This window comes from Chiloscyllium plagiosum, unplaced genomic scaffold (genome assembly GCF_037043375.1).
Source record: "Chiloscyllium plagiosum isolate Xiang-an unplaced genomic scaffold, Cpla_swu_hap1 HiC_scaffold_39, whole genome shotgun sequence".
Classification (NCBI taxonomy): domain Eukaryota; kingdom Metazoa; phylum Chordata; class Chondrichthyes; order Orectolobiformes; family Hemiscylliidae; genus Chiloscyllium; species Chiloscyllium plagiosum.
In genome coordinates this window covers 16,679,505-16,795,347 of record NW_028270177.1, presented here as the reverse complement: position 1 = coordinate 16,795,347, position 115,843 = coordinate 16,679,505, and the positions used below count along the sequence as shown (strand labels likewise).

General features: G+C 41.1%; 2 protein-coding genes across 2 annotated transcripts; one reads left to right on the top strand and one right to left on the bottom strand.

Annotated features, from left to right (window-relative positions):
- The first annotated feature begins 20,949 nt into the window (after positions 1–20,949).
- Positions 20,950–50,754, top strand: slc24a5 (solute carrier family 24 member 5). The gene is made up of 9 exons (XM_043677346.2): positions 20,950–21,240; positions 21,441–21,623; positions 24,170–24,253; positions 24,841–24,944; positions 25,578–25,678; positions 30,218–30,501; positions 43,278–43,484; positions 45,984–46,085; positions 49,810–50,754. Exons 1-9 carry the CDS (start codon positions 21,081–21,083, stop codon positions 50,124–50,126), a joined length of 1,542 nt encoding a protein of 513 aa, XP_043533281.2. The 5' UTR covers positions 20,950–21,080; the 3' UTR covers positions 50,127–50,754.
- A 375-nt stretch (positions 50,755–51,129) lies between these two features.
- myef2 (myelin expression factor 2) lies at positions 51,130–80,938 on the bottom strand. Its single transcript, XM_043677341.2, has 18 exons — positions 80,776–80,938; positions 73,127–73,332; positions 68,788–68,840; positions 68,337–68,344; positions 67,346–67,439; positions 65,993–66,187; positions 65,746–65,899; positions 64,424–64,473; positions 64,267–64,330; positions 64,041–64,142; positions 63,559–63,609; positions 63,353–63,457; positions 63,116–63,268; positions 62,355–62,468; positions 59,637–59,720; positions 52,799–53,016; positions 52,659–52,710; positions 51,130–52,574 (listed from the first exon to the last, which is right to left on the bottom strand). Exons 1-18 carry the CDS (start codon positions 80,856–80,858, stop codon positions 52,396–52,398), a joined length of 1,965 nt encoding a protein of 654 aa, XP_043533276.1. The 5' UTR covers positions 80,859–80,938; the 3' UTR covers positions 51,130–52,395.
- Positions 80,939–115,843: the final 34,905 nt, after the last annotated feature.

Genomic DNA, 115,843 nt, shown 5'->3' with positions numbered 1-115,843 from the left:
CTCACCTTATCTATGCCCCTCATGATTTCATAAATCTCTCTAACGTTACCCCTCAACCTCCGACGCTCGAGAGAAAAAAGTCCCAGTCTTTTCAACCCCTCCTTATAACTCAAACCCTCTACTCTGAGCAATATTCTGGTAAATCCTTTTTGAACCCTCTCTAGTTTAATAATATCCTTCCTTCAGCAGGGCAACCAGAACTGGACATAGTGCTCAAGAAGAGGCCTTACCAACTACGTCCTAGACAACCTCAATATGACGATCGATGATAAGCGACTGAGATACCACACTTCAGTGGAGATGTTTAACCAAAGTCCCATTTACTTACTTGGATGGTCCAAAAAAATGCCATGGCATTTTGAAGAGCAGGGGACATTATCCATGTTGATATTTATTCCTCAATAAACATTTCAAAAACACATTATCAAGTAGTTAGCACATTGCTATTGGTAGCAGCTTGTTGCATACAAATTGGCTGCCCCATTTTGTACCCTTCAACCTGTGGGTACATTTCAAAAGTACTTCATTGGCTTCTGAGTTATCTTGCTGCTAGGAAAGCTGCCATATAAATTTGAGCCTTTTCGAGCATTTCCACTGCCAGCAAGAAAGTACAAAAGTTAACAAAAAATGGGGGAAAAAAAACTTTCATTTGAAGGCTTTCGGGAGAGAAAGACAAACATTTCACACTTTACCCAACCATTAACACGTCCGTTTAATGCTAACGAGGGATAGGAAAAGCAATTAATCAAACTGTTGCTTGCAACTGGCACAAACCTTGTCATTTTGGCTTCCACATTCCAGTTTACAAATAGACAGTCCTTATTGAGTTATTTTTAATAAAGTGACAGCATAAGCAATAACCCATTTAAAAAGTTCCGTTTCCATTCTTGAAAGAAATGAATAATCACTCGGACGGTGCAGCAAATCTGAATCATTGCACTTTTTGGATGACCTTTTGGAAAAGCAACAAGAATCTAGCAACCAAGTGAATAATTACAAGTCATTAGCTCGTTCGGAGAATGTACCACTGTAAATTCAATTACCCAGTTACATCATTTTTAAATTCTTTATGATAATGCTGGAGATGTATTTTTGTGGATAGGATATGTAAATGAGCGGTGGGCAAGCAGGAAAAAAAAGTTGACTCTGGAATTTTTTCCTGATATATTGAAGAGGTTCTGCGGTCATTAAGAAGTCACGACAAATATTCTCTCCGAAACTTTCATTTCTTTTTCAGTTTGTTACAGTTTACATGGGATTACAAAAATGTTGGTTAATCACCTTTATATAAAACCACAGGAAATAGGAATAGGCCATTCGGCCCCTCGAGCCTGCTTCATCATTCAATAGGATCATGGCTGATCTGACATTACTCATTCTTATTTTTTTGTGTTTTTTCCCCCTTACCCTCAATTACCCGAGAACTTAAGAATCCATTTATCTCAGCTCTAAATGCACACAAGGTCTCTGATTCCCCCACAGTTGTCTGTGGCAATCAGTGCCAAAGATGCGCAACCCTCAACAAAGAAATTCCTCCTCATCTCAGTCTTAAATCAGCATCCCTTTAATCTGAGACCGAGTCCTCTGGTCCTGGATTCTCCCACGAGGGGAAACATCCTCTCAGCATTTACTCTGTCCAACACCTGAAGAACCCTATATGTTTCAATGAGATCATTCCTCATCTTTCTAAACTCCAGTGAATAGAGTTCCAACCTGTTTAGACTTTTTCCATCATTTGAACCATTATTTTTGGATTTGGCAGATAGATTCACATTTATCCCAAATTACCTGGACTGAATCAATATGTACAGGCTTGGGGATACACCAGTGACTGGATTATTTTGTAACCAAGAAGTCATGGATTGGAAATTGATCCCAAGGCCTTACAATTCAGAGGAAGCAGAGCTACACATCGAACAACTCCAGGTAAATATTTGTACTACTATGGTTTGAATTTGATCAAACCATACTTATGAGAAAAAAAGCGAAATGAGATCGTCTACTGCTGGCTATTCTGCTATGGATGGGTATTGTGTTACATTTCCACCAATATTGTGGACAATTATAAGAGTTCATGATGGTCAGTTATCGTAAATTTTTCTCTGAAGCTGCCCCGTTCGTCCACTTGGAAATTATACACAATATTAACACTCGATTATGCAAAAGCATATTTTTGAAAATAACATTTAGAAGCTCAAATGTTTTCTTGCAAAGCCAACTTTTGATGTCCAAAACATCTGACAACAATCACCATTTAATTTTTTTCAAATCAGAATTGGCCACTAATAAAGGACTTGAAGTTGAAAAATGTGGTGCTGGAAAAACATAACAGGCCAGGCAGCATCCGAGGAGCAGGAGAATCGACGTTTCAGGCATAAGCCCTCCTGAAGAAGGGCTTATGCCCGAAACGTCGATTCTCCTGCTCCTCGGATGCTGCCTGGCCTGCTGTGTTTTACCAGCACCACATTTTTCAACTCTGGTCTCCAGCATCTGCAGTCCTCACTTTCTCCCAGTAATAAGGACTGCCTATGCCTGCCTTTGAAAACTGGGGGAAAAAGTGTGCAATAATATTGTCAATAGTTGCAGCAGTGGTTTAATCTTTTGAAATGTATTTGTCTTCTCATGTTAGATAAGTCAGTCACCAAGTTGATAACGTATTCCCATACCTCAAGTCATTACTGCTTGAACAAGTTATCCCCAAGGTACAGGAGTTTGGGCTATGCATTGCCTCTATTAAAAGGAACATGCAAAATCTCTGTCCATATTTCCATGGTGACACAACTTGTATAAGGAGCTCAGCATCTCTGGGGGGATATACAGTGACAGACAATATGCAATGTCATTCTGAGCAAGATCACATTACAGAAAAATAATTGAAAATTATTACATGCTGCATCTCATTACTGTTGCGATCTCTAACAATTTATTCCACTTTGTTATTTATTTCAAAGTCACTGCAGCATATGTAACATTTCCTGCAGTTCATGAGAATGGGCACTATCTAATTGCTTCACTTCAATGCTTTATGTCTTCATACTGGGGCAAAGGAAATTGCAGCTCACTAGGGAGCCCCACTCGCAGGACAATAAAACACTAAAATTACTGACTGAATTCACACACACCAGAAGATCCCAACACAACTCACACTGGACTGAGCTAGGCTTTCACACCAGTACCATTCACTCTTGTTGTGCATGTGTGACATTTCCAGACAATTGAAAGGGGCAGATATATCAACAACAAACCTTCCCGCTAGTTTACTAATTGTGCATCAACACTTTGGTATGGTCATTGTGGTATCGCAGCGAGTCTCTGCGAGTCTCATTTTTCAATTTTACAACGCGAGGTTTTCAGAGTTGAACAAAGCGCCCTTGCCAGTTTTGATTTCTGCTTTCCATCTCTGCTCTAACGGCCTGAAGAAGCAGAGGGAACAATGGGGAGAATTGCAAGATTGTCAACTCTGTGATACTTTCACGTGGCCAACATATCAAAAAAAAGCACTCTGATCCAGGAGGTCCAGCTTCAAGCCCACCGGCCCCTGATGTGTGTCACAATATGTCTGCCACGATGTGGAGCTGCTGGTATTGGACTGGGGTGGACAAACTTAAAAATCACACAACACCAGATTAGAGTCCAACAGGTTTATTTGGAAGTACAAGCTTTCGGAGTGCTCCTCCTTCATCAGGTAGCTAGTGGGGCAGGATCACAGGACACAGAATTTACAGCAAAAGATCACAACTATCAAGACACTATGATCTTTTACGATAAATGCTGTGTCCTATGATAAATCTGTTGGACTACAACCTGGTGTTGTGTGATTTTTTTAACAATATGTTTGAACAAGATAATTAAAATAACTGCAAAAGGCCCTATTTACCTGATCATGCCCAGTGAATCAAGGTGCTTCGTTGTTCTGGATTAGAGAAGACAAAATTGAACCCTATCCAGTGACCATGGCTGGAAAGTGTTCTTGTACATTATTCTGAGCAAGTACAGGACCTGGCTCAGCTAGGATGGCCAGTGTCCACTATTTTGACCCAACAATAAAAAGCAGCCATTTACAGGTGGCAGCCAATAGCTGCTGATATGAATGCAACAAGCCGCCCACTTTAAGATCTCAATAGTTTTCAGACAGACAGGTGAAAGAGGAAGCAATAGAAAGCCTTTCAAAACGAAAGTTTAGAAATCTCGTTCCGACTCCTAGCAACCCTGACATTTATTGGCATTTGTATGCCAATAGTCTATTACTATTGACATTCAAAAAAAACTATGAGTTCATGAGTTCACATGAATACATAACTGCAGAGTGAGAAAAAAAACCCAGACAGCACAATGGTCTAAATTTTCTATGACTAGGTCAACCAGATATTTACTGATATACACTGACAATGAACCGCACAACTTGCTCTTGTATTGTGCCATCTAGATATCAGCATTCATTTGTGTCTCACATAGGTTTCAGCCATTTTCAAATAGGAACATTCAAAAAAGCAGCCTCGGCAGTGAGCAAGATTAGTTTGATCGAATGTCTGTAATACCTACCACAAGAGGGCACTACGTATCACACAATGTCCTTTCAGAGTATTAAATAATCAAACTAACATTGAGTCACAGTCAACTAAAGAAAAACAAAGGAGAATGTTGAGTTTTATCTGCATGCAGAATAAGTAATCAATTGGAAAAAAAAACTTGGTTTACAGGTGGTTGAATTAGAATTGTACTCACAAGGAAAATTGGTGTAAAACTAAATTATACAGTTCATTCTCATGTTTTATTATTCTGAGCCACGCTACTTCTCAAAGGAACATGTGACAACTCCAGTCAATTAGAAAAAAGTAATTCCACTTAAACTGTCATCTTAAAAGCTGTTCTGCCAATGTTAAATAGCTAAGCAGCCTATTAATTAGCAAATTATTTTCTGACATTTTATAATATATGTTGTTCAATAGAGGCAGGCTACAATGACAGAAGAGGGTTGGTGGGCCAATTATATTTGATATGCCCATTTTGCTAGAAGCATGTGACAACTGGATTATACCTCAATTGTGTGAATAGATCAGGATCGCGCACCAACCTTGAAACTGGGAAGTCTTTGACCATCTTGGTTTTCTAGGGATTTGCTAAGTATCCTATCCATGCTGATAGTCTGACCCAGGAAACACAAGGAATCCCTGGAAAATTCACATTTATCATTCAGCATGGAGTTTAATTTAGATAAATGTGAGATATTGCATTTTGATCATACAAACAAGGACTGGACTTATATAATTAATGGTAGGGCCTGGGTAGTGTTATAGAACAGAGAGACCTAGGGGTACAGGTACATAATTCTTTGAATTTTGCATAAAGATGGAGACAAGGTGGTTAAGAAGGCACTTTGCCTTCATTGCTCAGACTTCTGAGTATAGGAGTGTCATTCTGAGGTTGTACAGGAAGTTGGTGAGACCACTTCTGGAGTACTGCGTGCAGTTCTGGTTGCTCTGTTAAAGAAAGGACATTATTAAATTGGAGGGGGTCAGAAAATATTTAACAGGATGTTGCTGGGAATTAAATGTTTGAGATATAAAAATAGACTGGAAAGGTTGGGACTTTTTCACTGGAGCATAAGAGGTCGAGTGGTGACCTTAAAGATGTTTATAAAATCATGAGCAGCATAGAGAAAGTGAATGACAAGGGTATTTTTCCCCAGGGTAGTGGAGTTCAAATTAGGGGGCATATTTTTAACATGAGAGGAGAAATATTTAAAAACGAAATGAGGGGATCTAAGATGGCGGCGATCTGAGAAGATCACACTGCAGAGCTTTGCATCGCAGCAGGAGCAGGACGGTCCTTTAACCCACCCAACCCAGGTCATCAGGATTTCTTGGGGCGTTGGAAAGATTGTGGAGCCCCAAGAAACATTTAAATATTGACTTGCCTGTATTTTCAGCTGTCCAGAAATGCCTAAAAAGGGAGGAGGAGCGTCTGAGGCCAGGCCTGCAGCAGCCTGGGAGCCAATTACGCTCCAGGACCTGGTGAACCAGCTCTCAAAATCTCGTGAGATGTTGGGTAAACAGATTGAAGAGAAGCTGGCTCCAGTCTCTCTCATGCTGCAGAAGTATGAGCAGCAGCTGGGAGACCTGGAGAAGAGGACGAATGAGGTGGAGCACAAGGTCACAGTGATGGAAGCTGATGCCAGTTCATTCAAGGAAGAGATCCAAGCCCTGAAGACGCAGGTTCGTAATGTGCATGACCAAGTGGATGATCTTGAAAGCAGGGCACGAGAAAAAACATTCGGATCATCGGTCTGCCTGAAGGTAAGGAAGGTGAGCAGCCTGCAGAATTTGTTGAAGATTGGCTTCCGAAATTCCTTGACTTGGAGACCGGCATGAGAGGATTGAAGATAGAGAGGGCTCACTGGGTTGCAGCGTGGAGGTCGGGTCTGGGTCAACGCCCTCGTCCTTTCCTGGTGCGGTTCCATCATTACCGGGATAAGGAGAGAGTCATGGAGGCTTCCAGACTCCAGGGCAAGGATCCAAAGGCCCTAATTTACAAGGGGTCTAAGATCATGTTTTTTCAGGACTTTTCAGCGGCGGTGATCCAGAAACGAAAATCGTATGATGGTGTCAAGAGAAGATTGAGGGAGCTTGGGATTCAGTACTCCCCGAGATATCCGGCAATGCTTCGGATCACCTTAGATGGATCCATGCATCTCTTTGACACATCGGAGAAGGCAAGAGACTTTGTGGACAAACTGACCTAAGTTAAACAATTGTAGTATGTATAAATATTGTTGCTTGGGTATGCGTTTATCATTCTGTAAAAGAAATGGAGGAAATCCGGTTGGAGCTTTGTTTTTCTCCTTTTTTTACCTCGATTGATAATAATTTGGCTCAAACTATGTCTGGCGGTGGTTAAGATGTACATTTTAAGTTTCTAAGGTAGGACATACGAAAGGATGGGTGGGGTATTTATTCCCTTTTTATAAAATAATGTTTTTTTATTCATATTGATATTCTATGGGGTGTTTATTCTTTTTAGCTTGTGCTTGCGATGCGGCTCTAGCTGGGAGAAGTGAAGGTGGTTGAGATGGTTAGATGTCTATTTATGGGCAGCTCAGGACGGGTAGTTGCCCCCTCCGGGAAGAGGGTGAGTTCCCCTACTCAGCACTATTGGCGCTTTATATGTTGGTTTGTTTTCTGGTTTTGGTTGTTTTTTATTTTTAATAATTTTGTACAGTATGTTTGTTAAATGTAGTGGTTTTAGTTTATGTAGTTCTTATATTTGGTGGACTATGCGACAGTAAGGCTCAGCAATTTGTGGTTCGGGTTCCTCCTCTCTGGAATTTAAATGTAATTGCAGAAGATTATGGCTAATGATTTGATTAAATGGTGTACCTGGAATATCAAGGGAAGTCACTCACCAATTAAGAGGAAGAAGGTACTCTTGAGTCTTAGAAAGGAGAAGGTGGATATTGCTTTGTTACAGGAGACACATTTGGATGACATGGAGCATCTCAAATTACAGCAGAATGGCTTTGACCGAGTTTATTTTTCATCATTTAATACCAGAAGTAGGGGAGTGGCAGTATTGGTAAGGAAAAACCTCTCATTTAAATTGTTGGAATGTGTTAAAGACACATACAGGAGGTTTGTAATTCTTAAAGCCTTGATAAATGGGGAAGAATTATGGCATTTTAAATGTTTATTGTCCCCCAGCTCATCCTCTTAAATTCTTGGTAGATGCTTTTTCTAACCTGATAAGTCTCAAGTCTCGGCACATCATTATAGGGGGAGATTTTAACTGCCTCATGGTCCCCACAGTAGACAGGATACCTAAAGATCCCTCGATACCCTCTGCACAAACTAAACAGTTATTGGGTTAGTGGGAATTAGGATTGGTGGACGTCTGGAGGTGTCTCCACCCTACAGGTAGGGTTTTCACGTTTTTCTCCAATCCGCACAGATGTCACACGAGGATTGATTTTTTTTCTGACCCCTGCGGTATCCTGGATCTGGTGGCATCCTGTACGATTGGTAATATTGCCATCTCTGATCATGCTCCAGTGTACCTCATGGTTAAAATTAAGGATGTCACAGTGGATTCAAGGTACTGGCGAATGGACCCCTTTATTCTCATGGACAGCACGTTTGTGGAGTATTTCTCTAGGGAATTTCGGGCATTCCTAGACATCAACATAGGCTCGGTTGATAGCTCATCTGTTCTCTGGGAAACTGCCAAAGCTTATGCCAGGGGTTAGTTATCTCATATTCCACCAGTAGGAAGCGGCAGAAGGGTGAGCAGCAACGTCTCCTTGAAGCACGATTGAAGGCAGCCGAGAAGGCCGATTTTGACAGACCCTCGTTGGTCAAACTACAGAGGATTACGGCACTGTGGTCTGCACTAAATTCCGTGCTCACGCAGACAGCAAAGAAGGAGCTGGCTTTTGCAAGCATGGTGACAAGCCAGGCAAATACTTAGCATACCTTGCTAGAAAGAGAAGTGCCCCACAAACCATTACAGCAATTAGGGAAGGGTCTGGGAACCTAAAATGTGATTCTAAAAAGATTAATGTGGCGTTCCAGAGATTCTACTCTAAGTTATATCAGTCTGAGAATTGTGAGGAGGGGCAGGCCAAAATGGAATCTGTTTTAGAGATCTGAAGCTCCTGGGTGTGACTTCCGCACAACAGTCCTTTCTCAATGTCCCATTATCAGAGCAAGAAGTGCAGGAAGCTGTGAGGCAGCTTCAGAGTGGAAAGGCGCCCGGTCATGATGGACTTCCCAGTGAATTCCATAAGGAATTTATAAGTATGCTGTCAGGCCCGATGCTGAATATGTTTAATGATTCATTCAGTCATGTTTGTCTCCCACCATCTCTGAGAGAGGCCAATATTTCATTTATCCTTAAAAAAGGGAAGGATCCGGAAGACTGTGCTTCATACAGGCCCATCTCGCTCTTAAATATGGACTTTAAGATTCTCTCTAAGGCTCTCGTGTTAAGGCTGGAGACTGTGTTACCCTCTATTATTAAAGAGGATCAGACGGGCTTCATAAAAGGTCGCAGATCTTCCAATAACGTTAGGAGGCTGCTTAACGTAATTCAAGCATGCCAACAGCAGTCAATACAGGGATTGGTGATTTCTTTAGATGCAGAGAAGGCATTTGACCGAGTTGAGTGGCCGTACCTTTTCTATACTCTAGACCGGTTTGGTCTGGGCAAAGTTTTCATAAGATGGGCAAAGGTTCTCTACAGTGTGCCTCTCGCGGCGGTCATTACCAACGGGGTACGATCAAGCAATTTTAATATTTCTAGGGGCAGCTGGCAGGGCTGTCCCTTTTCACCATTACCTTTTACGTTGGTGATTGAACCGTTGGCAGAGGCCATTCGTCGGGATCTCAATATATCAGCTCCAAAAGTAGGGTCAAAATTACATAAGATCTCGCTGTATGCAGATGATGTTCTAATTTTCTTGACAAATCCAGCAGTCTCAGTGCCTTGCCTGATACAATGCATTCACACGTTTGGTACTTTTTCAGGGTATGAGATTAATTTTGCTAAATCAGAGGCTATGCCTATGGGTGGTCTTACGAAACTCTTGAGAGTTACTATAGATTCCCATTTAGGTGGTCACAGGGGGGTTTTGTGTATTTGGGCATATTCATTACTCCAGTTCTGGATTGGCTATTCAAAGCCAATTTTACTCAATTATTTGAAAAAATTAAACAAGATCTCCAAAGATGGGAGGCACTTCCAGTCTCATGGTTGGGTCGGATAGCACTTATTAAGATGAATATTCTCTCTCGTTTGCTATACCCTATATGGATGCTCCCCCTGATTTTCAATAAACAAACACTCAGGTTGGTTCAGCTCCTTTATCTGGCACCGTAAACGGCCCCTCATTAAATTAGCCAAACTGCAGTTGCCTCACAGATTGGGGGGGCGGGGGGGAGTAGACCTTCTGGACATTACAAATTACCAATTAAGCTTGCTCTTGGCCTACGTAAGTGATTGGGTTTGTGAGGACCCTCTTTCAATATGGCTAGATATCGAAGCCTCCCAGGCAAGGTGCCCCTTACCAGTTTGCTGTTTTTGGACAAGATGAGGACAGTTAGGGAATATTGCCATAACCCAATAGTCATCAATACTGTTAAAGCATGGAGGGCAATTCGGCAGAGGGAAGGTAATATTGGCAAAACATCTTTGTTTACACCTTTAGTGGGTATGCCGAGTTTTCAACCAGGATTCAGGATTTAAACATTGGGGTATATCTTGCATGGGTGATTTATTTGAGGGAGATGTAATGATGTCCTTCGATCAGTTAGTACGGAAGTACGAGTTACCTAATAGAGACCTCTTTCGTTTTTTTCAAGTTAGGGATTTTATTCAAAAAAGGACCACACTTTTGACTGATCCCTACAAATCTGACATAGAAAGAGGGGTACTAAGGGCTAAGAGTACACTCTCTGTCAGTACTCTATATCACCAATTGGGGGTGCCACCTCAGATGAGTCTGATCGACTCTGCAAGATTTGGGAAAGAGAGCTGGGTGTTGAAGTTTCTTCAGAGACATGGGAGGATATTTGGGAGAATGCAAGGAAGATATCAATTTTCAATAGGACCCATGCTTTACAGTTGAAGATTCTCCACAGGGTCCACTTAGCCCCAGACCGTTTGTCAAAATTTAAACCAGGGGTATCTTCAGCATGCCCCAAGTGCAAGGTCTGTATGGGTACTCTTACCCATTGTCTTTGGTCTTGTGACAGGCGTCAAACATATTGGAGCGCTGTGGTGGGTGCAATGGAGAGGATTTTAGGTGTAAGGGTGAGAAGGACCTTACTTCGCTCCTTTTGGGCCTACCCATTGTATTTCCTGCAGACTCGCATCAGGAAAAACCTTTCAATATTCTTACATTCTGTGCAAAGAAGAACATCTTGCTAGGTTGGATATCCAAAAAAACCCCAGGCCTGTCGGGTTGGCGGAAGATTGTTATGGAGCATATTCCCCTGGATTTTCTCACAAATATGGTACACCACAAAACTGAGAATTTTTACAAGACATGGCAACCCTTTTTGAAATACCTGGACACAGATTTATCTGCCACACTAACAAGGGCTTTTATATAGCTGTAACGATTGCGTTTCATGAGTCCAATATCCAGGGAGGAGGAACTGTGAATGTATGAGTGTTTTGTTTGGCTGGGCTGAGTTATTACTATTTATTTGTTTATTATTAGGTATTTATTTAGTTAGTTAAATAGCTAGTTTAGGTTTTTTTTTAAATTTTATACTTTTGTATATATGTTTATACATTTGTATTGGAGGGTGGGTTGGGGAATTTTTTTTATTATTTGGGTTTAGTTTTGTACTATTTTTGTACTGTTTTGAATTGCATTATTTTGTATTTGTTGTAATATTTAAAAATCTATTTTTTCTTAATAAAAATATATTATTAAAAACGAAATGAGGGTTAACTTTTTTTTATACAGAAAGTAGATTGTGTGTGGAATGAACTGCCTGGGGAAGTGTTGGATGCAGATACAGTTACAACATTTAAAAGACATTTGGATACGTTCATGAATAGGAAAGGGTTGGAAGGACATGGGCCAAGCGCAGACCTAGGCTTGGCCATGCTAAATTACCCACAATGTTCAGGGATGTGTAGGTTAGGTGGATTGGCCATGTAAAATGCAGGGTTACAGGGATAGGGTAAGGGAATAAGTCTGGGTGGGATGCTCTCCAGAGGGTCGATGTGGAGTCATTGGGCTGAATGGCCTGTTTCCACACTATTGGGATTCTATGGATTCTATGGAAGGTGGGAACATAGTCAGCATGGACTGTTTTAGCCAAATTTTCATCAACTGAGAACAGGATGAATTTCTCTACCAACTCTTTTTAGAACTGTGTGAGATTAACAAATTTGTGTGGAGCCAAAGGACTTAGAAGCAGCGACTGTAACTGAGTTTTCAGACAATGAAACATTTGGAGAAATTCCAAATTTTCTTACTGCTCTGATCATCCACAGCTCCACTCTGCCCTCCCCAGGGCTGTATCCATCAGAGCTGCTGATGGGGTACAGATTAAACTCCTCACATTGCCAAGTAACTTGGTTCCAAGAGGCAGTAAACAAACAAACAATCAGATCACTTCCCAGAAGGAATACCACTCCTGAAGTAGACAAGCTCAGAATTATAACGCACACCAAATCATTTGCTTATGTTGGAAACGAGCAACCAATCTTAATAAGGGATCTTCACAGGAAGGCATGATTTGGGCATGCCAGTGTTGGACTGGGGTGTACAAAGTTAAAAATCACACAACACCAGGTTATAGTCCAACAGGTTTATTTGGAACCACCTGAAGAAGCAGCGCTTCGAAAGCTCGTGCTTCCAAAAAAACCTGTTGGACTATAACCTGGCGTTGTGTGATTTTTAACTTCATAGGAAGGGTACTGATTGAGAGTGATGGCCTGTACAGCTTCGATGGTACCTTCTAGATACATCCAAAGCCCTATTCATCACAACCACCAAAATTCATTGCATTGCTCCAGCCTGTCCAGTTATGATCTCACTGTGGGACACCTACCCCAACAAGAACACAGTTAGACAGCTCCAGTGGAGTGCCAGGAAGGCCTAGGACCTCTGTCAGGTACATTAGTTTGTACAAAATGTTCAGGTGAGTGGTCAGGCTGTTTGATTGATTAAATCTCTGATCTAATGGGTCCAATAAAATAAAAATCACCAATTTTACCTCATGTGTTATCTTATTTTGGATTTTCTTTAACCACCTATTGATGCAGTAGAATCAAGTTAAAGACTTGGAGAGACAGGAGAGAGATAAAGACAAAATGTATAATAAATATTGTACAATTAAGTAAGCTTTCTTCTCACATCAGCAAGCTGCAGTGATGTTTATACACATTAAAAGTTACTGGTCCTTACTGGCGATGTAAGATCCAATCCTCAAGGTATCTCAATATTCAATCACAACTCTGAAAAATATTTTTAAAATCTTTCCCCAGTGAGGTTTGCCAATCAAAATGAATGAGCACATTGCCAATTCCTCAAATACACCGAGCACCCTAATAATCGAGATGAGGTTTACCTATCTGTGTCTCAGTTAATCCTGATGATGACAGAGGCTCAGTTATATAGAACAATAGCCAGTCCTGCAGCTGGGACCATTTGATGTAAATAAAATACACTGTCTGAGTAACTTTGAGATAGCTGTGGTACAAATTAATTTGTTTCCAACAGTTTTATTGAGTTGCAGTTATATTGGGCCTGTGTTAGGTCATGCCTAGAATAATGTGTGCAGTTTTGGACTCCAGTATATTCTTAAGGACATACTTTCCATTGAGGAAATGCATGGAGGCTCACTAAGCTGATACCAGGAATGGCAGGACTTTCCTATAAGAACTTTCCTATAAGGCTTGTTCAACTGGGTCTGAATTTACTAGAGTTTAGAAGGATGAGAGGGAACCTGATTGAAATGTATAAAATTCTAACAGGTTGGACAGACTAAATGCCGGAAGGATTGGTTCCCTGATTGGGAATTCCAGAACCAGCAGAAATTATCTCAGGATAATGGGTAGATCATTTAGGACTGAGATTTGGAAAGGTATCTTGACTCAAGTAATATTGAACTTGTGGAATTCCCCACAATTGAAGGTTGGAGAGGCTAAGTCACTGAATATATTAAAGGAAGAGAAAGATCAATTTTTAGATTTAAGGCATCAAGGAATATAGGGTGACATCAGGAATATTGAGTCAGGGAATCAACTATAATCAAATTGAATAAGCTCCGATTTGGCTTTGGATAGGCCTGTTGCTCCTAGTTACTATGAGTTTCTTATAAGTGTATAGTTATGATAAAGCAAATAGAAAAGTGATGACATACTTAGAAACTTTTTGTTGCCCACCTCATACTTACTGCACATTAGGATTACTGGTCTTCATTTAAGGACTTTACAAGATGAATAAAATCGTAAAAGTTATGAAAATGAAAAGGTTTCACATCTTGTTGAAAGAGGAAGGATCCTCATGGTCATTTTCTGCAACCAATCTCGACCATTTTATGAATATCCAATTCAATGTTTTTTCAATCCCAGCAATGGGTGATCTGTCAAAATGAATAAAGACCTGGCCTGTAATACAGCAACAGTATTTTAATAACATAAACACTCCTTTTCACACTTGCTGGCCCACAAACTTCAAACAGGACAAACCCACCAGTAAGGAATGTAAGCATTGACAGAAATGTGGGAGGATTGTGATTTAAAGGCCATATCCTGGTCACTTCATTCTGTGTCATACTATTATGAATATTTCCTGTAGACATGGCACTCATAAATTCCTTCATGCATTTTCTTAGTCATTTCAAACCATGAACTTTCTTAATGTGTAATGTAAACAAGATCCATAACAAATTCTTATTATCAAACCATAGTAAATCAGACATTAAGGGAGAAATAACACAGTAATAATGTCACTGACTAATAGTTTACAGCCCCAAGCTGATGTCCTGGGGACACAGGTGTGAATCCTAGTGTCAGATGGTGAAATTTGAATTCACTAAAATCTGGAATTAAAATACTCATCTAATTGAGACCATGTAACAATTGTGGATTGTCGTAAAAGCCCATCTGCTTCACTCGTCTTCTTTGAGGAAGAAAATTTACTGTCCTTATGTGATCCCTCCAGACCCATAGCAATGTGGTTGACATTTAACTGCCCAAACTTAAGTAGCCTGGCAAGACACTCAGTGGTATTAGAAAAACAAAAGTCTAAAGTAAGGAATGAAACTGTACAGGCCACGTGGCATGAACCTAAGCAGCAGTAACAACGACAGCAAAATCATCCTTTCTAACATCCAAGAACTGGGAGAGCTGTCCCACAGACTACAGTCAAGCAACAGCCAGGCATTGTCTGTAAGGTAGGATTCTGAGTGATTATGTCCCAGTCACCCCAATTGCCTTTCCCACTTCCAACCCAAACCAGCAATAAATGGCAGCACACTGGTGTACTCCAAGGAGCAAATTGCTCTTAGGATCCTCAAAATTGACTCCAGACCCCATTAAGTCTCATGCATTAGGTCAAACAGGGCCACCACCACTCCAAGACACACACTATCCTGACTTGGAAATACACCATGTTCCTTCATTGGCGCTGGGTCAAAAACTCGAAACTCCCTCCTTAACAGCATGGTAAGGACTGTAGTGATTCAAGGCGACAAATCACCATAAACATCCCCACAGCAATTAGGGTAATAAATGCTGTCATAGCCCTCACCTCTTGAGGGATGAAAATAAAGCTAGTCAAGAAAGCAAGAATCATGAGGAACCTGATCAGAATTTTTCATTATTAATTCCAGGGGTTGAAAAACAGACTCTCCAAAACATTCATGTTTTGCTACATTGTTTGCCTATTTTCCCAATTCATGAGCTTCCAGTTGTATGAATCCAATATACCTAATTGCCAATTGTATAACCTTTCCTCAATCTTGTGGTCAAGGTTTTACTTCCTTCATTTATTTGCCCAATATTCCTTCTTTATGAGGTAGATTTTGAAATAGTGCCTGATATTTTTGACTATTTTAACCTGTTGTTTAAATTGCTGCCAAACTTGTACACTGCTGATGTGAAATATTATGGCAAAACTGTCCAACATTTCAATGAATCTTGAAGTCACGACCATATCTTTGCTGCAATCACAATTTTAACTTGTTGACTTTGTTCCAGAGAACTGTGATGTTTAAAAGATGGGAGGACTTTCCATTCTTTGCCACTGGATAATCATAGATTCCTTAAAGTGTGGAAACAGGCCCTTCAGCCCAACAAGTCCACACTGCCCCTCCTAGGAGTAACCCATCCAAACCCATTCCCCCTACCCTATATTTACCCCTGACAAATGCACCTAACCTACACATCCCAAAACATAATGGGCAATTTAGCACAGCCAACCCACCTTACCTGCACATCTTTGGACTGTGGGAGGAAACCAGAGCACCCAGAGGAAACCCATGCAGACACAGGGGGAATGTGCAAACTCCACACAGACAGTCGCCCAAGGCTGAAATTGAACCCAGGTCTCTGACACTGCGAGGCAGGAGTGCTAACCACAGAGCTACTGTGTTGCCCCAAAGTCCTGATATGAAACAAGGAAACCAGAAAAGGTGGAAATAGTTATTATGAATGTAAAACCTCTAACCAGATGCAATTTGTATTAATTGAAAAGTGACATTGAAAAGTCACCATCCCATCCAAGTCCTGAACAATACAACAAATAGTTCTTTCATCTCTAAGACATAATGCTATTTTGACAATTTCTGTATCATGCTAAATAACACAGACTGACCTGTGCTCCCATCTTTTGGGCATCAAATGGAATGTTGCACTCCATAAGATGTTCTCTTCAGGAATTTTAAAATAGACAAATGACCATTTATAACTTCCTAAGGAGCAATGACCAGACACTACTATTACACAAATACTTCTGATCACAATGGGTTTCTCCAATTTGGCATTAACAACCCAAGTACAAAGGAGCAGACATTAAAGTCAATAGTTATATGATTTATTTAATCTCTTCACCACCAGCACTCAGTGACAGCAGTGTGTACCATCTGCAAGATATACTGCAGCAGCTCACCAAGACTCTTTTAATACCACCTTCTATCCCTGCAATCTCTAACACCCAGGAGAAAAAGGCAGCAGATGTATGGGAATGCCACCACCATTCGCATGTTTCTCTCCAAACCAAACACTATCCTGACTTGGCACTATATCATGTTCCTTCACTGGCAACAGGTCAAAAACCTGAAATGCACTCTAAGTAATTGGGATGACAGGAAATATTAATTGCATCTATGTTTCTGGAAATTTATGTTTATGTTCTGATTTTATACCAAAGTCAAGCATTTAACTACATAATTTGTCTTCAAAAGAAACATATATATTCTGTCACATTCCTCCTTAGGCTACAAATCAATAGACAAATTACTGAACACGGCAGATAATTAGCATTGCAAAATATATTTATATTAAATGTTACTAATGTTCTCAGTACAAAAGACACTTCTGTTCTAATATTCCACACTGAGATGACACTTGAAACCAACTTATCATATTCATTATGCACTCTTCCAAATCACTATCCTTGTGCTCCTACCTGTTTCAAATTAATAGCAGAATTTAAGCAATGGTCAAGCTTCAGATATCAGGAAGGGCCCAGCAAAAGCTCAAAATGTCATTTAAAGTTGAATAATCTCAGTTCACAGAATTCCAACAATGCAAATAGAGGCCATTTGTTCCATCAAGTCAGGACTGACCCTTCGAAGAGCATCCCAACCAAACCAACCACACATCTCCCCAAACCATAAGCCCACATTGACCACGGTTAATCCACCTAGCCTACACATCCCTGAACATTACAAGGCAATTTAGCATGGCCAATCCACCTAACCTGCTCATCGTTGGACTGTGGGAGAAAACCAGAGCACCTGGAGGAAACCCACCCAGACACCCACTCATCCAAGGGTGGAACTGAACCTGGGTCCTGGTGCTGTGAGGCAGCAATACTAATCACTGAGCCACCAATGTGTTCTCTCTCATTCTAAGCAGATCAGAAGAAACTAGCAAAAGACTGTGTTACAAAGTTCTCATTTGAAAAAAGGCAATTTCACAGAATCAAAAGACATTTTGGAATAGGGCACATTAATCTATCTGTGTCCACTGAAAGAGACCTGAAGTTCAAAGCGTTAGGATAACTAAATTGTTTCTCAATTTCTATATAGTGTATTGCATTGATAATATTTATCCAGTGTGTTACATTTGAGAATTACTCCAGTATAAATACATTTAATTAGCTGTTTAGATCATACCAATTTGATACTTGCCTCTCATGAGACAGAAAATGTCAGTTTCTTTTTGTCTATTCTTGGAATATGGGATTATACTCCCATATATATTGCCATTTCTTCAATGCCTTACTAACATTGAGACTTATTTTCAAATCATTTTATTAAGTTGCTGTGACACCAAGGGGCAGCCACATAGTGTAGGGCTGGTGTCACATTTCATGTATATAAGTCAGAAGGTGGCAGACTCCCTCTCTAAAGGTTATGGAGCAAAAGGCCATAAGACAAGGCCATTCAGTAGGCCATTCAGCCCATCAAGTCTGCTCTGCCATTCACTGAGATCATGGATGATCTGATAATCCACAACTCCACTTTCCAGACTTTTTCCTGAAACTCTGAATTGCTTTACTGATTAAAAATCTCTCTCTCCCTTGAACATACTTAATAACCCAACCTGTGCAACCCCCTGTGGTTAAGAATTACACAGATTCATTACCCTTAGAAGAAATCCCTCATCTCTGTATTAAATGTGCGACTCACTATCCAGAGATTATGTCCTCTGTCCTCTGGTCCTAGACTCTCCTGCAACAGGAAACAACCTTTCGACACCTACCCTGTCCTGTGCTCTAAAAATCTTGTTTCAATAAAGTTGCCGGTCATTCTCCTACATTCTAATCACTACAAGCCCAAACTACTAAACTGCTCCTGATAAGGTAGTCTCTTCATCGCTGGTCTCTTCCTAGTAAACCTTCTCTGGACTGGCTCCAATACCAGTACATCTTTTGTTCCATAAGAGAATCAAAACTGTTCGATGTATTCCAGCTGTGATCTGTCTGGTGTCTTGTATAGTTTTAACAAAACCTTGCTACTTTTATATTCCACTCCCTTTGAAATAAAGGCCAAAATTCCATTTGCCTTCCCTACTACCTACTAACTTTGGATGCTAGCTCTTTGTGATTCAGGGGTGAGGACCCCCGAATCCCTCTGTTCTGTAGCTTTTTGCACTTTTTCTTCACTTAAACAACAGTCAGTTTTGATTTGATTTTTATTATCACGTACCTAGGTACAGTTAAAAGTTTGTTTCATGTGCGGTATAGGCAGATCATACCATATAAAACACATTCTGTAACAGAACAGAGCAAAGAATACAATGTAATGGCTGCAGAGAGAGGGAACAAAAAGTGAGATCAGCATTAAATTAAAAAGTTGAGAGGTCCATTCAGAAATCTAATAACAGCAGGGAAGAAGCTGTTCTTGAACCTGTTAGTACATGTCTAAGCTTTTGTATCTTCTGCCCGACTGAAGAGTTTGGAAGAGGTTATAACCTGGATGGGAGTGTCTTTGATTATATTGGCTGCCTTTCTGAGGCAAGAAGAAGTATACATGGAGTCAATGGACATAAGGTTGGCTTGTGTGATGGACTAGGCTGCGTTCACAACCCCCTGCGGTTTCTTAAGGTCTCAGGCACAGCAGTTGCCATACCAAGCTGTGATGCATCCACATAGAACTCCTCTACTTTTCTTGCCAAAGGGCATAATCCCCACATTATATTCCCTCTGTCAAGTCTTTGCCCACTCGTTTAACCGGTCTGTATCGCTCTGCAGACTCTGTTGTTCTCATCACTTTTCCTTCCCATCTTCTCGTCCACAAACCTGATTATAGTACATTCAATTTACTCATCCAAGTCACGAATGTATATTTGAAAAAGTGTAGCACTGACCCGTACATCTGTTGGCTTCTTAAATAAAGACTTCACTTGTATATTAAAAAAAGTACTTAACCTACTAGATTCAATCATTTCAATTCTGCAAGAGTACAGTGGAATTTACTGCACCCTCAGGAAACCAAGATTCAATGTCATTACCAATGGACTTGCATATCTCACTTGGAATAAACATATTACTGTGTGCAATACTAGAAAGCAAGGTCATTGTTAGATCCGAACGACCCTACAGTCTACCCACATCACACTGGGCATGACTTACACACATGGTTTCTAACACTACTATTAAAAGCCTGATCTATCACGAGCTGTAAACCATTTGGCTTGTGGCTTTTAAATGATGGTTTTCTGTTGTGTGAGGTATGTTAAAAACATGAAATGTGGGAATAAGATCAATGAGGGCATCGATTCATAACCTACACTAAGGCATGTTAAATAGTACACATTGTTACGGACCAGACCAAACCCCCTCAAAATTTATTAAGAAGATACCTTTAAAATAAGAAAATGTTGAGCGAGTAGGCTAAGTCTAAAGAGTTGCATTCCAGAAGCAATTCCAAAGGTCAAATCACCAGTTTAAAGCCATGGCATCATCACCACATCAAAAGTTCAAACTATGGCAGTCTTGCAATGATAAAACTTTTCTCAACTCCTCCCCCTTTTTGAAACTACCTGCGACAAAATAGGCATAGAACACAAATATTATATTCCCTGCTGAAATATATTTTCCCGTGTGTAGTCATCTGCAAAGAAAAAATGGTGTGTGTGTGTGTGTGAGAGAGAGAGAGAGAGACTAGGCCGCTCCTGCTAATTATTGAACACAACCCCTGTAGATATGTGAAACTGAGTTCCCTCTCCAAAGGGACAACATCCCTCCGACAGCCACCGTACAATCTTCTCCGGCGAAGTAGATAATGAAAGAAACCAGTTAAAAAGTCAACCCCTTGAGGAGCGGGCTTTAAAAATGTACAAGATGATTTGAACGTGAAAGCCCCATTATTTTCGTAGTCACGAGAAAATAGCTGTGAGGAAAGCAGATGATCCAAAAATGTTGCGGTAACGGGTTTCTGGCAAAGCCATCAGAAACAGGAGTAATGCATCCAAAAGTGTACTTCCATTCCAATCTAATACCTACAATAAATATTGATTTTGCTGCACCATGCTAATTCTACCTGACTAAAGGTGTAAATGAATACCTGCAACACAATGCACCATCTGATAAACGCAATCCTTCAGAAGTCACTCCCCCCAGGGGAGGCTGCTTGTTCCCTGATGGAAAAGTTAATTGGCCCTCGCGGGAAAAGCCGCTTGCCGAGATAATAAGTTACTGCAACCCGTGATCCTAGTCATCTGAGCTCTCGTCCAGGCACTGGTACAGTAAGGGATGAACGTTTCAATGTATCCCCGTGTTTGCACGTCAAAACTGAAGCGTTCCGGTGATTTACCAGCGAATGACAGCTGTCTAGGAATATAGAGCAGTGTTTAAAAGAAAAATAAATATTGTGGGCATTTCATCAAGAGCAATGAGCACTACAGTGGCCCTGAGAGCTAGGAAAAGGAGAACAGATGTGATTTTTCTTGTGGTGGGAGTTAGTGTGGTCCTGTATGGAATAGCACATCTTCTCCACGAATTAGCCGCCTCTGGACTGGGTACTGCTTCAAGAACTCGTCGAGATATTTCGGGTATTTGATTTCTGTTAAAGTCGAAATGAGTTATTTAAAGAAAGTGTTGTCCTCGGTTGTCAGGCTAGTGGTTTGAGAAATTCTTGCCAGCGTTTAATATTTACGATCAGCAAGTTTGTGTATCTGATTTGTGTGGTTGGTTGTGCTCACATGCTAATTCGAAAGCACTTTTTCTTTTCTTCCCCCTCCCTCACTTTAAGCGGATAATGTAACCAAGTGCGCACAGGCTCCTTCATCCGAATTTCCTGAAGGATTTTTCACACTGGAAGAGAGAAAGCAGGGAGGGATCATTATTCATTTTATCATCATCCTCTACATGTTGTTGGCTATAGATGTCGTGTGTGAAGAATACTTCCTTCCTTCTCTAGAGGTTATCAGCGAGTGTAAGTTTTTCTTAAATGCTAATTTGTATATAATCTTGTATTTGCACTCGAGATTAAAGTTTTCTAATTGTCGTTATAAATTCCTGTTTTCACTTTTTTTAAAAAACATGAGTTTACATAGTTTATTTGTTCATGAATGTGGGTGTCACTAGCCAAGCCAGACTTTTATCATCTATCTATAATTGTCTAGAGGAGAGTTCAGAGGCTGTATCGCTATGGCTTTGGTGTCCAATAAAGGCCAGAGTTCCTTCCCTAAAGGACATTGGTTCTAAAACTATTTAGATAAATCGTAGTGCTGCAGTATATTTTGCAAACTTAAATTCTAACTTTTTTTTTCTCTCTGCTAACTAACTTTCATTTGACTTCTGTATTAACTATCAAAACATTTATATAAAAAATGCTTTTTAAAATCTGCAATCCCTGATACAATCCCTTGCCCCACGATGCATTTGTCCTCACTTCCTCCTAGTTGTGTAACAGCATAAGAGGTGTACCTCTTTGTAATTAAGTAATAATTTCAGACTTTTGGATAAAGTAAGAGTTGAGAATTCTGTCAATTCGGTCAAATCTGTACTACCAATAAAGTGGAGAATACAGGTGTACAGTTGATATCCTTCGCAAAATCTGATAGCAGCAATTTTTTTTTCTAAGGATTATATGTTCTGTCCTTTGAAAATGGATTTGAGTGATGTCAAGGAACAAGTTTGATCATAATTGTTTCCAACTAAATATTGAAGACAAACTATAGGTGAAGAGCAACACACATTCTCAGGGTACTAATTCCATCGAGTGAGATCAAACAAGTTAGTTCACACGTGATCCTGAGCTGAATGGCCGTGCTAATGCTGTCTATTTTCACCTCCTGCAGCTTTGTCCTTGGCTCAGTTCATTTTGCTGTTGCTAAAACCCTCAGTTATGCCTTCCTTACTTCTGGACTCAATAATTCCTAACTGATATCTCAATATGTTATGCTCCATAGACTTGATTATCCAAACACTCTCCATGCCTTAACTCCAAGTCCCATTCACCTTTTGTTCTTCTCATCGACTCTCAAGTGCTCAATAAGAGTGTTTCTTTCAAAAATAAGATCATGCTGGAAAAACACAGCACATCTAGTACCATCTGCAGAAAGAGAAACCGAGTTAATGCCTGGGTCTGGTAAAACTCCTTAAACTTTTATTTTTTTAAATCTGCTTCAGTTGTGCATGCATCATGCATTAACTTCTGTATTCCACCAACATTTATAAATGTGGTTAACAAGTGACCACATAGTTCTTTTTTGTAGTGATACTGGTTGAGAGAGTGCCCTGGTGAAAACTCCCCTGCTCTTAGAAATATTGCCATGGGACCTGTTGTGTGCACCAGAATAGGCAGATGGGACCCAAGTTTGATGTCTTGTCTCATCTGAAAGATGTGCCTCAGTACTGAGGGAGTTCATGAATCAGTACTGTCAGTGTCAGGTCTGGTTTGACGTGTTCAAGCCCTGCTGTGGGACTTTAACCAATACCTTGCAATGGGTCCTACTAACTAAGCCACTGGTGACTCATCTAATCAACTTGTTCAGCAGTGTTATTACACATCTCTGGAGAGGTGGGATTTGGACTCAAATCCCTTGACCACAGGTAAGGATACCACCACAAGAACCCCTATGGCTCTGAAACTGTCCCTACACTTTTTTTCCCCCCCACCTCTACCTCGCTTTCCTCCTCATGCAGATGCTCTTTAAAACCCTTTTCTTGGTCATCTGATTCAAAGTCATAATTTTGTTTCTCCATGTTTCTATGAAGCACCTTGGGAAAAGTTCTAAAACTCCAAGGCATTTCAAATTGTTGATCATTCCTCACTCCTGAAATTATGTGCATTTAGGATCACCTTTTTAAAACTAAGTGTCACATTCAAATTAATGTGTGCATTCTACATTTATTGAAGTTTAGTTTTAAATTATTTTGTCTTTAAAATGGTTTCAATTTTTTTTTAGTTTTATGTAGTGCACATTTTTATTCTTGACTTCAGGTCATAAGCTTTGCATTTAATGAAGGAAGCATTCATTGTACTTTTGACCAGAAAACTCAACTCTACTGTAGTGGATCAGTCTCCCCGAAGTTATTTTCTTAAGGCTATTTGAACATGTGCTCTCTTTGCTAAGAAAATGCTTTAACTTTGTTTTTGTCCTCTACCGATGGCATACATTGTGCCTATTACTAGGCCTGGCACAGAGTCAATAGCTTTAAGGTTTGAGTTGTAGCTGATTGTACAAGTGATCGTACAGTATAACTATGCAGTTGTTATCTCACTCTCTCATGCATTTGAGACAAACCATGTGAGACCCAACAGGCTGACCATCTCTCAGACTTGTGCTTGTTGTTCTGTAGTGTACACAATTCCACTGCAGTCTGAAGCCAAGTTTGAAAGTAAATCTGGGACTGCTGAATGTCAAACATTCTGTCGAGTTGTTACATTTTTAGCTGATTTCAGTTTAAGTGTGTACTTGATTCATTCAGAGAATTTCAGTGTTGGAATAATTACATCTTGTAATTGATTGTTAGGTCTTGGTCTCTCCCAAGATGTTGCTGGAGCAACATTTATGGCTGCAGGAAGTTCTACACCTGAACTGGTCACAGCTTTTCTAGGTAAAGTGTGAAATCTTCCTTTTTTTTATGTACTGGGTAGATGTTTTCTAACTAATATGATTCAAATGTTATTATGAATCTCTGGAGGAGGTGGGAATTGAAATTTGGTCCCTTGGTCCAGAGGTAGGGACATTAGCACGAATCCTTGGGTAATAAATGTGCACAGCACATTCCAGTTAATATTTGGTGATCACTTGCATCTGGTATGGGTTTTAATTCAGCGTTTTTTTACTTCATCTAAAATGTCAAGTAATAAAATTTGCTTTTAAAATTTTCCATGTAGAACATGGGGAAAATGCTTTTAATGTGTTTTGATTCCATTATTTAAAAATACTTGAATATTTCAAATGACCTGTGCTAGTTCATAATTGTACAAGGTGCAAATACTTAAAATTACATTTTGAGCTTCTGATTAAGGTGTATCCTTCAAAAAATTATTGAATATTTGCATTTTAGCTCTGTAAAACTTCTATTACATGAGACAGTCATGGGAACCTTTTTAGACCTGCAGAGTTCATTGTTTAACGATATATTTTGGGAATCTTCATTCCAGGATTTTTTTTGTCTGATATCTCTCTTGTATGCAGGGGTGTTTGTGACAAAGGGAGATATTGGAGTCAGTACAATAGTTGGGTCAGCAGTTTACAATTTGCTTGGAATCTGTTCTGCGTGTGGATTATTAACTACCATGGTAAGTAAGGAGAATCTCAGTGCTGACATGATCAAGAGGTGAGAAAAGGTCACACCAGTATCTTGGTTTGGTACTTGGTGACCAAGTTGGAGATCTTTGCAATTTTTCTGAGTGCAGGAATAGCTAACCATTTATATCACTCAAATCTGGTAGGAGAAAGTGAGGACTACAGATGCTGGAGATCAGAGCTGAAAATGTGTTGCTGGAAAAGCGCAGCAGGTCAGGCAGCATCCAAGGAGCAGGAGAATCGACGTTTCGGGCATGAGCCCTTCTTCAGGAATGCTCCTGAATATTTCTGAAGAAGGGCTCATGCCCGAAACGTCGATTCTCCTGCTGCCTGACCTGCTGCGCTTACATTTTCAGCTCTATCACTCAAATCTGACCAGTTCAAATTCATTTTAACTCAATTTTAGAATTTATTGAAGCGAAGCCCAGTTTCATAAGAATTATTGAAACACGTGATCACCAATTGTGCATTGAAGTATTCTAGATTGGAGGTATACTTGTGGTATAAAACTTTTTTTTAATAATTTGGAAATTTATTTTGTTAAATGTCATTTATTGGAAAATGCCTCTTCAGAGCTGAAAAGTGGTTAAATTCCTGTCATGAGAATTTTAAAACATCTTTTCCAGGTTTGCAGGTTGACTTGCTGGCCACTGTTCAGAGATTGTGCAGCTTATGCGATCAGTGTTGCAGCACTAGTTCTTGTTATCTTTGACAATGCAATCTACTGGTAAGAAATCTGTCAATTATTAAACCATAGCTTTTTAAAAAAAACTAATATTCTTCACCACCTAATTGAGTGTAAAACACAGTGAAATAGACTGTATGTTCCAGAAAGATCCCCAAACTGTCATTTTTAGTTTACTCAATACTCACTTCTGAGTTTTAGCATAATTCTAAGGAGGGAGACTTTGCCCTTGGAATTATCAATGAGCACCCTACTTTGGCTAATTCAGAACATTAAAGCCTTCCATTCAAAGCTGTAGTTGCTTCATCAGAGGGATCATGGAGGGTTTCATATATCAAAACCCCTAGTGTATCTTTTGCGGGCTGTGCTACAGTTAATCTAACGTTACTTCATCCAGCTATTGAAACTTTAAAAGAAAATAGCCATGTGACTGTGTGTGTGCCACCAAATCCAAAACAGTGGGTTGTCAATCATTTACGTCCTAGAACCTATTTTTAAATCTGACTATGATTAGTGTGACAGTCAGATCAGTTCTCTGGAGCCTTGTAAAATAAGGTTAGGGTGGTTTCAATCTTGCGGCCACGCATGCTATTAAATTTACTCAGCAGCCACCGGATGATTGATTGTGGAAAAGTGAAAGATTCAGTGCTGCATGTATTTTTAAAAAAGTCTCCTTTAAAACCTGGGGCTGTGTGGAAGGAGTTTTAAACTGCATTTAACTGGCCTACATGGAAAAGCTTTTTGGCTAATGCAAGATGCCAAATAGTTAATTGATAGAAACATAGGAATATAAGTAGACCATTTAACCCATTAGTGTGTGGTGCTGGGAAAGCACAACTGCTCAGGCAGCATCTGAGGAACAGGAGAATTCTGTTCTTGCAGATGCTGTCTGAGCCGCTGTGCTTTTCCAGCATCACACTCTTTGACTCTGATCTCCAGCATCTGCAATCCTCACTTTTTTTTCTTCCCACCTCTTAAAATTTGTGGCCTATTGAACACTTTGCCCTTTACCCACACGTCACATAACTTCAATACTATTTACTGCCTTTAAATGTACTCAAGGTAGGTGTTCACAGCTCCTGGAGTAGAGAATTCTTGAGATTCAAAACAAATTTTTGTCCTTCCCTAAGTGTCATCACCCCTGTTTTGAGGTTGAAACCATGCCAGCTGTGATCTTATTGGAAGGTGGAACAGACTCTGGCTGAGGAGCAACAGGAGGCCATACATCTGACTCTTGACTCTCTGACAGAGGAAACATCTTGCCTGTATATATTCTGTCGCTTCTGTGAACTATCTTGTAGATTTCAATAAGGTTACTATTTTGTTCTTAACCACAGAATTCAGTTCCTGTTTACCCAGGCACTCAGGATAGTCCTGCCATCCTAGAACAAGCTTGATGAACATTGTGCTCTAAGGGCAGTAATATCCTTGCTGAGGCAAAAGGACCAGAGGACCAAAGCTGCACAAAGCAGTCCTGGTGTAGTACGATTGAAACAAAACTTTACTATGCTGTATTTAAATCCTCTTATGATAAAGGCTAATGTTTACTTAGCCTTGCTAATGATTTGCTGCTCTTGTATGTTAGACATTTGGTTATCTATTGATGAGGACACCAATGTCTCTTTTACCACTTTAATAAATACACTGCCCAATCCTACGTCCTACCAACATGGACACCCTCCCATTTTCTCCATTAAATTCCATTTACTATGTTCTTGCCCACTCACTAAGCCTGTCCAAATCCCCTTGAAACCTCTTTACATCATATTTATAAAACATAAAGCTAAATGTGAATATCACATACATTTTTGATCCCCACCTCCAAATCACTGATGTATATTGTGAACATTTGGGGTCCAAGTACTGATTCTTGTATTACCCCTATTAATTAGGGGCCCTCTTGTGGCTCAGTGGTAGTGTCCATAGCCCTGAACCAAGAGGCATGGGTTCAAGTCCCACTTGCTCCAGGGGTGCGTAATAACATCTCTGAACCAGTTAAACTTTTTTTAAAAACACACTAGTCACAGTCTGCCTAGGCAAAAATAACCAATTTATTGCTAGTTTATTTCACTTTTAGCCAGTGATTAAACCATTCTGGTTATGTTACATCTTTATCCAATGTTCATTACTTTTGTTAACCAACTTCGCTGGTGGACCAAAAGCGTCATGAGAACCCTGGTGTACTAAGTCTTGTCAACTCCCCCTTTTTGGAGTAGAGTGGTGCTGGAAAAGCACAGTGGTTCAGGCAGCATCCGAGGATCAGGAAAATCGACGTTTCGGGCAAAAGCCCCTCGTCGGGAATATAGGCAGAGTGCCTGAAGGGTGGCGAGATAAATGAGAGGAGGGTGGGGGTGGGAGAAAGTAACATAGTACAATAAGTGAGTTGGGGGGGGGGGGGGTATGAAGGTGATAGGCCAGAGAGGACGGTGGAGTGGATAGGTGGAAAAGAAGATAGGCCAGTAGGATAGGTCATGGGGACGGTGCTGAGCTAGAAGTTTGGAACTGGGTGAGATGGGGGAAGGGGAAATGAAACTAGTGAAGTCCACTGATGCCCTGGGGTTGAAGTGTTTTTACCAACTCCCCTTTTTGCCAATTTTGTTAGTAACATTCTCAAAAAAAAATCTAATCAGGTCATTAATTATCGAAATATCCATTCACTACATTTTTATAGAACTGAAGTACTGAAGAAGATGCCTTTTTGTGTCTTGAATTCATCAGGACAGTTTACAATATTACCTCTTCAATGATCCCTAACTGTTTTGAATGACCCTTTGAAAACTTTGCAAGAAGCCGCTCCTCTCTTGCAGGGCAGAATTGCTGTTGCTACCTAGAAACTCTTGGACCTATTTGTTCCATAAATGTTACCAGTCTCAGAATGTTGCCTAGCTTAGAGCAAAAGAAGCCAATACAAATAGGATTTCATTGCATGAATATCGAAGTTTTAAATGGGTAAAATGCTTTCAATAGTAAGCAAGATAACATGCAAGTATTCTCCCACCTTTCTTCATAATTTACCGAGGAGTCAAACTGCACCTCAAGACAGGTGATTTGTGAATCTGAATTGACCGTGGAACTCTACCTTGAACTTCTTGGTCTGGTATCTATATACAGGAAGCCCAGGATTTAATATGATCATAACACTTCTTAGCTCTTGCATAGAAAATAAATCTGCTATTTTAGCTTTTTAAGATTTTTCTTTTCAGGAAAATAAACCGTTCTTCTGCTTGTTTGCACATGTGATGACATTATTGATACCTGCAATGATAAAATAGAACAGAACAGACCCTTCAGCCCACAATGTTCTGCTGAGCATTTATCTTAATTTGCCTGTCCAGCTGTTGCTTAAATGTCCCTAATGTCTCTGACTCTACTACCGCTGCTGGCAGTGCATTCTACACACCCACCACTGTCTGCGTAACAAACCTGTCTCTGACATCTCCCTTGTACTTTCCTCCAATCACCTTAAAATTATGACCCCCTCATGACAGCCATTTCTGCCCTGGGGAAAAGTCTCTGGCTATCTACTCTGTGCCTCTCATTACCTTGTACACCTCTATCAAGTCACCTCTGTTCCTCCTTCTCTCCAGTGTGAAAAGCCTGAGTTCACTCAACCTCACTCTTCATAATACAAGTTCTGCAATCTAGGCACCTTCCTGGTAAATCTCCTCTGCACCTTCTCTAAAGCATCTACATCCTTCCTATAATGAGGGGACCAGAACTGGACACAATATTCCAAATGTGGTCGAACCAGGGTTGAATAGAGCTGCAGCAAATCCTTTCTCACTTCAATTAATCTCCCTATGAACGCAAGCCAAAACACCATGCGCCTTAACAATCCTATCAACTTGGGTGGCAACTTTGAGGGATCAATTTATGTGGAGTCTAAGATCCTGCTGTTCCTCAACACTGCCAAGAATCCTGTATTTAACCCTGTATTCAGCATTCATATTTGACCCTCCAAAATGAATCATTTTGCATTTATCCAAGTTGAACTTCATCTGCCACTTCTCAGCCCAGCTCTGCATCCTGTCAATGTCATGATGTAGCCTGCAACAGCCCTCGATACTATCTACAATACCACCATTTGTCATCAAACTTACTACTCCACCCTTCCACTTCATCCAAGTCATTTATATAAACTACAAAGAACAGAGGCCCAAGAACGGATCCCTACAGGACACCACTGGTCACTGACCTCCAGGCGGAATACTTTCCATCCACTACCACTGGCTGTCTTCTTTCAGCTAGCCAATTCTGTGTCCAGGCAGCCAAATTTCCCTGAATCCCATACATCCTAACTTAAAATTTCAGGTACTTAGGACTGAAAACGAAAAACGCTGGAAATCAAAGCATGTTAAGCAACGTCTGTACCTCTCTCCACAGATGCCGTCTGACCTGCTATGATTTCCAACACTTTTATTTTCAGTACAGATTCCAGCATCTGCAGTAGTTTGTTCCTATCCAGAACCTAGGATATGGGTTGACTTTTATATTCAGTATTGTAATGCTTAAAATTAAGTAATGGCCACTATATGACTAAATTAGCTTAATTTTATGATTTTGCCTGTTCTACCTTTTTAGGTATGAGTCTGCTTTGTTGTTGTTGATCTATGCACTGTACATCGTGGTTCTGTGCTTTGACATTCAAATAAATCAATACCTAATGGAGAGGTTTAGCCCATGCTGCACCTGTTTAACACGAGCAATGGAAGAAGACAATGAACAGCAGCCACTAATAGATTGGCAAGAGAAAACTGGGCCATTGGTACATCGCCATTCTCGATCAGACAGTGGGATTTTTCAAGAGGATTCTGATTATTCCCAACTCTCTCTCAGTTTACATGGGCTCTCTGAAAAGATTGAAGGTAACAAAAATAGTAGCCATTTTGTTTTACAGGGTACAGTTACCATATGAATTCATCTCCTTTATGGATACATAGAATTTTGAGGACTTTGGCCAAAGTCAGGGATTTAAACACTACAAAATTATCCATTTGTGTTCTTCAGAATGTGTCTAAATAAACAAGCCACTACATATACCTTAAGGTATCTATTTAAAACAATTTGTTAGCCTCTATTAAGATTTTCTTTTTTTTTGCCCCAAGTCATATTTAAGTAAAACTTGGCTATTTATTAAACTTTGTGTTATGGACTTCACCACACGAAAGGCCGTATTTTTTTTCATCTGATATTGTTTCTTTGGGCTTTCATATGTCTAATCACTTTAAACTTTTTTTAAAGTATGCTTCTGTCAAGTGATGCTATTTTGTGTAGCATTGTCTTTGGTCTCAATTTATAGAGAAACAAATCTAAGTGAGTTTTGAGAAGATTTGTAGCTCAGGTTGAGGTACTGGATGTAGGTTTGCTCGCTGAACTGGAAGGTTCATTTCCGGACGTTTCGTCACCCTATTAGTAACATCTTCAGTGAGCCTCCGGTGAAGCACTGCCGATAATTCCTGCTTTCTATTTATATGTTAGTGATGTCATTTTCCTGTGAAGTCACTTCCTGTTTTTCTGAGTTTTAACACATCGAGTTAGACCCCATCTACCATCCTCTGAGGAAAAAGAATGGGAAGTGAAGTCACCACATGATGGCGTCACCACAGGAAATGGCATCACCGACCCAAAGAAACCCAAACATATAAATAGAAAGCAGGAATTATCAGCCTGGGGCCCACAGAAGATATTACCTAGTAGGGTGACAAAATGTCTGGAAATGAACCTTCCAGCTCAGCGAGCAAACCTACATCCACAAACAAATCTAAGACTGCACCTGGAGTGTTGCACACAAAGTTGAGGAGGGATGTAGTTGTACAGGAAGCAGTTCAGAGGAGATTTCCTAGATTAATTCCAGTGTGGTGACACTGTAGCTTTCAAAGTTTTTAAATATGTAGAGAAGTTAAGACAGATGATTAAGTTATCTTTTCCAAGCCAAAAAGTAAACCGCTTATGAGGCCCTGGGGTTTTTAAGTTTTTAGAACCATCATGAACATGGGAGCCTGACTCCACCCAGAAATAGGGTTTTAGTTTTTTTTATTGTTTTGAAGTTGTGGTGTAAGCTGCCATACATCTCTTAGCTCATTAAAAGCTTCAGTACAGTGTGTGGTGATCAGTCGCTCATTCATCTACCCCAGATTTTGTTTCCTCTTGTTCTTTCCACCTTTTATCTGGAGAAACCATTGCCTATGAGGCAATCTATTTTCCTTAATTTGCCTTTGCCTCGTCTCTTTATGGAATGTTACTAATATTGGAACAGTTGCTGTTTAGTAGCTAAATTAATCTGTTAAGTTTTCCAAAAAAGTTAGTCATACCAATTCCTCTTTGTACCTTAACTGGGTAGAAGAATAAAGTTGAAAATGTGTTGCTGGAACAGCGCAGCAGGTCAGGCAGCATCCAGGGAACAGGAGAATTGACGTTTCGGGCATAAGCCCTTCTTCAGGAATGAGGAAAGTTTGTCCAGCAGGCTAAGATAAAAAAAAGGTAGGGGGAAGGGATGTTGGAAATGCGATAGGTGGAAAGAGGTCAAGGGGAGGGTGATAGGTCAGAGTGGGGTGGGGGCGGAGAGGTCAGGAAGAAGATTGCAGGTTAGGAAGGCGGTGCTGAGTTCGAGGGATTTGACTGAGACAAGGTGGGGGGAGGGGAAATGAGGAAACTGGTGAAATCCGAGTTCATCCCTTGTGGTTGGAGGGTAACTAGAAGAAGATGAGGCGCTCTTCCTCCAACCGTCGTGTTGTTGTGGTCTGGCGATGGAGGAGTCCAAAGACCTGCATATCCTTGGTGGAGTGGGAGGGGGAATTGAAATGTTGAGCCACAGGGTGGTTGGGTTGGTTGGTCCGGGTGTCCCAGAGGTTTTCTCTGAAACGCTCCGCAAGTAGCCGGCCTGTCTCCCCAATATAGAGGAGGCCACATCAGGTGCAGCAGATGCAATAGATGATGTGTATGGAGGTGCAGGTGAATTTGTGGTGGATATGGAAGTTTCCTTTGGGGCCTTGGAAGGAAGTGAGGGGGGAGGTGTGGGCGCAAGTGTTGCACCTCCTGTGGTTGTAGGGGAAGGTGCCGGGAGTGGAGGTTGGGTTGGTGGGGGGTGTGGATCTGACGAGGGAGTCACGGAGGGAGTGGTCTTTATGGAACGCTGATAGTGGAGGGGAGGGAAATATATCCTTGGTGGTGGGGTCCGTTTGGAGGTGGCGGAAATGACGATAGATGATATGCTGTACGTGGGGTGGTAGGTGAGGACCAGTGGGGTTCTGTCCTGATGGTGGTTGGAGGGGCGGGGCTCAAGGGCGGAGGTGCGGGAAGTGGAGATGCGGTGGAGGGCATCGTCGACCACGTCGGGGGGGGGGGGGGGGGGGGGGGAGTTTGCGGTCCTTGAAGAAGGAGGCCATCTGGGTTGTAAGTTTTTGGAACTGGTCCTCCTGGGAGCAGATGCGGCGGAGACGAAGGAATTGGGAGAATGGGATGGCATTTTTACAGGGGGCAGGGTGGGAGGAGGTGTAGTCCAGGTAGCTGTGGGAGTCGGTCAGTTTGTAGTAGATGTCCGTGTTGATTCGGTCGCCTGAGATAGAAATAGAAAGGTCGAGGAAGGGGAGGGAGGAATCTGAGACTGTCCAGGTGAATTTGAGGTCGGGGTGGAAGGTGTTGGTGAAGTGGATGAACTGTTCAACCTCCTCGTGGGAGCACGAGGTAGCGCCGATACAGTCATCGATGTAGCGGAGGAAAAAGTGGGGGGTGGGGCCAGTGTAGTTGCGGAAGATGGATTGTTCCACATATCCTACGAAGAGGCAGGCATAGCTGGGGCTCCTGCGGGTGCCCATGGCTACTCCTTTCATTTGGAGGAAGTGGGAGGATTGGAAAGAGAAGTTGTTCAGGGTAGTCTGGACAAATTAGTTCAGGGTAGTCACCTGGACAGTCTCGGATTCCTCCCTCCCCTTCCTTGACCTTTCTATTTCTATCTCAGGCGACCGAATCAACCAACCAACCCAACCACCCTGTGGCTCAACACTTCAACTCCCCCTCCCACTACAACAAGGATATGCAGGTCTTTGGACTCCTCCAACGCCAGACCACAACAACACGACGGTTGGAGGAAGAGCGCCTCATCTTCTGCTTAGGAACCCTCCAACCACAAGGGATGAACTCGGATTTCACCAGTTTCCTCATTTCCCCTCCCCCCACCTTGTCTCAGTCAAATCCCTCGAACTCAGCACCGCCTTCCTAACCTGCAATCATCTTCCTGACCTCTCTGCCCCCACCCCACTCTGACCTATCACCCTCACCTTGACCTCTTTCCACCTATCGCATTTCCAACGCCCCTCCCCCAAGTCCCTCCTCCCTACCTTTTTATCTTAGCCTGCTGGACACACTTTCCTCATTCCTGAAGAAGGGCTTATGCCCGAAACGTCGATTCTCCTGTTCCCTGGATGCTGCCTGACCTGCTGCGCTGTTCCAGCAAAACATTTTCAGCTCTGATCTCCAGCATCTGCAGACCTCACTTTCTCCTAGAAGAATAAAGTGCTTTGCTTAAAGTCTAGTGGTGTGACCAATTGAGTTACAGTTAGAAAATACCATCCTTTTTATACTTGGCTTTAAGTAAGATAAAATTTAGGGTCTAGGATATCTCCTTAGTATATTTGAAGGGCCTCTGGTTCATAATACCAGAGATAAGGGTTTTGTCTGATGAAAGTGAGCAGTTTAGGAGAATGAGATCTAACTGAGGCATATAAGATGCTAAAGGGGAATGACAAAGTAGACAAAGGATATTTTTCTCATGGGGCAATCTAGAATGAAAGTTTTTAGGGTAAAGGATAGCAGATTTAAAACAGGTGGGGAGAAGTAACTTCTCCTTAAATGGTGGTGAATCTGTTTAATTTACTAGCCCAGAGCATTGAGTGCAGGGACATTGAATAAATTTGAGGAGATACAGTTTTTTTTATTTAGCAGCAGGTTGAAGAGTTATGGAATGCAGGCAGGAAAGAAGAGTTGAGGCTGAGATGAGGTCAACCACAATTTGTCTCAGATAGCAGAATTGCCTATTCCAGCTTCAAATTCTTGTGTCCATAACAGGATGGAGTAGCTGAGTGGGTCTTGGATAATTCTGAACTGGCCACAGGTATGATAGATCGAATGAATGATTCAGTGTGGTATATTAGCTTGATATTATTTTGGAAGGCTGCATGAGATCAGCAGCTTGAAAGTGTCACAAATGGTGAGCAAACGTCCTGTAAGGGTTAATACAGTTTGAACATTGCTCATGATATGACCTGATATGGGTGTATAGTTTTAGGATTTCAAATAGGCACTAGGTCTTTCTCTTAGTCTCTGCAACAATCACCATGTAATCCATAATTATCTGTTAATATGCAACAAATTAATTCCACTATAAGAGCATGTTCCAGTTAAACCAGTAAGAAGTACTGTCCTGAGAGCAAACAAGTGCAGTACGTGATCGACGATGCCCTCCACCGCATCTCCTCCACTTCCCGCTCCTCCGCCCTTGAGCCCTGCCCCTCCAATCGCCACCAGGACAGAACGCCACTGGCCCTCACCTACCACCCGACAAACCTCCATATACATCGTATCATCTGTCGTCATTTCCGCCACCTCCAAACGGACCCCACCACCAGGGATATATTTCCCTCCCCTCCCCTCCCCTACCAGCGTTCCAAAAAGACCACTCCCTCCGTGACTCCCTCATCAGGTCCACTCCCGGCACCTTCGCCTGCAACCGCAAGAAATGCAAAACTTGCACCCATACCTCCCCCCTCACTTCCCTCCAAGGTCCCAAGGGATCCTTCCATAACTGCCACAACTTCACCTGCAACGCCACACATCATTTACTCCATCTGCTGCACCCGATGTGGCCCCCACTATATTGGGGAGACAGGCCACCTACTTGCGGAACGTTTCAGAGAACACCTCTGGGACACCCAAACCAACCAACCCAACCACCCCGTGGCTCAACACTTCAACTCCCACTCCCACTCCACCAAGGACATGCAGGTCCTTGGACTTCTCCATCGCCAGACCATAGCAACACGACGGTTGGAGGAAGAGCACCTCATCTTCTTCTAGGAACCCTCCAACCACAAGGGATGAACTCGGATTTCACCAGTTTCCTCATTTCCCCTCCCCCCCCCCCCCCCCCCACCTTGTCTCAGTCAAATCCCTCGAACTCAGCACCGCCTTCCTAACCTGCAATCTTCTTCCTGACCTCTCCGCCCCCACCCCAGTCTGACCTATCACCCTCACCTTGACCTCTTTCCACCTATCGCATTTCCAACGCCCCTCCCCCAAGTCCCTCCTTCCTACCTTTTATCTTAGCCTGCTGGACACACTTTCCTCATTCCTGAAGAAGGGCTTATGCCCGAAACGTCGATTCTCCTCTTCCTTGGATGCTGCCTGACCTGCTGCGCTTTTCCAGCAACACATTTTCAGTTCTGATCTCCAGCATCTGCAGTCCTCACTCCCCCCAGTACATTCCACCTTTTTTTTTAAAGGATGGGAGGTAACCTACTCCAGTGAGGTGTAGATTGTTTAACACATAAAGGATGATTAAAATGGGCTGGTGAATGTGCAAGTGTTTTCTAGAGTGTTCAGAACTGAAGGAGTCAATGGAATTATCCATGTAGTATTTTTTAACTAATGAAAAATATCAAGAGAATTAATTAGTGTGCTAACGTGTGTGCAGCATCAAAAACACCTTTTTGGAAATAACTTGTGTTCATAATAGCTATAACTTCAAGCCACTGATGCAACTTTGTACAAAGCATGTTTCCTCACCCCAATATTTTAATCAGTTGAAGGGATTTTGAAATGATGGCCACATATCTGTATTTTCAAAAATGTATTGAGCTGTTTAATTCTAGAAGGTAAGCAATTATATAAGGTAATAGCTCTGAAAAGATTCATGTTCATTGTCATAATGACTTCAACCATTCTACAGATTTCACCTATAGTCTATGGGTAGAGTCAAAGTTCTACTCTAGCATTTGGAGAGAATAGATGTACCTCTATCAACTGGTTATGACCTAGTAATCATACGTGACGAAACACAGTTGGACTTCTCGCATCACTTGTGCAAGAAACCTTCCATTGTAAAGAAGTGTCTTTTCAAGGTACTCTACAGTGGGGTTTCCCCATCACCATCACTAGGCCTAAAATAGATTTGTGGCTCCAAGCTAATTCAAACCACCCTTGCCCACTATTGCATACCTATAGGGGTTGTAACTACCACAAGGTATTAGCAATGGTCTTCTAGGGAAGTACAATTTAAACCATTTTTTACACATGGAAAGAAGATGGCAGCGCTATCGGATAAGTAATCCAGAGCGCCAGTCTAAAATGCTCTGGGGTCATGAGTTTCAACTTCACAGATGGTGAAATTTGAACTTGGTTGCTCACTATTAGACTAGCTTTAATTAGAAATTGATTATGAAACTATTGTCAGAAAAAACGGATTTGTTTTCTTTTAAACAGAAGGAAATTTTGTTATCCTTATCTGGTCTGGCCCTCATTGAAATTCCAGGCCTAGAACAATGTACACCGGGTCCTTTTATAATTTATGAATGTATAACTTAAAGTATTTGTATGAATACAAGACATGGTTTTAATTTTTGAAAGACCTGACTTATGATCATTTCGGGTTATTTTAAATAGTTGCTTTCCATCATCATAAAATCCCTACAATGGGGAAGCAGGTCATTTAGCCTATCAAGTTCACACTGACCCTCTGAAGAGCACCTCAGTTTAGGTCACAAGTCGCAATTACACAATGTTCAGCGCCATTTGCAAACAAACCTCTCTCCTCATGTACTAAGGCTGCTGTATACATCTGTGGCGATTACAGGTATCTGGATAACTTCAGGATTGGACTGATTTGTGGTGTAAATGTTACTTGCCAAAGGAGGATAGGTAATAACCATCACCCCTTAACATTCAATGGTATTACTACTGCTGTAACCTCCAATCAACATCCTGGGTGTTATTATTGACCAGAGACTGAACTGGACTAGTCCTAAAAATACTGCCAACAAAATTGGGTCAGGGTGGGAATGCTGTGGGTGTAACCTGTTGGTGTTCCCCTACATCAACATGTCTGTTCAGCATCCACAAATCAGGAGTGTGAAAGAATTCTCTCCACTTACCTGGATGAAAGTAGAGCCATGAATATTCAAAATTCAGCACTTGCTAGAACAAAACAGGCTACCTAGTTTGGACCTCATCCAACACCTTAAATATTTATTCCCTAAATTGCTACATAGTGACAGTAGTAGGCACTGATAACAAAACCACAACAGCAACTCAGTAAGACACCTTGCAATAGCACCTTCCAAGCCAGAGACATTTACTGACTAGCAGGACAAGGGCAACTGATGCAAAGGGAACACTATCCCTAACCAATACCCATTCTCTCTTGAAACCGTCAGTATTGCTTTATGGTCATAGGATCAAAATCCTGGAACTTCTTTCCAAGCAGCACTGTGGCAATAACTATAGTGTAAGGATTGCAAAGGTGCAGGAAGACAGCTTAGCACCATCTCCATAGCACTTAAATGTTGGCCCTTGGTAGAGTCATTGGAGCGATTCTGTGTGGCAGCTAGCCATTTGGACTATCAAATTCACACTAATCCTGTGAAGAGGATTTTACCCAGATCCAGCCCCCTTCCCTATACCTGTAACCCTGCATTTCCCATAGCCAATCCCTTAACCTGGACACCTTCGGACTGTGGGAGGAAAGCAAAGCATCTGGAGAAAACCCATGCAAATACAGGGAGAATGTGCAAACCACACAGACAATTGCCTGAGGGTGGAATCAAACCCAGGTTCCTGACACTGAGGCAGCAGTGCTAACTACTGAGCCACTGTGCTGTCCCATTTAGTCACCCTGATCTACATCTCATGAAATAATGTACATTTTTTTTAATTCGATGGTAACTAAATGGAATTGAAACTACTCTTCTTAAATAAAAACCAAATATGCATTTCACAGGATAATGATGCCAATTACTATTAAGCCAACCAATGTGTTTCTTTCAGTTTCTGTGCTATGTAGATTTCTGACATTTTGTGACATACTCTGGTCTGTCAGATATTGACCTTCATATCAATTCTCCATTCCATTTATTATTAAATAATCTTGTGTCCACTTGTTCTGCTGTCACAATTCAATATGGAGCTACCAATCTAAAGTGTGCATTTGTAACAAACAAAAATTTAGATTTCTAGGTGAAATTGGGCCAGTGGACATTAGTTTTAAATTGATTTGGCAACAGCATAAGAAACAAAATAAGGTAATGGATACATGGAATAAAGAGTGAACTAGCCATTTATATACAGGTCTGGCTGGAAGGTAGAAGACAGGGTACTAGTAGAGGGTATATTTTCAGACTGGAGGCCTGTGACCAGTCATGTGCCAAGAGGATTAGGCTTGGTCCACCCGCTTTGTTGGGATGTGAACACAGGACATAGGTTAGTAAGTTTGCAGAAAACACCAAAATTGGAGGGGTAGTGGACAGTGAAGAAGGTTACCTCAGAGTACATTAGGATCTTGATCAGATGAGCCAATGGGCTGAGAAGTGGCAGATGGAGTTTAATTCAGATAAATGCGAGGTGCTGTGTTTTGGGAAAGCAAATCTTAGCAGGACTTATACACTTAATGGTAAGATCCTAGGGAGTGTTGCTGAACAAAGAGACCTTGGAGTGCAGGTTCATAGCTCCTTGAAAGTGGAGTCGCAGGTAGGTAGGATAGTGAAGAAGGCGTTTGGTATGCTTCCCTTTATTGGTCAGAGTATTGAGGACAGGAGTTGGGAGGTCATGTGGCGGCTGTACAGGACATTGGTTAAGCCACTGTTGGAATATTGCATGCAATTCTTGTCTCCTTCCTATTAGAATGATGTTGTGAAACTTGAAAGGGCTTAAAAAAGACTTATAAGAATGTTTCCAGGGTTGGAGGATTTGAGCTTTAGGGAGAGGTTGAATAGGCTCGGGCTGTTTCCTCTGGAGCGGTGGAGACTGAGGGGTGACCTTACAGAGGTTTATAAAATCATGAGGGGCATGGATAGGATAAATAGACAAAGTCTTTTCCCTGGGGTCGGGGAGTCCAGAACTAGAGGGCATAGGTTTAGGGTGAGAGGGGAAAGATATAAAAGAGACCTAAGGGGTAACTTTTTCACACAGAGGGTGGTATGTATATGGAATGAGCTGCCAGAGGAAGTGGTGGAGGCTGTTACAATTGCAACATTTAAAAGGCATTTGGATGAGTATATGAATAGGAAGGGTTTGGAGGGATATGGGCTGGGTGCTGGCAGGTGGGACTAGATTGGGTTGGGACATCTGGTCAGCATGCATGAGTTGAACTGAAGGGTCTGTTTCTGTGCTGTATATCCCTATGACTCTAAATCAGGGCAGGACTTATACACTTAACGGTAAGATCTTGGAAAGTATTGCTGAACAAAGAGATCTTGGAGTGCAGGTTCATAGTTCCATGAAAGTGGAGTCGCAGGTAGATAGGATAGTGAAGAAGGCATTTGGTATGCTTACATTTACCAGTACCTTGAGTATAGGAGTTGGGAGGTCGTGTTATGGCTATACAGGATATTAGTTCACTTTTGGAATACTATGCGCAATTCTGGCCTCGCTGCTGTAGGAAGGATGTTGTGCAACTTGAAAGGATTTTTTAAAAAAATTACAAGGATGTTGTTGGAGGGTTTGAGCTATAGAGAGAGGCTGAATAGGCTGGGGCTTTTTTCCCTGGAGTGTCGAATGCTGAGTGACCTTATAGAGGTTTATAAAATCAGGAGGGGCTTGGATAGGATAAATAGACAAAGTCTTTTCCATGGGGTCGGGGAGTCCAGAACTAGAGGGCATACGTTTAGGGTGAGAGGGGAAAGATATAAAAGAGACCTAAGGGGTAACTTTTTCACACACAGGGTGGTATGTGTATGGAATGAGCTGCCAGAGGAAGTGGTGGAGGCTGGTACAATTGCAACATTTAATTGGAATATGGATGAGTATATGAATAGGAAGGGTTTGGAGTGATATGGGCCACATGCTGGCAAATGGGACTAGATTTATTTAGGATGTCTGGTTGGCATGGATAAGTTGGACCAAAGGGTCTGTTTCTGTGCTGTATATCTCTGACTCTATGAAAAGAAAATTCATTGGAACAGGTGGTTAGGATTTGGAATGCAGTGTTTGACGATATGGTACTGGCAGATGTGATTTTGTGCCACAAAAGGGAATTGGACAATTAGCGGAGGGGAAGAATATTCCCGAGGAGAAAAATATTCCCAAGGCTTTGAGAGGGGGTAGAAAAAGGTCAGTGTGGGGTATTAGCTAAATTGTTCTTATTGACAGGAGGTCATTCAGCCTGCTGTGCTCTGGAGTTATTTTTCATATGGTGCTTGAACTCTACAGGGAGCAGAATGCTTTTGACAAGCCAATGACCACTCAATTAATGACTCCATTTGGACGTTGACTCCAGATTTGAACTCTAACATGGTATTACTGTTGAGCAGAATTCTGCTGGATAGAAACTATTGAAATTGCAGTATAAGGGGAACGCTATGAACAAAATTAAATAGTTGTAAAATTTATGGTTAAAATTATCTCTGTCCCAAAAGAACCAAAATTGTATTGTGAATAGTGTAGTGTAATCCTATCAGTCAGTATCTGTGGGGAAATGGTTGATGTCTTGAACTAGTCTTCCTTCAGTACTGAGAAAAATAAACAAGTCTAATAATAGAATTGGAAAATGGGAGGGTAAAGAAAATGCCGTAATGTTTGTGGAACATCTATCTTTATTCGGTAACCTTGATATAGGAATGCATCATCTCAATCAAATAATAGAACAAAATGCTGAAAAAGCTTTATATATTGAGGTGTGAATGGCCTGGAAAGTGGGTGATTTTAAGAAAAGGTGAACATGTGAAGTGTTGAAGAACCTCCAATAAAAAAACAAAAGTAAAAAGTATCCCCAGAATAGAAGGACCCCAAAATAGAAAATTTTGATAACATTCAACGGTTCACTGAGGATGGGTGGATATAATTTTTTTTGGATATGTTTTTAGTCAAAACTAAAAGACCAAGTTCAAAATGAAAACACAATATAATGGAAAAAGTAAATCAAATTTTAAAATGGAGAATAGTTTAAGAACATAACTAGGTGCAGTAGTAGGCAATTCAGCCTTCCGGCCTGCCCGGCCATTTAATGGGGTGTTCCTCCTGCCCGTTTACCTTTAATATGATCCTGGCTGTTCTCATCTCGACCTTGTGCCTGCTCTCCATATCTCTTCAACATATTATTGATTGAAAATCTCTCGGTTTGTTCCTTTAAATTTATTCAATGTCCTGGTGTCCTCCACACTCTAGGGTAGTGAATTTTAGACTCACCATCTCTTTTTTTAAATCTGCTACCTCTTATCTTGATTCTATGACCTCTCATTTTTAGATTGCCTTGTGACAACAAACATCCTTGCATTCTTGGGAGTTTGAAGGATTGTGCATACCTGGATTTTTTTTTTTAGATCAATGAAAGGGAAGTGAAACGTTTTTTTTTCAGTCACCTTGAACAGTTTGTTTACTGTGAGCCCTCTGCCTGGGGTTGTACCTTCTGCTTCAGAGTTTGTTTATTGGTTTAGATTTTTCAGCTGGTGGATATCCTGGAGGAGAGAAGAGTTTCCCAGTTCAGTTCTCCTTTTCCTGAATGAACTCTTGTTATGGGTCCAAAGTAGTAGCTGAAGCTTAGATCTAGTTTGAACTCTGATTTGTCCTCCTGAAGAACAATCTTTATCAAGCTCTGTTAGTTGTGATCCCAGGTGACAGCCCAACTTTGTGTCCATGAACATCAGACCAGCAGACATCTGCATTATCCACAACCTATGCTTTTCTTTAACTTCAAGAACTAGACATACTGGTTGTTTTTGTCATCTTACCCCTGTCCTCCCCAACCTCACAGATTTGAATCATTGCAAAGAAAAATCTGTTATTCCCTGTCACCTTCACCTTGTATGTGAGAATTTGTTTTAGTCAGAGGGTTAAGATTTATATCTTTTTATACTACAAAATGTTGACCAGTTTTACATTGTCACTAAGTTTTCTTTGTTTATAGTCAATAATTTGGGCTTTTTAATAGAAACCTGATTGATGGATTTTAAGTTTAATAGCATACAAAGGCATAAAATTGCCATATCAGAAACTAAGTAAAACCATTAAACTAGTGGAGTAGTGGGACCAGAGAGAGAGAGAGAGAGCACTCTTCCCATCTCGATCATAAACTAACATTTTGGATGAAAATTCTTTCCTTGGATAAGATATACATTAGCCATGATCAAATTGGATGGTCATATAGGTTCAAAGGGTAGCTGCTGTACATTTGATGACATTTTATCAAAATTATTCCAATGAAGAGTCTATACCTGAAATGTCAGCATATCCACTGGGAAGTGAATTGTTTCCATTGTTGTTTTGTTTCAATGTCATCAACTTAAATGTTTTATCTTTCTAACAGAGAAAATCATGACCAGGTTCTTCACAGAAATCCAAGAGGATGAAAAAAGTTGAACTAGATCTGAATAATTTAAATGGATCTCATTGTGCTTTCAATATTGGAATCATATGATCAGGCCATTTTGTTTTCATACAGACAAATCCCATGTTTTTGAAGTGCCTGAATCAGATGCAAAGCGAATCATGTGGGTACTATCACTCCCCATTGCTGCTTTGCTGTCCATCACTACCCCTGATTGTCGTAGACATCAATGGAGAAAGTGGTTCATGCTCACTTTTTTCCTGAGTGCTGTGTGGATTTCTGGATTTACATATGTGTTAGTTTGGATGGTATCCATTGTAGGTAAGAACAACCTATTATTCAGTTTGTTGTCCTTTTTGTGCAAATTAAATATAAATTTGAGTCTTGCTGTTATTTACTCACTGCTATGAATGACCTTTTTCCTGTTCTTCAATTTGTCCAATCATCTCAATTATACAATGAACCATTGGAAACTAAGATGTGCATTCGATACATTCTCTCATGTAACTAACCTTGCACATTGATGCTGTGGTTCTGTTCGCCGAGCTGGAAGTTTTTGTTGCAAACGTTTCGTCCCCTGTCTAGGTGACATCCTCAGTGCTTGGGAGCCTCCTGTGAAGCGCTTCTGTGGTGTTTCCTCCGGCATTTATAGTGGCCTGTCCCTGCCGCTTCCGGTTGTCAGTTTCAGTGGCCGGTATATTGGGTCCAGGTCGATGTGTTTGTTGATGGAGTTTGTGGATGAGTGCCATGCTTCTAGGAATTCCCTGGCTGTTCTTTGTTTGGCGCCCTATAATGGTAGTGTTGTCCCAGTCGAATTCATGTTGCCTGTCGTCTGCGTGTGTGGCTACTAAGGATAGCTGGTTGTGTCATTTCGTGGCTAGTTGATGTTCGTGGATGCGGATCGTTAGCTGTCTTCCTGTTTGTCCTATATAGCACACCAGAATGCAAAAAGAGGAAGAGGAACACCTATACAAGGTATTCGCCAAAAACGGATATCCTCGCAATTTCATCAACAGATGCCTAAGGGAAAGACAACGGAACGATTACATGCCACAACCCAAAGGACTAGCCACACTACCATACATCAAGAACACCTCTGAACTGACAGCCAGACTACTGTGACCACTAGGACTTATAACAGCACACAAACCAACAGCCACACTCGGACAACAACTCACCAGAACGAAGGACCCGATACCCAGCATGAGCAAAACTAACGTAGTGTACAAAATCCCATGCAAGGACTGTACAAAACACTATATAGGACAAACAGGAAGACAGCTAACGATCCGCATCCACGAACATCAACTAGCCACGAAACGACACGACCAGCTATCCCTAGTAGCCACACATGCAGACGACAAGCAACATGAATTCGACTACCATTATAGGGCAAGCCAAACAAAGAACAGCCAGGGAATTCCTAGAAGCATGGCACTCATCCACAAACTCCATCAATAAACACATCGACCTTGACCCAATATACCGGCCACTACAGTGGACAGCTGAAACTGACAACCGGAAGTGGCAGGGACAAGCCACTATAAATGCCGGAGGAAACACCACAGAAGCGCTTCACAGAAGGCTCCCAAGCACTGACGATGTCACCTAGATAGGGGACGAAACGTTTGCAACAAAAACTTCCAGCTCGGTGAACAGAACCACAGCAATGAGCACCCGAGCTACAAATCTTCTCACAAACTTTGAACTTGCACATTTGATGTTTAGGTTGTAAAACTTCTACTTTTGTAGAATAACCTTACACTGGTCTTTGTATAAGTGGAAATACATGTTGCACAACTTACTTAGTTACTTATTGACAAAGCAAGAGGCAAAGTATTAGAACACTTCACCCCATAGAGGTTTTTGTGTAATGTTTTAATAAACTTGTGCAGAATATCAATGGACAAAATGGACAATATCCTCATTAACTGACAAATTTAACACATGGTTATGTAGATTTAAACATGTTGGTGACACTGCTGCACTAATCTTTAGTTTAAATAAATGTTAACAAATTGTTATATTTTGAAGATGAGTTGGTCAGGTCACAGGAAGAACTCCACTTTGAAGAATGGTATGATGTACTTTGAAGCCAGTTGAGACTCACCTTTGCTGCCTTAGCCAAAGATGGCACCTCAACCTCCTTTGTTGGAGTAGTAAAACATTATCTGACCACTGTTCACATTTTCCAAACCATTGTTAAAAATAGTAACTGTATATATTACATAACTGCAAACAGGTAAAGTAATGATTATCTAACTAGGCAAAGGCATATCCTTTTGTGGATTTAAATACAATGTTAACCTAACCTTCTGTGAATTGCCAGAACTTTTTTGGTTTCACTTTTTGTTTATATAGCATGTTGTACAGTTGTGTTTTGAACTTGGTTTTTGTTCATGTAAATTAACTGGAAAAAAAAACTACATTGGTAAAAGCTTTTTGAAAAATAACATGAGAGCCCAACATGAAAAATTAGCTAAGTCTTAAATTATGGCCATATGTTACAACTTGAAGTCTGAAACATTTTTGTACAACTTTTATTATTCAGATTATAACTAAAGGGGTAAGCATAATTCTACAGCTTTCCTGATCAAATGTGGGCCTTAGAGCATACAAATTTTCAGTGTCCATCAAAACATATCACATCAACTAATTTGAAATAATGTTATTGTGCTGAAATTGTAGAAGACAAGTGTATCATATAATCAAACTTGTCTTGTTTCACTTCAAAGATTTTGACTATTAATAAATACAGGCAGTGAGAGGGATGTTCCGTAACTCAGACAACTCAACGTTACTTAATTACTTATTATTCAGGTGAAACTCTCGAAATTCCTGACACAGTGATGGGGCTCACGCTGTTGGCAGCAGGCACCAGTATTCCAGACACGGTGGCCAGTGTACTTGTAGCCAGAGAAGGTATGAATACATTTTGTGAAAAGGTTAATCCAAAAAGCCAAGTAATCAATGCTAGAAATGTGAATCAGCATATTAAAACATAATGAATTTGTGCCTTATGGTATTACTGTACCAAGATTCTTTTAAATGTGAAATTCTAATATAGAAAAAATTATAGCACACAGAAGCCATTCAGTCCTTCATGTCTGCGTCATCTGAATAAACTAGCTGTCCATAACCACCTCCTCCAGAGCTGTGTGATAACATCTCTAAACAGGCTGATTTAGAAAAATAGGTCTAATACAACTTATCAGTACCATGCAGATTGTAGCACTTCAGATGCAGATGCAAATTCCTTCTTTAAATTAACATTTCTGTCTCATGCATCAAACCAACCAGTGAATTCCAGGGACCTACCATCCAGCCAGAAAGATTGAGGTTTCCTAGTCATTAAGAACAAAAGGATTTCTTCTTTAGATTAGATTCCCCGATATGGAAACAGGCTCTTTGGCCTAACAGGTCCACACCGACCCTCTGAAGAGTAACCCACCAAGACCATTCCCCTACGCTATATTTACCCCTGACTAATCCACCTAACACTATGGGCAATTTAGCATAGCCAATTCACCTGACCTGCACATCTTTGGATTGTGGGAGGAAATCCCGAGACATGGGGAGAATGTGCAAACTCCACACAGTCGCCAGAGGCTAGAATCAAACCCTGGTCGCTTGCGCTGTGAGGCAGCAGTGCTAACCACTGAGCCACCGTGCTGTCCCATGGAGAAAATGAAATGATTTTAAAACCCAAAGAAGAATCCTTGTGTTCTGATATGATTTGGAGGATCATAGCCCTACTTGTACTTTCACCAAGAGCAGTTTATGCAGCAGACAAGATATAACTTGAGTACAAGGCAAGTGATGGTAGAAAAGACCTGGCAGATGCACGTTATAAAAATTGTGGCTCTCCATTAATTTAATACAAGAACTGATTATTTGTATTTATCTAACAATGGCACAAAAGTCCTTTTCAAAACTCCAGCTTTGGCATAAAAAAGCAAGGCTGATATGGAGTACTGAGAAGCTGATGTTAGCTCTCCTCAGCTGAGATATTAGATTAGATTAGATTACTTAGTGTGGAAACGGGTCCTTCAGTCCAACAAGTCCACACTGACCCTCTGAAGAGCAACCCACCCAGACACATTCCCCTACATTTACCCCTTCACCTAACACTACGGGCAATTTAGCATGGCCAATTCACCTAACCTGCACGTTTTTGGACTGCGGGAGGGAACCGGAACACCCAGAGGAAACCCATGCAGACATGGAGAGAATGTGCAAACTCCACACAGACAATTGCCTGAGGCTGGAATTGAACCCAGGTCTCTGTGGCCTCATTAGTATTATTCCCATTATCCTGGGAAAGAACTATCTCTAAACCAATATTATGACTGGATAATTTGTTTTTATTAAAGTGCTGTTTGTGGGTGCTTGCCTTGTGCAAATTGACTCACTTGAAATGCATACACTTTGGCTGTAAAGTGCTTTGAGGTATCTGGTGTTGATGAGATGCCATACACATCTTTCAAAAAGCACAAACTGCTGGAAAATCTCAGCAGGTCTGGCAGCATCATGGAGAAAGGGTGAATGGTCTGATATGGCAGTTCTTCAGAACTTCACCTTGGAGTTTAATAAGTTATATTGGACTCAACATTAACTCTGCTGTGAGGCCTGTTCAGTTTTCTCCAGCATCCATGATATTTTGCTTTTTATATAGATTTTTCTGCCTGCAAATTCAAACAAGGTAAGCCAATAAGAAATTAAGTTGAAATAGAACAGGTTTCTCCTAGGACATAGGCTAGATTTAAAGGTATCTAAGGATTAGACTGTAGTTCAGACACCCTTGCTCTGGAATAGTGACTCTTTAAAATTAAAGAATTTTCAAAGGAGTTTGGTCAATTGGTTTAAATTTCCTGATTGAAGTTTTTGTTTTTTAAAACAAATATTTCTATCACCTCTTCCAATGGTTATCGCTGCTATTGACCTTCAGAGCTGCAAATTCCATCTATTAAACATTAAGGCTGAAGCTGTTGCCTTCAGTACCTACCAATAATTTGACTATTTGTGAATCTTTGGATATGTCTTTTTTCCATGATTTTGTCTTCCTGCTAGCTAGTTTCACCATCTCTAGACTTTTCAACCTCAGCATTTCCTCTAGTTCTAAATGAAGCTTTATACTCTGTGACAAAGCACCACTTTTATCTCCCCTCGTCCATTCGGTTAGAAACCTCAACACTATCATTTCAGTACTCCGTCTTTTTCAAAACCTGAAGCTTAATCAAAATTTTACACATTTAATCATACATCACCTTAGCATCTATATTACAGAAGCTGGTATACTATAATCTTGTTGAATCTCTTCAACACCCCACCTTTCCATCTCTAAGCTTCAATAACCCTCAACCCCAGATACTGTTTCTCTTAAACACAGTCCTTTGATCTCAGAAAGTACCTTCACTTTTGACAACTTTCAGATGCAATTCTTGGACTGTCTTGTCTTGTCTGAATACATACAACACAGATGGCCTCCTTTTTCAAGGACCGCAATTTCCCCCCCGACGTGGTCGACGGTGCCTTCCACCGCATCTCCTCCACTTCCCGCTCCTCCGCCCTTGAGCCCCGCCCCTCCAACCGCCACCAGGACAGAACCCCACTGGTCCTCACCTACCACCCCACCAATCTCCATGTACAGCGCATCATCCGCCATCACTTACGCCACCTCCAAACAGACCCCAGCACCAAGGATATATTTCCCTCCCCTCCCCTATCAGCTTTCCGTAGAGACCACTCCCTCCGCGACTCCCTTGTCAGATCCACACCCCCCACCGACCCAACCTCCACTCCCGACACCTTCCCTTGCAACCGCAGGAGGTGCAACACTTGCGCCCACACCTCCCCCCTCACTTCTCTTCAAGGCCCTAAAGGAAACTTCCATATCCGCCACAGATTCACCTGTACCTCCACCCACATCATCTACTGCATCCGCTGCAGCCGGTGTGGCCTCCTCTATATTGGGGAGATAGGCCGCCTACTTGCGGAGCGATTCAGAGAGCACCTCTGGGCCACCCGGACGAACCAACCCAACCACCCTGTAGCACAGCATTTCAACTCCCCCTCCCACTCCACCGAGGATATGCAGGTCATTGGACTCATCCACCGCCAAACCACAACAACGCGACGGTCGGAGGAGGAGCGTCTTATCTTCCGACTGGGAACCCTCCAACCACAGGGGATGAACTTGGACTTCACCAGTTTCTTCATCCCCCCTCCCCCCACCTTGTCTCAGCCGAATCCCTCCAGCCCGGCACCGCCTTCCTGACCTGCAGTCTTCTTCTTGACCTCTCCGCCTCCATCCTACTCCAACCTATCACCCTCACCTTGACCTCTTTCCACCTATCACATTTCCAACCCCCCCTCCTCCAAGTCCCTCCTCCCTACCTTTTATCTTCTCCTGCTGAACACTCTCTGCTCATTCCTGAAGAAGGGCCTGTGCCCGAAACGTCGAATCTCCTGTTCCCTGGATGCTGCCTGACCTGCTGTGCTGTTCCAGCAATAAAGTTTCAACTTTGATCTCCAGCATCTGCAGACCTCACTTTCTCCTTGTCTGAATTCAGACATTTTGTTTAAATAACAAAAGATATTGGAAATGAATTGCTCTAATAGTGAATACAATTTTTTTTAAATACAGGCAAGGGAGATATGGCCATGTCGAACATTGTTGGTTCCAATGTATTTGATATGCTGTGTCTCGGAGTACCTTGGTTTGTTAAAACTCTATTTGTGGACCCATCACCTGTACAAGTGAACAGCAATGGCATGACCTATACAACTGCTTCTCTCCTCCTTTCCATTATCTTTATATTTGTGGCAATTAAAGTTAACGGATGGAAGTTAGACAAAAAACTTGGAACTGCATGTCTGCTTGCCTATGTGGTTTTTCTCACAATCTCAATTCTAAATGAGCTGGGAATATTAGGCAATGTTCTTGTAAGAACATGTGACTAACACTAAAGTTCAATTGACACTTGGCTATAACCAAAGCTGAAATTTTTAACTTTATCCTTTTTAAAATTGGAGTTTGAGGATAAGTGATATCAGCTCCCATCATCTTCAATCTCTGTTTTCACTCAGGCTACCATTTACCTCCCAAACCTTTTGACCAGTTTTCTCAACTCTGATTTGAAGCTTAAGTATCCTTCCTACCATAGTCTTAGATCTCAAATAACATGCTTACTGTTTTCTGTTGGTCTGTAATCATGTTGATCACACCATCCACTTGAACATCTGTCCAGTGGAGTATAGCTACGTGGCTATATATAGCCATAATTAGAGAATCACTGCACAATGCTCTTTTCCACCATCTACCATTCTTAACCTTGTTTTCTAGACCCTTAGTTGTCAGCATAACCACGGTACTGTAATCACCACCTTTTCTAGTATGATGTCAGACTTTTATTATCCATGCCTGGAGGGACCAAATTTTCTCATTTAAATACCAGGATTTGGCATCATTAGAAGTTCTTCCAGAGGCACAAGCTGGACCCTTCAATCTGGGACAGCAGCTAGAGAACCACTGAGCTGATGATCTAACATTTACCTCTGTCATAATTACCTTTTCATTTCACTCCTGCCTCTGTTCAAACATCCTCCCTCCTTAATTTGTTCATCCATAACATTAGGATACAGGCAGCAAATACTGTGATTTTTGACCAACATGGCTTTAGCCCACCAGCTTCCTAGCTCTAACCTGAAACAATTTTGACTGAGTTTTGGGAGACCTCCTAAAATTCAGCTTTAGATCCATGTCCACTTTTACATTATTCTTGAACGTTTGGGATGTTTTACAGCAAATGGTTCTATTTACATAGAAGTTGCTGTTGATTAAAGGTTACAACTTGCCATGGACCATTTTTGCATGTAAAACTATGAATACAAAACAAAATGAATTTGTATGATGTGTTAAACTGTATTGTCTAGAGATTTTAACCTTAAAAACCAAATCAAAATACCTCTTGTGGGATACTATTAGTGTTTATTTAACATACTGAGATTTCATTTTGTGCTTGTTCAAAAGACCCTTTTTTTGCAAAGGGACATCTAGGAAAAAAAGACAATGGATTAGAGTTATATTCCAAGCCAATTTGGGCAGAAAGATCATGAAGTTTTTGTGAAGCTGAAAGAAAGATAATCAACATGGGAGAATAAGCTTTTAGGGTGGCATAAAAGGGCAGTTAGCAAAAAAACATTCTTGACCTATGCAAGGGAGCACACTCATCATAAAAGATCCAACACAAACATTTCCTCACACTTAAACAGCTATTTTCTGCTTCATGGCACATCAGGGGTTTATTTATTCTCCACTACAAAAACAAATTGCTGGAAAAGCTCAGTAGGTCTGGCAGAATCTACGAAGATAAATCAGTTAACCTTTCAGATCTGGTAAACCTTCCTCAGAAGGGTCTGAGGAATTGTCATTGGACCCAAAATGTTAACTCTGACTTCTCTTTACAGATGCTTTCAGACCTGCTGAAATTTATCAAATTTGTTTTTGTTTCTAATTTATGGCATCCACAGTTCTTTCGGTTTTATTATCCACTACTTTGTCTGGGGAATTGGCAAGAGATTCCCCAAGAGAGCATCACAAATGGCTTAAAGCAAAATAATTAATTTGCCTACATACATCATAATAATTTTCAAAAATGCACCAACTTTTAATCCTTCATGCAGCATTTGAATTTACTTTGTGAAAAGCAAAGAGAAAGGTAAACTTTTCAGGTATGCTCATAACTTCAAATCCTCCCTGGGAACAAATTTGGCTGAAGTAAAAATTGCATCAAGTGCTACATTTACTGAATGGTTATTAGAAATCGATGAGGATTTGCCAAAGCTTTGTTCTATAGCAAGCTCAAACACTCATTTTGGAAGGGAAGGAGAAGGAAGAAAAACATTTGTGACTGTTAGTGATTGGCTACACGAATGATGTTATAGTCACTATCAGTAAGAAGTTCAATCTGACAACATTTTATTAGAAACAGTTCATCCATTCAAACAGAAGTGACCAGCGATGTATTGTTTATATATATATAAAAAAATTAGACAACAGAAATTACAAACATACACCAGTCTCAATGTTCACTTACAAAGGTTGGCAATCTTTAAAATTACTTTATAGCTCTCAGCAGGCAAGCTTCCACTAGGCTGTTGGAGATAATTTCAGTATAAAACAAAAAGTGGAACAATAAAGCTAATCAGACATGCTGTATTTTCCTGTACATCATATGGTTTTCATTCGTGCATTGCGATCCATGCGTACATCTATCTCTCTGCCATTAATCTTTGTGCCATTCATCATCCTACATGCTTTCTCTGCAGCTTCTGGGGAATCAAAACGCACAGTCCCACAACCCTTGGATTTGCCATTTTCCATTTTTATTTCAGCAAACATAACGTGACCTGAAATAGGATGAAAAAATTAATAAGAGTAAAAACATTAGGGTACAATGAAAGCATTAAGTCAAAACAAGAGTAAACACTCACCACACTGACCAAACTTTTCCTTTAGCTTCTGCCACGTTAGGTCATACGGAAGCTGAAAGCAAAGAGTTTACAGTTGTTTGCACATGTGCCTTTCATTTCAAAAAGGAAAAGCTTGGGGAACAAAGTTACGTGCTGCTTACATTTCTTGCAAAAATCTGGCAGCCTCTGAAACTACTTCCATGGTCTCTTCCACTTCCCATTGATCCACTGTTCAAGCCTCCAAATCCACGTTCCATTTCCGCAGTCCTGTCAATTCCTACGCCCATTCCAGTTGCCATTCGGTCAAGGTTGGAACCCATACGTTCCATACCTATCGCCATGCCTCCTGGTATATTGTTCATGGCAGGCATTCCACCACCTAAGCATATAAAACAGACCAAAAAAGTATTGAAGAGGCGTGGATATACTTCAAATAAAAATACCAAATTATCTTACATTCTGCCTCAGTTCAGGAAAGCATTCACGCTTGTGTTGAAAGGTTGTGAATTCAAGCCCTCCAGAATCTGGGGTACATAAGCTGTTAAATCAGTGCAGCAGTATGTGATCAGATGGGCAAGAGCGACGTTTGTGAGATAAGTATCTACCTCCTTCGACCACATCGCAAAACAAAGTTATCACATCATAAGTATTTTGTTTGTCATTATTACCACTTGCAATTCGGTTGCCATATTTCCAAAGTATGACAGTGACTACATTTAAAGTGCTTCAATGTTTGCAAAGCCGAGATGTCTTGCATTTGCAAAAGACGTTATGCAAACACAGATTAAGATGGAATCACAGAATCCCTACAGTGTGGAAAGAAGCCATTTACTCATCGATTCTCTGAAGAGCACCCCACCTAGACAAAGCCCCTGACTCTATCCCTGTAACCCCACATTTTCCACGGCTAATCTACCTACCCTGCACATCCCTAGACACGAAGGGCAATTTAGCATGGTCAAACCATCCAAATTACACATCTTTGGACCGTGGAAGGAAACCAGAACACCCAGAGGAAACCCAAGCTGAGACGGCGAAAACGTGCAAACCCCTCACCGACAGATACCAAAGGGTGGAATCAAAGCCGGCACATTGAGGCTGCTATGCTAACCACTGAGCCGCTGTGCTGCCCTACATCTAAGTCTACATTGAGATATTTAGCCAAATTCTAAAAACAATTCTTTTTACATTAAGCACCTAAAATTACCAGCATTACCAATTCAAAGAAAGAAGAGTCTTTGAATATTAACAAAGTCTCTCTCAAATGTGACTTCTCAACATTACACTTTCCAGAAATCATTTTGTCTTAACGAGAACATTTTTGATGCCTCAACCTCATCAAGGCAGGAACAATTAGATAAATGCTTTACTTGTTTCTGGATGCTACAAGCAAGACAACATTGTTATTTCAATGATTGGCCTGAAATTGATATCCCCAGAAGTCTGTTTGGGGCTCAACTTTTCATGTTTATTAACAACTTGGATGAAGGCAGAAAGGTGCATAACTGAATCAATGAGTAAATGGTTTCTTTCCACACTGTAGGGATTCTGTGATTCCATTTTAATCTGTGATGATACTAAGCAGTGCAACTTTCTGCTTCCATCTGCAATGGGGCAGGCAGATTAAGTGTGTCAGATTTATGGCAAATGGTGTTCAACAGGAGGAGGTCACTCAGTTTGAACTGCAACAAGACATATCTATATATTTTCTACATGACATAGCAGAACCCACGTAGGAAAAGTGGGAAACAATGCACATATCATGAAAACCCTGATTTAAAAATTAAAACAGCTTAACTGAACATGGATGAGTTGGACCGAAGCTTCTATTTCTGTGCTGTACATCTGAGACTCTATGGTCTTCAGCTTAATGGAATTGTAATGTAAAAGGGAAGTAAATAGTATTAGAGCCATATAAAGATCTTTTATTGAACCCCATCAATAATGGGGTTAGTGTGACTACTGAGGTTATGGTCACCATATGGAATACAGGGACAACTAGCCATTTAGATACAGAACTGGCTCAAAAGGTAAAAACAGAGGGTATCTAAGCGGAGTGCTTTTGGAACACGGCACATTATTATAAGGGGGGGGTTTGTCTTTGGGATCAGACAGTGAACAGGATGCCTTGTGGGCCCCCAACTATTCCTTCGTAGGCCAAACAGGTGGTTGACTTATGTGAGGAATTAGAGCTGATGGATATTTAGAGATGTCTTCACTCTACTGGCAGAGACTTCACCTTTCTTTCAAACCCACATAAATGTCACACGAGGATTGGCCTCTTTCTGGGTCCCTCGGCCGTTCCGGATTCGATTATGGGTTGTAAAATTGCGAATATAGGTGTCTCTGATCATGCGGCAGCATATTTGGAGGTTAAGGCCAAGAGTGAGGGGCTAGGTTTGCAGCACTGGCGTTTGGACCCTTTTCTCCTTAAGAAATCCAAACTTGTGGAATACTTTTTCCAAGGAATTTCAAGAATTCTTTACTATCAACTCAGGCACACCTAGTAGTCCAATCTTTGCTATGGGAGACCACTAAGGCCTTTGCTAGGGGATTAGCTATTTCCTATTTGGTGAGCCAGAAACGACAGAAGGAGGAACAGCAGCGTCTACAGGAGACACGATTGAAAGCCGCCAAGGCAGCACATTTTGCGCGGCCTTTGGTGACTAAACTACAGCGGATCACGACCCTCCAGGCTGCCTTGAATTCAATACTAACACAAAGCGCAAAAAAAAAGAACTTGCTTTTGCTAGGCAAAGGCAGTTCAAATATGGAGATAGGCCAGGGAAGTATTCAGTATACTTGACTAGGAAAAAGCATTCTCCCCAATCCATTACTGCAATCAGAGACAGCACCGGGGTCCTTACATACGATATTAAAAAGATTAATGAAGCTTTTCGGAGCTTTTACTCTGAATTGTATCGATCTAAAGGTTGCAAGGATAGGAGAGCTAAAATGGAGGCCTTAAGAACCTGGACCTCCCAGGGGTAACCTTGGAATAGGCACCTCTCCTTCATGCCTCCTGAATTTCCTGTACTGTCAAGGGGGCAACTAAGCACCTTCAGAGTGGGAAAGCACTGGGCCCTGATGGTCTCCCGGGTGAGTTTTATAGGGATTCTGTCAGGGCCGATGTTGGAGATGTACAATCATTCCTATATGCATGAATGCCTACCACCATCTTTGAGAGAAGCTAATATTTCCTTCATTCTAAGGGGAAGGCTCCTGAGGATTGTGCCTCATACAGGCCCATCTCTCTATTAAATTCAGATTTGAAGATTCTGTCCAAGATCGTGGTGCTGAGATTGGAAAAGGTGTTGCCCCATATTGTTAAAGAGGACTAAACAGGCTTTATAATGGGCCATAGGTCCTCTAATAATATTAGAAGGTTGCTAAATATAGTCCAAGTTTGTCAGCAACAATTGATTCAGGGGTTGGTGATTTCCTTAGATGCCCAGAAAGCATTTGACAGGGTGGAATGGCCATATCTTTTTTAGGTTTTAGAGCAGTTTGGGTTGGGTGGGGCTTTTGCTAGGTGGATGGAGGTTTTATATCACTACCGTCTGGCCGCAGTCATCACCAGAGTGAAATCTAGGAATTTTAGGATGGATAGGGGTAGTCGGCAAGGCTGCCGCCTCTCACCGCTGTTTACGTTGGTGACAGAAGCCATTTGTCAGAATGTCCACATAACTGCTTTAGGAGTGGGATCAAAGGCACACAAGATTACATTATCTGCGGATGACGTCCTTCCGTTTTTAATCAGACGCGATGACCTCTGTACCCCATTTGATACAATGCATCAATTCATTTGAGGCTATTTCAGGATATAAGATCAACTTTGCAAAATCGGAGGCTATGCCTTTAGGGAACCTCAAGAATGTGCCAGAAATTGAAGGTGGCCCTAAGTTCCCTTTTAAGTGGTCACGGGCAGGGTGACCTAGGCATTTTCATTACCCCCCAAGTTTGATCTGTTATTTCGGACTAACTTTGCTCACTTGCTTGACAATATTAGGTGAGATATCCAGAGATGGGAGGCTCTACCAATTTCATGAATTAAGATGAATGTTCTTCCTCGTTTGCTTTAACCCATGCGTATACTCCCTATAAACGTTTCCCAATTCAACGCTGTGGAAGCTTATGGGATGGTTTGGTTCCTTTGTCTGGCATAGTGTGCGGCCCCTCATCAAACTTACTAAATTGCAATTGCCTCAAGGGAGGTGGAGGAGTTGATTTCCCAAACATCAGGAGGTAATAATTGAGTTCCCGCTGTCCTTTGTCTGCGATTGGGTAGGTAACAATCCAAACTCCATATGGCTGGATATTGAGGCCTCCCAAGCAAAGTGCCCTCTTATTAACCTGTTGTTCATGGATAAGATAAGGACAGTTATGGACCACTGCCCGAACCCCTTTGTCGTCATTAGTACTGTCAAGGCACGGAGGGTGATGTGGCAGAGTGAGGGTGGCTTATTCAAGACTTCGCCACTTACACCTATAGTTGGCATACCAGGGTTCCCACCAGGGATGACGGACTCAGGGTTCAAACTATGGGCAGTGAGAGGAGTTTGTTCGAGGGGAGGTTATGATGTCTTTTGAGCAACCGAGCCACAAATACGGGTTGCCCAGAGATCTTTTTAGTTTTTTTTCAAGGTTATGGATTTCATCCAGAAGAAGATTACGCTTCTCACTAAGCCCGATACAGAGAGGTTGTTGCTACATTCCACAAGCACCCTTTTGGTTAGTGCCCTCTATCACCTGCTGGGTAGCAAGGCCTGGCAGGATATTAACCGGTTTTGCGAGGTCTGGGAGCAAGAGCTAGGAGTGGAGATCTCTTCTGAAACATGGGAGAATGTTTGAATGATCTCAATCTGTAATAGGACATGCGCTACGCAGTTAAAAGTTCTGCACAGGGTTCATATGGCACCTGACCATCTGGCGAAGTTTTAAAAAAGGGGCATCTTCAATGTGCCCCAAATGTAAAATAAGTGTAGGTACTCTTATCCGTTGCTTCTGGACATGCCACAGGCTGAGTGTTTATTGGAGCGCGTGGCGGGAGAGATAGGGAGGGTATGGAGGACTGAAGTCAAAGTAGACCCAATAGTTCTCCTCTTAGGAAAACCGAATTTACCATCTTTAGACGGGCATGGGAAGAAACTAATTAATATTCTTGCATACTGTGCACGGAAGAATATTCTGATGAACTGGGTGTCTGAGAGCCTGCTGGGCTTGCTGGGATGGCAGAAATTAATTATGGAGCACATTCCCTTGGACTTTTTTTTTTTACAAACATGGTGCACCACACAACAGACCAACTTTTAAAAGTCACAGCAGCCCTACTTGAGTTATTTAGATATTGATTTGTCAGTTATCTTAACTAGGGCGTTTGGTTAACCAGGATAGTTAGATTTGTCAAGCCCTGGGCCCTGAAGGAGGGTCTCCTGAGTTAATGCCGGTATATATACAATGCTCCCGTTCCTCTTTTTAGGAGTTTTGTGCTGAGCTCTTCTGTGTGCTTTCTGTTTTTGATCTATTAGTTATTTACTTATTTATTCCTTTAGATTAGATTCCTTAGTGTGGAAACAGGCCCTTCGGCCCAACAAGTCCACACCGATCCTCTGAAAAGCAACCCACCCAGACCCATTCCCCTACATTTACCCCTTCACCTAACACTACAGGCAATTAAGCAAGGCCAATTCACCTAATCTGCACATTTTTGGACTGTGGGAGGAAACCAGAGTACCCGGAGGAAACCCACGCAGACATGGGGAGAATGTGCAAACTCCACACTGACGAGAATTGAACTCGGGTCTCTGGCACTGTGAGACAGCAGTGCTAACCACAGTGCCATCGTGCCGCCCACAATTGGTGTTGCTTTGCAGTGTTAGGGTTTGTTTTGTATCATAGGGTAGGTTAGTAGTTTGTATTGTATTGTAATGTAATGGGTGTTTTTTTCTTTTTATTATGCTGATATTTGTTACTGATTGTATTTTTCAATAATATTATATGTTTATAAAGTTAAAAAAATTTGCTAATTAATATATTTACAAAAAAAAAAGGGTGGTGATGGATGATTGTTTTTCAGACTGGAGGCCTGTGACAAGCGGTGTACCAGAAAAGGTCCATGCTGGGTCTGCTGCTTTTTGTTATTTATATAAATGATTTGCATGTGAACATAGGAGGTATGGTTAGTAAGCCTGCAGATAACACCAAAATTGGCAGTGTAGTGGACAGCGAAAAAGGCTACGTCAGAGTACAATGGGAACTTGGTCAGATGAATCTTAACTTGGTAAATGTGAGACATTGCATTGTGGTAAGGCTAAACAGAGCAGGACTTATACACTTAACGGTGAGGTCCTGGGGAGTGTTGCTGAACAAAGACACCTTGGAGTGCACATTCATAGTTCCTTGAAGGCAGAGTCACAGGTTTCCATGTTGTATAGCTCTATGACATGCTGAAAAATCCACCTTAATTCTAACTTCAGATTCTTTTGTAGTGGAGAGGAATTTCAATGTTCAACACTCATTTTTATCTGGAAATAAGATTTGAAGCGGTGATAAAAGTCAGCTTTCTATAAACCTATGGACTGTGTGACAAGAACGGATGGTTTTGTGAAGGCAGCGAAACTTTTACAAAGCCAGAACACAGAAAGCTGGCATGGACTAAATTTTCATCCAGGTTTCATATCTCAAACAATTTAACTGCAGAGTACTTTGAGTCGTAATAAGCTGTTAATAATACTGGCAACCAAGCCATCAATTATCACAGAAGTACCCCAATGTAAAAGTCTTTATTGTCCACCCAAACAATTCACAATTTTTAAACTTCTTGTAATATTGTTATTGCATTTACAGATCAAGGATCTGCTTCAAAAGGTAGTTTTATGAACAGGTGGTCATCTCCCAGGACAAACAAAATTTGAAAATTAGATGCGATGCATAGTTATTAATGTAATTTGTGGCAATTCCTGGTTGGAAAGCCATTCCTGATTAAGAATTGAAACTTACCCAATCCAGATGCCATTGGGCCCATACCAGTAGTACCCATTCCACCTCCCATGTTTCCCCCAAGACCTGCAACCATTCCACCTCCTAAAGGAATAAATCAAATGGAAAATGTTTATAGATAGCTCACTTAAAACAAAAGTACAATTTCTATATTGTGAAAAACAGTTAGACTAACTTGCAGCCAACATTATTTCTAAGCTGCACACATGCAGCTGCTCCATTTACCAGATTTGGAAGACGGTGCAATGCACAGACTTAGACAGCCCGAAATAAAATTAGTGGGAACGCAGTTTATGGCCTAGCCACCAAAAGGAGGTTAAAAAAAATTTGTAACACATTTTCTCATAGCAAAGTTTTGTAAAAGAGAGTCAGAGTCACAGAAGTACAGCACGGAAACAGACCCTTTGGTCCAACTCCCCATGCCAACCAGATATCCTAACCTAATCTAGTGCCACTGGCCAGAATTTGGCCCATAGCCCTCTAAATCGTTCCTATTCACGTACCCATCCAGATGCCTTTTAAGCGTTGTAATTGTTCCAGTCTCTACCACTTCATTTCTTGCGTGAAAATGTTGCCCCTTTAGGTTCCTTTTAATTCTTTCCGCTCTCAACCTATGCCCTCTAGTTCTGGACTCCCCCACCTCAGGGAAAAGACTTTGTCTATATAATTCTATCCATGTCCCTCATGATTTTATAAACCTCTATGAAAGGTCACCCTTCAGCCTCTGACGCTCCAGGGAAAACAGCCCCAGCCTATTTAGTCTCTCCCTATAGCTCAAAATCCTCCAACCCTGGCAACATCTTGGCAAATCTTTTCTGAACCCTTTCAAGTTTCATAATGTCCTTCAGACACGAAGGAGACCAGAACTGCACACAATATCCCAAAAGTGGCCTAACCAATGTCCTGTACAGCCACAACATGACCTCCCAATGCCTCTATTCAATGCTCTGACCAATAAAGATGATCATACCAAATGCTTTCTTCATTATCCTATCTACCTGTGATTCTACTTTCAAAGAACTATGAATCTGCCCTCCAAGGTCTCTTTGTTTAGCCACACTAGAACCTTACCATTAAGCATACAAGTCCTGCTCTGCATACCAAACGCCTTCTTCACTATCCTATCTACCTGCGACTCCACTTTCAAGGAGCTATGAACCTGCACTTCAAGGTCTCTTTCTTCAGCAACACTCCCTAGGATCTTACCATTAAGTGTATAAGCCCTGCTAAGATTTGCCTTTCCAAAATGCAGCACCTCGCATTTATCTATATTAAACTCCATCTGCCACTCCTCAGCCCATTGGCCCATCTGATCAAGATCCTGTTGTACTCTGAAGTAACTTTCTTTTTTGCTGTCCACTGCACCTCCAATTTTGGTGTCATCTGCAAACTTACTAATTATACTTCTTATGCTCACATCCAAATTGTTTATATAAATGACAAAAAGTAGTGGACCCTGCACTGATCCTTGTGGCACTCCACTGGTCACAGGCCTCCTGTCTGAAAAACAACCCTCCACCACCACCCTCTATCTTCGAGCCAGTTCTGCATCCAGATGGCTAGCTCTCCCTGTATTCCAAGAGATCTAACCTTGCTAAACAGTCTCCCATGGGGAACCTTGTTGAACGCCTTACTGAAGTCCCTCTGGATCATGTCCACAGCTCTGCCCTCATCAATCCTCTTTGCTACTTGTTCAAAAAAATCAATCATGTGTTTGAGAGACACGATTTCCCATGCACAAAGCTATGCTGACTATCCCCAATCAATCTACACTAATATTTCAGATCTTAAAAAGGTAGATAGCATTCAAGGCGATATGGTTGAGTTTATGCTATTAGTTTTTGAGAAAAAGGCCATGCATTTCCCTCTAAATTCACTGCAAATAGATGAACAAAATATTCAAGCAAAACAGATTGGGCGTCTCATCTCAATAGATTTCAGCAGCAACCATTTCATTTGAGAAATGAACATGTAGCATGAACAGCAAATGTTGAATATTCAAGCAGAAGATAAACAAAGAAAAAAAAAGGTGTCACTTAGAAAAATAAATTTTCAGCTCCAAAAAAAATTACAAGCATCAGTTCTTCAATTAAATTAGATAAAGGGATCAATTTAAGCACTTAACTCTTACCGGTAATACTGAAAGTAAAAATATTTCAATCAATTTCTATAAATTCTCCACTGACTAGAGATAACTTCTGTCTTCAGCAAGAGAAGAGATTTTTACCAGGAAATTGATCAAACCATTTGTGCATCCAGAACGGTGTAAGTATTTAGCATGCTTTGACTAGCAATTCCCATCAGCCCTGCTGTTAAAGGGGAAGGCAGTGGCCTCATAGTAATGCCACTGGACTAGTAATCCAGAACCTCACACTAATGTTCTAATCTAACAGAGGGAGAGGTTGAACTCAAAAATCTGGATACACTAATGTCCAACCCTTTCACTAATGCAGTTTAAAGGAACAAATATGATATACTTAGCTGGAATGGCCTACATCAGACTCCAGATCCACAGCCATACTCCTAATGTACCAGTCATTCCAGGACAATCAGGGATGTGCAATATATGATTGCCTAGCCGAAGATGCTGACATGTCATGAACAAACAAAAAGCATCTCTGCTGCACCAGTGTGTCTCTTCTTACATTGGCTTTGATACTCTTTCTTGGGTTAATTTTGGAAAAGCTTGCACTGAACAAAAAGGTCTTAGCTTCTTACCCATTCCTCCAGATGAGTCCCCAAAGCCTCGGTTCATTCCCATTTCACTTCTTGCAAATTCTCGATCAAAATTGCCTCCCATGCCTGTTGACCCCATTCCTGCACGATACAGATCTGAAACAATTACAGAAAATTAATATTCTTGATGTGAAAAGCAAAACAGTTGTTAATTTTGGCGAGGTGGCAGCAGAAACCAAAGTTCGAAAGGGCTTTCCCACATGTTCAAACTTTGCTGTTTACTAAAACAAACCCCAAGAAATGGTGAGTTATATATCTCATTCAAGTTTCTGAGAATTGGAATTTAATTCAGCTCTTCGTACTTAGTCCCATAGAATTATACAGCATAACAATAGATCTTTGATGCACATGGCCAGACGTTAATAATTTATAACATTAGACTATCTGATTCAGAGCTCCTCTAACATTCCTATGAAGTACTATCCAGTAAGGGGTTGCTGGACAGTGATGAAGAACAGGCCCTCTGACCCATTTCCTCCCAAAGTAACAAATAAAAAGCCCAGGAGACTGAAGGACACCAAAAATCAATTGGTACACTCCTCATACTAACTATACAAAACATTAACTAAACCTTTGACGTTCTTAGTTTAAGCTCAGAGCCTGTGTATAAATTCACTGAGCATTCGGGGAGTCACAATGTGATTTAGCTTGATGTTCATTTAATAAATACATCAACAAACTGATGAGATATAAAAGTACAAAAACATTCACTGCACAACAAAACGTTAAAAAATAAATCTTACCTCCTACATTGCTCCCCATTCCAGCTACACTGCTTCCCATCCCTCCAATGGCACTCATGTTGTTGCCCATTGCTCTCATATTTCCACCCATTCCTGGCATGTTTGCCATTCCTGCAGCCATATTTCCTCTGAACTCATCCACAGTACCCATACCTACAAGACGAAATGAAATGAAAAGGTCACCAAACATCTCAAAACATTAAGCATCGAGCCAAACAGAAGAAATAGAAAAATTACCTGCCATTCGACCCATATTTCCCATGCCCCCCATGTTTCCGCTACCATATCCAATATTGTTCATTGGATCAATTCCACTGTTGAAAGTACTGTGACCAGTCATTCCTTCAGGGAGAGAAAACAGAAAAAGGGAGAGAGATTTGCAATAAAAGATAAATAAACAAATTTACACTTCAAAAATTGGGTCAGCACTAAAGACAACTCACCTCCTCCCATTCTGTTCATTCCTCCAGAGGAATTGGAATGGATGGACCAGCCTAAGACAAAAAGAAGAGGTAAACTAATAATAGTTAAGTACCAGTAGATTAGATTACCTGCAGTGTGGAAACAGGCCCTTTGGCCCAACAAGTCCACACCGATCCTCCGAAGAGTAATCCACCCAGATCCATTTCCCTCAGATTAATGCACCTAACACTATTGGCAATTTAGCATGGCTAACCTACCTGACCTGCACATCTTTGGACTGTGGGAGGAAACTGAAGCACCCGGAGGAAGCCCAAGCAGACAATGGGAGATTATACAATCTCCACAAAGACAGTCGCCCGAGGCTGGAATCGAACCCGGGTCCCTGGCGCTGTGAGGTTGCAGTGCTAACCACTGAGTCACCGTGTACTGTACAAAAATTTTTAAATGTTCCTACAAATATGGTCTGCAATTTTAATTCAGAAAATATTTCTGAATGCCATACCTCCAGATCCCATATTTCCCATTGCACTGTTCATATTCATTTGATTTGCAGCTATTGGCTGGCCACCAGGTCCAAGACCCATTCCAATACCTCCAAGCCCACCTGAAACAAGTATGAAAATCAGCACCTTAGAGATATCATGCAAAACAGCAAATTTCTTAATGTCAAGCATATCTGAACTGATTTCTTAAATGGTTCATAGGGCAGTATCTTGTATTTGACATACGAGGTAACTGTGATGTTTTGTCATCCACGGAACGAAAGTCATCATGTGGAACGGATCGATCATCCTGCATGACAAAGAATTTGGTTTGTAACTGGAGAACCAATCTACTTCCAAGCTCTTCCACATCACAATTGTAATGTATCATAATCACTCTTACCATTTTCACATGCATTGGTCTGTCAAACAAAAGTTGTCCATTGAACATAGCTGTAAATGGGTCAAGGAAACTACAACAGCAACAAGTTGGCAGTGCCAAAGAATAAAGGGAGCTCAGCTGTTTAGGAAATACATAAAATTGCAAAGAGATGTGCCCATCACATATTCCAATAAAGATGCATCATTTGTACAATTTTATTTTAACATGGAGTGTAATTGGTTGATTTAGAGCTGGAACTGTATTAGTTACTTTGCCCAAAGTTGATCCCTTTGCTAATTTTACTTAGTAACTTCAACCATGTAATACTAGCTAGACTTCTACCCAATTGTACACAGAAGCACCTATGATCAGAGGCAAACTAAAGGATGGTTAATAAAAAAACCTTGTCAATGTCACACCAAATTAAAAAGTTGCAAAGATAAACAGCAGAACTGATGATTTTATTCTTGCCATTAGGTAAGTTTTCCTTTTGCCTGTTATTATGCCTCTTTTTCCAATCAAGTCATGAGTAATGGTGACATGGGCGATAAACATTCTACTGATCTTGCTCACTGGTATATTGCAGGCTTCACAAAACAGTGCAATGAAGTATCAAACATTGAGAAAAGGTTCAAATAGCAAACTACTAGAGGATAACACAACTCTGCCGTGCAAACTCTGAAATTTCTCAGAAATGTGGGTATTTGCCTCTTCAAAATAAGAAAATGGGCTTGTTTTCAGAATTAATGAACTCACTGAAGCAATTTTCAGTATTAACCAGACTGAGGTTATGAGCAGACAATTGTAGAGATCACTTTTTCAAATGTCATGACGAATAGCAATGATGCTGCATTTTGACAACCAAATACGCAATTGCATTAACTTAGTGAACAAAAATAATTGACCAGAATTATCTGTCTAACAGTGTACTCTGTGATGCCCCACCCGAGAAAATTCTTAGCCTAACACCTTGCTAACCTGTTTGGATTTCATAGGCGAAAGTGAGTACTGCAGATGCTGGAGATTAGACGAGTGTGGTGCTAGAAAAAAGCACAGCAGGTCAGGCAGCATCCAAGGAGCAGGAAAAAAAAAAATTGACATTTCAGGCAAAAGTCCTTCATCAGCCCTGATGAAGGGCTTTTGCCCAAAATGTCGATTTTCCTGCTCCTCGGAAGCTGCCTGACCTGCTGTGCTTTTCCAGCACCACATTCTTGACTGTTTGGATTTCATGTCAACATTTAAAGACAATTGTGGCTCCTCCTTTAAACTGCAGATACTGAACATTACTTAGGAAAGTATTTGCACAAGTGTTGATCTTAAATAAGCTTGGAGGAAAAAGATACAGATAGCTTGAACAGCTTCCAGAGGCTGTTCAAAAATCACAGTGCCTATTCCACGACTCTTGCCATCCATGTTTTCTTTAATATCTGCTCGTTTTACTGTCCCAGCCATGGAAAATACTTCTTTCAGCTTCTTCCAACCTACTTGAAAGTCAAGCTAAACACAAACAAAGTCATTGAACAAATATTTAAAAATAGCAAAATTGTCTTTCAATTTCTGTAAAGGAAATGAAAAATATATTGTACTCACATTAGCAACAAATACAGTCGGTAGAAGTCTTCCAGCCTGCAGAGCAGTCAGAACCTCAGGGGGAATATTTGGATTATTGACAAGATTTGGAGGCAAGTTAACAATCGGTGAACCTATATCTGGCCCAGGTCCAACAAGGTACGATCCACCACCTCCACGCTGCATCGCCCTGCGGGCATGCTGTCCATCAGCATCCTACATAAGGCATCAAAACAATACAAAATGCATTTTCCAAGAGTCACATCACCTCAGAACTGTTATCACTGCTTCAGATGAACAACATTGAAGCTACTCATTTATGCCTATTTTTGTAACACCTAACTTTGTACATATGTTCTAAAAGAGGAAATTTGAAAAGTGATCTGACTATGATACACTACTGAACATAGAAGGAATCAAGGGATAGCAAGGTGACAGTTAGTAATGTTGTTTCCTCTTGCATGCGATGCACTTAAGAATGTAAGAAAGAGGAGCAAGAGTAGGCCTTTCCCCGCCATCCAACAAAATTACAGTTAATCTGCCCCAGGTATTAATTCACCTTGTGCTAACTCATCTAATCAATCAACTCTGATATTTCAAAACTCTATTTAAATGCTTTCAATAATTAAGTTTCTTCAAATCTTTGGGGTAGAGAATTCCAGATTAGATATTCCAGATATTCACTACTGTCTGCAGGTAGGAGAAAGTTCCTTTGCATCTCAGTTTTAAAAGAGTTTCCTCATATTCTACAACTATAACCTCTTTTTTGAAATTTTCCCACTAATGAAACATCTACCATCAGCCTGCTCAGAATCTTATGCTTAAAAGACATTTGGGTTTTAGGTTACATATTTTTCTTAGACTTAGTAACACAAAATTCCAGACAAGCTTCTTCCCCCTGCTGAACCATTACCTACCAACAGCTGAATAAATTGAAAACAAGATCAAAGATTGAGCAGAAAACTTTTGAGTTTACTGGAACGCATCACACTATCACAGGGCAATTTGGATTTCATCAAATGGGATCGAACATAGACAGATTCAAACCATAACCAGGTGTTTAATTAATAATGCCCGCATAATTTAAAATATTTTTTAAAAACTTGTAAACTCCACAAGACTCAAGAATTTAAGTAAAACCCCGAGTATCTATAACATATTACTTTTATCATTTATTATTACAGCATCAGGCAATATTTATCAATAACATTAAAACCACTGAACCAATCTTTTTAAGTCCACTTAAAACCTGTTAAAACTTCCCATGTCCACATCATTAGATAATTACATTTATCAATATTAGATCACTATGCCTTGTGAATTAATTTTTTTTTTTAAAAACACACAGGACTACAGAAATTATTCAATACTCACCTCTTTTATATTAAGTGGTCTTCCACCAAGATCGTATTTGTTCATAACATCTAGAGCTTTTGAAACTAAATCTTCAGTTTTGAACTCAACAACTCTGTAGGTTTGAATGAAAAAAAGTTATTGTTTTTAAAAAAGTGGAGTAACTTATCCATTTTTAGATAGTACAACAGTGGGTCAGTGAATGTGGGATCATTTCATGCATCTTGCACAGATTAATATCTCGATAACCTAAGAATCAGATAACATATACAGCTCAACACTGATAGCAATTAGCTAGGTGCTTCAAAAATAGCTGAAGTTATATATATAGGTTTGTCTTGTACATGTTAAATAAGCCACATTTTCTTGAAATTATTAAACAAATACTTTGGACACTGGAAAACAGTGGTCAAATATGTGGCAACTGTTATCTTTTCCATCGGTTTCCAACAGACTTTCAAAATGTTTTTAACAATAGGATGCGCAAGACCAAATTGCTAGCAAAATACGAGACAGTTCTTTACAGGATGTTGGAGTAATGCAAAAAAACGTCTTAAATAATATAGCATTGCAGCATCAATTGCAAAGGATAAATTTTGCTGTTGGGTTTGAAACCTATTTTGTAAACACACACAGGCCAAGTGTCAGGAACTGGTCATTCAGCAGCAATCCCCAAGTAAATCTGCCTGATCCAATAAGATCATTCATGGTCACCAATTTCAGTAGTGAATCCAAGAAGTTTTAAATGAGATAATTCACAAGTTCATGCAATCTGTACCCTGGGAAGAAGCAGCACCACATGCACCCCTCTGATGCCAAAACAAATGCTGATACTAAAACATCTACATAATTATGGAGTCTAGAGCTTTATGCAGAGTTCTTATACATGATACACTGAAGTGTATTACTTCAGGGAACATAAAAAGGGGAAATAAGTGTAATTTTTAATATATAATCACATGAAATGGAAAGAAACACCATAACTGATTAACAAAGATATATAGTAACTTACCCACAACCCTAAATTCAGATGACAGGCAATGCAAAGGAGGAAGAAGAAAAAAATAGTTTAGCACATGAGCAATTTAATGTTTTATTTTAAAATGTTACAATATGTAGGAAAGGATTCACAAAACTGTTGTAATTACTATAACAGGCCCTTGCTGCAACTTCCTCCTATATTTTAGGATTACTTTTCTGTAAAAGCAATGCATTACAACTTGTTTAAAGTAACACCAGTCCAATCAATTAAACATGAAAATATCCACTACAGGTCTGCAGATTATCCCTTTCTTAGTGCCAGACAACACAACCAAACTCCAGCATAAGCAGAGTTGGCAATAAATACAAGGGTATCCTAGCTAACAAGACACCTTAAAATTGAGCTACCTGTACTAAACAATAAATTAAAAAATAAAACTGCTGAGGACCTTATGAACCCCCAAGCAGATTTTCCCACTTACCCTTGACTTTCCTTCAGCATCCTTAAAGAGTTCCACGTATATAACATCACCAACTACATGAGATATACAGAGGGGAAATACCAAAAACAATGCATTTAAAAGACCACACACTTACTTCACTGTTGCCGCTTACACAACACTACAGAGGAACAACCCATTATTCACCAACAATCAACACCAGACCAGCACACCACCTAGTAATTACAATACATACAATTTTTGAAATGAAAATCAAAGATTTGTCACCTCCATCATCCAAATCAGATTCAAACAACATTTACTATCATATAACAGCTATTTAAACAGATTTGGCCTGTATGATATAGTTGGTGAACAAATAACAAATATTGTTACTACCATTTAATAAACAATCCAACATTGCTAAAACAAGTTACATTATCCTATCAAAGCCAACTTTGTGGCAGTCAAAATACACTGTTTTAAGGTGACAAAACTTACAACCCTGGATGTGTAAAGTCACAAATACATAAACACAATACTGCAATGAAAATGCTTATTGCACAACACACAAAAGCAATAATTCAGCCATATCATGGCATAAAAGTCTAAATGCAAATCCAAGACATTGAGCTTCACAATTAAAACTTTGTGTCACCTTACAACAGATGCAAACATCAAAAATTATATTGTACTTAGCACAAGATCATTTTAAGCTCCAACAGTTGGCTCAATAGTAAAGGTATTAATAATAACAATACTTGGAACCAAATTCCATCTTACTTAATAAAAAAGGACGATAAAGGAAGTAAATCAACTTCCGGGTTTTCTCCAATAACTTAAAAGGCAAGCATCAGTAATTTTCTACTTTTTCTCGTCCAGATGCAATTTCCTTTCACCAGAAATACCCTACATTGCCATGTGCACAATATGGAAATTTCACCGTCTATGTATTTAGAAGTTACAATGCTCAACTATCTATTACAGGACTTCAATAATCCATCCTGAGGCCTAAACAAAGCCCAGAATTATACAATTGGCTGCAAACAAAACAAATCCTGATTTAGGCGGCCTTTACAATGTTAGATGCCTGGTCTCCCATGTCCACACGGCTCTGCTAGACAGTCTCAAAATTACTCTTAGTCATTCATCACTTGTAAAATCAGTTTGCACAAAATATGCAGTTTTGGATAATACATTTTAAAAATTATGCAGTTTTAAGTTGTACTCATCCATGATAAACTTCTATCATTTACCAACAACACTGTCGCAAAGTGTGAAACATGTCAGTACGTTATTTTAGTAACCGACCATAGCTGCAATTTAAATAAAAATTGCTCTCTAATATAGTTCAGACAAACAAGACAGTTAAAATTCCAAGAGAAAATAGGAATGCTGTCCCTTAAGAGCTTTATATCATGCTGTCATCAAGTGCTCTACCTGTATCCATTTATTCAACATTCAATACATCCTGCAGTCGTGAAAAATTCTAAGAATAAAGGATTTGTCTAGTTATAATTGAAGAGGGGAAATAAAGAGAGGACCTTTGCACGTGGAACTGAACAGTACAAAACAATGAGAAATACCACATCAATATCAGGCATTTAATATTCATCCTTTAAATATAATACTGAAACTTGTTGAAAGTCATTTGCAAATGGCTAACCAGCTCAACTGCAAAATTACCCAATGCGTGAAGGTTATTCAGAAAGGACTCACCATCAGAAGAATGTGTTGTTGCACTGAACAGCTGAGATGGATTTGTCACAAACTTTCTTAATAGATTCCTAACAGCCAGGCGGCAATACACACCAGACAATTTGTCATTGTCATTAAAAAGGAAAGCATTAGCAAAAACAAAACAACTATCTACCTACTTCTTTCACTGCCCAAACATCAACTTCCCTTTGATGCAAATCTGGACTTTTGAAACAGGATTTCTCAAACAGAGATTTCCAAACTGCCAACTGATGGAATCTTTTAAAATAAAATAAATATGGCTGTTAATGAAGCTCAACACTCTGGATCTGAAATATTAATACGATGACACCACTAAGTGTGAAACTACATTCCAAGAAAGCTGACAAGGAGCATAAAAACTCCAACCATGTCTTCCATCAAAGACAGGCAATGGATGAAATAATTACCAACTAACTGCCAAGCAAGCAATTTGATAAACTCTTATTATACAATAACTAAGTCAATGCATGGTCTTGTAATACATGGTTTCTTTCATCTATTTAAAAAATTACGAACCAAAAACACCTAGTTATGTCCTATTTTTCTTTTGGTTTCTCAATCCCAGTGGTATAAAATATGGATTGTAATCCACACTAACAGCAGACAAAAACAATTTAATTTTTGTATCATAGGTGTTTACGATGCAAGGTCAAGATTCCAGGAAGTTTCCGCTAGAATTTTCAATCTATTTGAGGGGTGAGGGGCATCACCAAATTATATCAAAGCTCCATACATCTAGACTGAATATAGGCTATAGCTAAACAGTAGTTATTACTTCTTTTAGCTATTTTATTGCTTAAATCCTTTTAAGATGCTTGTTCACAAAGAATACTGATTTCACTTAAAATATTCAGCTGCAAAGCATTGAGAAGGAGCATGCAGTTCAGTATATATAAAGATTTCTTCTCATCGTAGTTAAAAGAGGTACATCCAAGTTCACATACTTCACTACTTCCACATGTCCCAGATCATGAAGGTCATAAATTTAGAATTTCACTGACAGCCAGAGCTCAAAGCTAAAGTTATCTAACTTCTTGGGTATGCCATCAGAATAGTCTACAACGTGTTAACATCTTAAACCTCATTTCCAAAGAACCCAGAATCTTTAGATCCAATTGCACAATTAAATTATTTTAGATATACATTTATATCCAAATCACCAGACAGCTAGACCAAATATAGATTCCATTTAAACAATAATCGAGACTCAAAGTATCCGTGGTGACCAAGTTGTACAAATGTGTGGCTTGAAAATGCAAAACGTTGATGGACTTCCAGGGTCTAAATTTTTTTGGGAAATCAGCAATTCTTACTATCCCAAGAGACTGACTTACCTATCTGGGATAGGGAAAGCAGGGTCAAGAAAGATTTTGACCAATCTGAGGAGCAGCACAGATTCCATAAGAAATATTTCTCACCCAAAAATGAATTTGTTTTAAATGACTCAACATGTAATCCACTGGAATTTACAACTGTAACAAAGTGATGATTCCAAATTAATGCCAAGCAAAGAGAGATGTCACTCTTTATTGCTAATGCATCTCTTAGTGCGAATCCGCCTTACCAAAGAAAATTTCTCTTGTCTTTTGGAAAAGAAAGAACACAATGCACGTTTGCTTTGGAGCTAAATTTTGAAAGTTTCCAGCAGAATTTTGATGGCTATTAAAGGATTTTAGACTCACCATCTCAACAGACATTTCAATAAATAAACTTGCAATTGTACGATATTCCCAAAAGAGAAACATTGCAGTTGGTATCTTTTCAATCCAACGAGGAATATTTTTGCCCTACAAATATCTTAGAACTGTAGCTTTGCAGTATTGAGGGTAGAGAACATAGAAAAATACACCGCAGTACAGGCCCTTTGGCCCTCGATGTTGCGCCGATCCAAGCCCACCTAACCTACACTAACCCACTATCCTCCATATACCTATCCAATGCCCTCTTAAATGCCCATAAAGAGGGAGAGTCCACCACTGCTACTGGCAGGGCATTCCATGAACTCACGACTCGCTGAGTAAAGAATCTACCCCTAACATCTGTCCTATACCTACCACCCCTTAATTTAAAGCTATTTAATTTAATTTAAAGGGTCTGATTATTTTCCTCTGCCATGTGTTTTTGTAAGGGAGAATACACTAAGCATGTGCAATCAGGACTTGATGACACTTTTGAATGAGTTCTCTGGACAATATCATCATAAAAGCTTCACTACATTCCCACTTGTAAAATCAGGCAATTAAAGCACATGAATTAGCATGATGTCAAGCCCTTAAAGTACTTCTTGTTCTACTCCACAAAATTTTCATTTTTATGCATAACTGATTTTAAAATTACAGATGAAAAGATGATAAATATTACATATTTGTTTGAAAGCAAAGATCAACTTTAACATCTGCCCTGATGTTTCACATAAGCTAAACGTTTTAATGCTAAATTCAAAGCACAAAAAAGTATCGTCTCATTAGTGTTGACTGGATCACAAACACAAAGTTCTCCTATTTTATTTATACTTTCAGTCTGCTATGCCATCGCTAAAATTAAAAGAAATCTCTTAAACTTTAGTAGATGAAGAAATGTAAATTAATTTTGGAAAGTATTGTTGTTATTCATGTAGAAAAAAAATCTTTCCATAAATTACCTTTTTCGCGCATAAGGTCTTTAATCACTTGCCACTTTGTATCATATGGAATGTTGCTGATAAACACTCTGTTCTGGTTATGACCCTTTTTGTCTCCATTTGTCGCCTTCTCTTTTAAATATGGATGAAATCGATCAGACTTTTTGTTTCCTGTGGATTTTTCTTTCAAACTTAAAGTCTCTTCCTTTGGTGGCTCATCCTCTTCACTAGGTATTAAAAGAAAAATACGTTAACTTCACAAAAAACTATTCAGGTGTTCTCAAAGGAGCCATTTGTTTCAAATGTTAAAATATTGCATCTTTCAACATAATAAAGAACCAGATCTTAAACGGTGCAAAAATTAGACAAAAATTCAAATCTTTTCATCATGTTCTCACAAGAAGCGGAGTTGAAAAATATGGCAGAGTTAAGACAACATGAGGGGAAGGTGGTGATTGATGAGGCCAGCCTTGCATGGAGATGCAGAAAGATCAACCATCAATCTGAATTCAAACCAGACAGGTATATTCTGATTGGTCTGGGTATTGCCATGGGAATGCAGTAGCACTATGTTCACTTAAAAAGAGACTCGATGCAAACAAATTCTTTTTGTCAACATAGAGTGTCCTGTGTGCCACCGCCTAGTGGTATTATCGCTATTAATCCAGAATAATCCAGCTAATGCTGTGGGGATCCAAGTTAAAACCCTGCCACAGCAGATGGTAGAATTTGAAAAACATTTTTTAAAAAATCTGAAACAAATGTCAGGTAACAACCACTGCCAATAACAGACAAACTAACCACCACCCTTGACAGTCAATGGTGTTACCATCACTGAATTCCCCCACTATCAACATCTGGGGGGTACCATTAACCAGAAACTCAACTGGACTCGCTATACAAGTACAGTGGAAAGCAGAGCAGATGGGGATATCTGGTCAGCGTGGAAGAGTTGGACCGAAGAGTCTGTTTCTGTGATGTATTGCTGTATGACTCTAAGAGCAGGTCAGAGGGTAGGAATACTGTAGTGAGTAACTCACCTTCTTAATTCCCAAAGCTATCAGGCATAAATCAGCATTGTGATGAAAATACTCACCATTTGCCTGGATGGATACAGCTCCAACATTCAAGAAGCTCAACATTATCCAGGACCACTTAGCCAGGTTGACTGGCATCATATCCACAAGCATCCATTACCTCCACCAGATGCTCAGTAGCAGTAGTGTGTACGATCTACAAGATACCCTATAGAAATTCGCCCAAGATCCTTAGAAAACACATTTCAAGCCACAACCGTTTCCATCTAGAAGGACGAGGGCAGCAGATACATGGGAACACCACCAAGCTCCCCCACATCATTCACCATACTAACGTGAAATACAACTCTGTTTCTTCATTGTCACTGGGTCAAAAGCCCTCCCCAAGAGCTTTGAGAGTTTCAAAGTTTGTGCGAAAATTTGTAGCTCGGGTGCTCGTTGTTGTGGTTCTAGGATGTCACCTAGACAGGAGACGAAACGTCTGCAACAAATTCCCAGCTCGGCGAACAGAACCACAACAGCTTTGTGAGTCTACTTGTAGCATTTGGATTGCAGCAGTAGCTCATCACTACCTTCGAGGGCAGCTAGGAATAGGCAATAAATGCTGACCAGCCAGCAACGCCCAGATTCCAGAGAATTAAAAACATGCAGCGTCACAAATGCGCAAACGAATTACACGGAGTGGATTTTATTTCCTGCTTGGTGACATGCTTTCTCGCAGAACTATCAGGGCAGGCTGAATGAATGTTTAGATTTAATGGAATCATATGGTATAGAAGGCGGCTACACTGATAATCTTAAATTGGTTTCTAGTGTGATTCTTTGCACAGCCTTAATTATTTAATGAAGGATTTCCAGTCGCAGAATCTCATATGGTGGATATACTTTTCTCAGGTTTGCAAGCACAGACTGGTTGAGCACAATCAGAACACTGCAAATTATCAACCGGACATGCTGAGAATTACACCTAAAAAAAAATTTAAAGATCACTGCACTGTCATGCATTTGCATGTTGTACAAATTCCATAAATTCAAAATAGTCCCTGTTTTATGTAACCAAGAAGAGCTTGTATATTCATTGCATTTTTTTCATGGAATTAAAATGGGTCATGGAAACCACAAATCTCTGTTGCTTTCTCATGACAACACCCTGACCACAGTCTGGTCTAAGAAGTAAGATTAACTGCCCTGGCTGCATTTTCATGCCAATGATAGCAGAATCAATATCACTTTCTTCTCAAGCTGTATAAATTGGTATCAGTTTTGTCTTCCCTAAATATGTTCCTCGCAAACTCGCTCTACTAAGTGCACAATTTAACTCTCTTCTTTTAGCAATGTTTACTTTTTGTATTACCAAGCATTTATTATACATATCACTAATAATATTATTCTTAAATATGAAAAAAAATCACTTTACACAACATCAGAAAGTTTAATATTAAACACTTCAAGATGTTCCAGGTAGAACTGAATTCCTTCCACAACAAACAGAATAGGTCTGGACCAGGAACTAGTTTTATGATTCATGAGCTAATAGTCTGTCCTTGCCCCAACTTTCAACTCTTCATCCTCCCTTGTTGATGATAATAAGCTTTAAAGAACTGCCTGAAGGATACTAAGAAATAGAAACAGGATAGGTCATACTGCACTTTGGGTCTGTACGATTATGGTTCATTGATTAGCTCAACTCCACCAACCCATGCCATATCCTTCGATTCTTGTTGTATCCAAGTATCTGCCTTATGCATACAGAGCATATATGACTCCATTGTACAAGAAAATTCCAAAAGAATAATTACAACCCTTTTAAAAAAAATTGTCATTTCAGTTGCAAATGGTTAAATACCTTATTTTGAAGTGGTGACCCCAAATTAGAAATCCCCAATCCAGGGAAACATCTTTCTAGTATGCACCCTGTCAAGCCCCTTAAGAATTTTATATTTCAATCAGATTTCCCAATATTCAGAATGACAGAACATAATCCTAGTCTACTCTACCATTCTCAAAGAACAGTCTCTGCCATCACAAGTACCAGTCTAGTCAACACACATTACACTCCCACAAAAGGCAAATATCTTTTCTTAGGTAAGGAGTGCTAACTGTACATTGTTTTTCCAATTTGGGCCCTTCCTGTCCCTTACACCATTGCAGCAGTATGTCTTCACTGTTACACTATAACCACATGGTAACAAAATCTAAAATACCATCTAATTTCTTCCAATTAAATGTTGGCTAGTGGACCACGTGTTGACAGATCTCACTCAAAACTTTGTTCTCTGACAACAATCAGAAATTAAACTAGTTTACTCAGAACTTTGAGTCACATTTAATTCTGAAATGAACTTCTGACTTTATTTTCCTACGACCAAGATTGCCTTTTTCTACCTCTGTAATCTTGCCCAACTTTGCCGTGATCTTAGTTGATCTACTACTGAAACCCTCATTGATGCACTTATTATCATAGAATCTCTCGTGTAGAAACAGGCCATTAGGCGCAACAAGTCCACACCAACCCTCCAGAGAGTAACTCACTCAGACCTACTCCCCTACCCTATCATGCTACATTTATCTCTGACTAATGCACCTAACCTACACATCACTGAACACTCTGGACAACTTAGCATGGCCAATTCACCTAACTTGCACATCTTTGGATTGCGGGGGAAAACCGGCGCACCGGGAGGAAACCCACGCAGACACGGGGAGAACGTGCAAACTCGACTCAAAGTCAGCCCAGGCTGGAATCAAACTAGTGTCCCTGGCGCAGAGGCATCAGTGCTAACCACTGAGCCACCTGTCTCCACACACCCTCGGCTGGTATCCCACATTCTACTCTCTCAATTTGTAGTCATCAAAAACTCAGCTGTTTGTGTTAATTTGCATAAAGTTCTGTTCACTATCACCCTTGTGACAGACTTACACTGGGTCCAGGCAAAGCAATGCCTTGATTTAAAAATGCTTATTGATTTACAATTCCTTCATAGCATTGCCTTTACCAACCTCAGACTTCTTCCAATTTCACAACCCTTCCTTAAATTACAGCCTCATTAATTCCCAAGTCATAACTGTGTCATTGCAATGGCTTATCTTTGCCATACCTTCAGAACAAAGGAGTTTATAGCCCAGGAATAGGCCCTTCGGCCCTCCAAGCCTGAGCCGATCCAAACGTACTGTCTAAACCTGTTGCTCAATTCCTAAGCATCTGTATCCCTCTACTCCCCACCTACTCATGCATTTATCCAGACAAATCTGAAATGAATCTACCATGCCTGCCTCTACACCTCTGCTGGCAACACATTCCAAATGCCCACTACCCTTTGCGTGAAGTAGAAAGTCTTCAACCGTAGACCTTCTATCTAGCCTTATTCCTTTATCACTCCTTTAGAACTACCTCTGACCAAATTTTTGGCATTGTCTTACATGCTACAGTATCATACCTTTTTATAAGTTTTGTTTGAAGTGGTTTGGGATTAAAGGCACTATATAAATGCAAGTTGAAAACTGCATGTTGTACCAGCAATTGACAGCACACTATAATTATAGGCTGCAGGTGTCTACTATAGGCAAAAACAAATCAAAGGAAGTCATGATTTTACAAAATCATGGGTAAGGATAGGAATATTGTGTTTTAGAAAGCAAATTTAAGAAACTTATAATCAAACAGGCCAAATCTCTTATATGTCTGAATTTTAAAAAAATTAGCAGGTGTTTGATGAAATGAAAGGACATAATCGAAAGTTGAAGTTCAGACAACTAGGACCAGCAACCTTTCCACATGTTTCCTTTATATTTTCAAGGGATGAAGAGGCAAAGCTAGCATTTATTGGCCATTCATAATTGAACAGGATGGCTTGCTTAGCCATTTCAGAGGAAATCATGGCCTGACAGGATTGACCTGGGTCTCTGAATAGCTAGCCCAGTGACATTACCACTGAAACACCACCTTGTCTGCACAGAGGATACAGATAATGGGATGGTGGCATAAACGTAACATGATAATGACAACTCTCGTCGATTGTTGTAAAGTTCCATCTGGTTCATTAACGTCAGAGAGAAATCCATCATCCTTATCTAGTCTGGCCTACATTCAACTCCAAATCAGCATTGTGGTTAATTCTCAACTACCTAAGTAGTCCCAGAAAGTTACTTTGTTGAAGAACAATTAGGGAGGGATCAAATGCTGGCCTTGCCAAGGACACCACTGCGTATTAGAGAATAGAAAGGCAACACAATAATTCCCTACTCATATGAAATTTACATTTTCACAGCTCATCTTCGTGACATTAAATTTACTTGGAGGTTATTCATGTGAGGAAAACCACAAAACTCTACTCTCCACATAATATGATAGGATCTTAAATACACATGACAGATCCCTTTTTTCACCTCACATTCACATGGCACTTCTAATATAGCACATCTGCAGCTCAACTGTGCTGACCCTGCAACGGGACTGGAACCAACAACCTAACCTGGAATAATGCTATTAACCGAATCTTGTAATTTAGACTGGGGGGGGGGGGGGGAAAGAGTGGGTACCAATCATTATCATCTCAACTATTAAAAGCAATTTGACTCTCACAAAAACAAGATGCTGCTGCTTATATTGCTCAGTTCGACAATGCTAAATTGGTTGTTTGGCACGGTGCTGAAACGGACAGGAATGTTCCCTCGCAGTTGGGGGAACACTTCAGTGGTCCAGGACATTCGACCTCGGACCTTCAGGTGACCACCCTCCAAGGCGGACTTCAGGACAGGCAGCAGCGAAAAGTGGCCGAGCAGAGGCTGATAGCTAAGATCGGTACCCATAGGGAGGGCCTCAACCAGGACCTTGGGCTCATATCACATTACAGGTGACCACCATTGCATTACACACACACACGCACACACACACACACACACACACCCTCTCAGAGACTTAGACCACTCAACATTCATGCACATACTCTCTCTCAGACACTCACAACCCCCCACTCCAGACACGCACACACATTCCCACATTCACTCCCTCACAGACTTAAGACACTCTACACTCACTACACACTCTCTCTCACACACTCACAATCCCCAACCCAGACAGACAAAAACTCACACGCATACATATTTTGTGGGGTGAATTTGTACTTGCAGAGTTACATTGTACTTTGCTCAAAACTGCATGAATTCATGTAAAACTGTTATCTCACTTTTTAGATTAGAATCAATCTAAACATGACATAGATATGGAAAACAGGAGACTAACACCTTCAACATATTGTCTAGCTATCACCCATTGTTGCAGCTAACCTGAGAATGCAGCTTTTTAAAAAATGGTTTTGTGATTTACACATGAAAGAAGTGAAACTATCATGGTATTCAAACAGATGAAAGACTCAACAGACAATCAAGGTATTTTCCAATGTATAATTTCAGTTACATCATACTGTAAATTTTTGCTATAAATTCTGTGTTTTAGGATTGAGTCCTCCACTATCACCTGAAGGAGTGACGCTCCGAAAGCTAGCGTGCTTCCAATTAAACCTTTTGGACTATAACCTGGTGTTGTGTGGTTTTTAACTGGGAAAAATCTGTAAGCCATGGAATATATTAGATAATTATCTGGCAGCTTGATAAATCGGGGTTGTACTATTAGCTGGAAACTGAAACAGCGTTCCAATGGAACTAGCAATAGGGAGACGATAAATCGGCTAAATTCATTACCATAAGTTGGCTATTGGATAAAAGCTACTTGTACCGTTGCAAGGACTGTACAAAACACATAAGCAATCGCAATTTTCATTAGGATAGTTTTCCACAATCATTCGTAGAAAATGCTCTCATCCTCAATGTTACTGTTAAAGTGCCTTCTTGCAGGCTGAGAAATATTTTATTTCCAATAGGCAATTTTGTTCTATACTTATATTTAAATATGTAAAACGTTTACCGAGAACCACGTGCGTATTTCTTTGTTAGACGTACAATGAAACAGTTGCAGAAATTCCCCCAGATTACGGAAAAAAAGGTACAAGAATAAAGAGGAAAATATTTCGAGAATAAACCGAAGAGAGTTGGAGCCAGGTCGTGTGATGTGCAGTTTAGAAACTACTACATACATTAACTCCCCCACCTACACTAGGAGAATTTAATCAAGCGTATAGTTCTCAAAAAGACGAACAAATTCCTTTGCCCAAGGCTACAAGTAAAACTGTTTCCGCCACACTGTAGCAGCCCACAAATATGATTCACGTTTCCACATTGTAACTACTTTCCCATCAAACAGGAAAAGACAAAAAAAAAATCACGAATTTGCGTTGTGTATAAACTGTAGAGAAAAAACCCCGCAGGGTTAAAACATCAAATTTTCAGGCGAAAAAGATAGTTGCAGTAGAGATCCAGATCAAACTGCACGACAAAGCGAATACTACATCGCGCTAACTGTAACAGAGGCGTTAAAAAGACCGGCTTCTACACCGACAGGGAGCTTCGGGCCTCCGAGAGGAGCCGGACACACAGTCGGCTTAATAGTATGAATTTTAAAACGAGACAGAGAGAGGGTGGCCGTCTGAGCGGACAGCCCGGCCCGAGGCCTGGAACCGGGGGCCCAGGGACAGTAGCAAATGGACTCCGCGGCTGGATGCGACAATATTCATTTACATTTTAATGGGCGCCTCGTTGTCTTCGTGCGGAGCATTTTCCAGGTTCGGCTCTGCCTGCGTCTCCTCTTTGAGCTCCTCCATCGCGGTTCTCGTTGAAAGGGGTGCGAGGGCGGGCGGGCGAGCGATCGAGCGTCCGTCCGAGTTCACGGCCTTTGAGGCAGGAGCCGCCGCGCGCCCCTCCCCTCCCCCTCCCACGTCACCCTCTGATCTCGCGATAACTCCCGACCCTCACTCTCAAACACCCAGCCTCTCCCCAGTACAAGCCTCAGCTTCACACGGCAGCACTGGGGTCTTCGAGGCGCGTTCTTCCAAAATCAGCCGGTTAGACCACAGACTGGTGTTGCGTGATTTTTTTACATTTTGTCCAACACCGCCACCTCCAAACCTGAACAATCTAAGTGCTCTCTCTGCTCTCAGCCACAGTACAGTGTACCCTACGGCTGTCAATAAAGTAAAACCTCTCGGTGTGCTTGACAGGGGATGAGGAGAAAGTGAGGTCTGCAGATGACAGGGGATGAAAATTCCCTATGTTCACTTTATTTGTGAAATGTAATCACTGGAAGAATTTTCCTGATCGCATGTACGTTCTTGAGAGAAGGGTCTGTTTCCATGCTGTACATTTCTATGACTCTAAGTGTTACTGGATTTGAAACAGGTCGTACCAGACTTGCTGAATTCCTTCAGACACCTGTTTTTGTGCGTTACTGGAATAAACTCGTTTGGTTATGCATCTTATATATGTCAACTTTGGTCACGTCATTTATTTATGTAAAAACCAGAAGAACTCCGGCTGTTGTAAATCATTTATTTATATAATTTTTATGTAATACAATATATTTTTGAATTCAAAACTGCTTCTCAGATGCTGTGCATTTCCAGGATTACTTTTCAATTTTGCCATCAAATAAACCGTTTGACATCCAGGAATACCACACAAATAGAAAAATAACTTATTTCTCCCATTGTTCAACTGCACATATTTTAAGAATTATATGGAAATTATGTCAAATTAAGAGACTGACAAATGGAGAGATACTACTACAATTTTATTCAACACTTCTTGGGATCAGAGTACTTGAATATTTGTCCATAAAATTTGTGCGGATGTTTGCGCTTGAGGTTACAATTAACATCCATTTCAGGGTAACTCCCTCCACAGGGAATCTGAGACGTGGGAACAGAACAATCAGCATGGGTAATGAGTCATGTAGAGTCTAAATCAGGCAATGCAAGTTATTAAAAATAAAGAACTGCAGATGCAGGATAGCTAAAATAAAGACTGCTGGAGAAACTCAACCAGCAGCATCTACAGAGAGAAAAAAAGAGTTAATGTTTCAAGTCTGATGTGACTCTTCCTTGGAAATGAAGGGGGCAAAATAAGGTTGGGGAGGAGGAGTAAACATAACAGATTGGTGAGGCTCATAGCAAAACACAAAGGATAGTCCTAGATATTTTCAAGTCACTGTATTCAAAGATGCTACAATACACCCTAACAGCATCTGAGACTTGAACCCAGGCTTCCTGGCTTGGAGGTAGGGACACTATCACTGCACCACAAGGACCTTAAAAGGTGGTACTAATGGTATTACAGGACCATCATAGATGTCAAACAGGTGCAGAAAATTGGTCAATTCTGCTGAAAGCAAACCCATTTTCATGCCGAGTAGAAAGTGAGGACTGCAGATGCTGGAGATCGAAGTTGAGACTGTGGTGCTGGAAAAGCATAGCAGGTCAGGCAGCATCTGAGGAGCAGGAGAATCGATATTTCGGGCATAAGCCCTTCAGACATTGTCATGCCTCATAAGTTCATGCACTGGAAATAAAGCCTCACTATTTCCCAAATTGTCACAAAAATTAAAATTTTCTTCAGATTACACAAAGTCCCGATTTACCTGCTGGATAAACCTAAGCTTGGTTGGGGTAAAAAAAAACTGCAGATGCTGGAATCCAAAACAGACAAGCAGGAGGCTGGAAGAACATAACAGGCCAGGCAGCAACAGGAGGTGGAGAAGTCAATGTTTTCGGTGTAACCCTTCTTCAGGACTGGGTGGGTGTGGGGGGAGCTGCAGATAAAGGGGGTGGTGGAGGCACAGTGAAGTAGAGATAGGTGAAGACAGGTGGAGAGTATGACTTGGTTGGTCAGTGGAAAGAATGAATCCAATTGGTGGCAGGGAGCAGTGGAAGAAAGGGGTAGGGGCCTGGAAGGGAGGTTGTTTGAAATTGGAGAACTCAATGTTGAGTCCCCCGAGCTGTAGGCTGCCCAGGCGGAAGGTGAGGTGCTCCCCTAATTTGTGCTGTGGTTCGTTTTGGTAATGGAGGAGGCCAAGGATGGTCATGTCAGAAAGGGAGTGGTTGGGGGAACTGAAATGGCCAATAACTTCCCTCCCCATCCCCGACTCCCTTCCAAGCCCCTCCCCTGTTCCACTGCTCCCTGCCACCAACTGGATTCATTCCTCTCCCTGTCTTCACCTATCTCCACTTTATCACCCTGCCCCTACCACCTCCTTTATCTGCAGCTGCCCCCCACACTCACAGCCAGTACTGAAGAAAGGTTACACCTGAAACGTCGACTTCTCCACGCCCTGATGCTTCCTGGCTGGATAAACCCAAGCAAACAGAAAAGATTGACCAGATTTCTGTAGTTAACAAAATCTATTTTTTATTCCAAGTAAATAGATCTTAATCACAGACAAACAACTATAAATTGTCAATCTGTAATTACACTCAGAGTCACAGAGATGTACAGTATGGAAACAGACCCTTCGGTCAAACCCGTCCATACCGATCAGATATCCCAACCCAATCTAGTCCCACCTGGCCCATATCCCTCCAAAACCTTCCTATTCAAATGCCCATCCAAATGCCTTTTAAATGTTGCAATTGTACCAGCCTCCACCACTTCCTCTGGCAGCTCATTCCATACACGTACCACCCTCTGTGTGAAAACGTTGCCCCTTAGGTCTCTTTTATATCTTTCCCCTCTCACCCTAAACCTATGCCCTCTAGTTCTGGACTCCCTGATCCCAGGGAAAAGACTTTGCCTATTTACCCGATCCATGCCCCTCAATTTTGTAAACATCTATAATATCACTCCTCAGCCTCTGACGCTCCAGGGAAAACAGCCCCAGCCTGTTCAGCATCTCCCTATAGCTCAAAACCTCCAACCCTCGCAACATGCTTGTAAATCTTTTCTGAATCCTTTCAAGTTTCACAACATCTTTCCGATAGGAAGGAGACCAGAATTGCACGCAATATTCCAACAGTGGCCTAACCAATGTCCTGTACAGCCACAACATGACCTCCCAACTCCCGTACTCAGTACTCTGACCAATAAAGGAAAGCATACCAAATGCTTTCTTCACTATCCTATCTACCTGCGACTCCACTTTCAAGGAGCTTCGAACCTGCACTCCAAGGTCTCTTTGTTCAGCAACACTCCCTAGGACCTTACCATTAAGTGTATAAGTCCTGCTAAGATTGCTTTTCCCAAAATGCAGCACCTCTCATTGACCTGAATTAAACTCCATCTGCCACTTCACAGCCCATTGGCCCATCTGGTCAAGATCCTGTGTAATCTGAGGTAATCCTCTTCGCTGTCCACTACACCTCCAACTTTGGTGTCATCTGCAAACTTACTAACTGTACAGAGTCTAGATTAGAGTGGTGCTGGAAAAGCACAGCAGTTCAGGCAGCATCCAAGGAGCAGTAAAATCGACATTTCGGGCAAAAGCCCTTCATCAGGAATACAGTTAACTGTACCTCTTATGCTCGCATCCAAATCATTTATGTAAATGACAAAAAGTAGAGGACCCAGCACCGAACCTCGTGGCACTCCACTGGTCACAGGCCTCCAGTCTGAAAAACAACCCTCCACCACCACCCTCTGTCTTCTACCTTTGAGCCAGTTCTGTATTCAAATGGCTAGTTCTCCCTGTGTTCCGTGAGATCTAACCTTGCTAATCAGTCTCCCATGGGGAACCTTGTCGAATGCCTTACTGAAGTCCATATAGATCACATCTACCGCTCTGCCCTCATTAATCCTCTTTGACACACATGTACAGACAGACTAATGAACTACTAGTCATAGAGTCATAGAGATGTACTGCACAGAAACTGATCCTTTGATCCAACTCGTTCATGCCAACCAGAGATTTGTATGTGAACACAGGAAGTATATTTAGTAAGATTGCAGATGATATCAAAATTGGAGGTGTAGCGGACTACGAAGAATGCTATCTCAGATTACAACGGGATCTTGATCAGATGAGCCATTGAGCCGAGGAGTGACAAATGGAGTTTAATTTAGATAAATGTGAAGTGTTGCATTTTGGAAAGGCAAATCAGGGCAGGACTTAAGACACATAATGGAAAGGTCCTGAGGAGTGTTGCTGAACAAAGAGACCTTGAGGGGCCCAACAATCACTGCCCTAGCTTCCCACAGTTCTAGGTTATAGAGTCCTACAGCATGGTGAGCAAACTGTTGACCAAAACACCCATCAACACTAACTCCACTTGGCCCATATCCTTCTAACCCTTCCCTCTCCATGTTTTTATCCAAATGCATTTTTAAATGGTGTTAATGTACCCGCCTCAACCACTTCCACTGGCAGCTTATTCCATAGTCATACAACCCTGTGTAAAAATGCTACCTTTTTATTCTTTCCCCTCCAACCTTAAACTGATGCCTTCTTGTCCTTGATTCCCTAATCCTGGGAAGAAAACTGAGTGCATTCACCCTATCCATTCCTCTCATGATCTTATGCTCGAAAGAAAGAAGTTCTAGCTTGCCCAACCTCTCCCTATAACTCAGGCCCCTGAGTCCCAGCAACATCCTTGCAAATTTCATCTGCACTCTTTCCAGTTTAATAACATCCTTCCTACAGCAAGGTGACCAAAACTGCACAGGACATTAGTGAGGCCGCACTCTAAGTGCAGCCTCACTAATGTCCTGTACAACTACAACATAGCTTCCCAACTTCTGTACTCAATGCCCTGACTGAAGGCCAGTGTGGCAAAAGCCTTCTTCACTGCCCTGTCTACCTGTGATTACATTTTCAGAGAACCTGAACTCCACTACACTCCTGAAGGCCTACCATTCACCATGAAACTCCTCCCTTGATTTGACTTTTCAAAATGCAAGACATCACACATCTATATTAAACTTAATTTGCCATTTCTTGGCCCACTTCCCGAGCTGATCAAGGTCCTGCTGCAAATTCTGAGAACCTTCCTCAATGTCCATGATACCACCTATTTTAATGTCATCAGCAAACTTACTAATCATGCCTTGTACATTCTCATGATATAGATAACAAATAACAGTGGAACCAGGACTGACATCTGAGGCACTCCACTAGTCACAGGCCCCCAGTCTGACAAGTATCCTTCCACTATTACCCTCTGCTTCCTAGCATCAAGCCAATTGTGTATCCAATTTGCTGGCTCCCCCTAGATTCCATGCAATCTAACCTTGCAGAGAAAATTACCATGTGGAACCTTATCAAAGGCCTTACTGAAATCCACATTGACTATGTCTACCACCCTGTCCTCATCAACCTTCCTGATCACTGCATTAAAGAACTCCAACACATTTGTGAAGCATGATTTCCCACGCACAAAGCTATGCTGACTATGCCTACTCAAACCCTATCTTTTCAAATGTACATATATCTTATCTCAGAAATTTACTTACCACAGATGTTAGGCTCACTGTTCTATAGTTCCCAGGTTTTTCTTGCAACCCTTCTTGAATAGGGGTACAATATTTGCTACCCTCCAGTCTTCTGGGACCTCACCCGTGGCTAATGATCATGCAAAAATATCAGCCAGGGCTCCTGTAATTTCTTCTCAAGCCTCTTGCTGCGTTCGTGGATGTATCTGGTCTGGACAAGGAGATTTATCCACCTTCATACATTCTAATACATCCAACACTTCCTCTACTCTGATTTGGACATTCCAAGGTATCACCACTAATTTCCCTAAGATCTGAAGTCTTCAGACTTTCTCCATGGTTAACACAGAGGAGAAATATTCATTGAGGACCTTGCCCATCTCCTGCAGTTCAACACATACATGTCCACATTTGTCCTTGAGGGGTCCTATTCTCTGTCCAGTTATTCCTTTTCCTTTAATATACTTAAAGAACCTCTTTGGATTCACCCTAATCTTCTCAGCCAAGGCTATCAGGTGCCTCATTTTTACCCTCCTGGTTTCCTTCTTCAGTAAATTTCTGTATCCCCAACATACCTCGAGAAATTCCCTTGATTCCAGCTGCCTGTACCTGAGCCATACCTCCTTTTTTCTGGTCAAAGCCTCAATATCTCTTGTCACCCAGGGTTCCGTATTCCGGTCAACCTTACCTTTCACACTCACAGAAACGTACAAACTTTGAACTCTAGCTATCTCACTTTTAAAGGCCTCCCACTTGCCCGAGATCTCTGCCTGCAAACAAACTACTCCAATCAAACCCACAAACTCCTGTCTAATTCCATCTAAATTTGCCTTGTCCCAAGTTAGAACTTGAACCTGCGGACCAGTTTTGTCCCTCTCCAAAACTATTTTAAAATTAATAGAACTATGGTCCCTGGTCCCAAAGTGCTCCCCCAATGTCACCTCCAACACCTGTCCTTCCCTATTTCCCAAAAGTAGATTGAGTTTTGTCCCTTCCCAAGTAGGACCCTCTATATACTGCTTGAGGAAACTTGCCTGAATGCACTAAACAAATTCCACCCCATCTAAATCCTGAATGCTCTGGCAATCTCAAATTATGCCAGGAAAATTAAAATATGTTGACAATGACAACCCTATTGCTCCTGCAAGTCTCCCCAATCTCCCTACATATTTGTTCCTCTAATTTCCATTGACATTTGGGGACATATAGTACAACCCCAATAACACCACCATCCCCTTATTTCTTAGCTCCACCCACAAAGTCCCACTGGATGATTCTTCAGTAATTTCATTGCTGATTACTGCTGTGATACTCACCTTAATCAAAAATGCAACTTCCCCTCCCTTCTTTCCACCACCTGTGTCCCACCTAAAGCACCTGTGTTATAGGTGGAGGAAACAACTGAGAAAGCAGTTAAATAACCCCAGTCCACATCGTTCACCAAAATAATTCATTTGTTTGCCATCATTTTCTGTTCTTCATCAATCTTTCCTCCAGGTTCTTTTCACTACTTCACAGGGGGCACAGGCAATTGGTACACTAAATGCAAACCCTCTTACTGGTAAAAGGCCACAGTTTACAACAACTGATGAGGGAAAATAATCAGCTCTGTTCAAGCTTTAGGTATTTTTCTGGACAGAAAGACAAACTATCTGTCTTTGCAGCCATCCAAAGGCTTCTGCTCCAATTGTTTACACCCACAAGCTATTCAGCTACCCAGCTGCAAATCATGTAGTTTTTGTCAAGCTGATGGTCTGTGGCATCCACAATGAGTCACGACCCCAATTAGCCAGCTGAATCTCATTTGGCACACACCCCTGGAGTCAGCCCATCTACAGACAGCTTCCCCCACTGCTTCAAAGAAACAGCAGTGTTAACAGAATTTACATTGAGTTGCATTTCCTTCCACAATTCTTGGTTTTAAAATAGTGCTTTTCCTATTTCAGTCCACAATCAAAAGTACAGAAAAATAAGAAGCTACAATCTTTACACCATGGGGTGGGGGAGTTGTAATCAAAATGGAGGACAGTGTTCATGGACTAAAGTTGTTGAACTCATAAATGAAAGCCGTAAGGTACATAAGCAGAAAATGAGGTGTTGTTTCTCCAGTTTGCACTGTGTTTCACTGGGCCACCGCAGCAGGCCCAGGATAGAAAAGATAGCGTGACAGCAAGATGCTGTATTGAAATGGCAAGTAACTGGATGGTCTGGGTCAGTCAGAGTCAGAGAGTCATACTGTACGAAAACAGGCCCTTCAGCCCAGCTCATCCATGCTAGCCAGATTTCCAAAACTGAACAAAATGCGTTTACCTGTGTTTGGGACATAGCCTTCTAAACATTCCTATCCATATACCTATCCAAATTTTTAAAAAAAGTTCTAATTTTTTTTGTCTCTACCACTTCATCTAGAAGCTTGCTCCATATACATAGTCTAATGGCAGAATGAAGGTGTTCCACAAAGTCACCCAGTCTGCACTAATCAGTCCATAAGACATAGGAGCAGAAATTAGGCAATTCAGCCCATTAAGTCTGTCCCGTCATTCAATCATGGCTTATACGTTTCTCAACCCCATTCTCCCACTTTCTCACCGTAACCATTGATCCCCTTAATACTCAAGAACCTATCTATATCAGTCTTAAATATACTCAATGACCTGGCCTCCACAGCCTTCTGTGGCAATGAATTGGATAGATTCACCACGCTCTGGCTGAAGACGTTTCTCCTCATCTCCGTTCTATCTTCCCTTTACTCTAAGACTGAGCCTTTGGATCCTTGTCTTTCCTACCAATGGATACATCTTCCCAATAACTACTCTGTCCAGGCCATTCAATAGTCTGTATGTTTCAATTAGATCTCCCCTCATCCTTCGGAACTCCATTGTGTACAGACCCAGAGTCTTCAAAGATTCCTCATACGTTATGCTTTACATTCTCGTGAACCTCCTTTGAACATGCTTCAGGGCCAGTCTATCCTTCCTGAGATATGGGGCCCAAAACTGCGCACAATATTCCAAATGTGGTCTGACCAGACCCTTATGGAGCCTCAGAAGTACATCCCTGCTTTTATATTCAAGTCCTCTCAAAATAAATGCCATCATTGCATTTGCCTCCCTAACTACTGACTCATCCTGCATGTTTACATTGAGAGAATCTTGGACTAGAACTCCCAAGTTTCTTTGCACTTCAGACTTCTGAATTTTCTCCCTATTCAGAAAACAGTCTATGCCTCTATTCTTCCTCCCAAAGTGCGTGACCTCACATTTTTCCACACTGTACTCCATCTGCACTTTGCCCACTCTCCTAACCTGTCCATAACCTTCTGCAGCTTTCCCATCTCCTCAATGCTACCTGTCCCTCTACCTATCTTTGTATCATTTGCATGCTTAGCCAGAATGCCTTCGGTTCCTTCATCTAGATGGTTAATGTATAAAGTGAAAAGTTGAGCCTTGCGGAACACCACTTGTCATCCTGAGAAGGACCTGTTTATCCCCACTCTCTGCTTTCTGCCAGACAGCCAAGCTTCTATCCATGCTAACACCTTGCCTCTAACACCATGGGCCTTTACATTACTCAGTAGCTTCCTGTGTACCAACTTGTCAAAGGCCTTCTTGAAGTCCAGGTAGATAACATCTATTGGCTCTCCTTGGTTTAACCAGCTCGTCACTTTCTCAAAGAATTCTAGCAGATTTGTCAGGCATGACCTCCCCTTGATGAAACAAGCTGACTTTGCCCTATTTTACCATAAACTTCCAAGTATTCAGAAATCGGATCCTTCACAACCAATTTACCCACGACCGAGGTTAGGCTAACTGAAGTATAATTTTCCATGTTTTGTCTTACTCCATTTTTAAATGGGGTGTCACATTAGTGATTTTCCAGTCTTCTGGAACCCTCCCTGATTCTAGCGATTTTTGAAACATTACCACTAATTCAAGGTTCATGTAAAAATTTGTAGCTCGGGTGCCGTTTGACTTAGTTGTGGGTATGATCGCTAAGCTGGGAAGTTGATTTGCAGAAATTTCGATCCCTGTCTAGGGGACATCTTCAGTGCTTTGAAGCCTCCTATAAGCCGCTGCTGTACTGTGTCTCTGGAATTTATTTGGTTCTGTTGCTGCTGCTTCCAGTTGTTCATTGTATTGGCTGGTATATTGGTCCATGTGCTTGTTGATGGAGTCGATGGATGAGTGCCATGCTTCTAGAAATTCTCTTGGCTGTCCTCTGTTTGACTTGTCTTATGATAGTGAGGTAGTGAATTACATTGTGGAATGTCCTCATCGATTTGTTTGTATGTTAGGCATCTGTGGATGAAGTTGCGGGGATATCCTTTCTTGGTGAATACTCTGTAGAGGTGTTCGTCTTCCTCCCTTCGTAGGTCGGAAGTGTTGTAGCCCTTTTGAAGAGGTCCTAATGCAGCTTCTTTTGTATGTGTTCAGGTGGTTGCTGTTTTAGTTCAGGACTTGGTCAGTCTGTGTGGCTTTCCTGTGTACTTTTATGGTGCATTACCTCTCTGTGTTCTTTCTACTGTTATGAAGATGTGGAGGTGCTGTACCTTTAGGAGAATTAAAAGCTCGCAGTGACAGTACCAAGTGTTCTCAATAAGATATAATGTAAACATGACAGTTACTCAAACACTTGGGTGTGTCAGAGAAACAGACAAATACAGTAGAGGTAGAAAAACTTAAATTACAATTGAGGAAAATGGAGTTAGAAGATAGAGAAAGGGAAAGAGAGAGAGAAGAAAGAGCAAGAGGAGAGGGAGAGAGAGGGAAAAGAGAGAGAAGGTTCTTGGCTGAGCAAAGAGAGAGAAGAAAGGGAGAGAGAAGAAAGGGAGAGAAGAGAGAGAGAAGAAAGGGAGAGAGAAGAGAGAGAGGAAAAAAGAAAGAGCAAGTTCTTAGCTGAACAAAAAGAGAGCATTTGAACTTGAGAAGTTGCGACTTAGCAAAGTCAAGTTAACAGGATGGAGATTAAAAGAGAAGGTAGTGATATAAATAAATATGTCAAAACTCTGCCACATTTTAATGAGAAATATGTTGAAGCCTTCTTTATTTCATTTGAAAAATTGACTAGACAGATGAAGTGGTTCGAGGATTTATGGGTAATGCTAGTTCGGACTAAACTGATAGGCAGAGCTAGTGAAGTATTTGCTGTACTGTCAGATGAGGTGTCAAGAGGTTAAACAGGCTATTATGAAGCATATAGAGAGCGGTTCAAAAACACAATGAAGGAACCAGGTCAGACTTATGTTGAGTTCGAAAGAATTAAACAAAGTCATTTTGATTGATGGGTGCATGCTTTGAAAATAGACAGGACACTTGAGGCTCTCAGAGAGATTATTCTGCTGGATGAGTTTAAAAACTCACTTCCAGAGATGGTAAGAATTCACGTGGAGGAACAGAAAGTTCAGGAAGTGAAAAGGGCAGCAGAATTAGCAGATGAGTACATGTTGGTGCATAAGACAAGCTTCAGGCCAGAATTTCGACCTGAGAGGGATAGAAATTGGGAGAAGGGGAGATCCTACACTATGAAACCAAGAGTATCTTATCACAGGATAAAAAAGAAACCCAAGAGGATGGAAAGGAGGTGAAAAGCCTCAGGTATTTCCACTGTGGTAAAATGGTACATGTAAAGTCATGGTGCTGGTCGTTAAAGAAAGGTGCTGTGGGAAATGATGTGGTAAAGGAAGCTAAGCCAGTGGTATTAGTGAAGGTAGTAAAGGAGACCCCAAGAAGAGGCAAGGAGCTGCAGGAGAGTGCACAGCCTAGGCAGGGGCTGGGTATGGAGTTAGTGCCTGATCTCTACAAAGAATTCACCTCTGTGGGTAAAATTTACTCAGAAAGGACAGGGGAAGAAGGACAAGAGATATGATTAACAGAGATACAGGATCTAACCAGTCGCTGATAGTAAGAGATGAGCGAATATGCACTCTTTCTGATATGTTACCCAAGAGTGTGGTAATTTGTGGGATAGATGGACAGAAATATAGCATTCCCCGAGCTGTTTGGAGTGCCAACTCCAGACTGGGGAAGTTACAGTGGAAGTGATTGACAGAATGTCAGTTCCAGGAATTCAGTGTGTTCTTGGAAATGATTTAGCAGGATCTAAGGTGGGAGAGACACCCCTTGTTGTGGAGAAGCCCAAGAAACTGAGGAATTAAAACAGAAAGATCCTGATATTTTCCAATTCTGTGTTGTAATCAGACCCACTATCCTAAGTCAAGAGAAAGATGAAGGAGTTCAGGTTCAGTTAGCAGATACCCTGCTGACGTAATGATGCAGGGAAAACCTGAACAGGCATAGGGTCAGACAGAAGTGTTTAATCCTGAAAGGCTAAGAGACTTGCAACAGCAAGACAAGACAATAAAAGATATAAATGCAGATGCATACTCTGAAAAGGAGGAATATTCCAGAGGGTTATTATCTGAAAGATAGAATCCCAAGGAGAAAATGGAGATCACAGCAGGTTAGTTCAGCGGAGAACGGGGCCGAAGTGCACCAGATTGTGTTGCCGCCGGGAACTACCTATAGGAGGTCACCTTGGGGTACAAAACACTCAGGCTAAGGTACAAAAACATTTTTATTGGCCTGGAATGTACAAGGATGCGGTTAACTTTTGCTATACGTGTCATACATGCCAAGGGGTAGGTAAGCCACAGGCGGTAATAAAACCAGCACCGTTGTTGCCAATTCCTGCATTTGAAGAACTTTTCACACGGGTTAGAATTGATTATGTAGGTCCCCTCCCGAGAACTAAAAGTTAACAAGTACTGGTTCACAATAATGCATGTGTCTACCAGATTTCCGGAGGCAATTCCATCACAGAGTATCAAGGCAAAAAGGGTACATAGAACATTACAGAGCAGTACAGGCCCTTCGGCCCTCGATGTTGCGCCGACCTGTCATACCAATCTGAAGCCCATCTAATCTACACTATTCCATGTACGTCCATATGCTTGTCCAATGACAACTTAAATGTACATAAAGTTGGCAAAGCATCCCATACCTTACTACTCTCTGAGTAAAGAAACTACCTCTGACATCTGTCCTATATCTATCACCCCTCAATTTAAAGCTATGCCCCCTCGTGCTCACCGTCACCAATCTTGGAAAAAGGCTCGCCCTATCCACCCTATCTAACCCTCTGATTATATGTCTCTGTTAAGTCACCTCTCAACCTTCTTCTCTCTAACGAAAACAGCCTTAAGTCCCTCAGCCTTTCCTCGTAAGACCTTCCCTCCATACCAGGTAACATCCTAGTAAATCTCCTCTGCACCCTTTCCAAAGTTTCCACATCCTTCTTATAATGCAGTGACCAGAACTGTACACAATACTCCAAGTGCGGCCACACGAGAGTTTTGTACAGCTGTAGCATAACCTCATGGTTCCAGAACTCGATCCCTCTATTAATAAAAGCTAAAACACTGTATTCCTTCTTAACAACCCTGTCAACCTGGGTGGCAACTTTCAAGGATCTGTGTACCTGGACACCGAGATCTCTCTGCTAATCTACACTACCAAGAATCTTACCATTAGCCCAGTACTTTGCATTCCGGTTACTCCGACCAAAGTGAATCACCTCACACTTGTCCGCATTAAACTCCATTTGCCACCTCTCAGCCCAGCTCTGCAGCTTATCTATGTCTCTCTGTAGCCTACAACATCCTTCATCACTATCCACAACTCCACTGACCTTAGTGTCGTCTTCAAATTTACTAACCCACCCTTCTACACCCTCATCGTTTATAAAAATGACGAACAGCAGTGGACCCAACACCGACCCTTGCGGTACACCACTGGTAACTGGACTCCAGGATGAACATTTCCCATCAACCACCACCCTCTGTCTTCTTTCAGCAAGCCAATTCCTGATCCAAACTGCTATGTCTCCCACAATCCCATTCCTCCGCATTTTGTACAATAGCCTACTGTGGGGAACCTTATCGAACGCCTTGCTGAAATCCATATACACCACATCAACTGGTTTACTCTCATCTACCTGTTTGGTCACCTTCTCAAAGAACTCAATAAGGTTTGTGAGGCACGACCTACTCTTCACAAAACCGTGCTGACTATCCCTAATCAAATTATTCTTTTCTAGACGATTATTAATCCTATCTCTTAAAACTTTACCAACAACTGAAGTAAGGTTCACTGGTCTATAATTACTAGGATTGTCTCTAGTCCCTTTCTTGAACAGAGGAACCACATTTGCTATCCTCCAGTTTTCTGGCACTATTCCTGTAGACAATAACGATTTAAAGATCAATGCCAAATGCTCAGCAATCTCCTCCCTGGCTTCCCAGAGGATCCTAGGATAAATCCCATCTGGCCCAGGGGACGTATCTATTTTCACACTCTGCAGGATTTCTAATACCTCTTCCTTATGAAACCTCAATCACACCCAGTCTAGTAGGCTGTATCTCAGTAATCTCCTCGACAACATTGTCGTTTTCTAGAGTGAATACTGTTGAAAAATATTCATTTAATGCTTCCCCTATCTCCTCTGACTCCACACACAACTTTCCACTATCCTTGATTGGCCCTAATCTTACTGTCGTCATTCTTTTATTCCTTAAATACCTATAGAAAACCTTAGGATTTACCCTGATCCTATCCGGCAACAACTTCTCATGTCTCCTCCTGGCTCTTCTGAGCTCTCTCTTTAGGTCTTTCCTGGCTACCTTGTAACCCTCAAACGCCCTAACTGAGCCTTCACATCTCATCCTAACATAAGCCTTCTTCTTCCTCTTGACCAGAGATTCCACTTCCTTCATAAACCACGCGCTCTACAGCTTCCTCCCTGCCTGGCAGGTACATACTTATCTAGGACACACAGTAGCTTTTCCTTGAATAAGCTCCATATTTCTAATGTGCCTATCCACTGCAGTTTCCTTCCCCATCCTATGCTTCCTAAATCTTGCCTAATCGCATCGTAATTGCGTTCCCCCAGTTGTAACTCTTGCACAGTGGTATACACCTATCCCTTTCTATCACTAAAGTAAACATAACAGAACTGTGATCGCTATCACCAAAGTGCTCACCTACTTCCAAGTCTAACACCTGGCCGGGCTCATTACCCAATACCAAATCTAATGTGGCTTCGCCCCTTGTTGGCCTGTCTACATTCTGTATCAGGAAGCCCTCCTGCACACACTGGACAAAAACTGACCCATCTATAGTATTCGTAGTATAGTGTCCCCAGTCAATATTTGGAAAGTTGAAGACCCCATGACAACTACCCTGTCTCTCTCTCTCTCACTCCTATCAAGATTCATCTTTGCTATCCTTTCCTCTACATCTCTGGAACTATTTGGAGGCTGATAGAAAACTCCCAACAGGGTGACCTCTCTTTTCCTGTTTCTAACTTCAGCCCATACCACCTCAGTTGACGAGTCCCCAAACATCCTTTCCGCAACTGTAATACTGTCCTTGACCAACAATGCCACACCTCCCCCTCTTTTACCGTCTTCTCTGTTCTTACTGAAACATCTAAATCCTGGAACCTGCAATAACCATTCCTGTCCCTGCTCTAACCATGTCTCCAAAATGGCCACAACATCGAAGTCCCAGGTATCAACCCACGCTGCAAGTTCACCCACCTTATTCCGGATGCTCCTGGCGTTGAAGTAGACACGCTTAAAACCAACTTCTTGCTTGCTGGTGCCATCTTGCATCCCTGAAATTTGATTTTGGACCTCCCTACTCTCAACCTTTTCTATACTCGAACTACAATTTTGGTTCCCATCCCCCTGCTGGATTAGTTTAAACCCACCCCAATAGCCTTAGCGAATTCCACCCCCCCAGGATATTGGTACACCTCTGGTTCAGATGAAGACCATCCTGCTTGTAGTGGTCCCACCTACCCCAGAAAGAGCCCCAATTATCTAAGAATCCAAAACCCTCCCTCCTGCACCATCCCTGTAGCCACGTGTTCAACTCCTCTCTCTCCCTATTCCTTGCCTCACGAGCATGTGGCATGGGCAACAAACCAGAGACAACAACTCTGTTCGTCCTAGCTCTAAGCTTCCATCCTAGCTCCCTGAATTTCTGCCTTAAATCCCCATCTCTTTTCCTACCTATGTCGTTGGTGCCTATGTGGACCACAACTTGGGGCTGCTCACCCTCCCCCTTAAGGATCCCAAAAACATGATCAGAGACATCACGAACCCTGGCACCTGGGAGGCAACACACCAACCATGAGCCTCTCTCATCCTCACAGAACCTCCTATCTGTCCCCCTAACTATGGTTTCCCTAATGACTACTGCTCTGCTCCTCTTCCCCTTTCTCTTCTGAGCAGCAGGGACCAACTCTGTGCCAGAGCCCTGTACCCCACTGCTTTTCCCTGGTAAGTCCCCCCCACAACAGTATCCAAAATGGTATACTTATTGTTGAGGGGAATGGCGACAGGGGATCCCTGCACTGCCTTCCGGTTCCCTTTCCATCCCCTGGCTGTACCTTAGGAGTAACAACCTCACTGTAACTCCTCTCAACAACCCCCTCTGCCTCCTGAATGATCCGAAGTTCACATCTCCAGGTCCACTTCCCTAATGCAGTTTTCGAGGAGCTGGAGTTGGGTGCACTTCCCGCAGGTGTAGTCAGCAGGGACACTAGTGGTGACCCTTACCTCCCACATTCTGCAGGAGGAACATTCAACTGCCCTAACCTCCATTCCCACTATTCTAAATTCCCAAAGAGACTGTTGAAAAAAATAAGGAATTAAAAAAAGAACTCGTTACCTTACCAATCCGATTTTGTAATGGCATTGACCTTCTGATAATCCATGCAGAATTATTGACTTCTGTCCAGTTTGGGAACTAAGATGTTCAGTGAATTCCACTCACTCTGGCTTGGTTCTATGATGACCTCATTGAGCATGGCGCACAGGTCTCTTTTTTTTGGTTAGAGGAGGAGGATGGGTGGGAGACACTACCCGAGTGGTGTTTCGGGTAATGCAACCACACAAACTTCCCTCGGCAGTAGAGAGTTAGTAGCTTTCTTCACATGACATGAGCTACCGAGAGAGATTCAATTGGACCAAGGGTCAAATTTTATTGGTAGGCTCTCTAAGGAGATTATGGATAGCTTAGGTATACAGCGCTTTAAATCCAGCGTGTATCATCCTGAATCCCAGGGAGCTTTAAAAAGGTGGCAACAGACCTTGAAAACCATGTTGAGAGCATACTGGCAGGACTACCTAAATGATTGGGATAAAGGTACCCCATTCATATTGTTTGACATGAGAGATGACCCAAACAAATCTACTCAGTTAACTCCCTTTGAGTTAATATTTGGTCATGAAGTGAGAGTCCCTTTGAAATTAATTAAAGAAAAAGTGACAGGACCAAAGTCTGAGATCTCACAATTAGATTACGTATCGGACGTGAGGGAGAGACTAAATCAAGTAGGTGAATTAGCTAAACAGCACTGAAAGAGGGCACAGAGTAGAATGAAGCAGGTAGCAGATAAAAGCTCTGAGACTTGGATGTTTCCTGAGGGGATGACGTGTTAGTACTGTTACCAGTGATAGGAGATCTGTTCAAAGCCAGGTTTCGTGGTCCCTATCAAATTGAGAAAAAGTTGAATCAGGTGAACCATTTAGTAAAGATGCCAGATAGAAAAAAAATGTATCAGGTATGCCATATGAACATGCTGAAACCGTATTATACTAGAGAGAAAGAACGAGAGAAACAGGTGTTAGTTACTTCCCTGCAGAATGAGGAATCAAATCCAGATGATATGGATTTTGATCTGCCTCAAAATAGATTAAAAAGGAAGGAGTCCTTAATGAATAGAATAGGTTAATAACTATCTGCCTCAGAGCGTAGAATGCAATTGAAAGATTTGTTACTGCAGAATAAGGACATACCAAAGAATCAGGTAAGGAGGAATAATGCTATTGTACATGAAGTAGACGTAGAGAATACTGCTTCAATAAAACAACACTGCTATTGGCTTAATCCTTTCAAAGCCACTCAGGTCCAGATGGAGGTGGGGGCCATGCTGAACGAGGTCAGCATAGAACCAAGCCAGAGTGAGTGGAATTCACTGAACATCTTAGTTCCCAAACCGGACAGAACTCAATAATTCTGCATGGATTATCGGAAGGTCAATGCCATTACAAAATCTGATTCATATCCAATTGAATATGAGGATTGGAGGACTGTATTGAGAAAGTCAAACAAGCTAGTTACATCACCAAGTTGGACTTAATGCGTGGTTACTGGTGGGTATCTTCATCTGAGACGGTGAAAGAAATTTCTGCATTTGTACCCCAAATGGGCTATATCAGTTTAAAATGATACCCTTTGGAATGAAGAATGCGCCCACCACAGAGTTGTGGCTAGGTTAACAAACTGTGCAGTCTTTTTGGACAACATAGTGACCTTTAGTAAGTCCTGAAAAGATCACATGGTACAGTTGGCAGAGCTCTGGAAAGTCTCAGATACAGTCACATAGATGGGTTAATTCCAGGAAAGGTAAGAGAGATAGGCAGCCAGTGCAGTAGTCTTTTGTGGATATGCCTGTTTCAAACAGGTATGCTGTTTTGGAAAATGTGGGGGGTGATGGATTCTCAGGGGAACATAGCACGGACAGCTAAGTTCCTGGTATTGAGGCTGGCTCTAATGCAATGAGAGGTAAATCGGTTTCCAAGAGATCAATTGTGTTAGAGGATTCTCTAGTTCAAGGTACAGGCAGACATTTCTGTGGCCAGCAGAGAAAAAGCAGAATGGTGTATTGCTTCCCTGGTGCCAGGATCAAGGATGTCTCAGAGAGGGTGCAGAATGTTCTCACGGGAGAGAGGGGCCAGCAAGAGGTCATTGTCCACATTGGAACCAACGACATTAGAAGGGAAAAGGTTGAGATACTGAAGGGAGATTACAGGGATTTAGGCAGAAATTTAAAAAGGAGGTCCTCGAGAGTAGTAATATCTGGATTACTCCCAGTGCTACGAGCTAGTGAGGACAGGAATAGGAGGATAGAGCAGATGAATGCACGGCTGAGGAGCTGGTGTATGGGAGAAGGATTCACATTTTTGGATCATTGGAATCTCTTTTGGGGTAGAAGTGTCCTGTACAAGGAAGGAAGGAAGGATTGCACCTAAATTGGAAGGGGACTAATATACTGGCAAGGAAATTTGCTACAACTGCTCGGGAGGATTTAAACTAGTAAGGTGGAGGGGGGGGGGGGGGGGGGGGGGGGGGGGGGAAAGAGGGTGAACCCCAGGGGGATAGTGAGAAAAGAGGTCAATCTGAGACTGGTACAGTTGAGAACAGGAGTCAAACAATCAGGGCAGGCAGGGGCAAGGTAGGACTAATAAATTAAACTGCATTTAATTCAATGCAAGGGGCCTAACAGGGAAGGCAGATGAATTCAGGGCATGATTAGGAACATGGGACTGGGATATCATAGCAATTACAGAAACATGGCTCAGGGTTGGGCAGGACTGGCAGCTTAATATTCGAAAATACAAATGCTCCAGGAAGGATAGAAAGGGAGGCAAGAGAGGAGGGGGAGTGGCATTTTTGATAAGGAATAGCATTACAGCTGTGCTGAGGGAGGATGTTCCCAGAAATACATCCAGGGAAGTGATTTGGGTGGAACTGAGAAATAAGAAAGGGATTATCACCTTATTGGGATTGTATTATAGACCCCCTAATAGTCAGAGGGAAATTGAGAAACAAACTTGTAAGGAGATCTCAGCTATCTGTAAGAATAATAGGATGGTCATGGTAGGGGATTTTAACTTTCCAAACATCGACTGGGACTGCCGTAGTGTTAAAGGTTGAGATGGTGAGGAATTTCTTAAGTGCGTACAAGACCGTTTTCTGGTTCAGTAAGTGGGTGTACCTACTAGAGGAGGTGCAAAACTTGACCTCCTCTTGGGAAATAAGGCAGGACAGGTGACTGAGGAGTCAGTTGGGGAGCACTTTGGGGCCAGCAACCATAATTCTATTAGGTTTAAAAGAGTGATGGAAAAGGATAGACCAGATCTAAAAGTTGAAGTTCTAAATTGGAGAAAGGCCAATTCTGATGGTATTAGGCAAGAACTTTCGAAAGCTGATTTGGGGCAGATTTTCACAGGTAAAGGGACGGCTGGAAAATGGGAAGCCTTCAGAAATGAGATAATGAGATTCCAGAAAAAATGTATTCCTGTCAGGGTAAAAGGAAAGGCTGGTAGGTGTAGGGAATGTTGGATGACTAAAGAAATTGAGGGTTTGGTTTGAAAAAAAAGGAAGCATATGTAAGGTATAGACAGGACAGATTGAGTGAATCCTTAGAAGAGTATAAAAGTGTATTCCTACTTCCTAAGAGGGAAATCAGGAGGGCAAAACAGGGACATGAGACAGCTCTGGCAAATAGAATTAAGGAGAATCCAAAGGGTTTTTACAAATATATTAAGGACAAAAGGGTAACAAGGGAGAGAATAGGGCCCCTCAAAGATCAGCAAGGCGCCTTTGTGTGGAGCTGCAGAAAATGGGGGAGATACTAATTGAGTATTTTGCATCAGTATTTACTGTGGAAAAGGATATGAAAGATATAGACTGTAAGGAAATAGATGGTGACATCTTGCCAAAATGTCCAGATTACAGAGGAGGAAGTGCTGGATGTCTTGAAACGGTTAAAAAACGATTTATCCTGATCAGGTATACCCGAGAACTCTGTGGGAAGCTAGAGAAGTGATTGCTGGGCCTCTTGCTGAGATATTTGTATCATCAATAGTCACAGGTGAGGTGCCAGAAGACTGGAGGTTGGCAAACGTGGTGCCAATGTTTAAGAAGGGTGGTAAGGACAAGCCAGGAAACTATAGACCGGTGAGCCTGACCTCGGTGGTGGTCAAGTTGTTGGAAGGAATCCTGAGGGACAGGATGTACATATATTTTGAAAGGCCAGGACTGATTAGGGATAGGCAACAAATCATGTCGCACAAACTTGATTGAGTTTTTTGAAGTAACAAAGAGGATTCATGAGTGCAGAACGGTAGATGTGATCTATATGGACTTCAGCAAGGCGTTCAATAAGGTTCCCCATGGGAGACTGATTAGCAAGGTTAGATCTCATGGAATACAGGGAGAACTCGCCATTTGGATACAGAACTGGCTCAAAGGTAGAAGTCAAAGGGTGGTGGTGGAGGGTTGTTTTTCAGACTGGAGGCCTTGTGACCAGTGGAGTGCCACAAGGATCGGCGCTGGGTCCTCTACTTTTTGTCATTTATATAAATGATTTGGATGCAAGCATAAGAGGTACAGTTCGTAAGTTTGCAGATGACACCAAAATTGGAGGTGTAGTGGACAGCGAAGAGGATTACCTCAGATTACAACAGGATCTGGACCAGATGGGCCAAAGGGCTGAGAAGTGGCAGATGGAGTTTAATTCAGATAAATGCGAGGTGCTGCATTTTGGGAAAACAAATCTTAGCAGGACTTATAAACTTAATGGTAAGGTCCTAGGGAGTGTTGCTGAACAATGAAACCTTAGAGTGCAGGTTCATAGCTCCTTGAAAGTGGAGTCTCAGGTAGATAGGAGAGTGAAGAAGGTGTTTGGTATGCTTTCTTTTATTGGTCAGAGTACTGAGTATAGGAGTTGGGAAGTCATGTTGCAGCGGTACAGGACATTGGTTAGGCCACTGTTGGAATATTGCGTGCAATTCTGGTCTCCTTCCTATTGGAAAGATGTTGTGAAACTTTAAGGGTTCAGAAAACATTCACAAGAATGTTGCCAGGGTTGGAGGATTTGAGCTGAACAGGCTGGGGCTGTTTTCCCTGGAGTGTCGGAGGCTGAGGGGTGACCTTATAGAGGTTTACAAAATTATGAGGGGCATGGATAGGCTAAATAGGCAAAGTCTTTTCCCTGGGGTCGGGGAGTCCAGAACTAGAGGGTATAGGTTTCGGGTGAGAGGGGAAAGATACAAAAGAGACCTACAGGGCAACATTTTCACACAGAGGGTCGTATGTGTATGGAATGAGCTGCCAGAGGATGTGGTGGAGACTGGTACAATTGCAATATTTAAGAGGAATTTGGATGGGTATATGAATAGGAAGGGTTTGGAGGGATATGGGCCGGCTGCTGGCAGGTGGGACTAGATTGGATTGGGATATCTGGTTGGCATGGACGGTTGGACTGAAGGGTCTGTTTCTATGCTGTACATCTCTATGACTCTAACTACAACAATCACCACTAATGCCTCCACTACATCGTCAGCTATGTCCCCTAGAACTCTGGGGTGTAGTCCATCTGGTCCAGGTGATTTCTCCATCTTCAGACATTCAGTTTTTTTAGCTCTTTCTCCTTGGTGATGGCCACCATACTCAGCTCTACCCCCTCTCTCTTGAATTCTTGGGATAGTACTTGTGTCTTCCACTGTGAAGACTGATGCGAAGTAATCATTCAGTTGTCGGCCATTTCCTTGTTCCTCACTGCTAACACTCCAGCGTCATTTTCCAGTGGCCCAATGTCCATTCTTGCCTCTCTTTTGCCCTTTATATATCTAAAGAAACTCTTATAATCTTCGTTTATATTACTGGCTAGCTTATCCTCTTATTTAATCACCTCTCTCCTTGATTCTTTTTTTGTTGCCCTCTGTTGGTCTCTGTAAGCTTCCTAGTCCTCTGGCTTCCCACTGCCCTTCGAAATGTTAAATGTTTTCTCTTTTGTTTTTATGCTATCCCTGACTTCTCTAGTCAGCCACGGTTGCCTCATCCTCCCTGTACCATGCTTCATTTTCCTTGGGATAAATATCTGCTGTGTTTCCTGAATTACTCCCAGAAACCCCTGCCATTGCTGTTCCACTGTCTTTCCTAAGCTCCTCTCCCAGACAACTCAATCATATTATTGCAAGTCTGATATTATATCAAGGCTGCCTTGTTACACAACATTAAATCCAGTATTGCTTGTTCCCTAGTGGGCTCCACCACAAGCTGCTCCAAAAAGCTGTCTTGGAGACACAAATTCCTCTTCTTGCAATCTACTACCAACCTGATTTTCCCTGTCCCCCTGCATATTGAAATCCCCTATGATCACTGTAACTTTGCCTTTCCATACCTCCTTTTCGTTTCCTGATGTATCTTGCGCCCCAGCTCCTGACTACTGTTTGGAGACCTGTACATAACTCCAGCTATGGTGTTTTTTTACCTTTGCGGTTCCTCAATTCCACCCATAAAGATTCTACACCATCTGACCCTACTTTATTTCCTACTATTGATTTAATTTCATTTCTTACTGATAAGGCAACCGCACCCCTTCTGCCCACCTGCCTATCTTTTCAATAAGATATATATTGGCCTCACCAGTGTAGAGAAGGCCACAGAATGAGTGGCAAATACAATTGACTAGATTAACAGTACTACAAGTAAATCACTCCTTGCCCATATTCTAATTCTGTTTGGACCTTTGGATAGTGAGGAGGGGGGAGACTAGAAAGGGAAATGTTATACCATCTGTGATTACATGGGACGGTGCCATGGAGGGGAGTGTTGAAGAGGAATTAGGAGTAACAGTGGAATGGACCAGGGTATCCTGTTAGAATTCTATAGATTTCTGAGATCCCCTGTCATTCTTTTAAACTCCAGTGAATGTAGTCCTAACTGATCCACTTTCTCTCCATATGTAGTCCTGCCACCCCAGGCCTCTGTCTGGTGACCCATCATTGCACTCTCTTCATTGCCAGAACATCCTTCCTCAGTTAAGGTGACCAACACTGTACACAATATTCTAAGTAATGGATGATATCTTATATATATCTTCTGAGAGAAGGTTGGACAGGCTAAGCTTGAATCTGCTGGAGTTCAAAAGAGAAACAGGCAACTTGATTGAAAAAAGTATAAGATATTGAGGGGTCTGAACAGGAGAGGATGTTTCCTCTTCAGCAATGATTTGATGAAATAGCAGAACAGGCGTAAGGAACCAATTATTACTTAAGGCTGAGATATTTAGATTCTTGATTAGTAGGGGAATCAAGGGTAAGGCAAAAACACAGAAAAGTGGACATGAGGAATGTCAGACCACACATTATCCTATGCAATGATGGAGCAGGCTCAAGGGATCTAACAGCCTACTTCTGTTTCTATTTCTTATGGTTTTCAATAGCGTAGTTCTGATCCTTGTTCATACTTTTGCATATGTTTATAAAATGCTAAGTTTCAGCATCAGTATCTAGTTGTTAAATATAGCAAGTTCACATTTTTTTCAGTGATAAGTCAGTGAGACATTGCGATAACAAAGCTTTTGGACAACAAGGAAACTCATGGAGAAACTTACTGATTGCTGCATTTAACTGCACAGACAATTACTGGAAGTTACCTCTAGATTTGACACTGCCTGAAGGCCTCCCATCTTCTACCTTTCATAAACTTGGGGTCATCCAGAACTCTTCTGCCCATATTCTAATGTGTTCACTAATCACCTGGGTACTTAATGATTCACATTGTTTACCTGAAGCTCACAAGTTCCTTCCCTCAATCTCTTCTCCCTTCTGCATCTCTTTCTCCTTTAAGATATCCTTATAAACAATCTCTGGTTAGCTTTTGTCATCTACCCTAGTATCTCCAGATATGGCTCAGTTTGAATATTGCTGAAAAACAGCATATTGTGTAAAGGTTTTCATTTTGCGCCCATCAAAATAATTCTCAAGAATAGCATATCAAGGGGAAAACCAGCATTTATACTGCATGAGAGGAGAGTGCTGATTGGTTGACAGGTGTACTCAGTCAAGAAGTTCTCCACTTCTATTCAGGGCCACAGAGATACATAGCACAGAAACAGTCCCTTTCTTCCCTCATCCATGCTGACCAATATTTTTCTGTGTTTTACAAATTTCAGATAATTAATCTCACTAGCCAGAGAGTTGCAAAAATAAATGTGTTTCTTTCACTTGTTTTATTACCTATTGGGGAATCCCGTTTCTTTCTTGAAATGAAATAATTTCTCCAAGCACAACGCTATATATTGGGAAAGCAACTGAACTTCTAAAATTGTTATGGATTCTGTGCACTCTATGGAAAACAGCACAAATCTGGACAAAAGTAAATCTGGCAGCATCTGTGGAAAGTAAAATGGAGATAATATTTCAGGTCAATGACCCTTCATTACAATCAAAAAAAGATAGAGCTGTTTCAAACATTACAGAAATAGGGAAGGTGGGAGAAGAAAAGAACAAATGGTCGACAGTGCCCTCAACTGTTTTAGTTTAATTTCTTGCATTTCTGCTGTCACTTCCTTTCCTCTTTTCAATAACCATGACAAAGTCATATTATCTTTACTTTCCATCCCACCAGTCTCCATATCCAATAAATTATCCTAAATCATTTCTGCCATCTCCAGGAGATACCACTTACCCTTCAGAACTGCAAATGGATTATTCCTGAACTACCTGGACTTGTGTATCATGCCCAATGCACTCTCCCTTACAGCAGTACTTCCTCTACAAGAGCAGATGTTGAGAAACCTGCCCTTATACCTCCTTTTCCATTATCCAGGATCCTAAACACTCTTTCTAGGAGAAACAGTTATTTATTTGTCTTCCTTTCAGCTTAGTATCCTTCTTTGCGGCTTATATTAATAAACTTGAGAATACTACCTCATCTATTGATGAAGCAATTTGGAGTCTTCCGTTCTCAACAGTGAGTCCAACAATTTCAGAGTTAACTTCTGCCCCCATATCTGGAAGAGCCATTTGATGATTGCCCTATTCCCATCATTTATTTGACACATTACTATCTCATTTAGCTTGGTACTATACTCCCTTTTGTCATTTGAGTTTATCCATATTTCATTTTAACAGCTGTTCCCTTTGCACTCCTCCTTTTCTGCTTCTGTACATGCTTAAACCTGTTACAGTCCTACCTTTTTTAAGTTCCTGAATCCAATCAAAGTCCAAAAAAAAATTGAACCTGTGTAGCACTTTTCAGAATTACTGGATGTATCAAAAGGCTTCATAGCCAATGAATTACAGAAATCATCACCCTAAACTGTTAATTTCATCTGACCCAACAAATGTTTCAGAGTGCAGGAGCACTCCGATGCCAGGAATGGCACCTGGCACATCTAAAAAAAATGATGTCAGCCCAATGACGCTATGAACCAGAACTACTGACGTGCCAAACAGTAGATTAGATTATTTTTTTTAGATTACATTACAGTGTGGAAACAGGCCCTTCGGCCCAACAAGTCCACACCGACCCGCCGAAGCGAAACCCACCCATACCCCTACATTTACCCCTTACCTAACACTACGGGCAATTTAGCATGGCCAATTCACCTGACCCTGCACATCTTTTGGACTGTGGGAGGAAACCGGAGCACCCGGAGGAAACCCACGCAGACACGGGGAGAATGTGCAAACTCCACACAGTCAGTCGCCTGAGGCGGGAATTGAACCCGGGTCTCAAGCGCTGTGAGGCAGCAGTGCTAACCACTGTGCCTCCGTGCTGCCCACAAAATACAGCAAATACAGTACAAGCAGCAAATGATAGACAAACCAAAGCAATTTCACAACCAAATCAGACCTAAGATCATCAATCCTACCACATCCAGTCATGAATGATGAACAATTAAACAACAGTGAAATTCAGACCTAATAAGTATGCTCTCTATAACAGATTTGCAACAGCACTTTGCAAAATTAAGGACTTTATCCTATCACATGACATTGTAAACAGATCTCAGAAGCAAAGACAGAATGCTTTCATTTGCTTTACATGATGCTAAACGTTTGTCCAGGTCTTGAATCCACAATAAAGTAAGAACCCCTGCACGGTGGAATTTGATCTTTGTTCTATAGCAAACTGTAAAGTCCATAAGTAAGCCTGCCAAACTCTGAGGTTGCTTTTGCTAGGTAATAATTGATTTTATCATCCTGTGTGGTACTTCTGCAATGAATGGAGGATGTGTAGTCACTGGAGTATGTGGCCAGGGGTGCATTGATATAGGAACTCTGTCTCCTCCAGACTTATTGTCAGGACAAAGCATTGTGTGACTAGCAGAAATTATTCTGAACATACTGTCCTCTGGAGCATGTATTATCACAACACGGTTGACTGCAAACAACATTCAATCAGAAGCTGTTTAAGCTTCAAGCAAGACTTGAAGCTTTGCAAGTTGAAGTTGCCGTTTGCCCTGAATTGAATGCGTACTGAGGTATGGTAGAGATGCATATGACAAACAGAGTTGGAACCAATACACTGCTAGTTATTGATTGGATAGGCATCTGATGACATATCATTCTGCACCAACCTGGCAACACAATATTCTGAAACAAGTGAATTGTACTGATCATCTATTTGGCACAGCCCATATTTACACAGAACCTTTCAGGTTTACAGTGTCAAAAGCTTTGACCAGGTCAACAAACACCATTTACAGATGGTTGTACGCATGTATGGTTGTATGTTAATATAGAGGCCATTATTTTTCTTAAATTTGATGTGCTGAGAGATCATGTCTGGAAGCCACACTGTGATTCTGAATACAAAGATTCATCGAGGAAGTCATGATCTGATTAAGAGTTATCCTTACAAGAACAACTGTTAAAAGAAGTGAATCTTTTTGTACTTGAATACTTCAGGTGAGATGCCATTAGTTCCTGACAACATGCCCATAAAAAGCAACTTAATGGTCCTTGTGACTTCTGCCTGAGAAGTATTGAATGCAAACTGATCCAAAATGCAGTGCTGTGCAAGTGACTCAATGCTTTTACTGCACATAATGGGTTAGGAGATTACTGAAGGGAATCTTATACCTGTTAGTTTAGAACTGACTGCCATCTACTCAGAGGATGTACACCATGTATTTGCTTTTGGGGCCACAAAATGATCACAGACCTACAGTACAGCCTTCAAAGCATTTTTATCATTACTTTCTTGAAGCTCATCAGCCTTGTTTCCCTATCATGTGTGCACTATATCTCTTAATTTGACTTGCAGCATGTGTTTTGCACAATGGCACCTTGCATCCTTGCTGATGACTTCTCGACAGATTCGTAAAATCCGTGGGTGTTGGATATCCGTGGGATATAAGCAAGCTTCATCCACAAGCTTGCTTATATCATGGCCAACAGCGTTGAATGAGTCTTAGTGCTTCCGTTTAATCCTCGGATTTCCAATCATAAACTCTAAATAAGATTCTTACCCTTTTTCAGAATCTTCAGTGGCAATATTGTGCTCCTAAATATCAACAATTCTTGAGTAATTTCTGCTCTGTTTCTTGGTTATGCTATTAAGACAGTGACATCAAGCTTTCTTCATGACTTGCTCTATGCTGAACTGCCTTAGATATTAACTTCAAGACATAATACACCCGACAAACCGATGTACCTCAACAAAGCTGGTTGAATGCACATCCTTCAGATTTCTAATACAATAACAAAGTGCTCAGATCTGGGCTACATCTATGCTGCTTTAGTTTGTTTGCTTGCTGGCAAATAGTGTTTGTAACAGTTTAGTCAAACTTGCTGCACTCAGAGAGAAGAAGCTGGCCATTGGAGGTTGCTTTGCTGATGCTGTGGTGTCCTAGCACATCTACCCATGTAGTAAAGTCTGTGCCCACTTGGCCATAGAAATCACCAACAATATTAATGATGTGGAGGTGTCGGTGTTGGACTGGGGTGGAAAAAGTTAAAAATCACACAACACAGGTTAGAGTCCAACAGGTTTATTTGGAAGTACTAGCTTTCAGAGCGCTGTTCCTTCATCAGGTGTGGAGCAGGATCATAAAATATAGAATTCATAGCAAAAGATTAGTGTCATGCATGCAACTGATATGATATATTGAACAAACCTAGATTACTGTTAAGTCTTTCATCTTTTAGTATGGGTTCCAGGTTTTGGTTCATTAATATGTAAATTCCCAAAATTCTTTCAAATCACATTTTCGAGATAACTTAAGTTTTATATAAAAAAGGTGACATCTTAGCTCAGCTCAGACAATGCGTTAAAGGTGTGTCTGTATCCTAATCTCAAGTGAGACTAGTTCTATTTCCATAGAAAATCCATCATGAATTCCTGATGAAGGGCTTATTCCTGAAACGTCGATTCTCCTGCTCCTCAGATGCTGCCTGACCCGCTGTGATTTTCCAGTCTATACTCTCAATTCTGATCTCCAGCATCTGCCGTCCTCATTTTCTCCTATCACCTGCTATTGAGAGATTTTTTTTAACAATACAGTATATTAAGTAAATCCTGATGAGGTACTCTTATCTTGCTGAGGTCATCACAGAACGCTCCTTTGACACTTCACCTGAATGAGTCATTTTGGAGTATATGTGTTAATGAGCTTTGTATACTGATTACCTGTATTAGTAAGACTTAATCAAGGAAACACAAGTGAATTCATAATTGTGATCATCAAGACAGCATTCCATTAAGTGTGATATCAAGAATCCCTTGTAAATTGAGCTCAACAGGGATAAAGGGCTAAGTTTTCCAGGAGCAAAGTAACATGGTTGTGATTGTTAAAATGAGATTTTCAGACTAGATATTTTCTAATTAACCTGATCAGGGATGTTATTACATGTTTTTGGAGCAGGTGGGACTTGAACTCGGCCTCTTGGCTCAGGTCTTCAGATATTTTAATGAAATTCAGATTTTACATAAACCATGGTGGGATTTGAATCCATACCCCAAAGCATTGGGCTAGGGTTTTAGATTGCTACTCCAGTGACATTAGCACATCATTAACTACAATCCAGTCAAAGGTGGTGTCTTATGCCCAACTATCTTCAACTGCTTCATCAATGACCTTCTGTCCATCATAAGGTCATAAGTAGGATTTTCACTGATAATTGCAATTTTTAGTTTTATTCACAACTCCTCAGATAATGAAATAGTCCATCATTGCATGTAGCAAGACCATGAAAGCACTCAGAGTTGACCTTGTAACTTAATTAATTACACAAGTGCAATGAATGAACAACACATCTTGTCTTGACATTCTGCAGCATTACCATATCCCAATTGCTGTCCTTCAACATCCTTGCCATTTTTAACTAAAAACTATACTGATTAGCTACACATAAAAGCAAAGCCTACTGAAAGAAGTAAGGCACTGGATATACTGTGGCAAGAACCTCATCACCTGATTATCTAAAGCCTTTGCAGCATCTACAAGGCACAAATCAAGAATGTGTGGAATGTTCTCCATTTGATTGAATGGGTGGTACTGCTTCAACTTTCAAGAAAACACACATCTCTCTTATGCACAATCTCATTCTTGCTCACACATTCAGACATACTCACTCTCAGACACTGTCTTTATCAGACATTCTCTCCCACTCACAACACATACATTGTCTCTTGCGCGCTTGCACACAAACACAGTATGTGTGAAAGTGTACAGTTTCCATCAGCCATGCGCAATCTCACTCTCGTACACGCAATTACACTCCCTCACACACAGAATATGTATGCACAATGAACGACACGTGTTGTGGGTGAGTGTACCTCCCTGAATAATGTGTAAGTAAAAACCAAAAGATCTGCAGATGCTGTAAACCAGAAACAAAAACAGAAGTTGCTGGAAAAGTTCAGCAGGTCTGGGAGAACCTATGAAGAGAAATCAAAGTTAACGTTTCAGGTTCAGCGACTCTTTCTCAGAACTGAATTGAAATCAGTTCTGAGGAAGTGGCACCTGATCCAACACGTTAACTTTGATTTCTCTTCACTGATGCTGCTAGTCCTGCTGAGCTTTTCCAGCAACTTCTGTTTTAATTCCTGAGTAGTGTGTGTGTGTGTATACATCTCTGAGAGAAGGTTATCTAAAATTAAGACAGGATCGTGATCAATTAGACCAATGGGCTGAGGAGTGGCAAATGGTTTAATTTGGATAAATACAAAGTGTTACCTTACAGTAAGATGAAGAAAGGCAAGACTTATACAATTAATGGTAGGACCCTGGGTAGTGTTGTCAAACAGGGAGACCCAGTGATTCATGGACATAGTTCTCTGAAAGTTGCATCACAAGTAGACAGGGTAGTTTTGAAGGCATTTGACACACTTATGTTCACTTCTCAGACGATGGAGTATTGGAATTGGGAACGTTATGATGAGGTTGTACTGGATGTTGATGAGACCACTTTTAGAGTATTGTGTACAGTTCTGATTGCCCTGCTATAGGAAGGATATTATTAAACTAGAGAGGATTCAGAAGATATAGATAAGGATGTAGCCAGGACTGGAGAGTTTGACTTTTGAGTTTTGTGGGGAAGGTGGATAGGTTGGGACATTTTTTACTGGAGCCTAGGAGGCTGAGAGGTGACCTTCTTTATGTTTATAAAAGTATGAGGGGAATAGATAGGTGAATAGCTTGGGTCTTTTCCCTCAGTTAGGGAAGTTCAAAACTAGAGGGCACAATTTTAAGGTGAGAGGGGAAAGATTTAAAAGGGATCTCAAAGGGAGACTTTTTCACACAGACGGTGAAATATGTAGAATGAACAGCCAGAGCAAGTCGTAGATGTAGGTACAGTTACAACATTTGGACAGATAAATGAATAGGAAAGGTTTAGAGGGATGTAGGCCAAAAGCAGGCAACTGGGACTAATTTAGTTTTGGAAACCTGGTCAGCATGGACAAGTTGGATCAAAGGGTATACCTCCGTGTTGTATGACTCTATGATCAACCAGAAAAGAATATTTGATTTGATCAACAGCCCATCGTAAACACATGCTTTATGTCCCACCACCACACCATGGTGGTCTGTAACATCCACAGTTGAACTGCAGCAACCTATCAATATTTATTCAATAGCACCGCCCAAATCCAATGGCTAGAAGGGTAAGCCTATCTGTCATACGGGAACACCATTACCTCCAGTTCCCTTCAAGATGGACACCATCTGACTTGGAAATGGATTGTCACTGGGTCAAAATTCGCTGTGGGATTATCACACGGACAACAATTGTTCACCAATTTTTCTCAAAAACCAACTAAGAATAGGCAATAAATCAATTAGCAAATCAATTTTTAAGTTTACAGAGGCAATAGTTTTAACAGAAAAAAAAGTACGCTTTTATACTGCACTTTTCATCATCTGAGGACATCTCAATGTACATTAAGTTCAATTAAGTACTTGTTCATGGTCTTGTTGTAATGTCAGAAATATGTCAGCTACTGTGTGCACTGCAAGCTCTGACAAGGAACTGCAAAGCTCAAGATCAGATAAACATTTATGAACGATGCTTTGAATGCCCAAGCTCTTGCATCTGCCCTGTAAATCTTTCTGGTTCACTCTGTTTGCCAAGACTCCTTTAAAACCAATATATTCTGTAGTCTGGTGTCAATTGGCTAAAGCAGCAACTCTGAGAGTGGGAGTATTCTGAGAGTGGCTCACTTCATGACTCCCTAAAGCCTGCCCACTATCGACAAGGCACAAGTCAGAAGCATGATGGATTACACCTCACGTTCCTCGATTGATGCGACTCCAATAACATGCAAGCATCCCAACACCACCTGGGACAAAGCAGCCTGCTTGATTGATATCACAGCTGTTGCATTAAACACAAACTTCCTTCACCAATGTGCAGTGGCAGAGGTCTATATTAACAACAAGATGTACTCTTGAGGGGCAATTTTTTCATACAGAGAAATATGTGGAATGAACTGCCAGAGTAAGTGGTGAATGCAGGTACAGTTACAACTGAAAAGATATTTTGACACTTGCATGGATATAAAAGGTTTAGAGGGATGTGGGCCAAATGCAGGCAAGTGGGACTAGTTTTGGGAAACTTGCTGACATGGACAAGTTAACCAAAGGAATAAAGATTGGTCAGGATATTAGGGAGAACATCCCTGCTTTTCTCTGAAATATTGCCATAGGATCTTGTAAACTCACCCGAGTGGGCAGGTGGATTCATAGTTTAATGACTAAAAGAAAATGCTCTCAACAGTGCATCACTCTTTCAGTAATACATTGGTATTAACATAAATTTTATGCTTGATAGATACTGATTTAACTTATTGGTAAAATATATCAACATGAAATCATGGAATGTTTACAGCACAGAAGGAAGCTACTTGGCGCATCAGTCTGTGCCAGTTATCTGGAAGAACAATTCACCATAGTTTTTATCACTGATTTAGAATTTTAATTATCATAATTTATAGTCAGAATCCAAAATAAAATTTCATTTTAAAATTACTGTGATACAAACCACTTCAATATTTCTATTATGAAGTTCACAATTAGTTTTATGAGTTCACAGATTTGGTGGTTTTCAAAAAAACATTAACTCGTTTTCTGCACAGTTTGAAATCTTTCCTACCATCCATTCTTTGTTAATTGTGTCCTCATCCAATCAAAGTGGTCAGAAAGGTTGACAGAACTGTTTAAAAAAAAGGCACCAATGAAGCAAAATATCCTCTATATTTTGATGCAAAGTCTCTTCTGTTTAGCAGTCTCCAATCCATTTCTGTGTCACCTTGGTTAACCCATTTATCTTCCTCCCTGGTCTCATATCACTTTCCACTACAAAGCTAAAGCACAATTATAAAACCTTACCACTACAGTTGAGATCACCAGCTCAGGAGAGTTAGAATCATGCCAGGGATTGTTCTCAAACCTACCTTATATGAAATCCCTTCTACCCATTACTTCTGGGAACTCTGATTCATATCGCCTTAGCAACTGTTGATTTTGATGGACACTCACTCACAGGTCTTGATTCCTACAGAACGCTCATTGTGTCTTATCCTTGACATTTGTCATGAACTGGATGCCCCCTTAAGCATTAGGATTGGAAAATTGAGCATATTTACCATACAATAGGCTTCATAATCCATCTGCAAACCTGGCTGGAGAACATCAAACATTTATTAGGCTCCACACTGTCTACTAAAACTGACCATTACTCATCCCACAGTTCCAACATAAACCTATGTAAACTCATCTTACTGTAATGAATAATTTTGCTAAAATTGCCTTTACCCAATTCAACTCCAACAAAAAAAATTAAACGTGGATTGTCATCAGAGATAGCTGTTATGTGTTCACCTGCTTCTACTGCTGTTCCTTCACCTTGTTCATTTAGTCAAATATTTTCCTGTTCCTTTCACCAAAGCTGTAATCTTTGTGTTTGATCCTGAGTTGAGCTTCCAAACCTTCTCCATCATAAAACATGCATAATTTTACTCTACAATAACAGCTGAATTCCTCTCAAATCTCAGACTTCCAATGCCAATACTGTCTATGGGGTGTTGAAATCCCTCTGTAGCCTTCCCCATCTGATCTTTGCAATCTTCTCCAACCTCATAATTCTCAATAAGATTTCTATTCCAATGCATTACTGGAGGACTGTTTCACAGTCAGAAGTGCTGCTTTCAAATGAGACACTAAATTGAGGCTGCATCTGCTCTGTTAAACAGATGTAAAATATTGCATGAAACACTTTTGAAGAAGAGCAGGAGAGTACACCTGGTGTCTTAGCTTAAATTTTAATCCTTGAATCAAAATCACTAAAACAAAATATCCGGTCATTATCATATTATTGTAAGGGGAACCTTGCTATGGAGTGTTGTCAACATACATGTGGAACCCAAGGCATCATAGAAACAGGAAATAGGAAGGGGGCAGGATCCTTGGGGAACACCAGAGGTAACCTTACAGAAGTGGGAAGCTGACCCTGTATGTCAAAGAAAAACACTCTATGGGTTCTTGGAATGTTATTTTGTTCCATTTTGTGAAGTTAATCCAATTGGTGGATTATACCATGCCAGGTACAGACAATTCCTGATGATTTTGGTATGCAGTACCTAAAAAGGGTGATGGAATCACCTTTAACTATAAATGTTTACAAAGGGTAAATGTACAAATTCTTGAAGGGGAAAAATTTGCATGGCTTTGGGAGGCACAAATTGTTTAGCTCTTTCAAACAGTAGACACAAACCAAATGAAAATAATGGCTGCTGTCTGTGCTACATGATTTTATGACTAGGACAGACTTGAAATTATGCGTGTTTGTAACCATGACAGGAGAAGGATTGACTCATGTCAATTGTCATTGGACTAGGTGGAACAATGCAGGTAGTGAACAGCCTCAAATTAAAGGCATAAAGCGGGTGCTAACAAATTCAGAAAAATGTGGCAACAAAATAAGGATAAGCAGCTTGACAATTTTAGAATCCACTGAAAGCTTAACAGGGAACTGTATGCAGAGGGAAGAGGGAAAAAATAACTTGGTTCTGTTTCAGCATCCTTGTGAAAGTCAAAATCATCTTCCCTCCTGATCCTTTCAACCTTCCTCATCCAGTCTTATGCCTCCCTTTGAGGTTTCTCCTGTTGTGTTGTACTGGAAGAATGCTGCATTGTCAGAAGTGCCGAATTTTCGAATAAGATGGTAGACTATCACAGCAGTGTTATGACGTAGGGATCCATTCTGCCCACCATGTCCTTTTTTAAATGCACATTATTTCCATCC

Excerpts from the sequence above, each read along its gene's own strand:
- slc24a5 (XM_043677346.2), top strand. The coding sequence starts at position 21,081 with ATGAGCACTACAGTGGCCCTGAGAGCTAGGAAAAGGAGAACAGATGTG. Across the intron at positions 24,945-25,577 it reads GTGGATTATTAACTACCATG|GTTTGCAGGTTGACTTGCTG; the intron begins GTAAGTAAGGAG and ends CATCTTTTCCAG. Across the intron at positions 43,485-45,983 it reads TTGGATGGTATCCATTGTAG|GTGAAACTCTCGAAATTCCT; the intron begins GTAAGAACAACC and ends CTTATTATTCAG.
- myef2 (XM_043677341.2), bottom strand. The coding sequence starts at position 80,858 with ATGGAGGAGCTCAAAGAGGAGACGCAGGCAGAGCCGAACCTGGAAAAT. Across the intron at positions 63,610-64,040 it reads GGGAAATATGGGATCTGGAG|GCTGGTCCATCCATTCCAAT; the intron begins GTATGGCATTCA and ends TTTTTGTCTTAG. Across the intron at positions 63,458-63,558 it reads AATGAACAGAATGGGAGGAG|GAATGACTGGTCACAGTACT; the intron begins GTGAGTTGTCTT and ends CTCTCCCTGAAG.